The sequence below is a fragment of the Alexandromys fortis genome, unplaced genomic scaffold, assembly GCF_014885135.2.
Source record: "Alexandromys fortis isolate MF-2015 unplaced genomic scaffold, M_Fortis_MF-2015_v1.1 scaffold_1, whole genome shotgun sequence".
In the NCBI taxonomy this organism is placed as follows: Eukaryota; Metazoa; Chordata; class Mammalia; order Rodentia; family Cricetidae; genus Alexandromys; species Alexandromys fortis.
The window spans coordinates 14,726,974-14,863,676 of NW_026067927.1; the positions used below are offsets into that span (position 1 = coordinate 14,726,974).

Genomic DNA, 136,703 nt, shown 5'->3' on the forward strand with positions numbered 1-136,703 from the left:
TTTTCTTTGCTTGTCTGTAGGGCTGGAGCAGCTTCCTAAACCTTTACCCTGGATATTTTTCTTATTAGTGCTAAGTGGGGAGATCCTTAAGTGTTTTTTTTTTTCCCTTAAACTATGAGTGTTTCTATTTCAGTACCACAGTGATTGTATTTTGGTGCCACAGTGACTGTTGTATTTTGGTGCCACAGTGACTGTTGTAGTTTGGTACCACAGTGACTGTTGTATTTTGGTACCACAGTGACTGTTGTAGTTTGGTACCACAGTGACTGTTGTATTTTGGTACCACAGTGACTGCCATAGTTTGGTACCATGGTGACTGTCAGATCCTAAACTTGAGCATCTGTGTCTTTGTCATTTTACTTCAATTATTTTTTTTAAAAAACTTTAAAGAATTTTTCATAAGAAGATTTATCAGAGTGTTCTAGGTAGAGATGTTCAGTTTTTAATGTATGACATCATGGGGCTGGAGAGGTGGCTTAGTTGTAAGAGCACTGGCTGCTCTCAGAGAGGGCCCTGGTTTAGTTCCCAGCGCCCACGTGGCTGTTCACAACCTTTTGTAACTCCAGTCCCAGGGAATCTGACTTCCTATTCTGGCTCCAGGCATGTGCATGATACATGTCCATGCATGAAGGCAAAACACTCATACACACACACAATACAATATTAATACAACTTTTAAAAATAAAATGTCAAAAAAAATCACCCCCCCAAAAAAATAAAAAAATAAAAATAAAATGTCAGTACTTATAAAGTGTAAGATTCCTTACACTTTGTAGCTCTTTGTAGCTCCCCTGTGTTGTTCTGTGAACTCCTTTACTGAGACACAGCCTGTATCCCTGCAGCCTGTCCATTTAAAATGTGCTAGTTGGTAATTTCTGGTTTTGCGGGAGTTGTGCTGTTGGAAACTGTTCAGGACGTTTTCATCACAGGGAAGAAATTCCTTGTCTTTCCATCTGTTCTTCCCGTCAGCCCTGGGCAACCACCAGTCAACTTCACTCCCTGTCATTACTTCATCCTGTTCTTTAGTGTGACGGTGAGGCTGAACTAAGACCTCCCATTGATTTCATTTGATTAAAAAATCCCTAAGATTTCCATTCATCTTGCAATAAACATCACCACGTCTCTCTCAGATACCCTTTAAGGAAAACCCTCTCATGGATTTAGTCTATTTCCGTCAGCCCCTACCCACCCAGACTCTGTGAACGCCAAGAAGGTGATAGGAACAGTGTGGAATTTATAGTGGGAGGCCCAGTCCAGCTCAGAGTGCTAGGGACCTACCTGGGCAGGTCACCTCAGACCCTCAGCCTGGGAGGGGGTTTCCAGCACGAGAACCTGAAACATTTCCCTCTGGGGTTCATGAGTCACTGAATGTAAAGGCTGGCCTGGGGGCCACGAGGGGCAAGGAGCTGCATGGCAGGTGAGAGAGTGAGATGAATGGGCACGCCATGCAGAGACTGTAATGGTAAAAATAAAATGCTGCAGGTTTCCCAAGGCAGCTGGTCCCAGGCAGGGAGTCACGCAGCAGGTGAGAGACAGAGACATGGATAGGCAAGCCATGCAGAGTGAGGTTGGATATTTATTTAGTGGGTTAGGAAGGGGAAGGAAAAAAGGGAAGAGAAGAGGGAAGAGCAGATGGGGAGGAGGAGAGAAGTGGGGAGAAGGGAGCGAGGCAGAAAGGAGAGAGACTGAAGGAAGAGACTCAGACTGGAAACAATAGGAAGATCTGCCCCAGTGAGGGTGGGTAGGCAGGGCTTTCTCTTAAAGGGACAGGACAATAATATTCTCTGAGCACAGTTTCCTCCCTAAAGTTTTGTATGTTCTCTCTCCATCTTCTTTAGTCTCTCTTCTTCATCTCCTCTCTCCCCTCCCCTTTCCCTTTTTCTTTGCTCCTTTTCCCAACTCCTCCCCTGCCTCTTTTCTGGCAGAACTGGTGTGGAAGGCTAGGCCAGTCTAAGTGAAATGGGGAGATTCTTGTCTTCAGACAAACTCTGCTTGGCTTTGGGCCCCTGACAGACTTTTCGTGTGTGGATCCCAGGCAAGCCACCCCGTCTTTCTAAACCCCAGGGTCCTTCTATAAAATGGAGCAATACTTCTAAATTCATTAGGAACTAAATGGAATAAACTTGTGAATTCTCCTAGCTGTCTGGTCCTTGGAAATGCCTCCCCTGCAACTCGGGGACTGTCGTTGTAATCTGCAATGTTTAAGGACAGAAATAACGTGAGTGACAGTGAGTGCCTGAAGAATGTTGTTTGTCTTCATGCCCTTGATAAAGGGATGCTTACTGTCTTATAACTCTCACGTTTACCGGAGAAGTAGATATCAGGGACTCCCTTCTCTTGAAGGCTTTAAGAAACAAGATGTGTTCTAGTGTTCTAGGGAGAAACGGTAAGAGACAAAGTGTGTGCTAGTGTTCTAGGGAGAAATGGTAAGAGACAAGATGTGTGTTAGTGCTGGGATTAAAGGCGTGTGCCACCATGCCTGGCTGCCCTCATACTATTGATTTTGCATATCTGATGTTTGCTTTTCAGCATTTTTATCTACTTGCTTATCTCAAATTATGGACTTGACCCAAAGTTTGTGTCTTCTTCCTTTTGAGCTTAGAGTAGTGTCTTTCAGATAGTGGGTACAATGATTGTGTTACTTTTCCAAAACCAAATAAAACAGAAGAAATTTTTCTAAAAGTAGCATTCAGTTTTTTGAAGGTTGGGGCTCTTTGTGATAAGCATTGAAGATTTTGGATTTAATAGACACTTTGTGATCATTAGGCACGTAACCCCGGCAGTCTGGGTGGGGCCTGGAATTCTACACCTCAAGCTTTTGCCGCCCTTGTGGTAAGGTTTTAGGTTACAGGTGGCAGATGGGGCTCCTTGACAGTTTCTGTTCATCTCTTTCTTTGGTTTGTCCAGGTTTGGTCGTTGGCCACCGTAGCTACAGATCTTTGCCTTGGTCCGAAGTCTGACCCAGATCTGGAGACACCTTGGGCTCGACATCCGTTTGGGCGACAGCTGCTGGAGTCCCTGTAGGTTCTGAGAGCTAAAAGTGAGGAAAATGAGTGAAGTGGGTTTGAGGTCTGTGAACATGTTAAGTGTGACTGCCTCGGTGAGGTCACAGAGGCCAGAGGAGTGACGCTTTTAGCACGGAAATAGCCTCTGAGCAGAATGAACTTCTGACAGCTGAGGCATTATGTAATATTTGTCACCCAGAAGACTTTGAAACCTTCAGAGGCCCACGTGCATCAACGTGCTTCAGTCCATCCCTCACACCTCAGGGCACACAGGCCTCTGGGCACTGGGTATGGTGATTTCTCTGTAGTGTGGTGTGACTTGGCCTCTGGGAACAGGGACAGAACTGTATGTGTTTGTTCTCCCAACACTAGGACCAGATTTATGTCCAACTTACCGCTTCAAAATATAGAAAGTCAGATTATATAGAATAATGTTCCATTAACCACTCAAGTATTTCTCACAGTGAGGCTCTAGGCCTGGGCAGAGAAATTCCACTGCTTCAAGTTGAAGTTTGCTTTTCTGCTGGTTGAGGCCAGACCTGGAGCACCTGATGTTGCTCTCATTGCCGCATCCTTAAGGCAGGGGTCTCCCTACTTAGTGTGTATAAGCCTCAAAACAAAGGCTTCTTACCCCTACACTCGCATTCTAACATGGTGTCTGAAAGATAAAGGGAATGAGAACCTAAGACGAAGACGAATGTGTGCCTTGTCATTGTATTTAATCCAGGAAGCAGAGTCAGCGGCTGCCATGCTGTGGTGTGCTGTGTGCTCTGACTGCCTCCTGCTAGTATCGGGTCAGAGGAAGGACATAGAAACTTCCCACAGAGCAGGGGATTTTTCCCGGAGCTGGAGAGAGTAAGAGAGTTTGGACCACCTCTCTCAGAGGCTGGAGAACTTGTGTTAGAGCCCGTGCCTGAGTGCCACCCGGAAGCTTTCAGATTGATGTCTAGGTTGTCACTAACATTCTGAAAACACTTATGCTAAGACACATGGGACCAGTCTCCTGGTAGGTGAGACTTTGGCTCTGTAAAAGTCCCTGTTCCTGACAAGGTCAGAGGAAGGATGGAACCTCCCCCAGCCTAGCCCACAGTAGAGTTATGACTGGTAACTGTCCTTCCTCCATTCCTCCTCTTGGCTTATTTTTTTTTTCTCCTCTTGTATTTTACAGATTGGCTCACTACTGCCAACTCCGAGACGTCCAGACCTTGGCTATGCTGTGCAGCGTGTTTGAAGCCCAGTCGCGGCCTCAGGGGTTACCAAACCCTTTCGGGCCTTTCCCTAACCGTTCTTCTAATCCTATGGTGTCCCACAGTCGATATGTAAGCTCAGGGTTTTCTGGCTTCCCTTGAGGTCTGTTCTTTCCTCACATGTAACTTTGAAATGGGATGGTGTTTGATGCTAGTGTGTGTTCCTCTTCCTTCTAGCCCAGCTTTACCTCCTCGGGGTCCTGCTCCAGCATGTCAGACCCAGGGTTCAACACCGGTGGCTGGAACATAGGTTGGTGAGGGATGGCACAGCCCACGTTGCACTTTGGCTATTCCTGAGGCGTGGTGAAGGCTGTTCATATGAGAAGTTTAGTTGGGGCATAATAGGGCTTTTTTGTATCCCAATAATAGGTTTCTCTGCCCACATAGTAAGCCAGATCAAGCTGAATAGAAAAAGTCTAAGAACAGGTTTATTTTCGTAAAGCAATTCCAAGGTGGGTTCTTCAGTTCCATAGATTGAGGCTGGAGAAGCCACTGGGAGAATTCAGGGCGCGGGGGGGAGGGGGGAGTAGGTCAGTGTGTGGATGGGGACCAGGGCGCAGGTGTGGCGTTATAGAGGGGGAGAGGATAGAGAAGGAGAGGCAGTAGGAGAAGGGAGAGGGAGAGAAGAAGGTGGCTAAGGAGAGAAGGTTGGCTCTCAGCCTTTGTCCTGGAGGGGGGAAGGAAAAGGGAAGGGTGGGTAAAGGAAAGAAGATTGGCTACTAAGTGGAGCCTGTGGTGTTGTAGGGGGGTAGAGGTAGGCAGGGTTCAGGGAAGGGGCGGGGATGCCAGTGGCTCAGGTGTGCTCAGGGTCCAAGTCCTCAGGTAAAAGGAGGTCTGAAGGTGCTGCATCCCTAGCCATCAAAACCTGGGCCTTTGAACGCTGACTACAGAGGGAGGGGCAGGCGCAGAAACCAAAAACGCTAGATGTAAGAGAATCCGACCACTTGTTCATATGCTGCTGGTAGAAATTCTCAAGATCATGGAAGATAGTAAAGATAAGAGTTCCCTTCGGTGGCCATCTTGACAGGTTATATCAAGAGTGTACTGAGGCCAGGTCACAAAGCCAAAGAAAACCCAGCATTTTGGGTATATGGTGTGAGACAGCCACAATTTGGATAAATTTCACAGGGGTGACCGAGGATTGGGTTTAGACCCGGCATTGCCCATCTCTAGACCTACGCTAGAGACCGAAGACTAGGGGCTGAAGACTAGGGCAAGGCATCCCCTGCAGTAGCCTGGGGTCGAGCAGTGGGCGTGGGAATAGCCTTTGTCCCCTGGAACATAGAGTGTCTCTGCTCCACAACTGACCAGCTTGCTCTGGCATGGCCACAGCTTAGCAGGGGATCCTGAGGATCCTGGACCTGGAGAAAGGTACCCATTACCTTTGTAGGTAGTGGCTGGGAAATGGTGACTTACTCCTAGTAAAAAGTTGATCACATTTGGGGAGAGAAAGCTAAAGAGAAAAGGGTGGCCTCTATGTGGCCGAAGAACCTGGTCCACCCAGCAGGAAGACTCAAGTCTTCCTGGGTTTTCGGCACCAAGATAAAGGGTTTTCTGTACCCAGATAATAGGTTTCTCTGCCTATGCAGTAAGCCAGATCAAGCCTAATTGAAAAAGTAAAAGAACAGGTTTATTTGAACAAAGCAACTACCAGGTGAGTCCTCCAGCCCTAGAGACTGAGGCTAGAGAAGCCACACAGCTGAACTAAAGCAGGGGATTATATAACCTGTAGTAAAGGGATGATGGTGTGTCCACCACAAGCTGGGATTGTGCCCAAGTGTGGTCAAAACCTGGAAAGCTTATGTGGGGACTTGGGCGGCAACAGAGGAGGAAGCTGCAGTAGTCACCAGGAATGCGGAACTGGGCTTTTTGGCACCTTTTCTTTGTTGGAGACTCTCTGACAGGAGCTGGGGAGGGGGGCTCTTCCAGATGATGCAGGGGCGAGCTGGAGGTTCCACCCAAAGGTGCACACATTCTTCTCTGGTTCTCACTGCTTTCTATTCAGCGGACGGGGCAGTGTCAGCTCACAGCCTGACCTTGCATGTTGAATATACTTGTGTCTGGGAGGTCACTGTGCTACTCTGGGCTGCTGAAGAGGCTGCAGTGGGACTTGTCCTATCCCATAAAGCCCAATGCTTACCCTTTCTCCTCCACATCCCCACTTTTCCACTATCGTCTGCCACATCACGTCATCCATTTCTTTCCATGATTCCTTTTAGTGGACAGAAATAAAACAGCTTAATGACCATGATCTTAATTTTTTTGATTATAAAAGTAGAACATGCACTGGTGTACTCCTTTAATCCTAGCACTCAGGAGGCAGAGGCAGACAGATCTCTGTGAGTTTGAGGACAGCCTGGTCAACAGAGCAAGTTCCAGGACAGCCAGTACTGTTATATAGAAAAACCTTCTCTCAGAAAAACAAAACAAAACAAAACAAACAAAAAACCCCCCCCAAAAAAAAAAACCACCAAGAACATGAGCCAGCTGTAGTAATATACACTCGAAATCCCAACTTCTCAGGAGTCTGAGGCCTGCTAGGGCAACATAGCAAGACTTTACATCTTAGAAAATAATCCTAGCACTCAGTAAGTGAAGGCAAAACGATTGAGAATTTAAGGTTAGCCTGGGCTACATAGAAAGATCTGTCTACACACACACTCTCCTACCCAAGAACATACATATATAACTACTACATGTCCTGTAAAGAAGAATAAACAAAAAGTATCCGAGAAAAAAAAATAGCAATGATTGATATCTCCACGTCTCTCACTTAATAACATCTGTTAACATTTGAGAACATTTTCTTCCTCTCCCCCTCTTTGTGTGTGTGGATGGTGGGTAGTTATTTGATTTATGCTGTTTTGTATTCTGCTTTTAATTTTATCATGAGCATTTTCACGTGCCATTTAGCATTCTGATAACAGATCGCTGCATCACATTCTACTCTATCATTAAGCCATAATTTGCTTAGCTATCATGTGTACTTAATTACCAGGTTCTCTCAGTGACCAGTGCCCGGACACAGAGGGATGCCCAGGAAAGAGCAGTGTAGGACTCCTTTCCTCAGTCTTCAGTTTTACATACTTTGTTTCCAGAGAATAGAGTGGATGCATACCGGGGTGTGGGAGATGGGAGGCGCTTCCTAGTTCCTGTGCCTTCTCTGACCTCCATGTTCCCTTCCCTTTTGCTTTTCTTTAGCGGGAAGAGAGACAGAACACGTGTCTTCACCTTGGGGAGAGTCTTCTCCAGAAGAACTCCGCTTTGGGAGTCTAACCTACAGTGACCCCCGGGAGCGGGAGCGTGACCAGCATGATAGAAACAAAAGGTAACCAGCCCCCTTGCCCCACTGTAGCTGCAGAGTTCACGACTTCAGAGTCAGGCTTTGAGAAGATGGCGTTTAATAGAAATGCCGTTAGGGACTGCTTTTCTCTTAAAGGAGCTAATGGAACCTTTGGGTTTATCCAGACTGCTGGACCCTGCCAACACCCAGCAGTTTGACGACTTTAAGAAGTGCTACGGAGAGATCCTCTACCGCTGGGGTCTGAGAGAGAAGCGAGCGGAAGTGCTGAAGTTTGTGTCCTGCCCCCCTGACCCTCACAAAGGAATTGGTGAATATGGACATTTTTCTTTTCCTGCCGCTGTCTGGAAGATCCTATGTCCTAATTTGCCTGTAGGTTTGGAAGGTTAAGCTTCTCATTTTTAGGCAGAAGATTCTGAAGCGTGTGAGCCTTTTCTAAGCTTCTGCAAGCCTTGCATTTCCCAGCAGGGTTCACATAACATATCAGCGGTGTCTTAGACACAGTAAATGATTATCCATGTTTTCAGCTTCTGGTATCACCCCTGGTGAGCACAGTGAACCGCGGCAGAGGAGAGGGGGAAATTAATCAGTTAAACATTGTAGTAACCATACTGTGGCTAGAGAGGTGGCGCAGGGCTTAAGAGCACTAGTTGTTCTAGAGGACCCGAGTCCAATTCCCATCACTCACACGGTGGCTCACGTTGGTCTGTAACTCCACCTGGAGGCTCTGAAGCCACCTTCAGGCCTCTGTGGGCACTGCATGCATATGATACACAAACATACATGTTGGCAGAACAGCCATACACATAAAATAAAATATCTTTTTTAAGGGGTAGTCTCAGTATGGTTTGCTGATAAACTGGAGACAGACTGAGGAAAAGAAAGATAGCTTTGATGATTCCTGGGTTTCCAGCTAATGTACTGAGAGATAACAATATTATACCACAGATAGAAACAAATAGAAGGACTGGAAGTCAGAATTGCCTGTGTGTGCGTGTATGTATGTGTGTGTGAGATGAAATGGCGGTCTGGAGAATTCACAGTTAGATCTGAATCTAGTTCTCAGGAGAGATTGTATTCAGCTAGAGCTGGTTATTTGGGGATTTTCACTATACAGTTGGTATGTAAGCCTATTAGCGTATGGATATTATCCAGACAGAGTGACACACCTAAGTCAGGAAGAAGAGGCAGGGGAATGTCTGTGAGTCTGAGGCCAGCTAGTGGGCTACATAGTCAGACCTTGTTAACAACAGCAACAACAAAAAAGGTGTATTTATCTGGGAGCCAAGGCTGGAAAGAAAGAATATAGGGAGCACAGTCTTCCCTGGTCTAGCCTGGACTCTGAGAGAAATGAGTGCTTGGAGTTGCATCCAAGATGAAGATGGAGAGCTAAGGCCAAGATGGGACACCAGTTAGATTGGTGAGAGGCCGCACTGTCCATGGAGAAAATGAAGCAGAGCTTTCCTTACAGGAAGAAGGTGGAAGACTTCCAGAGGGAGTGGTCTGGCCACACATTTCCCCCTTTTCCCTCAGACCTTAGCAAGTGTCTGGATAGAGAGTTTTTGAAAAGGTGTTAATTGCACAAGAAGAAGTAATATTGGCAATAAAGCTTAGGAGCTGGGAAATGGACAAGTTATTGGTAGGTGACTTCTAAGGTCCAAGTAAAGCTCACCCTGAAGATTTAGTCAGAAAAACAGGCCAAACCCTGCATGGCTTAGGGATCAGGGGCATCTAATCCTCTGGGAGGGGCTCAAAGATGAAATTTAAAAGCTGGTTTTGTTCGATGGCCCTTGGAGGATCCTCGAGATTCCTCTTCTTGTTTGTAGAACAGGTCATGACCCCAACAGAAAACTGTAAGCTTATTCTGCAGTGAAGAGAAACACATTTGCAGTCTGGCCAATGGGTCCACTTCCATAATGAATGCAAAGGGGCTGGGGACCCAGAGGAGACTCAGAAGCTCCCAGGAAGAGAAGAGTTCCAGTGTGAAGCATGAGGAATGGAGAAGGCATCAACTCTGAGGGTTGGCCCTGGCTACTAGATGACCAGGCAGCAGGCTCTCCAGAATTCTCAGGAAAAGCATTTCTAACCTGGAATTTTGAACCCAAGTGATCAGCCATGTATGAGGTAAACTTTGGGTGTACCTAAGAACCAGGTCTAGATTCAGTCCAGGAGCTGAAGGAATCAGTGTTGACGGAGAGTACTCACTGTGACAGACCTAGAGAGATGGACTTGTGCAGACAGGTGCTCCAGGAGCTGCCTCCCAGGAGAGAAAGTTGAAAAAAATCGAATGTATTTCACTGTTGAGTATATTTATAGAAGACTCAGACATTTGAGGGACAGTTTGGAGATGAATTATTGATAAGTACATAGCAAGCTAAGCAAATGAAAGAAAGTTACTAATTCTGGGAAAAACAAAATGTGCAGGAAAGAGAAAGTGTCATAGAACATGGCTTGAAATATGTTCACTTAGGTAAATAACGTATGAGCCAAATGTGGTCTAGCCAAAACTGCTGGGGAGAGAGCGCCAGGTGGTGCTGTTATGGTGGGGAGACTGCAGGAGGGAAGAGTTCCCACTCTGGGAAGCCATCAGACCAGTGCCTGAATATGGTACTCAAGAATTAGCTTTGTGTCCAGCATGCTGGTGGAAATCTCTAATCCCAGTATTTGCAATGCAGAGGTGGGTGGGTCTCTGAGTTCTAGACTAACCTGGACTACGTAGTGAGTTTCCAGCCAGGCAGGGCTACATAGAAAAACCCTGTCTCAAAACAAAACAAACAAACACAAAACCAAGAACAGAACAAAAACAAAATACCTTTATGCCCACCTTGACAGCACAGACACTAAAATTGGAAGCTCTGTATAAGGTTAGCCTGCCCCTGCCCAAGGAACACAGACACTCATGAAGTGCTTACTGCTTGCTATTGTAGACGGAGGCTGCTTGTTCATTTCCCAGCCACCCAGACCCAAAAACTCACACAGAAGCTGTATTAATTACAACAATGACTCAGGCATATTTCTAGGTATCTCTTACATCTTGAATTAACCCATTTTATTAATCTGTGTATTGCCACAAGGCTGTGACTTAGCTGGAAGGTTCTGTGTCCTTCTCTTTCGGCAGCTACATGGTGTCTCCTTGACTCCACCACTCTCTCTATATATCTCTGTTAGGATTTCCCACCTGGCTTTATTCTTCTAAGCCATTGGCTGAAACAGCTTCTTTATTAACCAGTGGTAATAAAACATTCACAGTATACAGAGGGGAATCCCACATCATCCCCCCCCTTTTCTGTTTAAATAAAAGGAAGGTTTTAAATTTAACATAGTAAAATTACATACGCAAAACTGTTATCAAGCAAGAATTATAGTTACAATATTTAGTCCATTTACTTTTGGCAAATTAAGGAAAATACTCTATCATATCCTTGTGAGTCTAAAGTTTTATATCTAGTTTATCTTTTATCATAACTAAGAAAAATATAAATAAAACTATTCTTCCACTCCATAGAAGACTACAGAAGGATATAATATTACCTAAGTAAACAGGAAGTACATGTAAGCAACTTCCAAAACTCTAGAGTTGACGGAGCCATCTTGCCACCTGGACAGTCACCCTAAGTTCTTCTGTAATGATGGCCCATAATGTCTGACAGACTTTTCCATTAAATTTGAAAGACTGTTTAGCCTCTATATTGGCAGTTTGTCAGTCACTTTCTTCTGTGTCCTACAAAATGTCTGGCAGTCTCTTTCATGAAGCAGGAACCCTGAGGACTGTCTCACCTTCTTTAGGCAAGTTCAGCAGTCATTTTTCTCTGGGTCCTGCATGTCCAGTTCATACAGCACACTATCAAGCAGTCCAGGCAAGAGCAGTTTTTTGCCTTGTCACTTTGAAGGCAAATTCCATAACAAATTTCTTCAATGCCAATAAGCGTCTTTGAAGTAATTGGTGTTTCCGGAAGCAGACATGTCTCACCGTAGAGAAAAGTCTAAGTTCTTAAAACATTTTAAATGCCATATTCTGTATGTCTTTGAACAGTTTGAAGAACATCTATCCATCTGAAATATATCTCTATATATCTAGAAAATCTAATATGACTACAAGTTTGACTATTACAGATGATTATCTGTTAATTCATATACATTACATTTTTAAATGAGCTGCACAAACATATAATTCTTAAACAAGAGCAGAAATACATATACACAGTGTAACAAAATCGACCTTAAATCTGTATCAATAGGCCAAGATCCATGCCAATGCAAAATATCCATTTCTATGTCATATCCCCCTTTTAATGAAAACAAACATTTATAAACAATCATTATGGGAATTTGGGCATTGTTTTCTCCAAACTGCTTCCTAATGTTTGTTGGGCAAAGTATTTTCAGGGTTCACAGAGACCTTTCAGGGGGTTCTTGTTCTACCAAACTACATTAGCCTGGAAGGAATCCTCAGGTTCTCATCTTGTTGGGTTTTTTTGTTCATTTGTTTTTTTTTTTTTTTTTTTTTTTTTTTTNCTGTCCTGGAACTAGCTCTTGTAGACCAGGCTGGCCTCGAACTCACAGAGATCCGCCTGCCTCTGCCTCCCAAGTGCTGGGATTAAAGGCGTGGGTCACCACTGCCCGGCCTCAGGTTCTCATCTTCTGTGGAAACAAAAGCAGAGCCTCTTCAGCAACACACCCTAAGGCCCAAACTTGAAGTCAGGTTACCTTTATGTTGATTTAACTTAGCAACCCCAGAATCAAATGTCTCTTTAGTCAAAAAATTCAAAGAAAACATAATAATATGCATAATCCAGACTCTCTGTGAATTTTCCATCTTTAAGTAGCTTCTTTTTCTTTACTCTTTTAATCTATGACTGTCTACTCTTTTTATATTACTTTTAGTGTCTTTTTAAAGACTTCTTTTTATAACTGTCTCTACTCTTTTTCTTCTTTCTCTGTCTCTGACTTGTGGATTCTAGATCCTAATGTATTTAAAACCATGTATGTATATGACATGACAGCCTAAGAGAGGAAGGAGTGGGGTTGGGAAGAAAGGGGAGGGGAGGGAAAAGAGGTGGGATAGGCTCAAAGTACAGTCTATATTTACATGAGTGTCCTTACGGAACACAGATCATTTGCAGTGAGCGTGGGGTTGCTTTATAAAGCATCTTTAGCTGTGAGACGGTGAAGAGAATGGTGGGATGAGTAGGCGAGATTTCCTCTAGGGAGCGGCAGAGAATGCTTGGGCTTTGATGAAATACATAAAATTGTTTGACTCTGTATGTTACATGTGTCTCTAGTTTTCACTTGAGAAAACAAACCAGAGAAACGTTTGTAAGTATAGACAATAAATAGCAAAGTTATTTTAGTAAGGTATACCAAGGTGTGCATGCTTGAAGAAATACAGATGCAGAATTCTATTTTGACAATGTATTATTTTTTTTCAGAGCATCTAAATACAGGAGAGAGTACCAGGAAGAGATTTATGATAGCCTAGAATAATTTGTCTTTTAAAATTAGTTCTCAGGAAAACATCTGCATCGTGGAGATATAGAACTGATGTCAGCCGTCAGTCAGCCCTTGTTGGCATCTCCTGCTCGGAAGCACCGTGCAAGACTGTGCAGGCGACACAGAGAACTAGATGTGGGTGGCGTGTGTGCATGCGTGCAGTTCAGAGGGCCTGGAATAGAAGACAGATAAGTGATAGTCAAAACTTAGTATTGCCAGGTGTGGGAATGCACACCCGTTATCCTAGAACTTGGGAGGTAGAGGCAGAAGGATCAGGAGCGCAAGGTCAGCCTCAGCTCCATATCAGTTTGACAGCATATAGGAGACCCTGTCTCAAAAAGTCAAAAACAAAACAAAAACCCTAACAAACAAAAGCAGAATTAACGCATATCCTAGTACCAGTAAAGACAATGTCACAGGATGGTAGAAAGGGAGCAGGAGGTGTATGAAAGAAACTCACAGGCAAAAGCATCAGTGGAAGCTGAGTCAGTTCAGCTGAGTTTGGAGGAACTAGCTGCCCAGGTACAGGGCACAGCAAACATTGGAAGACAACAGTTGCCTTTCCGTTCAGTCTGTAAGAGTCATCAGATCTGCAGACACCACACAAAATCCAACACCTGTACTGTAGCGCCTTGACGTCTGTGGCGGCTGGGGAGTCTGCTGCCAGCCTGTGTTCTGTAGCAAGGTCAGCGTCAGTTCAGAGCAGAGACAGATGCGACAGGAAAGGAGGGGAGGCACTCGGTCTAGGATGAGTTTGTTTCCTTAGGGATAATTCCTTCCTTAAAAATTCAGATCTGCCCACGTAAGTTTCTTTAAATTAAAAAATTACTTATTCTTATCTAATTATATTTTTAAATTCTGGTTTTTTTAAGATTAAAAAAATTATGTGTATATGCCTGCCTGAGTTTACGTAAACCACATGTTGGAGACTAGAAGGGGGCTTTAGACCCTTGAGACTGGAGGTACAAGTGTTTGTGAGCCTTCGTGTGGTGTGCAGAACCAAAGACAGGTCGTCTGGAAGAGCAGCAAGTACTCTTAACCACTGAGCCGTCTCTCCAGCCCTCCTCTAAACAAATGCTTTTTTTATTAAAAAGCAAGGGCAGGCGCTGGCAAGATGGTTTAGTGTGTAAAGTCGCTTGCCACCAAGCTTGAAAACCTGAGTCCTAGTCCCTCTCTGGACCTACATGGTGCAAAGAAAGAACCGAATCACAAGTTGTCCTCTGACCTCTACGCCCATGCTGTGGCGTGTGCCCACCCATGCACATATACTCAAAATAAATAAATGTAATAAGAAAACCAAAGCTATTTTAAAACAGTAGGAGACAGTTTGCATGACGCATGACCATTATTTGGGGCAGTTTTATATATGTGGTCACTCCGTATATGACTGCTATGTTCTTCTTGTCCTTTTGGTTCCCTGCGATGTGATTTTAGAATCCATAATAAGAACTATTATTGGATCCCTTTCTCTTCCTGAATTCTAGAGGGCTAAATGTAATAAGATGCCATTAAAGCATGTTTTATTTCAATGTATTTAAGTATAACTTAAGATGAAGGATAACGATGGAGAAAGGAAATAAGATTTTCTTTCCTCATATATTTATTTATTTTTTTTCCAAGACAGGGTTTCTCTGTAGCTTTGGAGCCTTCCTTGGAACTTGTTCTGTAGACCAGGTTGGCCTTGAACTCGCAGAGATCCACCTGCCTCTGTCTCTCAAGTGCTGGGCTTAAAAGGCAGGCTTGCGCCAACGTCACCCGACTATAGTTTTAATTTGATAAAGATTTATTTTCTTTTATGTTCATGAGTGTTTTGGCTGAATGTATATGTGGTTTTAGCAACCATGTGGGTGCTGGGGACTAAACCCAGGTCCTTAGTAAAACACAAATGCTCTACACCGCTGAGCCATCCTCTCCAGGTCCGATTGTTTGCACTGTCAGAAGGAAGGAGAGGAGCCACCAACCTCCAGAAATTTGAAGAAGTGGTAGTGAAGATGAAGGGGTCCCCCAGCCCCATTTTTTTTTTTTTTTTTTTTCCGAGACAGGGTTTCTCTGTGGTTTTGGAGCCTGTCCTGGAACTAGCTCTTGTAGACCAGGCTGGTCTCGAACTCACAGAGATCCGCCTGCCTCTGCCTCCCGAGTGCTGGGATTAAAGGCGTGCGTCACCACCGCCCAGCCCCATTTAAAGGCTTCTATTTGCTCAGTGGAGTTAGAAGAGAAAACGGCAGGCAACAGACAACAGCCAAGGAGAAATTTGCAGTGTGGCAGTGAGCCAAGGGAGCAGTGTGAGGAAGACAGGAGCAGGGTCATACCATGCCTGGGCTCTACCGATGTAAAGTGAAACAAACACGCCTTTCAGGGGGGCCTTCGGGTGGCTTTGCTCCCCGGCACAGATGTGCAGTGTGCAGGTGGTGTGGCTAAGTCAGGGTTTCAGCTGGCCCAGTTGGGGAAAAGGATCTGCGTATATTTGTAAAAGCAGGAACATGAAATTAGTGCAGGTGCTCCAGGCTGGCCAAAGAGGACCGTGAAACCAGAAAAGGCAGGTAGATCGAGGAGGCGGTGGCAGTGTGGACTAGAGAGAGCTGAAAGGACAGCTGTTCAGGAATCCGGGAGGTGGATTTTTTGAGATACAAGAATCCTGTTAAGAAATGGATAAAGATGGCAACCCAAGACTGGAAGTTTTCCATGTACACGTGCATGTGCGTCTGTAGAAAGACTGGAAGTCTTCCGTGTGCACATACGTGCGCATCTGTAGAAAGACTAGAAGTCTTCCGTGTACACGGAGATGTAAAAGGTGCAGCGACCCTCTGCAGCAGAGCACTGGGTTTCCTACAGAGAGCCGAATGCTGCCTATGCCCCCTGCCCTCATCCTAGTAGTAAAAAACAGCTCCTAGTTAGTAGAACTGTCTAGATTGTGGGAGTCCTATCATTTAAAAAAGAAAATTGACCTTCCGGACCTGGTGACCCACACCTTTAATCTACCTCTCAAGAGGCAGAAGCAAGCAGATCTCTGGCCAGCCTGGTCTACAAAGCAAATTTCAGGACAGCCACAGCAACGCAGAGAAACCTTGTCTGGGGGGAGAAAATGAAGGAAGGGAGGGAGGGGCTGAAGAAATATCCTTGTCAGTAAAATGCCTGCCACATAAGCAAGCTTGTGTCCCAAACACCTAAGTAAAAATTCAGTGTGATGACCCACGTCTGTGACCTCACTACTGGGGCTGAGGAACTTGGGGATCCCCTCTTGCTGGCCAACTGTTTTGAAAATAATGGGGTGACGAAAGATAGACATCTGACATTGACATCGGCCCTGACATAAACAAGGGCACATATACCTGCACTCACATATATATTCAAACTCACACGTGCACTACATGCTCATACATGGAAATAAACAGAAAAGCAGAGCTGGGTCATAACTCAGAGTGTTTGCCCATCATGCAATAAACCCCAGGTTCGAGCGATTCTCTAGCACCACATAAAACTGGGCATGGTGGTTTATACTTGTAATCGCAGACCTCAGTAGGATGAGGAGTTCAAGATCATCCTCAGCTCCACAGTCTGTTCAGGTCAGCCTGGGACACACAAGAAAGAAAAAAAAAAAAAAAAGAAAGAAAGCACTGGTCTGCTGGAACCTGCTAGAATCCTGGGGGAGTAGGTATCCACCCACCAATGCCCAGTCTTCTTTTACGAGAACCAAACTAACATTGCCTCTTGTTTTGCCCGTCTCCCCCCATTTGCAGAGTTTGGTGTGTACTGCAGTCACTGCCGGAGCGAGGTCCGTGGCACGCAGTGTGCCATCTGCAAAGGTTTCACGTTCCAGTGTGCCATCTGCCATGTGGCTGTGCGGGGGTCATCCAACTTCTGCCTGACCTGTGGGCATGGTGGCCATACAAGCCACATGATGGAATGGTTTCGGACCCAGGAGGTCTGTCCCACTGGGTGTGGCTGCCACTGCCTGCTGGAGAGCACCTTCTGAACACAAGAGAGGATGGGACTGTTCGAAATCTCAGAGGATTCTGTAAATGCCGGAGACGGCTTTCTGCTGATGGTGGTGGAAAGTTCCAGAACCCGGGTTATGCCCAGTGATTCAGGAGCACAGTCCCCTCACAGACATCTGATCCTCACGAGCCTTTGCCTTCCCTTCTCTCTGGCTGCCCGGGGCCGGAAGGTGCTGGATGAAGGGAGGGAGAGCACAGAGCTGGCCCTCCTGCACGGTCTGTTGAGTCCACAGTGGATGTTTTCATGGGGAGCAGCACCTGTTTCCAGAGCTCCAGCCTTTGAGGTGCCCTTGAACCAGAACGGGCACTCCAGATGCTAGTATAACAATCACATCAGCGACAAAAGACAGTCTCCTGAGCCAGAGGACACTGGGTGTTAGTGTCATCGACAAGTGAGCCCATGACATCTGTGACTTTAGAAGTTGGTACCTTTGATGAGTCAATGAGCAGAGGCCTTATAAGATACAGTACTAAAGTGTAAGATACGCTGTACTTAAAGACTTTTTTCCTGAACTTGGGGCTTGCACATTATTAGTGAGTAGCTGTACCTGAGTTACATTGCCAGCCCCTTAAGGAGTTTTAAGGTGTATATATTTTTAAGTTTCTCCTCTATCTGCTTTCCCTTGACTAATAAAGCTATACATCTTGTTTTTATCTATAAACAGGTATTATTTATACTTGAGGAGAAGCAGGAAGTTGACCGTCTCAGTGGTTCGTTTTGCACTGCACTTGTGATTGAGGTTAATTGTTTCGGAAGGACTAGAATTAGTCCCATGATTCCTGAAGGAAATGCTGTTTGACTTGGATCATCTGATGGGAGGAAATGGAATCTGACATTAAGGTTCTTCCTAGCCACAAGAGTCTCATAATTATTTCTTCTAGCCAAAAGGAAATGAGATTGCATTTCCATATCGATACCAAAGTCTCCGTCTGCCTCCGGACAGGTTGGCTGGGCTCCAGGGGCACCTTGAACTCCCTAACAAACTCATCTCTCTGGCTCCTTCAGGATTTTCGGTGCTTTCATGTATATATGTCAGAGAAGAGAATTAAAACACAAACAAAACAAAAAAAGCCACATACTGAAATTCCTCTCTCTTAGAAATTTAAATCCCGGAGGCCTGTGATTTGGCTCACTGGGGAAAGGTGCCTGCCACTAAGCTTCATAACCTAAGTTCAATCCCCAGGACCCACGTGATGGAAGGGAGAACTGACTCTAAAGTTGTTCTGACTTCCGCATGTGTGCTGTGATGTGTGGATGTACATACAAACACACAGACACACACCAAAAAATTGGATTAAAATTTTATTCCAGATTGAGAGATCTAAGTCATCTGTGTTTTTGGAGCGTGATTGCAGATGTCTGTAATCTTTTCTTTGAGGCTGAGCTGATTGGATTGCAAGTTTGAGACCATCCTGGGCTGCCTAATGAGTTGAAGGCCAGCCTAACTTATATGGCAAACACTATCTTAAGAAGAAACAAATAATCAAACAAGGTCTGCAATGTCGCTTAGGGATGGGATGCTTGCCTAGCATGCATGAGGCCATGAGTTCAGTCCTCAGCAACACTGCCCCCCACAAAACCACAGAACACCTCCATGTTCCATAATAGGAGAACGTGTGTATCACTCTGTTTGCAGCTATGATTTAAGACCCATTAATGGGTTAGGAGATCAGTCTTGTAGAGTATAAAAACCAACATTTATATTTTTAAGGATTTATTTTGTGTGCATAAATCTGTGTGTATATGCGTGTGTGTGCGTGTCTGCATGTGTGTGAGTGTGTGCATGCGTGTGTGTGCCTGTGTATGTGGAATAGAAGAAGGCATCTGGATCCTTGGTGCTAGAATTACAGGTGTTTGCAGGACACCTTGATTGCTACATGTGTGTTCGGGGATCCTAACGGGTTTTCATAATTGCAAAGCAAAGACTTAACTGTTGAGCCATCTCTCCAGCCCCAAACCATCCTTTAAAGGAAGTGAAATAATGTAGGAGAGAAATGATCATATAGTAACATACACAAACACAGTGTGTTTGTCAGTACACACACACACACACACACACTTGTACATGTACCTTATGATAAAGGTTGAGGTTCACCTGTCCCCTGTGGTATTGATTGGTCAAGAGACTCCGTGGCATAAGCTTGATCTTGAACTATGTGCCAAGTTTGGGTACCAGTGTCTCAGCAGCATGAGCTGCCAGATGTGCTGGGATGAGAGAGAAAGGCCCAGGACATCTGGGTTTGTTAGTACTTTACTCTTCCAGCCCTGTTCGTGTTGATGCTGCCATGATGGTGGTCCCAGAACAGGTGGCCTGGTGTATAGGTGCAGGGTCTGTTGGGTCCTCTATGAATTCACACCGTTTGTAGAACAATCTCTTCCTCTGTCCCCGGTGAGGATGGGATGCTTTTCTTGTGTGGATTATTCTTTTAAGAGCATTGTCTTCCAAAACAGAAAAATCTTAGTAACTATGAAGCCATTTCAAGTTTAATATGCTATATAGAGGGCTGGAGAGATGGCTCAGTAGTTGAGAGCACTGGCTGCTCTTCCAGAGGTCCTGGGTTCAATTCCCGGCACCCACACGGCAGTTCACAACCATTTGTAACTCTCATTCCAGGGGATCTGATGCCCTTTTCTGGTCTCTGACAGCACAAGGCATGCACGTGGTATGTACACATACATACAGGCAAAATACTCATGCATAAAATCAAAAATAAAGCATTATATAATATCTTTCAATATGTCAGGTTTTTTACATTTCTAAGTTCCCAGAATAAAAATTTAATATTTTAAAAAAGTACCCACATTGGAAACACTTTGGTCTGGACACTAGGCCTTAGCATGGATTGTTACAAGTAGCTAAGTCCCTTTTTATTGTGTTTTGCTTGAGGGTTTCATTACATCACCCAGCTGGCCTTGAAATTGAGATCTCTTATCTCCAGAGTGCTGGGACTCCAGGTGAACACCACCACACAGTGGGCTTTGTTTAAAATGTTATAACCTACATCCTAAATATCTTTGAATTTAAAATATTATAACCTATATCCTAAATACCTCTGAATTTGTCAAGGAAAATTTCCTAGATTGAGTGGCACGTGCCTTTAATCTCAGCACTTAGGAGGGAGACGCAGGTGGATCTTTATGAATTCGAGGCCAGTTTGATTTACAAAGAGTTCGGAGACAGCAAGGGCTACACAGAGAAACCCTGTCTCAAAAAACAGAGAGAGAGAGAGAGAGAGAGAGAGAGAGAGAGAGAGAGAGAGAGAGAGAGAGAGAGAGAGAGAGAGAGAGAGAGGGAGAGAGAGAGAGAGAGAGAGAGAGAGAGAGAGAGAGAGAGAGAGAGAGAAAGAGAGAAAGAGAGAAACTTGCCAAGAAAAGCAGTGCTGGCTTATGTACCAAAGGTTCTTCAGCCAGCCCGCTGACTAGAATGAGCCATGTGTTCTAGGTGACCTTCGGCTTCATTCTCGGCTCCCACTTCAAGCTATCAAGAGCTCAACGTTATAACGCTTTCCTCATGGGTGGTGGGTAGAATCACACGTATGCTTAATTTTTAACAAGTTTTTACTGTGAATGCATACAGTCCGCATTTGCTGGATCCACAGGGGACATCACGCCCTTCCCGGTGCTTCCTTGAAGGGCTGGCAGGATAGGGGGGAGAAACCCAGGTTCTTTTGGAGGCTTTAACGCAGCAGGAGCTCAGGAGACAGCAGCCTTTCCTTCCGTCAGCAGAGTGGATACGGGGCAGACAGCATACGTGAGGGGTTAGGGAAGTCGTCTAAGCAACAGAATAAACGTAGGGTTTGTTTCGGTAGCTGTGGAACAGTAGCGGAGGAGAGAGGGCTGTGAGTCAGTCACACTCCTGCTGCTTGATGGTCACCCTTGTCATCCCGTCCTCAAGGCTAAAGGCAGCAGGTGTCACACCCCTGCTCAAAGGGTCGATCCCAGGGATAAAACCCACATTGTTTGCCACCCTTGAATCTCCTGCTCTGAGGAATCAGAACTAAACCTGTTCTATTGATACTGTGTGTGTCGGCATATCACTGAGCAGATTTCAAGAAGTTGGCTTTCTTCAGGCTCCGAAGGCCTAGTTTGTTTATCAGGTATTTCTGTGAGATGGGCACTGTGAAGGAGTCACACACCACTGTGGTCTCTGCTGGCGGGGAGTCTAGTAGGAAGTGTCTATGCCTTGCTCTCTGGCTTCCAGGAAGGAAAGGGATTAGAGAGCATCCCGAGGGGACAATATGACTGAGCTCCTTGAAAGGGTGGGTGTTTCCAGTAGGGAGGAGTGGAAGGGCACACGGAGGGCTTTGCCAAGGACAGACGGAGCAGGCTGCTCAGCGTTAAAGGGCACGAGCAGTTGCTTATCAGTGCGGCACAGACCGAAGCTGATAATCAGGCCTAAGGAGAGGCAAGCGTCAGAACCCTGCGCCAGAGAGTCTGGGCTTTATCTGGAGGCTGGAGTCTTCATCCTTCCTGACTCAGAAGCTGCTGCTGGGTTCTCCCTCCTTCCTACCTGCTTGCCTTTCAGGCTCCAGCACACCCTGCCTGTGTGGAGTGGTGTCAGTATCCAGCCCTCACCATTGTACCATCCTTCCCTTGCCCAGAAGAGCAGCTAGTTAATGACCACTTGGACTCCTAACGCAGTACACTTTGTGTCCAGATGTGTAGGCCTTGTGCCCCATCCACCAACACTGCAGCAAATGCCAGGCAGGCATCCTTTCGATCACTTGAGATCCTAAAGACGTAGGGCTTAGTCTCAGAAGATTACTCCACTTCAGATCCCTACTCAAGTCCTCAGTTCTTAAGCTCTTCTTCTAACCACTGACTCATTGCTTTGGTGCAATCAAGCTCCCAGAGACCAACAAAACAGGTACTAGGGATGAAGTTCAGATAGCAGAATACTTACCTTGTATGCATAAGGCCCTAGGTTTGATCCCCAGCACCACTATACTAGGGGTAACAATAGGTATAATCCCAACATTTAGGAAATAAAGGCAGGAAGATCAGGGTCTCAAGGTCAACCATATCACTGTGGAGAGTTTGGGGCCAGGCTGGGCTACTATGTGAGACCTTGTCTCAGGAGGTGGGAGCCAGGGGACTAGGGAGATGGTCCCTTTCACAAACATAAGGACCTGAGTTTGGATTCTCAGAACCCACACTAAAAAAATGGGGTGTTGTAGGAAGTGTCTGTAATCCTAGCTCTGGGGTGCAGGGGAGACAAGTGGGTCCCCAGAGCTAATTGGCCTGCCGTTTGGTGAGCTCTGGGATCAGAGAGAGACCCGGTCTCAAAAACATGAGGTGGAGCGTGGTAGAGGAAGACAGGTAGCATTGACCTCTGGCCTCTATACGCCCCATATCCGGACACACACACAGAGAAGCGTATGCACACACAGGACTCAAGGGCGTGCTTTACCTATACGTGACATTTGCTATAAAAATAGTACAAAACAAACAGCGATCTAGATGTGGAGTGTCATAAAGCAAAGCGTGCGGGGACGGCCATGGAGCTTCCCAGCCCCTACCCAGACATTACGCTCTTGACAAGGTCACATCTTCAGCAACCTTGAAACTCCCCAAACGCACCCCTTTGTGTTTTTAAGGAGAATTTATTATTTAAGTGTGATTAATATGATTGATAAACTTATCAGCCACTGGTTAAACATTGACCTTAGGTCCTTCTCCTTCAAGGCCTGGGGCAAGGCTTCTCGTGACACAGCTGGTTTCTCCGGCAACCAGAGATCTGGAAGTCACAGTATTAGAATAAATACTCCTACAATTAAGAAAATGACCGAGGTCATAGGAAATCTATGTCAGAAACTCCAGCCAAGACCAAATCTGAAAAGACTGCCACCGTGGTCCTACTGCTAGGGAAATGACAAGGACTTTAGGAGTCCTATCAGGAACCAGAGCGGAGGCCAAATGTGCACAGTTCCTTAGATAACTCGGGAGGAAAACAGGGGCTCCACTCATGTGCAGGGCTGGTTTTAACCCACACGTTGAAGTTTTCTTTTGTGTGTGTGAGAGGCATGTGTAGCTGCAAGATTTGCTTGTCTATGTCCTCGCGACTAGAAGCCAGAGGTCAACACTGGCTGTCGTTCTCTATTGCTCTCCACATTTACCTGCTTGAGACATGGTTTTTCTACTTAGCCCTGCCTGTCCTGGAACTCCCCATGTAGACCAGGCTGGTTTATTACTCACAGAGATCCTCCTGCTTCTGCCTCCTGAGTGCTGAGATTAAAGGTGTGCGCCACCACTGCCCACCTCCACCTTATGTGTTGGCAGCAGGATCTCTCACTGAACCCTTTTGGATAGACAAGTGAGACCCTAGAACCTGCCTGAGACCGCCATGCAGGCATCCAGGTGTGCACTGCTATGTCAGCCTTTCTGCTGGGGGTCGAACTCTGGTCCTTCAATGCTTCCACAACAAGCACTTTACCTGCGGAACCATGTCCACAGCCCCCTGACACACACATTTTAAAGAAGGCAAGCTGGCCATGGTGGTGCACGCCTTTAATCCCAGCACTCAGAAGGCAGAGGCAGATGGATCTCTGTGAGTTCTAAACCAGCATGGTCTACAAAGTGAATTCCAGGACGGGCAAAGAGACTGTCTAAAAAAGCAGAAATCAAAAATAACAACAAAAGTATCTTAGACTTTTATTCTAATTACAAAACTATTTTAAATGTTATTAGTTCTGTCGTTTCTATCCAAGCCCCATATGATTTTTCATTTGTAGGTTTTTTGTTTGTTTGTTTTTTCACTGTGGGAGCCCACAGCAGTGGGTCTATTCCACTTTGACCAAAGGTCAGAGACTTCAGGCCTGTTCCTGCTCCTTCAAGATGTCAGGAGGTTTGACCCAGGGAGTGAAAGGCTGCGTACAGGATGCTTGGCCTAAGGTATGCTCCCTGCACATCCTGCCTAAATAATAGAATACTTAACTCAGAGTATAGTTGCTTGATGCTTCAGATATTGAAGAGGTCATTGCTCTGTTTGGTCTTTGTATCATGTTAAAGCAGTCTTTTGCCTCCCCCCACTTTTTGGATTGGGGTATAAAAACATATGGAAAATAAGTGCAGGCGAATTCAGTATTCACTGGATTGCCCTCCCAACTCTATTCTGTCTCTGTGTCTCTGTTCTTTTTGCCTAATATTTCTAACCCCATGTTCCTACTCTGGAACATGTGGACCCTGTCTTAGAGGCAGGACTCTGACAGATGTCGTCCCAATATGATTTTTTTTTTTTTTTTTTTTGGATTTTCGAGACAGGGTTTCTCTGTAGCTTTTTTGGTTCCTGTCCTGGAACTAGCTCTTCTAGACCAGGCTGGCCTCGAACTCACAGAGCTCCACCTGCCTCTGCCTCCTGAGTGCTGGGATTAAAGGCGTGTGCCACCACCGCCCGGCCGCAATATGATTTTTTCCCCCAATATGATTTTTTTATTTGTAGTTTTTTTTGTTTTGTTTTTGTATTTTCACAAATCAAAACGGATACAGAGGAGCGCAATAGAGGACGTACACCCACGTAAACAAGCTTATCCTATTAGGACATCTGACTCTCAACGATCAGTGATTTTGCTAATAGAGCAATGATAGTTTTATTTCAGGAATGTTCTAAAATGGCCCAAGCATGGTAGCACACACTTTAAATCCCAAGACTTGGGAGGTGGAGGAGGGACAGGAGCTCAAGGTCACATGCGTTGTTAAAAGAAAAAAAAAAAACCTCTACAAAACAGAACAAAGGTGTTTACTGAAATCAGTGAAACAATGCTGGGAGTATATAAAAATTAACAGTCTTCTGTCCCTGTAGCAACCAATACATATTTTCATACATAATATGCAAATGAATAATAGTTTGGTGATGGAAAGTATGGTTTTGTGACTTACACTGATATTTGCTTTTTTCACTTAAAAAATGGGCTTAATGTCTGGAGAGACAGCTCAGTGGTTAAGAGCACTTCCTGTTTTTCCAGAGGACCCAAATTAGTTCGCAGCACCCACAGGCCACAACTGCCTGTAACTCCAGCCCCAGGGAATCTGATGCCCTCTTCTGGCCTCCATGGGCACCCACACACCTATGTATCCATACACACAGACATAAAAGATAAAATAGACCTTATGTCCCTCTAGTAAAAGATGTTGTGGAAGAGGTGACTCTTTTTCAACCGTAGTCCGTGGGAAAGAACAAAAACAGGTCCAGTAATGCCCCAGTTCTGATCAGGACAAGATGGGGTAGGCTTGATTATCCCTATTCCTCCTAGCTAAATCCAGTTGTAAAAATACCACAACAGTCAGCCAAAGAACCCTAAAAATGGGGAAAGGTGAACCAGTTTACCATGACTGGGAAAACAACAAAGTGGGGGCACCCTGCACCCATCATCCAGGGCAGCCAGGTGAGCCTGCAGTACCAGCAAGTGTTGGAGAGTCACACAAGCAACAGAAAGGTGCCCTTCCCTCCCTCCCACTCTCTCTGTTCCTATTAAAGGCACCTAATAGTCCAATCCCACAGCAAGAGAATCCCACAGCAAGTGCTCCCCCAAGAAGGAAGCACCCTTTCCTCATTGTACCTGAGACCCCTTTACTGGCACGGGACATCTCACTGCAGCAAGTTCCTGGCTTACGAAGTATAATTGTTCCCATGTTTCCCGGAGCCAAGAAGCCCGCCCTGGAAAAATTCTTTGACCTTTCAAGGGGCATCAGCGGAGAGACCAGCGGTTTTAGGTGGTGCCAGACAAGTTAACCAAACCCAAATAACACTGAGGAACCTCAGAAAATTAAATCGTTATATTAGAACCCCAGCAACTCGAGTATTAAATCTAATGTTTAATCAGACCTCGAGTCTCCTGACTGATGTGGTAAAATAATGTCCAGTAGACAACACAAAGTCACATTACATCAAGAAGCAGCACCTTGAATGAAAAAAGATATCCAGTGCCAACAGCGAGATAAGATTCTACAGTGACTGACAAGCAGCGTCGTAAAAACACGGAAGAGGCAATTGGGAGTCTCCTTGAAGCAAGTTAAAGAAGAGCAAATCTCAGCAAAGAGATGGAACTTGTCAGATAGTGACCAAATGGAAATGATAGCACCGAAAATTATTATATTTTATATATATTATAAATATTATATATTATAGAGACCAATAACTTGCTGGATGAAGTTAAGGGATGAATGGAGGTGACTATAAATCATGGAATTTAAGAAGAGATCAAGAGAATTTACTTAGTCCGAGTAAAGAAAGCTGATGAGAAATAAGATGAGTGCCTGGGGCACCGGTTGGGCCATGGCTGAAGGATCCTTGTATCTCTGGAGTCCTAGAAGATGACCGAAAAGAGAGGGGTCAAGGAGGAGTTTGAAAAAGTGCTGGCCAGAAACCCCTTAATTCAGTGAAAAGCACAAACCTGCAGATTCAGTGAAACTGAGATCTATGTGTGTGTCTAAAAAGTTTATCCATCCCTGGAGAGATGGCCCCTGAGCACAGGACCTGAGTTAATTCCCAGCACCTAAACCAGGCAGCTCAGGATGCCTGTAACTCCAGCTCCAGGTGATCCAACACCTCTGGCCCTCAAGGCACGAGCGTGCACGCGCGGGCAAGTGCATGCGCTCATGCACTCTCACACACACACATTAAAAAGAAATCCTTTAAACAGATCACATCCTGCTCTTGCAGGGGAGGACCTGAGTTCAGCCCTGAGCACCTACAGCGGGGTGGCTCAGAACTGCCTGTGACTCCAGATTCCAGGGGTCCAGCGCTCTCTTCTAAACCCTGCATTCACACGAGCATATACCGCCCCCCAGCACACAGAGACACATAATTTAAATAATAAATGTGTGATGTACACCTGTCCTCCCAGCACTTGGGATGCTGAAGCCAGAAGATCGTGAGTTTGCAGTCAGCCTTGGGCTATATTGTAAGTGTCCCAGCTCTCAGGGGAAAGGCTTCCCCTATGAAAGTGTCACAGCTCTGGGGTGGACATTATCTGTAAGAGCTACCCTGGACATGTGTAGATAAGAAGAAATAGAGGAGGAGACAGCAAGTTTAGACAGAGGAGATTTTCAGCTCATTTGTTGGTGCAGTGGCAGAAGTTGCCACTATTGAAAACTGAGCCCACCGGTTTTGAACTGTGCTGAGGCCAAACTTTGTAGTAACAGAGCGAGGCTTTAACAAATTCTGAGTCTGTGGAGGAAGAGAGCAAGGATCGCAAAATGAATTCCACCTGAGGGAAGTTCTGTAAGCTCCAAGTGGGAGCTGTGAGGCAAGAGAGAAGCCCGGGAGGGTACAGAGATGTGAGACTTCCAGGACCGAGCTGACATACAGGAGGGACAAGGACTCAGAGACCTGGAAGGCCTGAAGGAAGTTGTGGGGCTTAGCAGGCAGCTCCTAAGGGGAGGAGGCCAGGAAACAGGGAAGTTTCCACCAGCACAGAGAGGAGCAGGTGTCTTAATAACTAGAGAGTTGCCCACAGGGTGGGGCCTGGAGGGTGTAGCAGGCTTGGAGAGCCCGAGAGAGGACACTTACCAAGTCGGTGAGGAGAGACAGATGGTTGGAGCAGGTGGAAAGGAGAAGCCGCTGAAGAGGTAGACTCTAGAATTTGGAACCAAATAATGACAAGTGGCAGAAGCCAGCACACCAACGATCCACACATACCTTGAGAGAGTCAAATCAGCGGCGTGAGTCAGTTTGAAATGCTGAGCCATGGCCAGGGCTGGAAGGTAAGCGCGACATTCTCTACCACTGCTACCTGACAAGAGAGACCTCGGAAAGGGAGTGGTGTTTGGAGACCCTCAGATGCGCGAGGGCGGAATATGTGGTGAGGAGAGAAGACAGTACTAGGTGGCCCCAAGGTTAACTTTTCTGATTCATGTGTGAGAAGCTCGGATGTGGCCAGAGCACGCAGACAAGGTATCCACATTTGGATAGTATGGTCCGGTTTTCTTCAACAAGGGTGCAACAGGCACTAAGTAAGGTCCCAGCTGGTGACCCAGGGCCCGGAGGGTATACTCCTCCTTTTCTGTAGCATGGGAAGAAGAGGGGGGAGTTAAGTTCAGAAGATAGCGGCGGGGCTTGGAGGAGGTCCTGTTGAGGCTTACAAAAAGGCTTGGCAATGGGCACAAAGAGGGGTTCACAGGAGGAGCCAAGAACTGCCTCATATAAGGAGTGGGCAAGAAGAAAGATGGAATCCAGGAGTGTAGGAAGCCAGTAAGAAACATAAGAATTTCATCCTTGGTGGTGGGGACGGTGAGTGACTGATTCGAGTGTTTTCTATCTAGGGTAATTGCCTTGTGAATTGGAGTAATAGCTAGTCCCAGATAAGCAATCTGAGGGGTGGACAGCTGGACCTTAGAGCGTGAACCCTATGTCCCCATCTGGATAGAAAATTTAATAAGGTAGAGGTGCTGGTCCGGCTCATTTGCAACGATGGACTACAAAGGAGATCACCTATGTGTTGTTAAGCTTGGATTTAAAGAGGCAAAGAGCAAATCAAAGGCTGTGGCGCCTGGCCAGATAGATGTGGGCTGTCCTGGACCCCTGCGGTAGGACGGTCCAAATGAGTTGGGTAGAAAGGTGAGTATCTGGGTCAGTCCAAGTAAAGGCAAAGATACTTTGTGACTGGGGATCAAGAGGAGTGGAAAAGAAGGCATCCTTGAGGTTTAGGACAGAGAAGGGGGAGGTCTCTGGAGGGTTGGCAGAGAGGAGAGTATAGGGTCAGGTACTATGGGGTGAAGGGGAACCAGGCCGAGCTGATAAGTAGAAGATCCTGAACCAAGTGGTAGGCTCGGTTGTATTTTTTTTAACTGCGAGTAAGTAAATGTTAAAGGGGGGAGGTGTGGGGCATAGAAGATTTTTTTCTTCTTTAAAGGTTGGCAGGAGAGGAGGCTTAAGTCCCCTGAGATTTTAGAGAGAGCAGGTATCAGCCTTGATGATATATTTGGTGGCGTTTTGTAATTGAGTGATGGGAGGGGGATTATGTTTGGCTCTAGAGGGGTTTTGGGTGACTCAAACAGGGGGAGCCACCAGGAGGTCAGTAAGAGAAAAAGCGTGTCTGATTGCGTGGTTTGGAGGAGGAGAGGACTGGCCAGGACTGGGGTCAAGCGGGATGGGCTGGGGGGCAGAGGAAATGGAGGCTTTCCAGCAAGGGGACTGGATAGGCGGGCACCACTAGGAAGGAGTGGGTGAAGGGAATACCCCTAAAGATACAGCTAAGTGGTGGGGTTTGGTGAGAATGGTGAGGCTGCCCCCCTCCTCTGACAATAGAGGAGAGGTGGGTCTTCCAAACTCCATCAGGACTGAAAAAGTGGCCCCGGTGTCCAGAAGGAAGGAGATGGCCACTCTGATAGTGTGATGTCTACCCAAGGCTCCCTGCTGGGGATGGTGGTGGTCAGGCCAAAGGAATCCCGGGCCCCCTCAGCTATCCATGGCCAGACCTAGGAAGTCGGCTGGAAGGCCGTCTGGGCTTGATGCTTCAAGAGACATGAGGACAGTCAGCTGTCCAGTGTCCCTCTTGATGGCACCTTGGATATAGTCCGAATGGTTTACAAGGTTCAAACAGACCCAGGTCTAATTCTGAAATTCTGACCACATTTGAACCAGGGACCTAGAGATTTTCGGGCTTTGGGTGGCCAGGGAACTTGAATAGTTGCTATGGCCTATTGAAAGGGCTTCGTTAGCATAAGGTATTTTTGTCTGGGGGCTTTTTCATCTCTCTCATGGTACACCTTGAAGGCTACAGCTAAGATGTGTGGAGTCAAGGGTCCTTGTTTTGCGTTTTCTTCTTGACCCCGGTCTTGGGCTTGGGATCAAGTCAGGGTCAGGGTGTTCTTTCTTTGACCCATTTACCCTACATATTTAATAAAATCTTGTCTCAAAAAGAAACAACAAAAGCTAAACTGAGCCAACCAGGTGTATTTAAAATTATTTCGATTAGTTTAACTTCTGAAAAAAAGGACACTATGATTCAAAATGAATTCTGATAAACAATGATAAGTTTTGAACAGCCCAGCCATGATAGACCCATACGGTACAGGCTCTCTCTTATTTTTTCCTTAAATTTCCAAGTGTGCATATGGTGTGTGTGTGTGTGTGTGTGTGTGTGTGTGTGTGTGTGTAGAGGCACACCTGCGTGCACATGAGTGCAGGTGTCCGTGGAGGTCAGAAGAGGACATTGGATCCTTTGGCGCTAGATTTGCAGGTGGTTGGGAGCTGTCTACCATGGGTGCTGGGAACTGAACTTGGGTCCTCTGGAAGAGCAGCAAGTGCTCTTAACAGCTGAGTCATCTCACCAGCCCCAAGACTTTTTGACTAATAATGTTCAGCAGGGTATTTGCACAGGAGCTGGTGAACTTATCCTATATTGCTGGGGGAACAAGATTTGGCCTTGGAGGCACGCTGGTGAAGGCCTCTTGCCTGGCCAGCAGAATGGCTTATTGTGTGAACTGCTGCTGTGATTATGCCTCTCCTTTAACAGCATCCTCTAAAGCCAATGAGGAGCCAGTAGTGAGGGGATGGAGAGGGGACTAAACCGGGTGGTGCTTAGTAACAAAGTGAAGAGTTGACTACCATGAGGGCGAGGAGCGAGCGGTGGACTTCAGAAAATAAACACTTCTTGTCTTTCATTCCAGTTTGCTACTTTGACTCTCTTCCCTCCTGAGGGTAGTAATTACTTTCTAGCAAGACTTTTTTTTCCCCGAGACAGGGTTTCTCTGTGGCTTTGGAGCCTGTCTTGGAACTAGGCTGGTCTCGAACTCACAGAGATCCGCCTGCCTCTGCCTCCCGAGTGCTGGGATTAAAGGCGTGCGCCACCATCGCCTGGCTTCTAGCAATACTTGAGGTTGAAAAGAAATAACAACTAGTAGGCGAGATAAAGAGGCACACACCTGATGGGAGGTGGGAAGATGGAGACTTAGGCCAGCCTAGGCTATGTAGCAATTTCCGGGAAAGACCAGCACCACCAAATGACCCCCTAAGTTTCAGTAATATGGAATAGTAGCGGTGTTTGCACTACTATTTTTTTATATCATTTTAATAGTCTTTACATCTTGGAAGACTGGTCATTTCCTCCCAGGAAAGCCCATGGATAAACTGTCTTCACACCGACCTAACCAAAAGCTCTATAAGAATACAGGTGCCGGCAACATGGTTCAGTGGGTTAAGGCGATTGCTGCCAAATCTAACCACTAGCACTCCTGGTTCCAAGACAATCCTGTCTTCAGGCAACACCGAGTAGAGCAACAGAGGAAGACACCAGCATCATGCCCCCACGTGCACCAGACCACAGAGCCAAACTCCAGCTTTTATTCTATCCCGACAGCAGCATAAGTCACAAGCATCCTCCGGTTCCTGCCTTCACTTTGCTGTGTTGTGCTAAGATCCAGTAGAAAGCACAGGAAAACAATGGTGGGGAAATGACAGATCTTCTCTCAGATTTTTTTTTCCTCTGTCTGCTCTGACTTGTCATTCAGGAACGCTGCATTTGTTTGTTTGTTTGTTTCCAGTAAGAACTGGTCCAAGCTGCCCTTTGATCTCACACAGGGAGCATCACTGCCTTAAAGACCCAGGGCCAGACCAGTGGTACTTTCTTAGTTTAGAGAGAACTGTTGATGGACAGAACCCAAGGCTATCTGTGTGCTCAGCAATGAAAGAAAATGAGAAAAGATCTGTACCCGTGTCCAAAGTAAGTAGATCTCTTCCCTATCAGGAAAATATCACAACAACTAATGTTCTTTTGACTTCTTGAAGGCATAGCACAATCATTATCTTGAAGAAATTGGAGCACTCATGTCCAGTTTCAAAACATCTGAGACAATGGTGTTTGTGTTGTGGTCTGTGGTAACATTTGTAGGTATGATACTCAACAGTTTTCTACATTAAGGTTTTTTGAGATAATATCTGGGCTCAAATTCCTTCATGGGAGCCTCACCCATCCCATGCTGCTAATACAGGATAAGACGCTTAAGGGTTTGATAGAGCTAGAACTCCTGGAAACACAGTTCAAAGTCTGATTTCCGGATCCAGGGCTTCTGAACATTTATGTGTATGAGTGTTTTGTCTGCATGCACCACGTGTGTGTCTGGTGGCTGTGTGTTGACTGAGGTTTCTGTCCTGCCTGGCTCCTGCAGTTGTTAAGTCCAAAAGGAATCATACAGAGGTCTACATTAATTATAAACTGACTGGCCCATTAGCTCAGGCTTCTTATTAACTCTTATAACCTATATTAGCCCATAATTCTTATCTGTGTTAGCCACATGGCTTGGTACCTTTTTCGGCGAGGCAGTCAGTCTTGCTTGCGCTGTATCTGGCTTCTTCCCTGTCTGGGTGACGACTGCAGAATGAAACTTCCCTCTTCCCAGAATTCTCATTGCCCCGCCTCTACTTCCTGCCTGGTGTCCCTGCCTATACTTCCTGCCTGGCTACTGGCCAATCAACGTTTATTTAAAATACAAGTGACAGGGTGCAGACCATTGTCCCACAGCAGCTGCGGAGGTCAGAAGAGATGCCATATTCCTTGGGACAGGGGTGAGAGTTGTGAGCCGCCGTGTGGGTGTGTTGGAGCCACAGGGATCACACAAAGATGGGAGATAGATCACCAAGATCTATTAATTCAGAAGCAAACTTTATTCCAGGAAAAAAATAAAAAAATTAAAAAAATAAGTCTCCATGGGGCACAAAAAGCTTATCAGCTAGCTGAGATGGATTTGTAAGGCCGTGGCAATTGGGCTGTTTCTGAACTCCCCTTTTTATAGCAAGAAGCAAGCATTAGGTATGAACAAAAGAATTTTTACAATCTTGAGAATCTTGAGGTAAAACTTACCTTTTTTTTTTTTTTTACAATTTTCATTAACAAGGTTTTTCGGTTAGACTAGTGTTTGTATTTAGCTCATTGTTTTCTTCTGGCACTTTCTGATGGTGTTTACCTGATACTGATAGTTTTGTATAACAGAGAATGGTATGAGAAAATACACAACCAAAAAGACACGTACGTCCCGTCATTTAAAAGTTAACTCAGCTCACTCAATTGCATCAATTGCTGGTCATGAGTGGCCAGGGGTTTATATAAAGGCTGATCCTCAGTTTTCAGAGGGTCTCTCAGCTTGCAACCTTGCAGACAGAGCTATGGTTGTAAAGCAAAGTAACCCACTATTAATAGTTACCCCTTAAGCTGCTGAGAAAGCTGCTGACAGCCTGCTCCCATTCTCCGAGGCTTACAGTTTTATATTTCTTTATTTCCAGATTATTTTCGGAATTTACATTTCTGTATTCTTATTCTTGGACTCTTCAGGTGCTGGAAATGGAACCTAGGTCCTCTACCAGAGTAACGAGTAACAGTCTCTCCAGGCTGTGACCATTTATGTCGTTCAAGCTAAAACTTAACACTAGGTGGCAGCAGAACTCGCACAAATTTGAGCCTTTGCATCTGAAGCAAAGGTGAAAGCACAGTCATCCAAGTCAGTCGATACCCGCTTCTCTGACTGTAAAATGAAAGATTCAGTCACCTTGCTCTTTGCTGTGTCAGAATACTCCAAACAGGGAAGGGTTTGCTTGGCTCACAGTCCATCGTGGTGGTACCAGAAGCTTTCTAGGCAGCCGGTCTCCCTGTGTTTGCAGTCAGGAGGCAGAGAGGCGTCCCTGCCGGGAATTAGCTCACTGTCTTGTCTTCTTTTTCTTTGCCCAAGGGGCTTGTCTTTTTGTTGATTACTTTGTCCTAGCCAGTAAAGCAGATTGCAAAATGTTGTCTGTGTTTATTAGTCAATTCAGCGGCTTCACAAATGTGGCCCCCAGGAAAGAAAAGCCGCATTAGGTATGAACATGGCTCTTACCAAGGCTAGAGGTGGTAACCCAGGCCTGTTATCTTAGCACTCAGGAGGCAGAGGCGTGGGAACCACTGCAAGCTCAAAACCAGACAAGGCTGCCGTAATGAGGCCTGTGTTGGAAACAAGAGCAAATAAGGAAAGCAAGAAAGGGTAAAATGAGAATCTTCTCACATGGTTCCACCATTGGCCCTCACACCATCCCTGGCAGGGCTACACCTCACTGGACATTTGGTAAGAGTAAGGGTCAGGGAGCTGGTGTCTGGGGTCATAGAACAACAGAACTGAGACTGGAGCCAGCGAGATGGGAAAGGGAAAGGTCTGGACTCAGTGATCAGGACCCCCGTGGTGGAAGGAGAGAACCAGCCTCTCCAAGTTACCCTCTGACCTCCACACCTGCCCCTCTGGCCCCCCACAACAATGAATGAATGTAATAAAAATGTTTTTGGACGAAGATTGGAACCATTTTTGCTAGAGCTCAGCCTGATTTCTCTCATTCTGTCACGGCGCCTGGGTTTTAACAAGAAGACTGTGTGGCCGTTTCTACACAGACTCACCAGAAAACGCTCTTAGAACAGCTGCTCACGAAAGCCAAGTGTGGTGGCAACCAGAAGTAGGACAGGTGGTCTCTGTGAGTTCAAGGTCATCCTAGTCTCCACAGAGAATTCCGAGACGTCTAGGGCTCCGTAGAACAAAACAACAACAAAAACCAGTGGTAAAAGTAGCCCAGATGTGGTGGTGCATGCCCATAAATCCCAGCACTTGGGAAGTAGAGGCAGGAAGGTCGGTTGAAGGTCATCTTCAGCCATGATTCCAGTTTAAATCTAGCCTGGAGAATCTGTCTCAGGAAAAAAAAAAAAAGCTTATAGCAAGAATTAGGATATCTTTGAGTTGGTATTGAGAAGATTCAGACACAAGATGGAACAAAACCTGAGTTTCAATGACTAAAAGTAAATCAGTTTAGTCTATGCTTCTACGATGAACAACAGGAGAAATGGAACCGAGCTACAAGAACACGGATTTCAGCTCAGCACAAGGTAGCAGTTGGTGGCAGGAAGACACGCCCCTGCAGCTACACTGCCGTGGAGTATTTCTGTAGGGAAGAACCTGAGCCAGCCTGTGTTCTGCACGGGAGCTGCCATGTATGCAAAAGGCAGAAAATAAAAAACAGGAGCTCCATTTCTCTGACTAAGAAAACAGTGAGGAGCTATAGAAAGAAGGGAAGAAAAGGCATGTGATAGCAAAGGATGGAGCAGGCTGTACTTAGGAATAAATATGTATATACGTATCCGTGTGTGCATGCAATAACAGCAGGGAAGAGGCCAAGACTTTGAAGTCGTGAGGAGGGGTAGATGTAAGGATTTGGAGGGAGGGATGGAGGGATGGAGGGAGAAATGTTGTGATTATATTATAATCTCAGAAATCAAATCAAAAGAAACATGAAAAGGGGTGGGAAGGTCTGGTCCCCTGGAGGGAAACAGTGAGGAGAAATTTGCCAGTGCCTGACTAGTTTCTTAAAGCAATAGTCTTTGACGATAAACATTAAATGCTCCCCGCTCCCCCTTTTACCCTATCTTTACCCTTGACGACCAATCATAGAAAAGTATGCCAACTGTAATGACTTTGTATTGCATCTTTTTATCAGCTTGGGAAGGACAAAAGGCCAGGATGGAGTGAAGCAACCACTCTGGAAACCAAATGGAGGTGCGAATTTGAACTGAGGTCAAGCCAGGCTGGCAAGGGAGTGTTGGGCGGGATGGATAAACACCAAGGCGCTGTAGAAAGGTGGCATGGAGTCAAGGTGGGGCTGATGTTTATGATGCCAACACTCGGGAGGCATCAATGTCAGTTCAAGGTCAGTCTATGTTCCAAAGCAAGCCTTTGTTTCCAAGAGAAAGAAAGAGACGGGCATGAACTTCTTTACCTTCATAATTTCACAAACAGAGGGTTTGTTTCTACATAGATCCTATCTCCTGTGTAAGGATTTGTCTTTCTTTCCATATTGTCAAGAATGTGTAGGGCTGGGGAGATGGACCTGATGTAAACAACCCAGCTTCACAACTGTGTGGAGTGGAGCTCAGATCCCAAAGGACAAATCAGGCATCCCTGTAAAATGCCTGTAACCCCAACTCCGAGAGGGGTGGAGACAAAACGATCACAGGGGTTTGCTGATTTCCAGTCCAACTAACTGAAAAGGCTCAAGCTCCAGGTTCCGAGAGAGAACCTGCTCAAAGGAATGAATGGAGAGTGATTGAGGGGGGCATCCTCTTCTGGCCCCCACATGCACACACCCGCTCACAAACATGCATGTGCACATGTAAGTAAACAAGTAAGTAAAAGAACTTAGCCCTTTCACTCAAAGCATTTTAATGTCTTCTCAGCATATTCAAATGATGCGCACCATTACTCTTGCCTTTTGAGGGCATTAAATAAAATAAGGATTATACTTTCATAAGTATCTGATATCTGAGTGAATAACACATGGCTAGCAGCTATGCAGTGTGGGTGCACTGGACCAAGGGGTGATTCCTATTCCAAGCAAGATGGAGCCGGACAGCACAAGACTGGTGTTTCTCAGAACGGCACACAGTGTAGAACTCGTGTTAGCTTCCAGTCTCTGCGACAGAAACACTTGGAATATGACTTAAGGAGGGGTGAGTTAACCTGGCTCATGTATTCAGAGTGTTCAGTCTATGGTCAATTGGCTCCCCTTGCTTTGAGCCTGAAACAAAGCAGAATATTGTGGCAGGGAACGTGTGGAGGTCAAAGCTGCTCGCCTCATGGCAGTTGGGGTTGGAGGTAGCCTTAAATGGAAGGAGGGTCCCTTGGGGACAAGATGTGTCCTTCTAGGGCCTGCTCCTGGTGCTCTACTTCCTCTAAGTAGGACTTACCTGGTAAAATATCTAATATTTCCCAATTACCCCCATTGAATTATGATTCCTTTGATGAGTTAATCCACTGATAATATCAGAGCCCTTGTGATTCAATCATCTTACAAAACTTGACCTCTGAACTTTGATTCACCAGGTATTAAACTTTCAAACCACAGGCCAATAGGAGTCATTCCAAATCCAAAGTCTAAGACTGATGAGTTATTTCTGGAAATTTCTAATCAAGGTTGACCTTGGATAACTGAATATTTAGAACCTAGAGACAGTCCTGCTCTGTATTCTGACTGCCAGCTGCACTATCCAGCCCCTCTGAGCATAGGTGCCACCTAGGCATGCCTGGGCCAACTCTGAAAACCAAACAGTGTTCTTCCCACTTGCTTTGTATCGCCTGCCAAAACTGGGGTCTTAACAAGAAGTCCAGGCTAGCTGGGTGTCTCAGTAGGGAAAAGCACTTCTTATGCAAACCCAGCTACCTGAGTTCAATTCCTGGGTTCTCTGGTAAAAGGAAAGAGTCTCTTTGGACCACTGCATGCTCATTGTGGTCTATGTTCCTTCCCCATTGTTAAATGTAAATTTTTTTTGAAGAGAAAGGAATCCAATAGCTAATTTATCTAAGGAAAGACGCCTATCTTACTAGTAACCAGGTGTGCTGGCTAGTTTTGTGTCAACTTGAAATAGACTAGAGTCATCTGAAGGAAGGGAGCCTCAGTTCAGAAAATGCCTCCATGACATCTGGCTCTAGGACATTTTTAAAATATTTTTTCACTTTCTTTTTTTATTTTTTTTTCATTTATTTTATATCTCCATTCCAGTTTCCCCTCCCTCCTCTCTTCCCATTCCTTCACTCCGCCTCATCTCTGCCCGCCCCCCTGTTCAGAAGGGGGCAGGCCTCCCCTGAGTATCAACAAAGCATGGCATATCAAGTTGAGGTAGGACTAAGCTCATCCTCTTGTATTAAGGCTGGACAAAGGAGACAGAAATTTCTGTTCCACCCAGTCCTACAGATGTTCAGTCCCAAATAAATACAAAGAGACTTATATTAATTATAAACCATTGGCCTATTAGCTCAGGATTATTATTAACTTGCTCTTACAACTTAAATTAACCCATAATTCTTATTTATGTTTACCCATGTGACTTGGTACCTTCTCTCAGTAAGGCATTCTCATCTTGCTTCTTCTGTGTCTTACCTTTCCTCTTCCCACAATTCTATTAATCTGGTTGCCCCGCCTATACTTCCTGCCTGGCTACTGGTCAATCAGCATTTTATTAAACCAATATGAGTGACAAATCTTTACATCGTACAAAAGCATTATCCCACAGCAGGACAAGGTACCTCAGAATGGGGAATAGAATCCCCAAATTCAGCTCAAGCATTAGCATTGATTCCACTGCTAGGAGTCCCACAAATAGACCAAGCTACACAACTGTCACACATCTGTAAGAGGGCCTGACTATATGGGTCCCATGCAGGCTCCCTAGCTGTTGGTCCAGAGTCTGTGAGCTCCTATGAGTCCAAGTTTGTTGTGTCTGTGGGTTCTCTTGTGATGACATTGACCCCCAGGCTTATACAATCCCTCCTCCTCTTCAACAGGATTTGTACAAGGTTTGGCTGTGAATCTCTGAATCAGTTACTGGATGAAGGCTTGTAGTAGGAGCTGCGGGCTGCATTCCTGCCACCCAGGTCCTTGCCGCATGGCTAGCTTATGCCCCAAAATAACAACACACAAACTGTATTCATATAAACACTGCTTGGCCCATTTCTATTAATGTGTGTAGCACCACAAGGTGGTGACTTACCAGGAAGGATCTTAACCTGCGTCCATCTTGGAGAGGAGAGCTATAGCATCTGCCTGGAGAGAAGAGGCATGGCGTCTGCCTAACTTCCCTTCTTCCCAGCATTCTATTCTGTTTACTCCACCCACCTATGTTCTAACCTATCATGCCAAGCAGTTTATTAATTAACCAATGAAATCAACAGATTGATATATGACACTCCCACATCAAAGGCTCTCTGATGACAATTAGGGTAATCACCAGTCTGACTACAGGCCAGTTCAGGCACTCTCTCCACTACTGCTAGGAATCTCTGCTGGGGTCATCCGTGTGGATTACTGTGAGTTTCCCTGTCACCAAGTTTCTCCCTGACCTCGAAATGTCCCCCCATCAAGACAGCTCTTTCCTCACTCTCCCCTCCCATCCTGCCCTCAACATGCTCAGCATGATCCCTCATGTTCCCATCTCACCCCACCTCCCAGGTCCCAGCTAACCCAAGAGATCCCATCTATTTCTCCTTCCCAGGAAAGCCCATGTGTCCCTCTTTGGACCCTCCTTGTTACAAAGCCTCTCTAGAGCTGTGGATTGTAGCATGGTTATACTTTATTTTACAGCTAATATCCACTTATGGATATTATCCATATATCTATATATTATACTTATGGATAATATCCACAAACATGGTATGTCTTTCCAGGTCTGGGTTACCTCACTCAGGATGATTTTTTTTTCTAGTTCTGTCCATTTGCCTGCAAATTTCATGATATTATTGTTTCTTACAGCTGAGTAATTCTCCACTGTGTAAATATATCACATTTTCTCTATCCATTCTTTGGCTGAGGGATATCTAGGTTGTTTCCAGGTTCTGGCTATTATGAATAGCACTGTTATGAACATAGTTGATCAAGTGTGCTTGTGGTATGATTTAGCATCCTTTGGGTATATGCCCAAGATTGGTATATCTGGGTCTTGAGGTAGACTAATTTCCAATTTTCTGAGAAACCACCATGTCAATTTCCAAAGTGGCTGTACAAGTTTGCACTCCCACCAGCAGCTGAGGAACACTGGCCTTACTTCACATCCTCTCCAACATAAACTGTCATTAGTGTTTTTGATCTTAGTCACTCCAACAGGTGTAAGATGGTATCTCAGAGTAATTTTTATTAACATTTCCCTGATGGCTAATGATGTTGAGCAATTCTTTAAGTGTGTCTCGGCCATTTGAGATTCTTCTGTGAAGGATACTGGTTAGATAAGTGCCCATTTTTAATTGGGCTATTTGGTATTTTAATACCAAATATTAAATTATATTAAATTTTAATACCAAATATAAAATCTTGTTCCTTGAGTTCTTTATATAGTCTAGAAATTAGACTTCTGTCAGACGTGGGGTTGTTGAAGATCTTATCCCATTCTGTAGGCTGCTGTTTTTGTCTTGTTGACTGCGCCCTTTGCCTTACAGACTTTTCAGTTTCAGGAGGTCCCATTTATTAATTGTCACTCAGTGTCTGTGCTGCTGGTGCTCTCTTCAGGAAGTTGTCTTCTGTGCCAATGGGTTTAAGGTTACTTCCCACTTTCTCTTTGACCAGGTTCAGTGTAACTGGATTTATGATACACTTGGACTTGAGTTTTGTGTAGGATGATAGATATGTATCTATTTGCTTTCTTCTACATGCTGATATTCAGTTATGCCAGCACTTTTGTTGAAAATGCTTTCCTTTCTCCATTGAATAATTTTTGCAGATGATATGATAGTATACATAAATCATCCCAAAAATTCTATCAGGGTGCTCCTATAGTTTAAAAAAAAAACACCTTCAGTGATGTGGCTGAATGTAAAATTAACTGGAAAAAAAAGACAGTAGCTCTCCTATATTATACAAATGATAAATAGGCTAAGAAAGAAATCAGGGAAACAACACCCTTTATAATGGACACAAATACTATAAACTACTTTGGGGCAACACTAACCAAACAAGTAAAAGACTTGTGTGTCAAGAATTTTAAGTCTTTGAAGAAAGAAATCAGAGAAGCTATCAGAAGATGGAAATAAATCTCCCATCATCGGTAGGATTAGCATAGCAAAGCTGATAATCTTACCAAAAGCAATCTACAGATTCAACGCAATCCCCATCAAAATTCCAGCACAATTCTTCACAGATCTCAAAAGAACAGTACTCAATTTCATATGCAAAAACAAAAAACCCAGGCTAGCTAAAACAATTCTGTACAGTAATGGAAATTCTGGAGGAATCACCATCCCTGATTTTAAGCTCTACTATAAGCTATAGTAATAAAAACATCATGGTTAGGGATAGGGTTAGCATGGTATTGGCTTAAAAACAGAGAAGTCAATCAATGGAAGTGAATTGAAGATCCTGATAGTAATCATACACCTATGAACACCTGAATTTTGACAAGCCAAAGTTATACAATGGGAAAAGAATGCATTTTCTTAATTAATGGGGGTAGCATTGTTGTTGCCTTCTAACTTTAATCCGTGATCAATGGCGGAGGTCCCAGCCCATTGTGGGTTCTATAGGAAAGCCGGCTGAGCAAACCATGATGAGCAAGCCAATAAGCAGCACCCCTCCGTGTCCTCTGCATCATCTTCTGCCTCCAGGTTCCTGCCTTGTTTGAGTTCTTGTTATGAATTGCTTCAGTGATGAACAGAGATATGGAAATTTAAGTCAAATAACCCCTATAGTGGTATATTACTTGTGTTTTAATAAAAAAAAAAACTTGCCTGAAGATCAGAAGGTAAAGCAGCCAGGTGGTGGTGGCGCATGACTTTAATCCCAGCACTCAAGAGGCAGAGGCAGGCAGATCTCTGTGAGTTCGAGGCCAGCTTGGTCTACAAGAGCTAGTTCTAGGACAGGCTCCAAAGCTACAGAGAAACCCTGTTTAAAAAAANAAAAAAAAAAAAAAAAACAAAGGCAAAACAGCCACACTAAGCCATACAGTTCAGGGAATGGTGGCACACACCTTTAATCCCAGGACTCAGAAGACAGAAGCCCTTGATATCTGTGAGTTCAAGGTCACCCTGGTCTACACAAGATTGAATACGTCTAAAAGAGAAACAGAACACTTGGGTTCATATGCCTTTGATCCCAGCTCTAGGGAGGCGGAGACGGGAGCAATATGGCTGGGTGGAGAGAGGACTATAAGGGGGAAGAGAAAAGAACTCAGTGTAATCTGGAGAGTTGGGTGTGGAGTCTTCAGGGTTCATGCAGACAGGATCTTACTCATTTTCGCTCTGAGATAGAGATAAGAGCCAATGGCTGGCTGTTTTACTTTTCTGATCTTCAGGTTGAACCCCGATATCTGTCTCTGGGTTTTTATTATTTGTGCTGCAAAATCCCTCCCTCCCCAAGATGCTTCGACCATGGTGTTTTATCACTAAGACCAGAGAAATAAGGATATGGGAAAAGATTGTGCTAATGAGGCACTGTGCATAAGACAGGGTAGGCACATGCTGACCTTGTACTATCTTTCTGCTACTCAAGTGCTGGACTGAGCCCTGTGTCATCATGCCCAAACTGGGAAAGCAATATGCATAATGAACAAGAGCCTGAACTACGGGGCTCTACCTCAGCTGCATCTCAATCTTCCTGTTGGTGTCTTTGGCTCTGTGCCTGGGTTTCTTCATCTGTGAAGTGTGGGTACCTAAACCCTATCTCAGTAGAGACCAAATAATGTTCTAAATTTCCAGTGTGTTTCCAAGTTCTTTATGACCTCTTAGCAGGGCCTCCCTGTCACCTTAATTTCCTTGGGGAACTGCTGAGACGCCACTGCTGGCCTGTGTCTTTGTTCATGTCAAGAAGTTTGTTAATGTATTTCACTCAGAAAGTGCATCAGGTTAACATCAACCGTAGCTCTTCTCACCCGTGAGATAGGACAGTTGACAGATCAACATCAACATCAGGTCACGTCAACAGTGCAATAGAACCATTGGGATAAAGATTAACAACAAAGGTTGGTCAAGATAACTGTGAGACAGAACCATGGTATTATATAAAGAGGATTTTTTTTTTTTTTTTACTTCTTAGCACATCCTCCCCTAAACGTGGGACCCCATTTAGTCATGAGCTGAATAATCAGAGAAATTCCAAGTAGGGGGGATTGTGTAAAATCCAAAAACCGTAGACCATGGTTTTGCTGTCTGGGAAAGGAGGCAGAAGGATTGTGGGTTCAAGGGCAAGGCCATGTCCCCAAGAAACCAAACCAAAACAAGTAAAAAAAAAAAAACCCAAGAGACAGCTGAGAAATTGCTACATTCATGAAGTCTGGAGAGAGGCTGGAGAGATGGCTCAGAGGTTAAGAGCACTGACTGCTCTTCCAGAGGTCCTGAATTCAAGTCCCAGCAACCACATGGTGGCTCACAACCATCTATAATTAGATCTGGTGCCCTCTTCTGGCATGCATGCAGAATGCTGTATACATAATGATAAATAAATAAATAAATCTCTTTTTAAAAGATTCTTTAAAAAAATTGTCAGGTTTCTTCAGAGACCTAAATGTTGTCTGAATAACAACTGACCCTAGGTCATCACAATGTGCCAGCTTTGACCCAGGAGTGGAGACAAAGCCACCACCACATTTATGTATGAGATTAAGGAATTGGGTCGGGCTGGCATGCAGTTCAATGGTAGTGCATTCCTAACTGGTGTGAGGCCCTGGGTTCAAAGCCAGCCTTTTGAAGTCAGCCTAGACTACATCATGAGATCCTATCTCAAAAAAAAAAAAAAAAAAAAAAAAAGTCGAGGAGATATTTAGTGTGTAAGTCTTGGTAGGTTCATACAACAGAAACCAGCCAGGGGCCAGGGAACAGATGCCTGTTGGGTGTGCTGCTATGTAAAATGTAGTAGTGGAAACCAAATCCCTTAGAAAATAACGTGGAATTCTCTATTCCAGATCCACTGTTGGAAGCAAGGGTAATCCCCTGATTGGATATCTGAAGACTTAGGTATAGGAAGGATAACTCCAAGTGAGGTTGGCACTACACTTGGTGAAGAAGCAACTGCCTATCATATTAAGTAGTGTTTTGTGGCTTGAACGGTATTCAGGTTTTGTTTGAGTTCAAATGAGATACTCGGGTGGCCTTAAGTGTTTATGTTTTAAGATACTAAAACATAAGTCTTTAAGTCTGTATTGCCTGGTTATAGACAATGAATGTCATTGTCTAAGAACAAGCTCACTTGAATAATGTCTGTCAGTTGACAGCTAGTGAGCTAATACTGCAGATAAAAGCAATCCTGGCATTAAAAGTTTACCCCTTTAAGTGAACAGTTTCTGCAATGTGGTTGTTAGAAATTGCTATTTCCAGCTGGGTATGGCACGCTCTTGTAATCCCAGGACTTCGGAGGTGAAGGCAGGAGGATCAGGAGTTCAGAGTCATTCTCAGCTACATAGGGAGATCAAGCCCAGTCGAGATACATAGAACCCTGTCTCTAGGACAACAGCAAAAATCTATAAAATTACGCGTCTAGGGCTAGAGAGATGGTTCGGTAGTTGAGAACAAGGTCAGTTTCTAGCTTGTAGCTCACACCAGCTTGTAACTCCAGTCCAGATGATCCATTTCTGGCCTCCGAGGGCACCTGAACTCACAAATCAACCCACATACATTTTTAAAAATTAAAATAGCAACTAGAGCTGTGTAGAGAGATCCTGTCTCAAAACAAAAACAAAAGCCCACAAATAAAGATTAAAATGGATGTTTGCATGGCAAGTGTTTTAACTAACCGGATGCAGAAAGGTGCAGTAATCGATGAGAAAGATTTACCTGGGGCTGGAGAGATGCTCCCTGGGTTAGAGCACGGGCTGCTCTCGCAAGTCCAGAGTTCAGTTCCCAGCACCCACATAGCAGCTCACAACTGTCTGTTACTCCAGTTCATATACACCTTTTAAAAAAGGATAAACCCGTATAAGTTACTTAGCATGAGTAGAACTTGAATTTGTTTTGCTTTGTTTTGATGATAAATAAACCTTAGCCTACTGTAATCTTTATACTTTATACACCTTTAAAAAAAAAACTCTTTGATTCTTTGTAGTAATATTTTCTTTCTGTGTATTTTATTATTTCTTTGAAGTTTAATTTTTACTTTAAAAAACTGTTTTTGTTTTGTGTGTGTATGTGAGTTGGGTGGTGTGTGTGTATGGTATATGCGCACACGTGTGTACAGGTTTGTGTGCCTGTGTGCGCATGGGGAGCACAGAGGAGGACATCAGTGGTCCTGCTCTCCCACTCTCTCTCTACCTTATTCTCTTGACACAGAGTCTTCCACTGACCCTGGAGCTAGGCGGACAGCCAGCGTGCCCCAGCCATCCTCCTGCTTCTGCCCGGTACAGCACTGGGATTTGTGTGCAATCATACTTTTTTTTTTTTAAATGTAGTTTCAGGGATTTGAACTTGGGTTCCTCTTGCTTTCCTGGTGAGTGTTCTTACCCAGTCTTTTAAAACTTTTGCACAAATTGCCTGGGTTTGTTTACACCAGTCTTGTCACAAACCTGTGAGCACTATGCTGCACTGTGGTGTTCTTTTTAAAAACTATTACATTTATTTACCTATTTTATTACATATATGTGCGTGTGTGTGTGTGTGTGTGTGTGTGTGTGTGTGTGTGTGTGTGTGTCACAGTGAGCCTATGAAGTCCAGAGGTCAACTTTCGGGAATTGTTGTCGGTCTCAGGGGTAGAACTCAAGCTTGGCAGTAAACGCCTTTATCCACTGAGCCATCTCATCAACCCAGGGATGCTCTGATGACTATGATGTCACTAGAAATTAGAGTTCTTACAGGACTAGGATCATACATCCTGTCCATAGTTGGCCAGAAGTGCCTTTGCGTGCCTCGTGACTGAGTGGGATTAAAGATTCAAAATATTTCCGTGTGTTAAGAACCAAACTCAGTCATTTAGAAAATCAGAACTTTCAACATTTGAGTCTTGGTTACATAATTCATCATCATCGGCTCAATAACCTATTTTCTTGAACCTACTATATGCTAGGGCCAGAACAGCAGCGGCATCCAAAGCTCATTCCTAGGCACAGCCTGGTCTTTCCCATCATCCTCAAAAGGGCCCTCTCTACTCATCCTTTGCCTGCTTCCAAAGTGGAACCCTTTCTCTTTCCAGTGGGACTGGGGCTTAGAAGGGGCGTGTCCATTCTAGTAGAGCCATTGATGGCATACTTGGACAAATCTTCCTGAGAGGTCCTGGGGCTGCCACATGGTGTGGAATGCTGCAAACAGCAGAGAACCACACAAACGGAAAAGGAAGAAATCCCACAGCTCAGGCCGTTTAGAAACTTCTTTCTTCACACCACCCACCTGTTCACCTCTATGTCCTTCTAAGCTGCATGCATGTCTCAAACATGCAACTGTGTGTAATTCAGGCAATGGGCCAAAGGCAGCCACCAGCCCATGGGAACCTGAGTCTCCAAACGGCAGGTGAGCTAATACAAGCCATGCCCAGTGTCTGGCTCTTAAAGCCGCAGCTTCACACTAGAATTAACTTCTCAGTCCAGGGAGTTACATGTTCTCGTCATTCAGATTTTATCTGTACTAATATCTATGTTCTGATTTCTGTAGATAGAATTCAGCAAGTCTCTCCATACCTACATTAACTTCTGCCAGCCTCCATAAGTCCTACGAGTGACTTATTTTATTTTGTAGTCTTTATCTGATGTTATCCCTTTCCTTTTCTTTTTCTTCCTTTCTTCCTTCCTTCCTTTCTTTCTTTCTTCCTTCCTTCCTTCCTTTTTCCTTTCTTCCTCCCTTTCTTTTTTCTTTCCTTTTTTCTTTGTGTCAAGGTGTTGCTGAGTAGCCCAGGCTGGCTGAGTAGCCCAGGCTGGCCTTGAACTCTCTGTCCTCCTACTTGGCCTCTCAGGTGCTAGGATTAGAGACATGAGCCAACACCACGTGGCTGATTCTCTGCTCTTTTAGGAAGATTCATAGTTACTTTTTCTTTTCTTTTCAAGATGCCACATAGATAGAACTGGATTTATCTTTTTTTTTTAAAAGATTTATTTATTTATACAGTATCCTGCCTGTAGGCCAGAAGAGGGCACCAGATCTCATTATAGGTGGTTGTGAGCCACCATGTGGTTGCTGGGAATTGAACTCAGGACCTCTGGAAGATCAGACAGTGCTCTTAACCACTGAGCCATCTCTCCAGCCCCTGGATTTATCTTTTATAGAATCAAGTTCATTCATGCTCTGACTCTCCAGCATCACTAAGTGGAGGAGCGGGCGAGCCCTGCCATCCCATACCACCCTGCCAGCGGCCTTTCTGCTTTCGCAGTCTGACTCATCCTAACTGCTGGTACCTACAGATCCAAAGAGACATGGAACTGTGTGGTGGAACCAAGAGTGTTGGCTGAGAGGTGGGGAAGAACCATCTAGAAGGCTGGCTCTGCCACTAAAGTCGGGAACCAAGAGTTGCCAGTTCCTACTAAGAATTTCCTCCTTAGACTTCTGCATTCTCTTTAGGCTTCAGGTAGCCACTGATCCCCATTCTGTAGTTGGTTGTGACTATTCTTGGAACTAGAAAAGTGCCATGCTCGGGATACGGCTCAGTTGGTAGAGTGCATGCGTGCTGCCCAGGTTTGATCCCCACACCACAGACACCAGGCACTGTAGTGGGTGCTTGCCATCTTGTTCCTTGTGGGTGGAAGAGGAGGATCAGAAGTTCAATGTCGTCTTTGGCTACATAGTAAGTTTAAAGACATCCTGGGCCACTTGAGACCACTGTCTCCAATTAATTAATTAATTAGCTAGCTAGCAAAATGTGAGGTGTGTTGCTTACTTAAGAATTTTATCTTAAAAATTTTAAATATATACTTAATTAATTCATTGGTTTTTCGAGACAGGGTTTCTAAACTGTGTAGCTTTGAAGCCTGTCCTGTCACTTGCTCTGCAGATCAGGCTGGTCTTGAGCTCACAGAGATCCACCTGCCTCTGCCTCCCAAGTGTTAGGATTAAAAGCGTGTGCCATCAATGCCCAGCTACTTGTTTTATTTATATATGGAGTGTAGGACATGCATGTAGATGCCAGAGGAAAACCTGTGGGAGCTGGTTCTCTCTCAGTCATGCAGGTTCTGCAGATTACATATAGGTCATTAGACGGGGAGGCAATTGCCTTTACCTGCTAAGGCATTTCACCAGCCCACCTGTCTCATCTTTTTGGATATATGGTTTTTGAAGATTTATTTATTATTTATGTACACTGTGTTCTGTCTGCATCCCAGAAAAGGGCACCAGTTCTCACTATAGATGCTTGTGAGTCACCATGTGATTGCTGGGGATTAAACTCAGGACCTCTGGGAAGAGCAGCCAGTGCTCTTAGCCTCTTGAGCCATCTCTCCAGCTCCCTATTTTTGGATATTTTTACGGTAAAGAAATAGCCAATCACAATGAAAGCAATGTCTCTCAACAGGTTTTCAGTTGAAAGGCTGGGAATCTTTTTTTCTCTTCCTGTTACCACCATCTTAGTAGGTCAACAGTATGCAGCATATGACTTGGCTGTTTCATTGCAAGTGTGTTTTGGTTTGGGGAGCTTCATCCACCCTTTATCTTTCTTCCTTCTCCATTTCTTCACAAGTATTAGGTGAGAGACCATTGGGACATCAGTGAGCTCATTCACGAGGCTGTTGTGATGTAACAGGCTCCTTATCAGGTTTTCACAGTCCCTGTTGGTCAAGGTCATCAAACTGCTGGTGACCGCTGATGTGGTAGAACAAGGCTGGGCTTTCAGGGGAAGGCCTTGTTTAAGGAAGCCTGCCCTGTCCACTTTGTTACCGAGCGACTCACTTCCATTATTAGTGGCTTTTGGTTTATTTAGCCCATGTCTACTGTTAGCTCGGCCTCGTGGAATTTCTTTTCCATCTGAAATAAAAACATGCCCGATTACATACAGTAGTTTATACAGAACTTCTATACAGTAGTGTAAGAGCTTAAAAATATAGTTTGAAAGCAAAATGCATGGCTGATTCTACACAGTTACATTCCAGCTTGGGGCATTACTTAATAGTTTCATATGGGTATTTATAAAAAATGGCTTTTATTTATCATTTCTGAATCTAACATTTTTTTCCTTATGAACTTTGATTATTTGTCTTTATTACTTTATGTATGCTTATGACGGTAAAGAAATATCCCTAACGAGGAAAACCCACCACCCCTTGGCCAACAGCAAAGCAGGGAACAGCGTCTCTAGCCATTCTGAATGTTATTTATGCAGCTCGGTTAGCTCTCTGATAATTCCAGACGATGTGTTTCCATCACACACACACTCCTTCCTCCAACTCCTCCCAGGTTCACCCCCAACCCAATTTTGTGTCCTTTTAGTTTTTTTAATCCCATAGAGTCCAATTTTATGCTGCCCAAATATTTTTGGGTGTGCGGCCTTCCACTGGAGTGTGACAGGCTTACTCTTAGAGAAAACTGTCTCTCCCTCTCCTTAGCTGGAGGTGAGACTTCATGTCCTCTCTCTCTCTCTCTGTGATGGGATTTGGTCCGACTTGAGCCTATACAGGCCTTGTGCAGGCTGTCACCACTGCTGTGGGTCTATCTGTGCAGGTGGCCTGCTGTATCTGGAAGATGCTGTTTCCTTGTGGTCCTCCACCCGCTGTGGTTCTTACACTCTTTCTGCCCCCTCTTCCGCAATGAACCCTGAGAGTTGGGAGGAAGGCGTAAAAAAAAAAATTGTTTGGTTTCTCTTTTTGTTTTTTTGAGGCAAGACCTCATTTGGCAGAGGCTGGCTTTGAACCCTTGATCTTCCCGCCTCCTCCTCTCGAATGCTGGGATTATAGGCATGTGTCACCCACATCTAGCTTGAAATTCTGTTTTCTATCACTATTAATAGCGTCATCACAAATGGCTTGGAGTATAAAATCTTGCTGTAATAGGCACAGTAACATCCCCCATGAAGCCCACTCAGTAGGTTCTGGTTGCCACTGGTTGCCCCTGCACCCTGTGCTGCAATCTCTACTGCTTGCACAAGCCAACTGAAATGAGACAAACTCTGGGTTGAGTGAAGCAACTTTAATCCTTACAAATGGGCTAGAAGAGAGAACAGAAGTGCAAGAGCCGAGGCCAGCCAGATCCCCAGATCATAAGACTTGCTGGACGAACTACTGTAAGATGAATGTTCCAAGAGGCGGAAGAACAGAGCCCAGGCTGTTGACATCACTCTTTCCCTAAGGGGGCTATGTGTCCAGAATATTATACAATGAGAGAAAAGGGGCGAGCCACTGGATGTGTCCAAGGCCACCTGGAGAACTGTCCCGTATTCTCAGCTCCCCAAAGAAGAACAGATTCTAATTTTACAAATCAGGGGTTGTTACTTTATATGGAAGAATAGACATTGCAGACGTGATTGAGTTAAGAAAGGTTAACTAAACCCGGTGGTGGCGGCGGCGGCGCACGCCTTTAATCCCAGCACTAGGAAGGCAGAGGCAGGTCAATTTCTGAGAGTTCGAGGTCCGCCTGGTCTACAAAGCGAGTTCCAGGACAGCCAGAGCTGCATAGTGAAACCCTGTCTTAGGGGGTCAGAGAGGGGTTAATGAAGAGTAAGCAAGTGACCCGATGTAATCACAGAATCCTTTCAAGAGGGAAGCAGAAGAAGCTGGGCTTGGCGGGGTGTGCCTGTAATTTCAATACTTAAGTCAGTGGCACCAGGAAGATCCGCAGTCATATTCAAGTCCAAGGCCAACCTGAGCTGCACAGCACTGTCCCCCTTCCAAAACTGAGGGGGACAGGAAGGTCGGAAGCATAGGAGAGCTCTAAAGGTAGAATCGTGTGTTGCTGTGCCTTTAAGATGGAGGAAGGGGCCATGAGACAAGAATTGTGGGAAATTTTTAAAAGCTGGCCATGGCCAAGAAATAGATTTTTCTCTCAGTCTCCAGAGGAAAGGTAACCTCTTGATTTTAGTTCAAAATACTCATTTTTGGACTACTGATTTTCAGAAGTGTGATTTCATTTCTTAAGACCCCAGGCTGGCCTCAAGTTTTCTCCTTGATTGGGGAAGACCTTGAACTCTGGATCCTCTTTGCCCTGCCTCCTTTGTACTGGGATTGTGGGTATATGCCAGTGTGTCTCTGAGACAGAGAAGGAGAGAGCACTGACTCTGCCTCACGACTAAGAACAAAAAAATGTAAGTCAGTCTACTGCACATAAATGTAATACATAACCCTGTGTAATTAAGGACAAACCCTGTTACCATTCTCAACGTGGAAATACAGGCTTCCATGGGGATAATTCAAATTAACCACTTTGTTGGGCTCTACTTGTTCATATGGAAGTTTTTTAAACTTTAATCACATTTTATTTACCTGTGTGTGTGTGTGCTCGCACACGTGAGCGTGCACGTGCATGTGCCAGGGCACACCAGTGGAGGTCAGAAGATAATCTGCAGGAGGCAGTTCCTGCTCAACCTTGTCTCAAGGCAAAAAGAAAAAGGTCAAAGATGGGAAAGTGCAGGGAAGAGGGGGGAACGTGGTCAACGAGTATCACACTTACATGAAAATGTTCTTGGAAAAACCAAGACTATGCACAAGGAAGGTACACTTTAAAAACAAAATGTTTGGCTGAGAGATGGCTCAGAGGGGAAAAGAGCTGCCCACCAAGCCTGACAACCTGAGTTCGGGGGGCGGGGTGAGATCCTACAGTGTGGAGGTGCTTGTCCATGATCCCAGTACTTGGGAGTGGAGAGCCGCTGAGGTCTGGGGTATAGTGCAGCAGCTATCATTGGAGCATCCTCCCATCTCCTCCTGGGGTAACCTTTTCAAAACCAGGTTGAGCATGGTGACTGCTGCTTCCAGGATTCCAGTTAATCCAGCTCTCAAGGAGACAGGCTCGTAGGAACTTGCCCTCTGGTGGGAGAAATAATGGAAGCCAAGGATTTAACTGGCTTCATCTTGTATGAAGTTGGGAGAAGGTCCAACTTGGTCCAGGTCATCAGCAAAAAGCATTTTATAAAGCCTTGTAGATCCGGCACCATAACACCCAACTATGACAACGTTCCATGTGGACGTTCAACTCCAAACATAAGAAACGCCACGGTAGAAATGCAGTTCACAACCAAATTCCTTGTGGGTAGTTCAAGAGCCTCAGTGAACTGTAGTCTTTCTTGGCCAAGACAGTGGTGCCTGCTTTTAGTTGAGAGACAGAGGCAAATGGATCTCTGTGAATTCCAGGCCAGGGATACATAGAGAGACTCTATGTTAAAGAGAGATAAAGACAGAGAGAGAGAGAGAGAGAGAGAGAGAGAGAGAGAGAGAGAGAGAGAGAGAGAGAGAGAGAGAGANGAGAGAGAGAGAGAGAGAGAGAGAGAGAGAGAGAGAGAGAGAGAGAGAGAGAGAGAGAAGTTTGAAATATGCACTTCTACACTACTATTCATTCAAAGGACTTCTTTCCTTGGGTAACTATCCGATGCTCTACTACACCGAGCTCAGCAATCTTATTTCAGTTCTGAATGCTGTCTACCTGTGTCAGGCAAGGACCCTCGGAAACAAGATACACCTAAGACTGCCTGCTCTTCATCCTCAGAGACATATCCAGGGAGACAGAGGAGAGAGAGGGGGAGAGAGAGAGAGGAGGAGGAGGAAGAAGAAGCACTGGGAGGGAGAGCAAGAGAGCAGAAGGCACCGTGTGCCCTTGGACTGTATTCTGAATGCCCTACAATAGCTCACAAGGTTTTGTGTAAACTTTAGGTCCGTGCCCCATCAGTCCCCCACTTTATTTTCTCAGGTTACACCATTGTTTGCTCGCCCCACGCTTCCCTCAGCTGACTCTTTTTTTTTTCAAACACACTTCCCCTCCACTGATGTCTTCATTCTGTTAGGTCACTATTTTCTAAGGTGACCTTTCAATCCTATCGTTGTTTTGACTGTATATTTCAGTGTTTTAAAGATCGCCACGGGACTTACAGAGAACGTCCTGTAGGAATGATTGCTGCAGCCCCGTCTCAGAATTGCGCGCGAACTTTCTCCTACACAGCTCGGACCTGCCCACCTTCCCTTCTGCTGTGACTCATAGATTGTATCTGTATAGGTTCCTGGCCCATCCGCGTTAATCTGTCATTACGCAGTTGTATTTTAAATCATATGAGACATAAGGGAGAGTTACAAAATAGCCATCATGCCTGTCTTTTATGCTAATCTGTATGCTCACTTTTATAAATGCTCTTTGTCTCTTTATGAAGAGTCAGGTTACAGTATAGTGTATTTTCATCCCAGGCTGAAGTATCTGTTGCTGTTAGTTTGCTTGCTATAGTGCTCAGGTTTTATTTCTCTGAGAATATCACATTTCTTTTTCTTTCCCTTCTTTCCCTTCTCTCATTTACCTCCTCCTCCTCTTATTTTGTTTTTTTTTTTTTTTTTTTTGAACCTAGGAATGAAGCCATGCCAAGTAAACACGCCACACTCAGCTATGTTCTTGGTTCTCTTGCTCCCGCCTCTCAAGGGCTGGGATCATAAACTGGAACTCCCACACTGAGCTTAAGAGATAGAATTACGGGGCTGGAGAGAAGGCTCAGTGGTTAAGAGCATTGCCTGCTCTTCCAAAGGTCCTGAGTTCAATTCCCAGCAACCACATGGTGGCTCACAACCATCTGTAATGAGGTCTGGTGCCCTCTTCTGGCCTGCAGGCATACACACAGATAGACTATTGTAGACATAACAAATAAATAAATATTTTAAAAAAGAGATAGAATTACTTTAAACAAATATGAAATGAAAGGCACAATAAATGATAAATAAAAATTTACTTGAAGGACTCAACAGATTTGACCAGACAGAGGAAACATTTAAAGACATGTTAACTGAGATTTTCCAGTCTGAGGAAAAGGAAGAAAAATGAATGGATAAAAATCAACATAGCCTCAGAGATCTGCAGGACACCATCAAATAATCTGATATTGTTACTCCCCTTGTCCTGCAACATCAATGTTCGCATATGGCTCTGAAGAAACAATCCCCTAAATAAAACGAGGAGGAGGCTGCAGACTGTGCTAAACTTCAGTGCAGGAAAATGAAGGAAGTCAAAGAAAACTTCCAGGAACACATCACCATTAGATATAGGCTGTCCTCGCTGAGAGCTTCTACTTCTAAGTATAAGTCCAGTGTGGCGGGGTGGGGGGGGGCAGTCCTTAAGAGTAACAAATAAATGATCAGACCTTGGAAAAAATACCAGTCAGTGATGCTCTAGTAGTGATGATCAATAGTCAAATTGAGTGCACATTAAACATGAAATATTAGAATGTATCAACAAACTTCTCTGCTTTTCTATTATTTAAAAATGTGTGTGTGAGCCGGGCGGTGGTGGCGCACGCCTTTAATCCCAGCACTTGGGAGGCAGAGGCAGGCGGATCTCTGTGAGTTCGAGACCAGCCTGGTCTACAAGAGCTAGTTCCAGGACAGGCTCCAAAACCACAGAGAAACCCTGTCTCGAGAAACAAAAAACAAAAATAAAAATGTGTGTGTGTGTGTGTGTGTGTGTGTGTGTGAGAGAGAGAGAGAGAGAGAGAGAGAGAGAGAGAGAGAGAATGCATGCACATGCAGTTTTGAGCATGCCATGGTGCGTTTAGGTTTCTCTGCAACATACTCTGGGCTAGCAGGTCCTCAGGTTTCTGGCTCATCCTCCTGCCTCCACCTCCCATCTCTGGTAAGATTGCAGGGGCAAAGCACAGCATACAGCTTTTTATGTGAATTCTGGGATTAAACTCGGGTGGGCAGGTTTGGCCAACAAGTTCAGTTTACCCACTGGTCCATATGCTTTTCTCCAAAACAATAAAACTATATGCTGTGGGTCATACCATCATCCTCACACACAGGAGACCAAAACAGGAGAATTGCCTTGAGTTCAAAGCCAGCTTGAGCTACACAGTGACTTCATCATGGAAAAATTAATCTGATACCAACCAGGAAGCTTCATCCTGCTGCTCAGATGTTCCAGTACTGTAAGGGACTACGTAGTCTCCTGGGGGAGAGAAGTCATTAACAGTCTTACCCACCTGAGAGCCCTGAGAGCTACAATAGCAACCAGCCTGGCAGGAGATACCCACAAGTGCAATAGTGGCACAGATGTCATGGTTTCTGATTGGATTTAAAGTCTACTGCACAGGAAGAAATGTATGATACTATGCATCTGACCAAGGACTTGTAACTGGGGGATCTGTAGACCACAGAGGTGAGCCTACTATTATTTCTTGAAAAGATCTATTTGTTATGCATATGGTGTTCTGTCTGCATGTTTCGTCTGCACACCAGAAGAGAGCATCAAACCTCATTATAGATGGTTGTGAATCACCACGTGGTTGCTGGGAACTGAACTCAGGACCTCGGGAAAAGCAGTCAATGCTCTTAACCTCTGAGCCATCTTCCCAGCCCATGAACTTTACTATTATTGTTTTGTTGTAGGGCCCTGGTCTGCCCTTATTCCTGGGGCGCATCTCGAGGACAATTTCTGGTCAACATGACCAAGCATTCAGCCCTTATTCCTGGGGCACATACAGTTTCTAGTCAGATGACTAGCATTCTGCTGGTTCCTGTATTTCCCCTGCCCCTGCCTGATGATTAGCTGCAGGGCATTCATTCCATTGTTGATATGGTAATTTCCCACCTGCCTGGGCGGGGGTCCTTCTGCTGCAGTTAGGTAGAAAAGGACTTCCCCAAGTCTGAATAAAGTCGCCTATTCCGAATGACCCTGGTCTCTCTGGATCTTGTGTTTCACCTGACTCGCGTTCAGTACAGTGGCGTGCGAACTGTACCGAGGGTGTAACACTAAACCGGGTGTTACATTTTGTCAAATGGATATAACGTGAGACTGACTGCCTTAGGAATACTCTACTTGTAGTAGTCACTTGCCTGTTGGTGTGGTAAAGCACCATGGCCAAAAGCAACAAATGCAAGAGTTTTCTTGGGCTTACAGTGTCAGAGGGAGAGTCCTTTACAGCAGGTGAGGCATGGCGGCAGGCAGCCAGAACAGGAAGCCAAGAGGTTACATCTTCAAACATAAACGTAAAACAGAGAAAGTGAAGAGAAACCCTGTCTCGAAAAACCAAAGCAAAAACAAAAACAGAGAAAGTGAAATGAAAGTGGAGCAAGGCTATAAACTCTCAAAGTCCACCCAGTGGACTGCACCTCCTGAGCCTCTCCAAATAGTCCACCAACTAAGGACCAACTGTTGTAATACACGAGCCTGCTGGGGGACATCCTCATCCCAACCACCACAATGCCCAGAGATGGCTGCAGCTCCTCGACCTCATCAGAGAAGTTTCTTTGTGCAGTGCACAGCAGTTCATACAGAAGCTCACAACTGGTCATAGTGCAGGGATTAAGAGTTTGTGGAACGGTGAGCCATAAGTGGGACAATCCTATTCTCTCCTATACCCTCCTCTCAAGATGCAACGACATCATGGAAGACGGGCCAGAAGCATTATTAAGACTGTGGGGCTGTTCATTCAGTAACTGATGGAAACAGACACAGAGACCCACAGCTAGACTTTAGGCCAAGATGGAGTAATCCTGCCGAATAAAGAAGGAACTGTGCAAGCTGCTGGGGACGGGGCGGTCAAGGACATCACAAGAAAACCATAGAACCAACTAACCTGAGCTCAGACACTCACAGAGACTGAACTGACAACCAGAGAGCCTGCATGGGACCAATCTAGGCCCTCTGCATAGGTGTAACAGTTGTGTAGTTTGGTATACTTGCAGGACTCCTAACAGTGAGAGCAGGGACTGTCCCTAATGCTTTGGCTGGCTTTTGGGAACCCATTCCTCATACTGGGTTGCCTTGCCCAGACTTAATACAAGGGGAGGGGCTTAGTCCTACCTCAACTTGATATGCCATTCTTTGTTGACACTCATGGGAGGCCTGTCCCCTTCTGAACAGAAATGGAGGCAGAGTGGATGGATGGGGGCAGAGGGGAGGAGGGAGCAGAGAATAGGAGGAGATGAGGGAGGGGAAACTGCAATTGGGATGTAAAATAAATAATTTAATTTTAAAAATGTTTTAAAAAATGAATAAATGTCTTCTGGATGTAATAGGTGGATAAACTCATAGCCACTGTAGTTGCTTGCACAGGATCAAGCCAGCCAACCTTCCAACCTGGAGGAGGAAGGGGACCATGAGCCCCCACCACTAATGAGGTGCTATTGACAACTGATGACTGCCAGGGGGCAAAAAGTCAGTTTTCTGTAGGTGTGCGGTCCCTGCTAGGCAGATCAATGGATGACCCACGCATATGTGGGCAGCACATATTGAACTCGGTGGTTTATAATTTTTTTTTTAGTTAAAAATTCAAACTTTTTTTTTTTTAGGATGTGAACTTGTGAGATGGTTGGGGTGATCTGGTAGAAGGTAGGGAGAGGAGTCAAGGTAAAAATAATCAAAATACATTGTATGTGTGTACGAACTTTTCTGAGAAGTAATAAACATGTTGTAATCCTAAAAAAGGACTTGCTATGCAACATGGCAGGTGGAGGTGGACGTGGGAGGCTGTTGGCAGCGACAACGTCCATCTAGGGCTCCCTGGCTTGGCCCCTTTGCTTAGTGGTTGTGTAGCTCTTGGCGAGTTTCCTAAGATTTCTAATCATTGGATGCCTCATGGGGACAGTAAGCACGATTAATAATAGCGCCACATTCACAGGGCTATTAACCGTCAATGCAGCAATCGAATCCAGCCACAGCACATCGTCTGAGGTGATGTCAATATGAAACACCCAATGCAGGCTGACGGTCACAGCCATGGGAGGGTACAGTGGTAGACTAGTGACTGCTTTCAGACAGGACCTTCCTCTGGGCCAAACAACCCCGAGCTTCCGGAGTTCAGCTGTGCTTGCTGCTGGTTGCCATCCCCTCAGAGCAGGGAAGGGTCACAGTACCCTCACCTGGGCATCCAATCCCCTACACCACCTGTTGTATACAGTTCTGCCTTAACTGCATGTGGTCTCAGGGTGGGGCTAGAATATATAATGGAATGGGGGAAAGACTAGCCAGTAGGCTTCCATCCGTGAGTCTGGGGGAAAGTCACCTTCTCGGTTAAGTGAAGATTTTCTAGGAAGAACACCCACAGTTCTGCATGTAACCCCTCACCTCTGCTCTGTTAGCCTGATAAACTCATTGGCGTCCCAGGGTAAACATTGGTGGCATTGTGCCTTGTTTTGCTGTTGGCACCTTGGAGGTGAGGAGATGTTGTTTACGTGATGTAAACAGGAAAGGAATTTTAGTAACACTTGGCATACTGGAAGAAGTCAACCAGAATGTTGATGAGTTTGGGAAAAGCAATGTTGTCTTTGATGTGGGGAGTGAGGCAAACAATTGGCTCCAAGGTGTGTGGGGTTGCAGGGGAAATTTTGACACAGTGGTTATGGGGACAATGGGAAGACCTGTGCGGAGAGAGTAGTGAGACGTGTGACTAAGGTGTGGTCACTTGGGTGGGAAATGCCCGTGGGGTAAATTCCAGGATAGACAGTCTTTGAGGTGGTAAGGAACGGCACACCTGTGTGATGGGTGGGGTCCACCTCGGAAGTGTGGAGACTCATCTGCTCCCAGTAGCACCAATTTACTTCAGAGATGATGGACATTGAAGAAACTCCTTCAGGAGTTTACTTTCAATGTGGCAAGGCTGGTCATTTGGGCAAGAAGTTGCTCTTGCCTGAACTGCTTGACAGTATGATGTATAAGCTGGACATGCAGGACCCATAAGAAAGTGACCACTGAGCTTTGCCAAAGCAAGGCAACATGGTCCTTCAGGGTTCCTGCTTCACAGAAGAAACTGCCAGACATTCTTTAGGACACAGAGGAAAGGGATCAATGAACTTTTTCAATACAATGAAGAATAGTCCATCCACTTTCCTGCTTCACCGAAAAGTTTGCCAAATACTCTAGCCTCTTAGGCTGAAGATGGATGCCTCAATATTACCAAGGAACTTTGGGTGACTGCTCAGGCAGTTAGATTTCTCTGTCTTTTCTAGAGTTTTGGAAGTTGTTTACAATTACATACTAATTTGCTCAGATAATATCCTTCTGGGGTCTTTGGAGTTAAAGACGACATAGTTATAGTTTCAGTTTTCCTTAGTTATAAAAGAAAGTAAATTAGGTGTAAAACTTCAGATTCACTAAGATAGGAAAGATAATGCATTGTTTTCTCTGAATAGGCTAACTACAAATGCACAGAATATTGTAAATGTAATTCTTACTTGATAACTATTTTTTTTGAGTATAGTTTTACTATGTTAAAGTTAAAACATTTGCTGTGGGATAATGTTCTTGTACACTGTGACGATTTATCACTAGTATTGGTTTAATAAAACACTGATTGGCCAGTAGCCAGGCAGAAGGTATAGGTGGGGCAACCAGACCAGCAGAATTCTGGAAAGAGGAAAGGCAGAAATACAGTTGTCATCCAAAAGCAGAGCAAGCAAGGTAGGAATGTCTAACTGAGAAAAAGGTACCAAGCCACATGACTAAACAGAGATAAAAAATTATGGGTTAATTTAAGTTGTTAGAGGTAGTTAATAATAAGCCTGAGCAATAGGCCAAACAGTTTATAATTAATATAAGTGTTTGTGTGTATTTTTGGGACTGAATGTCTGTGGGACCAGGTGGGACAAAAATTTCTGTCTACAAACCTTTCTTTTTATTTAAGCAAAAGGGAGAAATGTTGTAGAATGTTGTTTTAAAGTGTGTTGCTTTTGTTTGTGCTGCATTTGTTTAACTCTGTGAAGCTGTGGTTCTTTGCCTGTCTAAAACACCTGATGGTCTAATAAAGAGATAAATGGTCAATAGTGAGGCAGAAGAAATAAAAGGTGGGATTGACAGGCAGAGAGAATAAATAGGAGGAGAAATCTGAGAGGAAGAAGGAGCAAGAGAACAAGGAAAGGAGGACACTAGAGACCAGCCACCCAGCCACCCAGCCACCCAGCCATCTACCCACCCAGCCAACCAAAAGTAAGATTATAGAAGTAAGAAAATGAAAAAGTCTAGAGGGAAAAGGTAGACAGAATAATTAAATAAAAGATAGCTAGAGGCGAGCCAAGCAAATGCCAGGCATTTATAAGTAATAGTAAGTCTCCCTGTGTGATTGATTTGGGAGCTGGGTGGTGGGTCCACCCCAAAAGCCAAAAGAGGAAAGAGTAAAAAAAAATACCCACATGTTTTCATTTTCTGTGTGTGTACAATATTCAAATGGGTATAATATTTTGTTTATGAGCTAACAAATAGAGCTTGCCTGAAGATCAGAATGCAGAGCTAGTCACACCAGTTAGCCTTAGAGGCAAGGCAGTGGTGGCACACACCTTCAGTCTCAGCACTTGGGAGACACACTTTTAATCCCAGTATTTGGGAGTTGCATGCCTTTCATCTAGCACTTAGGAGGTGCAGACAGGAAGGGATGTGGCTGGGCAGAGAGAGGCATATCAGGTGGGAGGAGGTAGGAGCTCATTGTAGTCAGTAGTCTGGGGTGACAGTCTGAGCATTAGTGGAGAGCAGCACTCTAGTGGCCGCTCTGCTTCTCTGTCCTCCAGCTTTCACCCCCTGACTGAGTTTTTATTAAGACCAAATAGAATTTGTGACACAGTCTGTGTGTGCATTCCTCTGGAGACCAGCATACTTTCCTCTATTGCTCCATCTTATCTTCTGAGGCAGGGGCTATCTAACCAAGAACTCATCAGTTCAGCTAGACTGGCTAACCAGTGAGACCTAACCACTCTGCTCTCTGCACCCCAGCACTGTGGCTTCAGATGTGTACCACTGCACCCAGGTTTCACATGGCTGTCACATGGGTTTCTATTGCTGCGAAGAGACACCATGACCACGGCAACTCATTTTCCATTTTTTTATTTTTTATCTTTATTTTAACTTTACTTATTCTTTGTGTCTTTCACATCATAAATCCCAATCCCACCCATCTCCCATCTCCTTGCACCTGCCCTCTGCCCCTGTACCCTCCCCCTCCCAAAACAAAACAAAACAAAATTTAAGATTAAAAAAAAGGGGGGGGAAGGGAAGAAAGGGAAAATATGGTCGTGGATGCTGCAGCGTGTCACAATGAGTTACACACTAAACTCCTTTACCCAGATTTCTTTACATTCAGATGCTCATTACATACAATCATTGGTTTGGTTCGAGGCCCCTGGTCTCTGCTACGCTATAGACACTGGGCCATCACTGGGACACTTCCTGGACATCCCGTTGCTGTCCTGTGTCATGGAGATCCTGTAACCCTGGATCTGCAGGACTACCCCCCCACCCCCACTGCCACCTGGGCTCAAGGAGATCGCAGATGGGGTGGATATTGGGGTGAGCCAACACTTAACCCTGGTTCTGAGCCTGAGTAGTTGCAGGGTTGGTCAGCCCACCAGCTCTCCCCTGTCCTCACCACCAGGGTGCGCTCTTCAGCATTGCCCTGGCAAGTTCACCCCTTGCAGAAATGAGCAGGGTCAGTCAGGGCCAGTTCTCCAGCTTTCACATCCTCAGGGTCGGTTCTCCCAAACCTCGCCTTCAAGGCCTGCTCTCCTGTGTTTCCCAGTCGAGGTGTAGGGGTCACTCTCCCAAGTGCTGCAGCTATGAGGGGCAGGGACAGCTCTCCTGCTCTTATGACCTCAGGGCCAGCTCTCCCGCCAGAGGCCAGGGGCATGGGGTCGGAGGGGATCTCTCCGCTGCCCATGCTGTCACATGACAGAGGATGGGGACAGCTCTCCCATCTGGACCACAGCAACTCTTACAAAGAAACATTTAATTGGGGCTGGTTTACACTTCATAAGTTTAATCCATTATCATCATGACAGGAAGCATGGCAGCACGCAGGCAGGCATGGTGCTGAAAAGGTAGCTGAGAGTCCCACATCTTTATCTGAAGGGAAAAGGAAGTGAACTGTGTCTCACACTGGGCATAGCTTGGGCATATGAGACCTCAAAGCTCATCTCCACATTGACACGCTTCCTCCAACAAGGCCACACCTCCTAATAGTCCCACACCCTTATATGCCAAGCTTTCAAACACATGAGACCATAGGGGGGCATTCCTATTCAAACCACCACAATGGTGTTGGAAATACAAACTCGGGTCCTCGTGCTTCTACAGCAGGTCTTTACCAGTTGAGCCATCTTCCTAGCCTCTCGTTTTCATTCTTTTCTCAATATTTTCATAAATTTGGACCCTTGACCAAATAGTTAAAGAAGAAGGGTAAGCCAGGCACGGTGACTCACACTTGTAACCTCAACACTTAGGTAGCTGAAGAAAGAGAATCATGAGTTGGAGGCCATTCTGGCCTATATGACAAGACGCTGTCTCAAAAACAACAAATCAAAACAAAGAAGAAAGGAAACACCTGTGTAAGGTGAAGCAGGGAACTGTAAAAAGCCTCTTATTTTATTGTTTTAAAAATATTTATCTGTAGTTGTTTTTTTCCCTCTTTGCTCTTTTGGGGACCCACCACACAGCTCCTAAATAAATACAGAGACTTATTCTTATAAATGCCCAGTTTTAGCTTTGTTTGCTTCTAGCTAGCTTTGCTAACTTAAATTATTCTGTCTACCTTCGGCTTCTGGGCTTTTCCCTTTCTCTGAGTTCAGGGAGAGATCCTATCTCAAAAATAAATAAATAAATAAATAAATAAATAAGGCTGACTCAGTTGATAAAGTGCTTGTCACAAAAGCATAGGATCTCTTTGGATACCAAAGTACCCATGTAAACGCTAGTTCAGTCAGTTGAGGAGACACAGGTTCAGGGAGAGGGCGCGTCTCCGAAGAAAGTTTAATGATCAAGTAGAGAGCACTCTCAGCAGGTGGCTGCCACTTGCTGGGACTCTGAAAACCTGAAATCTAAAAAACAAAAATAACTGAATTAAGAAAAAAAAAAAGAGCCGGGTGGTGGTGACGCCTGCCTTTAATCCCAGCACTCGGGAGGTAGAGGCAGGCGGATCTCTGGGAGTTCGAGGCCAGCCTGGTCTACAAGAGCTAGTTCCGGGACGGGCACCAAAGCTACAGAGAAACCCTGTCTTGAAAAAAAAAAAAAAAGAAAAAGAAAAAAAAGAGGGACACACCTGGCTTGAAGCCAGCAGCTGTCAGTCAGCCTGACACAAGAAGCAGTGAAAGTCAGATACACAGAAGGAAAGAAAGGTAAAGCCCCAAGGCAAAGTATAGATGAAGAGAGACAGGCTAAGTTCTAAGAGCTAGTGGGGCACGCGTGAGATAAGGCCGAGCATTCATAACTAATAGGAAGTTTCGGTGTTACAATGTGGGAGCTACAAGCAGCAGAGGAAGAAACCCCAAATCAACCTCTATCACACACACAGAGAGACATGTTCATGTTTACATATACGCACACAAAAATAACAACAACAACAACAATATCACGGAGAGTGCCTGAAGAAGACCTCATGTTGACCCCTGGCCTCTACATGCATGTGCACACATATGCACATGTATACACAGAGCAGCCTGGACAATAGCAGTTAATTACCTTGCAGCATTGGGGTCTCTGGGGTTTGGTTTGGAGATGACTGAGTTTGGCTTAGTGGTGTGTCTCCTTCCTGTTTTGTGGGCCTTCCCTAGAGGGATAGGAGGGTGCTGGGCTTGTTCCAGGAGTCTCACTGCAAAGAACCTTGCTGTGCTTGGGCACTGTAGCACTTCCTGCACCACCTAGTGGCAAGTCAGTCCTGGATCAGGAGTCCCTAGGAAAGCCCATGCTGAAGTGCGACTTGTAGATCGGTGTGCATGAATTCACTCCACTGTCTGATCCCAGAATCCCAGACCGGGGCTGATGTCTTAGCCTCTCTTTCTGGCAGTTCTCCTAGTACGGCCAAAGAAAACCAAACTCTGTGTCACTGTGCCTTGGATTTGTGGTCCTAGTCATTCTGGAAACTGGGGTTGGAGAACCTCAGATTCAAGGCCAACCTGGGCAACATAGTGAGACAATATTATCAAGACAGATGTGGAGAGGAAGAGGAAGACTAGAGAAAGGAAAGACTTTTACATCGTTCTTAGAAATGGAAAACCAGTAGCTATTGCCGCATGCCTAAGGTGGCTGCGACAGAAAATACAACAAAGAAGACAATATTGCATGGTTGCCGATGGAGTTTCACCAGGCTTTGGCTGAACGGCAAAAGCTCTGATCTTGAGCAAAGGATGAGAGGGCAGTGTCAAACAATCAGTAAGACACGGGGGTGAAGGTGCAAACTGGCCTAGCTTTCTTACTTTATGGGATGCAGTGCCACTGTGGTCAGATCATTCTGCCCCTGGGGAGCCCTGAGGCTCTGGGCACCTCAGCCTTCAACACCCTGAGGGATGGGAAATGCACCTGTCCTGAATTAGGGGTTCTGGGTTATTTGGGATCTTTTTTTTTTTTTCAATTTTTATTTTTTGTCCTTTTAAAGGGCTCACTCTGTAGCCCTGGCTGGTCTGGAACTCACTCTGTAAGCCAGGCTGGCCTCCTTCTCTGCCTCCCAAGTACAGGATTACAGGCATGTGTTATCATCCCTGACAGTCTCTGCCACTGATGGCCATTTTGCTTTCCCCCAGGGGCAATCTGCGGAGAGCCATTTTTGGGTTACAGCTAGCAAACCACAGGGGCATTCCTTGCACGTAGAGTAGATTTTCTGTCCACTTAGGCTCAAAGTGGCAAGACATGAGTGCACAAGCAGGTAGGAGAAGCCAGGCTGGGAGCAGGTGGCTCACAACCTCACTTGTGGCCAATATACTCCCTCGGCAAGTTCACGGCCTAGGGTCTGTGCCAGAACTCATTGCTCCATTCAGCATTTACCCCCGGCATTTCCAAAGGAGAGGCGGGAGAGAGAACTGAGTGAGGACCTGCAGGAGCTAAGAGTGAACTGAGGTGTGTGTGTGTGTGTATGCATGTGTATGATGAGTGTTGTGGAGCTCTCAGAACATGATTGCACGTTAAATCTTTAAATCAAATTAGGAAGAACAGACATATTAACACTATTATATATTCTAATTCATTATTTTTAAAGCAGGGTCTCTCTCATGAAGCCCAGGCTAGCCTCAAACTCATGATGTAGTCAAGGATGGCTGGCCTTAAGCAGAGTATGTGTCAATACCTAGAATTCTTTCTACATTACTCAGCAATGTTTTATCGCTATTAGTGCATAATCACTGAGTGACTTTTGTCAGATATATTCCTATTTCACACATACTTTTTCTCTCTCTTTTGCATGGTGAGTGGTGGTTTGGTTGTTGCCTGGGCATATGTGGATGTTCACATGTGGATGCTCATATATGAATGCATGTGGATGCACATATGTATGGAAGCCAGAGGTTGGCATCTGACATCTTCTTCTGGTCACTCTCCACCTTGTACATTGAGGCAGGGTCTCTCATCATCAATACAGCTAGTCTAGCTAGTCAGATGACTTCGGGACTTCTATCCCTGCCTCCTGAGCGCTGGGATTACAGGCAGCCACCAAGCCTGCCTGGCATAAATGTATGTGTGTATGGCAGAACCTTAACTGGTCCTTATGCTTGTATACCAAGCAGTTTGCCTATAAAGCCATCTACCTAGTCCCTCTATTTCACATTTTAAATACTATATCAAGTGCTTTTTTTCAAAATTTCAACTTCTGATCACTCGTTTCTAGTACGTGGGGCTGTAGTTGGTTTCTGTAAATTGACCTTGAATCTATTTCCTTGCTAACTTCATTTATTCTAGTTTGTGTGTGTGTGTGCCAATTGTTCCTGGCTTTTCTGCCTAGACCACGGTGTCATCTCCCAGTGAAGACAAGTCAGCTTCTTTCCTCTGAGCCTAAATAAATTCCTCTTCTTTTCCTCCTCCTCCATCCTCCTCCTCCTTTTTTTCGAGACAGGGTTTCTCTGTAGCGTTTGGAGCCTGTCCTGGAGCTGGTTTAAAGTTTACTGCAGGGGCAGGCAGAACGTCCCACACCTGTAATCACAGCAGGAGAGTGAAAGCAGGAAGGTGAGGAGTTCAAGGTCATCCTCGGGCATTGAGAGACTTGGAGGCCAGCCTGAGACACTTGAGATTCTGTTCCTCTCCCCAAAACAAAACAAAAGGCAGGTGTGGTGACTTATGCCTTTGATTCCAGCACTGAGGAGGCAGAGGCAGATGGATTTTTGTGAGTTCAAAGCCAGCCCACTCTATATAGTGAGTTCCAGGACAGCCTGGGCTATATAGTGAGACTCTGTCTCAAAGAGGATAATCTTTTGTTGTTGTCGAGGTTTTTGCTTGTTCGTTTGTTTGGTATCGTGATACATAAATATGATATGGGATTTTCACACACTTCCTGATGGGAAGTTATTGTCTTTTTGCCGTCGAGTTTGACCTTTGTTGTGGGATCTGTAAATTATCTTTATCAGGTCGAAGATGTGCTTTCTGTTTCCCCTGGTGTGAGAAGATGAATGATGTCAGAATGTTTGACTAGATTGTGTCAAATGCCTTTTCTGCATTCATTCGGTGACCATATGGCGTTGAGTTTTGTTTATGTGGTGAATGTTATTGAGCTCCCAGTGTTAAACTAAATGTCACTACCTGAAATAGACCCTATTTATTTATGACATACTGTTTATTATACTGTTGTATTGTTGTGTTATGAAAGTTTTGTCAAGAATTTGTGTTGGGGAGATGACCAGTGTAGAAAGCACTGAGTTCAGGTCTCCAGGACCCATGTAAAGTAGCATTCATCTGTAATCCCAGGATGCATCTGCAATCCCAGCGTGCATCTGTAATCTCAGCATGCACCTATAATCCTAGCATGTCTTTTGTAATCCCAGAATACCCATAGCAACATTGAGGGTAAAGATAGGAGACTCTGGAAGCTTGTGAGTCAACTACCCATGAAGAGATTTGCCTCAAACCAAGTAGACAGCAAGGATACCTGATGTATATTTGGGCTGTCTCTACTCTATAAATACGCTGTAATTACTTCTATTATTTATAATAGCATTTATGCTATTAATAATGCATTATGTATTATTATACATCATGAGGGAGAAATGATAGCAAAATACCATATAGCCATTAGAAAGAATTGGGCAGGCTCGTGTCTAGTGGGTGAAATAATCTCCAGGACATTGTAATGGGAACGAAGAACAATGTGTGTGGCATGCTAACCGCTCGTTTATTGTGTTTGTTGATTTTGAGACAGGGTCTCATCATGGAATTCTGCCTGGCAGGGAACTCATTGTGTGTACCAGGCTGGCCTCAACTCATAGAGATCAACCAGTCTCTGCCTCCCAAGTGCTGGGATCAAAGGTGTGTGCCACCACACCTGGCCTTGGTGCAGTATATCTGCAAGGTCAGATTTCTAGACGTGGAATTACCAGGGCAAAAATGTGGGTGTTACAGTTCTGAACTGTTACTTGTTTGTTCGGCTTCAGACAACTAGCATTGACGGCAGTCGTGAGAAACAGTAACAGTAAGGGGCGTTTCCTCCGCTGTGCTCAGCAGACACACCTGAGGAACCTGGGCTTGGCTGCTTCTGCCATGCCAAGTGTTTGAAACATAGAAGGCGTGAGAATGGGGTGAGGGTGACCATTTATGTCTCATTGCTCAGGCCTGCTGGCTAGCTGTTCCTTAGCAGACCTATGGGCACAGTAGAACTTTTACCTACCCCGGGGCGGGGGCGGGGATTGAGACCAGATAGCCTGACCTTAAATGCATCTATTGTGAGAGTGGCCCTGAGGTTTCTGACACAGGCTTACCACACAGTGCTAGTGCTAGCCCTGTCTGGGCAACAACAGAGGCAACCTGGAGAAACATTTTCTGGAAGGGAGTCAAAAGCCAGCTGGAATGGGGCAACCTCAGAAATGGGAGTCTGGTTCCAAATCACAGTCTGTAGCTGAGAAGGAAAAGCTGTATGTGACCCTCCTTGTTATTAACAAGGCTCTGATGACACACCCAATCCACAGACTTTGCCTTCAAGGCTCCTATTTTTCCTCATGTAAAGGAGACACGATTCCCTGTTCTCCATCCAGGATTCTCCCAGGGGTATGATGTAAGACAGTGAGAGGCATCAACATTTAAGAACCTGCCAAAAACTCAAGGTAATTTCAAATCTCAAGATAAATGTTTTAAAGATTTTTAAAAATAATTTGTTGCTGGGTGTGGTGGTACACATCTTTCATCTTAGTATTCAGGAGGCAGAAGCAGGTCAATCTGTATGAATTTAAGGACAGCCTGGTTTACAAAGCCAGCTCTATACCAGCTGAAGCTATACAGTGAAACCCTGTCTGAAAATCAAGACAAACAACAACCACCAAAACATGTGTGTTCCCATGGAGGCCATAGAGGGCATAGGATCCCTTGGAGCTGGAGTTGATTATAGGTGATTGTGAGCTGCCTGACATTGGTGCTGGGAACTGAACTATGGTCCTCTGGAAAGGCAGTGAAGGGTCTTAGTTACTATCTTCTAGCCCCAGGATAAATATTTTTCCTTCTTGAAAATATTACAGTTTTATTGTCCATTCACCAGATGGTGTCTTATCCAGAAATCAAGAATAAAATTATCACTCAGAATAAACTCACAAAAGAGATGATGTAGACGCAAGCCCATCAATTACCAGGCAAGCCAGCGATCCATCTCTACCTCAGGATGTCTTCAAAACCCCTGCCCTTCCCAAACAAGAGGAAAATAAGGAGGCTGGGGAGGGCATTGAATCAGCTATGTCTTTATTACAAGATTGAGAGGTGACAGAGAGATGCTGATAGATGGATAGATATATAATAAATTTATAAGTTAATAAAGTAAAGAGTAATTCCTAAGATAAATACATTAATAGTCTTTGACAACTCAGTACTAATGAAAAATGTCCATAGTGAACAAAATAGAGAACATTTAAATAAAAACACAGTCTAGCTGTGTACCTTCCCAACCCTGTTCTACTAATTATGACTGTTACTCCAATAAAACATGATTTACAAAAACAACGGGAGAGCTGCCTCAATGGTTAAGAGCACTGGCTGCTCTTGCAGAAGACCAGAGTTCCGGGTTGCCAGCACAGACAGACATGGCTGCTCACAACAGTCTGTAAAGGGGATCAACATCTTCTTCTGGCCTCCACAGGCATGCTACGCACATGGTGCCTGTAAATGAACACACACATAAATCCTCTTAAAAGTCATCTGTTTACTCATCCAGACTACCCAGTAAAGTGTGTTAATTTTTATTTTAAATTGTAGTTAAAATGTGTATAATATAAACTTATAATGCTTTAACAATAAATATTCAGGGCCGGGTGATGGTGGTGCACGCCTTTAATTCCAGCACTGGGGAGGCAGAGGCAGGCAGACCTCTGTGAGTTCGAGGCCAGCCTGGTCTACAAGAGCTAGTTCTAGGACAGGCACCAAAAACTACAGAGAAACCCTATCTTGAAAATCCAAAAACAAAACAAAATAAAAACCAATAAATATTCATCATTTAGATGCGCATTCACATGGTACAACGATATAATTCTTTTAAATATTACATTATTATATACTGTGCTTGAATTTGGGATGACTTCCCCAGGCACTAGACTAGACCTCTGTCCTGTTGCTTTTTGTCTCTGTCGCCTCTGCAAACTGCAGAATTCAGTACAGTTAGTTTCTCCCGTGAAGCTGAAGTAGAAGATACGAGGTCACGGAGGATGTCGTTCGGACTGTCCACTTCGATCCGCTGCCATCCACCCGCAGCGGGACACACCTGGCGGGCACGCCCTCTACCTGCCCAGGGCCACCTGGCGCCGCGCTCCGTGCCCGCCGCTCGGGCTCGGGTCCCTGCGGGCCAATGGGGAGGCGGCTCCGAGCACCAGCGGCGTCCCACCGAGTGGCCAATGAGAGCCCGGCATGCAAATGAGCAGGTGCGGTGGCGGCCGGCCCGTTGCCGCGGCCCGGGCTCCCGAGATGTTAGAGACGCGCTGGGCGGCCGCGGAGCAGACGGCCGGGCTCCGAGCTCCGAGCTCCGCTCTCCCGCCATGGCCCCCGCTCCGCCCCCCGCCGCCTCCTTCTCGCCCGCCGAGGTCCAGCGGCGCCTGGCGGCTGGTGCCTGCTGGGTCCGCCGCGGGGCCAGCCTCTACGACCTCACCGGCTTTGTGCGGCACCATCCTGGGGGCGAGCAGCTGCTGCGGGCGCGGGCTGGCCAGGACATCACTGCCGACCTGGATGGGCCACCTCACAGACACTCGGACAACGCCCGCCGCTGGCTGGAGCAGTACTACGTGGGTGAACTGCGAGTGGACCCTCAGGTACCAACCGGCCCGGGGCACACCCCACTCCCTGCTTCCCACCCCTCCCCCAGCCCGCCACTCCAGAGAGCCCAGATCACCTGCTTGCCCTCTTGGAGAAGGCAAGGTGACAGCGGCCGCCCTCCCCACCCTCCGCTTCCCCAATTTCTTTCCAGGTTGTTAACCAGGAGCCTGCCCTTCCTTCCTCTTCCCAGCGCTAGTCCCTGACCTGGCTGAATCCTCCTTTCAACATGTCCCTTCTGCAGCCTCTGCCCCTTGACAACTTAGATTCCTGATTCTGGCCCCAGCCACCGCCACCCCCTTTCTCTCTTCTCTTCCTTCTTTTTTATCGGCCTTTCTGGTCTTCTTTCTAGTTTCAATAATAGGTTCCTGGGGTCACCTGACCTCCCGAGCACACCACTCTCTTGATTCAAGGAGGCACAGCAAAATAAAGTTCTGCTTAGCTAGCTCCCAAGGCTCCGGTCGGTGGGGGAACTGGACAGAGTTCTATAGATGATATCCTCCAGTCCCTGGTTTTATTTCTATCCTAAGCAGTGTTGTGGGTGTGAAAGACTGAATGTGCCTAAGCCAGCTTGCTAAAGAAAAGAGCTCGATCCTTCCAACCCGATGCTAAGTTGTGTACTGTTGCCTGGTCCAGGCTGCTTGGGTTTTTACCTTCAACACACCTCATTTTAGGATGTGAACACAGGTTCCATGAGGTTCTATAAAATGTCTGAGATCAAACAACTAGGTGGTACAAAAATCAAATCCAGAATCAAAGCCGTCTCCATCCCGAGGACCCAAGGGCTGGGGACACAGTCCCTATCTACAGAAGTCTTGGTAGATTCAGGTTGGAGCCAAGCTGATGCCTTGTTCCCAAGCCTGGCACAGGACTGGTGATTAGATGGGAAGCAGCGCTTGTTCCTTGTGGCTTACTCTTTTTTCCAAGTGCGCTTAGCTCTTTGGATGAAAGGGCAGGTCCTGCACTGTTCAAGGAGACCTCTCTTGCTATCTTATCTAAGCCTTATCTTATTCAGTCACTTGGTTCTTAAGTGGGTTGGCAATACTGGCTAGGCACCAACAGACATTAAAGAAAACATAGTTCCCATTCATAGAATGAGCATGCTGATGGGGAAAGGAGGGACCCTATTACCCACATGATAATTATTTAAATGCATCTCATTCATATGTATAATATTTACATGTTGAGTCTGGCTGAAGATTTCAGAGAAAAAGAGCTACCTTGAGAAAGTGACATTTTTACTAAGAGCTAATTGAAAGATGGGGCTTGGCTAGACAAAGTGGTGGGAAGAACATTACAGCATGGATGAGAAAAAAAGAGTATGATACAGCCAAGAGACAGCAATAGAACCAAGATGACTAAGGGTTATCAGGCAAAGGGAAGAGGTGGAAGCCAAAAGTCACTGGGGCTTGATCACATGACCCTCAAAGGTTGTGGTCCAGGGCTTGACTTGTAGTGCCATGGAAAAGCCAGAGGATTTAAGCAGGGGAGTGGCATGAAAGATTTGCATCTTTGGAAGAGTATCCTGGCTCCAGTGACAAGAAGGAATGGAGGGCACTCCAGGGGATGTGACGAGACCAGAGGGAAGGCAGCTGTATAGCGCCATCACCTTGAATAGAAAGGGAACGGAGATTTCATAATTGAAGGATTTGAGAGCTTTCATAAAGTGCCCAGACTTGGCATTCCACAATGGGAGCCCAGCATGCTATGAAAAGCTGGTGTTTAGTATCAGGTCTTGCTGAAGGAACAGAAAACTTAGCCAAAAATTGAGTACAGAAATTGACAAGAGGTTGGGACCAGAACGCTGGAGACCTCCAAGGTCTGTGACAGCTGACAGGCCTGCATTGTTTTGTAACCGTGTTCTACAGACAGGAGCCAGAGGATGTGGCCTTTCTACTCGGCACCATCCTGAATGGCACTCCCACCCTGGATGGCCTCACCTACCTGCTTTGCCAACCATCCAGCATTAGGGTTTGATTTTGCTTTGTCTTGTCCTGCCTGACCCCGAGGGAGAGCTCAGAGGCAAAACCCAGTTCACCTTTGCCTCCTACTTCTTCTCTTCCCGGTTACCCTAAGAGTCCCGGTGCAGTCATGTTGCAAATATCCTTGTTTCCCAACCTGAGGATGTAGAGAGAATCTACCAGTCCATCTTCAAACCCACGGCAGCCACAGTTACTCATGTTCCAGTCTCCTGTCACTGTTGGCAGAGCGCAAATGCAGAACCAAGTTCAAGGTTCTCCTTATTTTAGCTAACGTTTTCTTTGGTGGGTTTTGTTTGTTTGTTTTGTTTCATTTTGTTTTGTGAGATATCTTGCTGTTTAGGTCAGGCTGGCCTCAAACTCGACCCCTCTGCCTGAGCCTTACAAGTGAAGGGGTTACAGACATGCCTTACTATAGCAGTGAAGGGGTTACAGACATGCCTTACTATAGCAGGCGAAGTTCTCTTTAAACTGAAGGAGAAAAGCAGTCAAAGAAGAAATCAGGCAGGAGTGGGGTGTCCATTAAAAGAGATGACTAGATAAGCCCCCACGTTACCTTCTGTCCTGCTTGATTCGGGGTGCTGACTCCTCTGGAGGTAAGAGCCCTCTCCTGTTGTGTGAGGAGCGAAAAGAAAATCCTGTGAACTAACTGTTGTCCCCCGCCCCTAGGGACCCTTCTCCAGCCTAGCCCTTAAGTGGGGGCACTCTATATCTTCTGTGGGCCCCCCTCACTTATCTCCCCTCTTCCCCACTTTGCCACACCCCCTATGTACACACTCTCTCACACACTCACACACACACATTCACACTCACACAAAGGCACACACACGGAACAAGTCAGACTTGTTTGAGCTAACATACTGTGGGGTAGGGGAGATGGGCTGCTCACCTTGAACAAGTAAAAGCCACGGCTGATGGAGGAAGCTGGCCCCTGACTATCCTAGGCTGCCAGAGGCCAGTTGGATCAAGCTCCTTAGCCTAAACACTGACAGCTGTGCTCTCCCACCTGCGGACACGAAGCCCAGTTTTTGAGTTGTGGTCACCACTTCCAGCAAAAAACGGAGCAGGGCTGCCAAGATGGCCCAGTGGGTGAGGGTGCTGGCTACAAGCGTGATCCCTGGGATCTGTGCAGTGGACCAGCTGACCTCTGACCCACCCCTGTGGACTCTGCACATGCAAACAATAAAATAAAAACATAAATAATCTAAAGAGAGAAAGAGGCAAGGAAGGGATTTTGTGTCTAACCCTCCTGCCAATCCCACAGATGTTCCCTACTTTGGTCCCCCGTGAGTCTCAGTCACAGCGCTTTATAAACTGATACACCACTTGAGTTATAATATTTGATATTCTTCTCTACATAGACTCACTTTTTATTTTAGCATTTCCTGACCCTAAGTGGTAAGACCAATGGAATCACAGATCTTTTGTTTATTTGGTTTTGTATTTATTTTTTTGACACCGTGTCTTTCTACATAGTCCTGGCTGTCCTGGAACTCACTGTGTAGACCAGGCCAACCTCAAATTCAGAGATTCACTTGCCTCAGTCTCCCAAGTTCTGGGACGAAAGATGTGCTCCACCACACCCAGACTTTTAAGCACTTTAAAATAAATATAAATTTTGTAGGAGGGAAGACAGGTATGATGTAGCCCAGACTGGCCTCAAATTCACTATGTAGCAGAGGATGACCTTGAGTTTTTTATCTTCCTGCCTCCACCACTCATGTTCCAGAATTAAAGGCATGTTCTATCATGCTCAGTTTATGTGATGCTGGGAACCAACCTAGGGCCCTGGGCATGCTAGGCAAACAGTCCATCAACTGAGCTACAAGTTGTCTCTTGTATCTCCTAAGACCGTCATGGGTACCACTTGGACCCATATATAGGAAAGAGTGATATAAGACTTCTTAAACATAGTGTTCTGTGGGTCATCTGGGCCTTAGTGGAATTGTGTATGGGAAAATGTATGAGTTTCTGGAGGGAGTTCTAGCTCTCATCACAGCCCAACCCAGGTCCCCTCACAACCACAAATCTGCCACCAAGGAGACAGTAACAGTCAGAAAGAGACCTGTGTTTTCCCCACATGGTATCACAGACCTAGATGGTTCTTATTCGGAGACCAGTGAGATATGAGCTACCCTGAGAATACCCCCAAGCAAGGTAAATCTCAAGTCTCCAGACTGTAGCAATGAGGTAGCATAATGTCTGGAGGACTTGAGGGCCACATAGGATGTGTCTCTGAGTGACTGGGAAGCCCACAGCTTCTGCCACCTATGGTTCTGCTAGGCTTTGTCATACACATTGAGAGCTTCAGGGCTTGAGTGATTAAAACGGGAAGGGAATCTAAATACAGGAAGCCTGGGGTCCCCTCCCTTCTCTAAAGCCCTGGAACATCTCCCTCCAGCACAACCCTACTTGGAGGTCTGAGCTGAAACCTCGGGGAGCTGGGAACCTACCTCCACATGCATTGTGGAGTGGGGATGAGAGGTCGGCTAACTGGATTCATCGTCAAGGACTTCACACAAGGGCCTGCCTGGCCCGTTAAAGACTGCCATCCTTTTCCAACTGCTCTGGCCTGCTGTAACACCAGTAAGTCTTACATGAAGGATGAAACCAGGGCCAGCTAGTAGCACATCCGGAGACCTGGCCACTGATTCCATGTCCAGATCCCAAGAGTGTTCCCTGGTATCACTCCAGACTGGACTCTTGGGAATCCAGAAACAATGAGAGTTATCACCTTTGGAAATACTGCCAGAAAATACCCCCAAATGATGCCCAGATGGCTTCTGTCATCCTTTCTCCCCTTGCTCTTTGGTGTGCCCTCTCTGACCCCATATGATACACATTGTTGCTTCACATGTAGTTTTGGTTTATTTAGACAAGTAACAGATACCCCATCCTCTCCAAAACCTACCTTGCTACTGAAGCTGCCTTTGCCAGGGTCTTGTGAGCTTCCCTTCCCTGAAGCTGGCGGGTGGTTATCCCCTGCTCCTCCCTGGCCTGGCAGCGGTCCTGAGGTTGACCTCTACCGTTGCCTCACTGACTCTTTTACCCCACTTGGATACCTGATCCTTTTGGTTTTCTGCCTGAATTCATTTCCATTGCTACTGTAACAAAATGCCACAGGCAGAGATTTAAATCCACACCTGATGTATCCTCTTACCCTGGAGGTCAGAAGTCGGACGTGAGCAGGAAGGGCAGCAGTTTTTCTAGAGTTGCTAGAGCCACCTGTCTTGCCTTTTCAGCTTCCGGGGGCAGCCTGTATTCCTTGAGTGACCACTAGCTGGTGTCTCATTACTCTAGCCTCAGCTTCTGGCATCATAACTCCACCTCTGGCTCCACCACTTATAATGCTTTTAGGCTTATATTGGCTACACCCAGATAATCCCAGATAATCTCCCCCAGTTCGATCCTTAATTTACACCTGCAAACTCCTTTTGACAAGTAAAGTAACATACTTACAGGCTTCAAGTATGGACCCTGGGAAGAGAGAGCATTGTTCTTCCTACCATGCCACCTGTATCCCTGGTTACTATCTCTCAGTCTCTGTTGCTGCATTCTCTTGCTTTTCCTCTGCCAGAAAAGAGGGAACTGCTTAAAACAACCAAGGAGTTCAACCCAGTGGACTTCAGTGACTTTTCTTCCCCACTGCACCATACATGTGGAGGTAGGTTCCCAGATCTCCAAGCTTTCAGCTCAGACCTCCAAGTTGGACTGTGCTGGAGATGTTCCAGGGCTTTACAGCAGGGAGGGCACCTCAGGGCTTCCTGTAAATGCCTTTTTACCCAGGTAAACGACCCAGAGGAAGATGTAGGACTCTTCAACACTGGCAATGAGCTCTTGTCTCCTGGCAGCCAGCAGCACCTCCCAGAGGCAGCTCTGATCTTAACCTCTGCCACTACCAGCTGCTCTGTTCCGTCTCGAAGCCTCCCCTAAAAGTCATTGCGCTCTCTTGAGGGTGGCTTCCTCCACTCAGTGTTTCCCCATCTCTAACCACAGCTGTCTCTGAAGCTTGCCCTGTCCTGAAGGATCCACAGACAAGTTGAAGGGGAAAAAATGGTGACTAATTGAAAAAAGAAAAGTAGGAGACTCGACAGGTGACAAGCTTGTCCTCAGGAGCCCCTTTAGTATCCTTTCTAGACACTCTCCCCTGCTGTGACTCTTCCTTGGCCAGAGTCCCATCATGCTCCTCATTGCAGCACTCTCCTGGGAAGGTCACCCCAGTGACCCACATTGCATGTGACAATTCAGATGAGAGCTTGGTCATGTCGTGGCAATCCTCATTGGATCCCCGTGGCACCATCTCAAAGGTTTTGCCTTGTTTTCTCTTATCTCGTTCTCTATAACATCCCCTTTCCTTCTCTGAAGTCCTTGTAGCATTTTACCTAGCCCGATTTATTTCTCTCAGGGGATCTTCACTTCTGCCTTATCTTGTCTTTCATCTTGTCTATGAAATTGCAAACTCTCTGAGGCATGGACTTGTCTGCCTCACTCGAGTTTCACTAGGACACATTGGCACACTTGTTCTTGCCTATAGGAACTAAGAGATAATTTGAACAAGCCAAGGAATGGGGTGCTTGGAAAACTGGGTTGTGTGTATAGCATAAAAGATAATATCAAAAATTAAAATGTATGGAAACTACCTCCTGTTCCTTTATTAGCTAAATGGGTTGGCGTTGGTAGAAAGGACGGAGTCTCTTGTTTCTGCCTTTGCTCACCAGTGTTTCAGCCGGAGTGACGGGAGCATATTCCTCACCCAGACACTGCTGGTCACTTCCTTTCAGACTTCCTCCAAGGGCTAAGAGTGAATCCGACCATAGGAAATAGGAATAAAGCCAGTGTGGTACACATCTGTAATCCTGGTGCTCGGGAGACTAACACAGGGGGGATGGAGAGTTCAAGGCCAGCTCTGGCTGTATATATTGACCCTATCTCAAAAGAAAAACAATAGTCATCAATCAATCAGTCAATCCGTCTGGATGTAGTGGTATGTGTCTGTAATCCCAGCACTTTGGAGGCAGAGGCAGGAAGATTGTCACAAGTTCAAGGCAAGGGGAAGGCAATTGGGATACCACCTTGCTCTCAGGGTGTGACTAGTTCCCCAGTGGCTCTTAATACCTGTATGATATACATAGGCATGACACAGGTCGCCTGTATTTCTAGGGCGAGTTATCTTTTCTGATGACTTCTCATGCAAATTTCTCTAGAGCATGCGGTCTTTAGGTATGCCCCCCCCTCACTCTGTGTGTGTGTGTGTGTGTGTCTGTGTATATGGTCTGTGTGTCATTCTCTGTGTCTGTTTGTCTCTTCCCCCCTCTCAGATTTATTTGTATGTATCTTATATGTATGAGTGTTTTGTCTGAATGTATATATGTGCACCGTGTACGTGCCTGGAGTTGATAGAGGTCAGAAGAAGGTGTCATATCCCCTGGGACTGGAACTGCAGACAGTTGTGAGCTGCCATGGGGGATGATAGGAATTGATCCCAGGTCCTCTAGAAGAGCAGCCAGTGTTCTTCACTGGAACCATCTCTCCTCCACCCCCAGGTAGTGGTGCTCAATCTTCTCTAGCTGCCGCCCCTCTAAGGTGGACACACAATTCTATTGCTCTCCGTCTCTCTTCCTCTCTACGACAGAAAGAACACCCTGTCAGTAATAGGTGTGGACAACAAGCCCAGTGCTCAGGGATGTACTTGCAAAGCTTATGACTGAAAAATATGAAGCCCAGACTTGGTGTTTTATAATGAGAAGCATTTCTCCAATACATAATTATGGGAATACTTTTACTTCCCATTTTTATAATATATTATGTGGTGTGTAAGTAGTAGTATCATGTAAGCCAATTTTAGGGGGTTTGCTTTGATGTATTTGAACTATGGTGTATACAAGAAGCCTGAACAGCCTGTTATGGGAAAGCTGGTAGCCAGAATTTCCACTGTTACAAGTACATGTGGTTCTGTAGAGTGAGCTGGACAGTCGATAACATATCTGGTTGATTATTACTTACGTGAATTAGTCATAATTTCTTCTTGCACAGGAAGGGGAAATAGGATTCCATTGGCTACATCCTTCTCTGCTTGGTAAGACTTCTCAGCATTGCTTAGTGTTGCATAAGGCCCAGGTTTCCTACTGCAAAATGAGTCAGAGTTTTGGGGGAGATTTCTTTAGAAATCTGGTTTTAGCTTATGAATTCAAATAATACAACCCTATTAATTGTTTTCTAGTGGTCCCTATTCATATGTAGTAATGTAGTAATGAAAATGTAGGGCTGGGATGTGGTTCAGCTTGTAGACTATTTCCCTAGCATGCACGAGGGCCTAGGTTTGATCACTAGCACCCTATTAAGGCCAGCATGGTGGTGCATGCCTATAACCCCAGACTGGGGAGGTAGAGGAAGAAAGATCCCACACACACATAGGGAATCTGAGGCTAGCCTCAAACATGAACAACATGAGACCCTGCCTCAAGGAAAAGAAAGGAAAGAAAGAAGGAAGGAAGAAGGAAGGGAAGGAAGGAAGCAAGGAAGGAAGGAAGGAAAAAAGAAAGTCTACAAACTAGGTCACCATTTACTCATGAACATCAAAGGAAAGACTTGGGGGGGGGTTGTTGTAGTTGCTGTTGTTTTCGGAATCCCATGTGCCTGAGCCTTACCTTGAATTCCTCACCTCCAGCTTGTGCCTCCCAAGTGCCCACATCACAGGTGTGTGTACACATTACCATACCCAGCTCCAGGGTTTGTTTCGTTGCCATTTTCTGAGACATAGTCTTGTCATGTAGCCCAAAGTGAGCTCCAACTCGGAACCCACCTGCCTCCGCCCCTTACAAGCGTGTGCTGCCACATCCTGATTGTTAACTCATTATAAGGCCTGCACTTGAAACTCCCTGCATTGGAATAAATGCGGCTTCTGTGATCGATAATACCCCAGGTCAGGGCGAATGCCAGATCAGCCTGGCTTTTTGGATGCTCTCTTTTGACCCTGGCAAACCCTTGGGTGTGCCAAATTTAACCACCTTGGTGATATAGGGTGCCACTAAAAAAAAAAAAAAAAAAAAAAAAACCTCAGCTGGTTCCTGGTTCTAAGTAGAAGAGCCAGTGAGTTCAAGGATAAAAAGTCAAAGTGCCTTAAATGAAGGACGAGGGGATGGGAACTGGCTAGCTCTTAAAAAAGGAAAAAAGACACTGGAATCAACACAGGCAGTTTCTCAGAAACGCAATAGTAAGCAACAGGCCAGTATCCATTTCTAAACTCCATACTGAGCACCTCCCAGCAGGATTAGCTTGTGTGGCTTTAGCAAGTTTCTCTGAGGACCAGGGGCTTCTCCTAATCCCTCAATGAACAGGTTAGTCTCTTTCAGGGGGTGGGGGAGTCTCAGCTTTTAATTAGCTCACTTTCAATTGTTTAACAGGCCAATATTAACAGGCCTGGCTATGTCAGGTCCTTATTTACAGCAGAGTTGTGAGTTCTCTCTCATCTTCCCTGACTCATGAAACATGGATTTTCACACTGATTTTTCAATCTCACTCCACATTCTGCTACATCACACGTAGTCAGATGATAGCAATCGCCAACCAGGAGAGGTGGGACACTCCCGTGGCCTGGGAGAAGCTGGAGGAGGAGCTGCTGTTGGAGCAGCAACAGTGAGAGCACTGATTGTGAGCTTGACAGGGTCTGAACTCGGCCTGGAGGTAAGCCTCCGAGAACACATGTGACAGATTGTCTAGATTAGGCTAGTTTCTGGAAGTCGCTTTAAGGGGTTATCTTGATTAGACTGACCGAGATAAGTTGCTCCACCCTAAAGGAGAGCCTTGCTGTTCTCTGGGCTTGGATCCAAGGCTGTGTGGAGAGAAGGAAGCTGGCTGACAATGGGATTTGATCAATCTCTAATCCTGACTGTGGCTGCACTGTGTGGCCGGTTACTTCAACTCCTTCCCTTTCCTGCTGTGATAGATAGACTGTACCCTCAAACTGTGGGCACCAGGAAAAAGCCTTCCTGTCCTTAAGTTGCTTTTGTCTGAATATTCTATCACAGCAACAGGAAAGAGGCTGAATTTCTATGTCATCAGCTGGCAGACACCTGCATGCTAAGTCAGTTTTGCTGCACTTTGTGACTGGAGTCTTTAGGGACTTGGGTAACTATCTGATGCCAGTAACTTATAGAACTAACAGTAAGGTGGCTTAAGTTTGTTAAGTAATTTGCATTTTTAAATATATTTATCATAAATTATTTTTCACTTGAATTCCTTCTTAAGATTGTGTGTGTGTGTGTGTGTGTCTTTCTGCACAAGTTGATATGCATCACATGCATGCAGGAGCCCTCAGAGGCCAGAGGAAGGCTTCAGATCTTCTGGAACTGGAGTTACAGATGATTGTGAGTCACCACATGGGTCCTGGAAAGGGAATTCTGGTCCTCTGCTGGAGCAGTAAACACTCTTAACCACTGAGTCATCTCCTTAGCTTTCCTTCCTTCCTTCCTTCCTTCCTTCCTTCCTTCCTTCCTTCCTTCCTTCCTTCCTTCCTTCTTTCCTTCCTTCCTCCTTCCTTCTTTTTCTTTAAGACAGTGTCTCTCTGTATAGCCCTGGCTGTCCTGGAACTCACTCTGTAGACCGGGCTGACCTTGAACTCAGAGATTTGCCTGCCTCTGCCTCCTCCTCTGCCATCACACCAAGACTCTAATTTCTTTTGAACCCTTAGAGTAGACAGAGCAGATTGTTTAGCTGAAAGAGCTCCCTGGGTGGTATTCCCATTAATTCAATGGGGACAGCTGTGCATGACATTAAGCCAGTGGGGAGCAAGTGATTTCGTTTGGAGTAAGCTGGGGTGATTTAGGGTCCCTCTTAACCTCCTGCTTGGGCTTCTCAGCCTTCTGAAGATAGAAAGAGGATCCTTAGGTTGGTTGTTTGCCTTCCGGCCCTCACTGACTGTCTCTGCCTCGTGGACTGTGCAGGAGGGAGAAAAGGAGCTTCTTTCAACATGCCTGAACTCTGCCCAGTGAGACGTTGAGTGTACATCTTCAGTGGGAGCTGACTCCAGTCAACTGACCTGGAAGTCAATCTCGACAGTCAGATTAGATAGCGGTTTGACCTGAAGAGAGGGGAAGAGGCATGTGTCATGGCGTGTATGTTGCACATGTGCCTTTGCAGAGTAAAGACGAATGGAAGCAAATCAGGACCGGGAATGTGGCTCAGCTGGTAGAGTGTTTGCTTAGCATGCACAAGGCCTGAGGTTCTATCCCCAGTACTGAATAAATGAGGTGGCTCAGCACTCGGAAGCAGGAGAATTGGAAGTTCAAGGTTATCCTCAGCTACACAGTAAGTTTGACGCCAGTCAGAGCTACATGAGACCCAGCTCAAAACAAAAGGAAGAGAGAGGGAGCAAGGAAGGGGGAGAAGAGAGAAAATAAAGTTAGTTCTGACTCCCCTGTCCCACTTTTTCTGAGTGCCTTTTCATGTCAGGATATAGTTATAAAAGATGTCCCAGGGCTGGCGAGATGGCTCAGCGGTTAAGAGCATTGCCTGCTCTTCCAAAGGTCCTGAGTTCAATTTCCAGGAACCACATGGTGGCTCACAACCATCTGTAATGAGATCTGGTGCCCTCTTCTAGCCTGCAGGCATATATGCAGACAGAATATTGTATACTTAATAATAGATAAAAAAATTATTAAAAAAATGTCCCAGAGTAGATACCAAGAGAGAACCTGCCAGGTGCAGAGAAGAGGAACATGGCCTGATGGGTAAAACAAACACTGACAGACAGACAGGCAGACATGAACTTGTTTTCAGAGGCAGGCAGCCTTAGTAAAGGGAGTATATGCTACATGGCCTTGAGCCTTACATATGCCAAAACTGTGGCCTTCAAGAAGGCTCCCCTGGATTGTTCCAGATGGTGGGTATTGTACCTTCTGAAATGACCGGGAAGGAGCATCAAGTCCACCATTTCCCAGATATTCTGGTTTCATGTTTCAATGGATAGTAATCAAAACTCACTAAAGACATTTCATTAGATAGATGGTTCTCAAAGGTTTATTGTGTTTGCAAGCATTCAGTGTTCTCAAAGCTGAGATAGTACCTTTAAAAATTAAAATTGCACATTATTTTTTTAATTTATTTTTTATTTTATGAGTTTGAGTGTTTTGTCTGTATGTATGTCTGTGTACCCTGTACGTGCTCAGTGCCCATAGAGGTCAGAAGAGGGCATCAGATACCCTGGGACTGTTAGAGACAGTTGTGACCCTCCATGTGGATGCTAGGAATTGAACAGCCAGTAATCTTAACCACTGAGCCATCTCTCCAGGCTCTACACTTACTCATTTGTGCATGTGTATGCATGTGTGTGCACGTGTGTGTGTGTGCACTAACCACCATATGTATGTGGAGAGCAACGATGAGAGTTAATACTCTCCTTCCATTATGTGAATCCAGGGAATTAAACTCAGGATTTCAGGCTTGGTGGCAAGTGTGCTTACCAACTAAGCCATCTCATCAGCCCCCAAACCTGTTTTCTCCTTCTCATCCCCTTCCTCCTCCTCCTCTTTTATCCTTCCAGACAGAGTCTATATCGCTTCACAACTATATTTGTTTGTTTTGGTTTTTGATTTTTGGAGACAGAGTTTCTCTGTGTAGCCCTGGCTGTCCTAGAACTCTCTCTGTAGACCAGGTTGGTCTCAAACTCGGAGATCTGCCTGCCTCTGCCTCCCAAGTACCAGGATTAAAGGTGTGCACCACCACTGCCTGGCTTAAATTAACATAATAGTTACATATTGATATACTCACAACTCAAATGACTGAAAGGAATGTGCAAATGACTGTCCCTTTACCCCCAGTCCTCGCTGTGGCTGCACTGAAACACTGCACGTGCACACATGTGTAGTCTTCTCTGTTTCCCACATAAAGGATTCATGCAAAACATGGCTCAGGACCCTGCTGCATTCTTTACCTGGTGACGTATTCTGCACCTCTTTCTATATAGCAGTATAGGAACATTTATCTGTTTACTTCATCTTTAATAGCTGATCCTCTTGATGTTTACCCCTAAAACATAGGCATGCCTGCACAATAATTCTCAAATACTTGTTTTTAGCATTAACATAATAATGTGCATTCTGTATTTTGATGGATATTGTCAATTGCATCTAAAATGACTATACCAATTTTTTCTTTTCTTTTTTAATGTTTCTAGAACTATCTTATTGTTTTCTTTGTGAAACAGGTTTTCACTATGTAGCCCAGGCTGCTGTCAAAATCATGGTTGTCCTGCCTCAGCTTCGTGAATGCTGTAATTGCAGACCTGAACCACCAGTGACAACGTGTGTGTGTGTGTGTGTTTAAATACAGAGTCTGTATTTAAAGATTCTACCACTGAGCTGCATTCCTAAAGTTTACGTCAATGAGAACTCTGTCCAAACATCAGTGAAAATGCTGGTTTCCCCATGTTCTTGTCAATGATGTGTACTGTTTTCTTTTTTAAATTCTTCGTTAATGGCATTGCCTTTTTTTCCTTTAGAAAGTATGAGTTCAGAGTATCTTCCCGTTACTGACCTGCTACATATATTCAGTAAAATGCCTTTCATACCCTCTTCCTATTTTTTATTAACTAGATGCTCTTTTTCTTTTGAAAATTCTACTCATTTATTCAGCGTGTGTGTGTGTGTGTGTGTGTGTGTGTGTGTGCGCGCGTGCCTGTGTGTGACTTAGTTCTCTCCTTCCACTATGTGAGCCCTCGGGACAAACTCAGATAATCGGGCATGGGAGCGAGCGCTTCCCTCCCAGACACCCACCTGCCACTCTGCTCTTCTCCTTAGATATAAAAGATCTTATCCTATTTCAGTCAGCTCTATTACTAGTTTCCCTTTACTTTTCATTTGTGTTTGATTTCCTTTAAAGAACAGTTATCTGGGGCTGGAGAGATGGCTCAGCCATTAAGGGCTAGGCCCACAACCAAAAATAAAAGTATCTCAGTTTGGTCCGTCTTACCAAGAATTCCTCCTTTAAGATTTTATACATTTTTTTAAAAAGTAGCATTCTGTTAATAAGCTGTGCTTAATGTTTTTATCTGTGCTTAAATGTTTTGAGCTATGCTTTTCTTGTTTTTTTTTTTTAATTATTTTACTCCCTAGAATTTTTTTTTTTTGGATGTAAGAATCAAGCTTTTTAATTGATCATCCTGTTTTAATGTTTTCCTACTGGTTCTTTGAAGCTCACATTTATCACATACCAATAATTTGCATACATATTTAATACTGCCTGGGAGCTCCATTTTGTACCAAGGAAATCAAAGGGCTGGAAGTGAGGGCGGTGGTAGACTGCGTACATAAGGCCTCGGGTTTGATCCCCAGCACTCCGAAAAATAAAGATCAACAGCAAAACACATTAATATCATTGTGTGCCAGTGCATGCATGCCCTAAGCGTAGCACTAGGAGGGCTGAGGCAGTCAGACCATGCTCTCGGGACTAGCCTAGTCTAGACAGTAAGTAAAGATAGCATCTTTAAAACTATGGCGTTTTTATCTTTCCATTCCAAACAAGGGACTGCTCCACTAGGAAGAGCAAAGTGGAGGACAAGTGCTGAGGGTCACACTGTGCGGTGTCCCTAGCCTTGGGGACATAACGTAGGTGAATGAATCTAACGTCTAGAGGCTGGAGCAGCTCAGCTTGCCCTCAGCCCTGTGGTCAAAGAGCAAAATCAAGGAAGAAGTCACTTCATGCAAACTCATGCATATGGTGAACCCTAGTCTTCAAGTTCATGCTGGGGTTTGGAGGGTCCAAAAACGAAGGTTGGAGAGGTCAGAAGTGGGGGCTGGCTAAAAATTTTTGGAATGGCCATGCAATTCTGGAGAATGCAGAAAAGGGGAGAGTTGAGGAAGGAAAATGTAGCAGCAGCTTTGCCCTTGAACTCAGCATTAGAGCAGGTCCCACGCGGCTCTGTGTTGGCAGCCTGGGGCTGCACACTCTGCCTACAGGTCAGGGTGTGAATGTGGATGCCTAGAGGCTGAGAGAGCCGAGAAGCTGTCATATTTACTAGCAGGGCACCTGATGTCTCTCCAGCAAAGTCCTGTACACCTCAGACCTCTTGTCCGCAGGAACCTGGACACTTCTTTCCTCACCTCTTCCTGTTGTTTTCATCCCGCGAGGAGCTTATTTATTAAATGCGCTCCTTGGTGCCAGGAGAAGCAGCTGCGTGTTAAGTGTGCATACAGCTCTTGAAGAGGGCTTGAGTTCCATACCCAGCGCCCCCATTGGGTAGCTCACAACTACCTGTAACTCCGCTACCAGAGGATCTGACATCTCTGGCCTCGTGGGCACCTGCATTCATATGTACATACACACATAATTAAAAATAAATAAATAATAATACATCTTAAAAACAATGGACTCCTGGTGTCATGGAAACACTACATCTTGATTAGAGCATTGCCTTCACCCGTAAGATCTGTATATCAGGAGTCAGTATGATGGACGGCTCAGCAAATGCAAACACTTGCCGCACAAGCCTCACAATGGGAATTCTGCACCAGAGAAGCATGTTGGAGCACCAGATGTGGTGGAGTGTAGCTATAATTCCAGCACTCCTACGTTGAGATCGAGATGAGAGCCAGGAAAATGTCTGGAAGCTCATGGTCCAGCTAGCCCGGGGCACGCAGTGTGGTAGAAACTAGAGGATCTTGCCTCACGGTGTTAACAGTTATCTTCCGACCACCACACACATGTCATAGCACACACAAAGATGACTGTGTCACTTAGAGTAGGAAAATAATACCCAATCAGAAAAAAAAGAAGGCAAGTGAACTTAAGTGAATTTAACACAGATTTTGCAGTTATTACCTCATTGCAAACAGCTTTGTAACTGCAAGAATTAGATATTGGTATGCACAAACTTTTTTTTTTGTTTTTGTTTTTGTTTTTCGAGACAGGGTTTCTCTATGGTTTTGGAGCCTGTCCTGGAACTAGCTCTTGTAGACCAGACTAGTCTCGAACTCACAGAGATCCACCTGCCTCTGTCTCCCGAGTGGGTATGCACAAACTTTAAATAAAATTTTTTAAAATATTTTTCCTCCCTCCTTCTCTTTTGCCATTCCAGCTCTTTCTCAAACTCATGGCCTCTTTCTTTGGCTTTATTCACACACACACACACACACACACACACGTAAAGGTACAGCCTACTGAGTCCATTTAGTGTCGCTTGTATTTTCCCATCTAATCTGCAATGTCAACCTGCACTGGGATTCGTCAGGTCTTGTTTAGCACCATGTTGAGATTTCATGAGTGTAGGTATATAAGTTTTTAAAGAGCAAATAGAGGATTGGGAATGGAGCTCAGTTAACAGAGTGCTTGCCTAGCTAGCAAAAGCCCTGGGTTCAATCCCAGACACCATTTAAATGAGTCAGAGTCATGGTGACGCACACCTATAATCGCTGTACTTGGGGGGGGGGGGCTCTGTTAGACCCGTCTCAAAACAAGGAGATACTAGACTATGAATGATGAAACCTAGTAGAAGAGATGGGCTGTCAGTGGTGTGATTCTTTCAGGTGTTGCATGTTTGAATTTCTTCTCATAGGGAAATGTGGGACGAAATGCTTAAGCGAGTAGTTGCCTTGTGGAAATCGGGCATTTGGTGTGCCCTTAAAGGAGGAGCGGGGAGATAAAATAGCCCAGGCATGGTTCCCCGCCGCAAAGGGACATACTTCCAGGGCTGTCATAATACCGTCCCAGATGTTCATATCACAAAGCACCACTCGAGGTGCCTGAAAACAACGTTCTCACAGTCCCTTGTGACATCTGACATAAAGATGTCAGTAGGATTAGTCCCTTCTGGAGGCCCCAAAGGTAAATCTCTTCTCCACCTTTCCCGGCTTCTGGAGAGGCCGCCATTTTGGCCTCACAAACCTACCGATGATTGGCCCCTCTTCACAGGGTCGTTCTTGTGGTTCTTTGTGTCTCCAAATTTCATTCTTGTAATGAAGATACCATTTGTACTGAAGTGAAGGCCCATCCTGCCCTACTATGACCTCACCTTACCTGGCATATATCAGAGGCCTAGCTTCCAAATAGTCCTGTCCACAGGGTTCAGGTAGATATGAATTTGTAGGAATGAAACATGACTGTTCCCCATTAAAGATATGACCTGAGTGTCCAAGTACATGCAACTCAGAAATGCCTTAGGGTGAGAGAATATGAGAATTTTGATTGCTTGATTCCATTCTCCAAACCTAAGAAGTCAGACTCTCTGGAGACAAGACCTGAGGCATGTGTTTGTCGCAGCTAGGCCGTGTAACTCAGGAACACCATCATGTTTGCGACACGCTATTCTGGAAGACCAAGGGGCATGGCAAGGTTGGAACTGGAGAAATGGGGACTGAGGTTGGCTGGGGTTGTGTCTCGGGATTTTAAAGAACCAGCAGAAGGAGCTTGGCATAGGAAGTTACTCAGCGGGTACTACCCAAGCACCCCCACATTTGCCCCCTGGGACAGAGCTCAACGACAGTGCCACCTTCCTGACACTGCATTGTTAGTGTCTGTGAGGTCTGAACAAGACACTTCACTTTGCAGAGCTGTGGTCTCCCTGCTCTCTGCTTCCCATCATGGGACCGTGTGTGGCCGCAATGAGAGCTGGAGAAACAGCATGTGTGGGTAGACTGTAGCCAAGATTCCGAGTCCCTTTTACTAAGAAGCAGGTAGGTTTCTGCCAGGTAGGAGGGGGTTTAAAACTAGAGTTGCTGAGTGCTTGGACCTCCTGGGGCGCGAATCCCTGCTCCCTAGAGAATTAACGATATTCTGGCTGCGCAGTCACCCTTCCTCATGGCCAGGGTTAGTGGGTTTTTTCCTGACCTGCTCATCTCGCCTTCTCTGCACTCGGACCTCAGACACCTGTCTTAGTCAGTGACGGACAGACTCCACAGGCAGGGATGATTAAGGCTTCAGGTGATCCCAGGGACTCTCAGGGTCACTTTCCCTTCTCTGTCATTTTTTTTCTTTACAACCACAGACATTCTATTCATTCTGTTTGGTTGTTGTACAAGATAAAATGACCCATTGGTTCTCTCCCCGTGGGACTTACCTGGCAGTGGGCAGGGATGGATACAGCAATAAACAGGTGGTGATAAGTACTGTAACAAAATAAAAATATTCTGTGTGCACAACAGAATAATAACCAGTGGTGCGACAGAGTGGCAGCCCCACAGATAAAGGTACTCATCCCTAGAGAATTGATGTTCGGTAGCTGAGAAGGAGCTGCCAGAAGAATGGTATAAATGTCATTTCAGACAGAGGGAACAGGAAGGGCAAAGGGAGGCAGAGGTAGGCTGACCTCTTAACTCACAAAGAACCGCCTACCTCTGCCTCCCGCGTGTTGGGATTAATGGCATGTGCCACCATACCTGGCTTCCTGTGATACATTAGACAGCTCAGATATAGGATATTTTCATCAGTGAAGAAAGTTCTGTTGGGCAGCGTTGGTCTAGAACTGTGGCCTCTCTGGGATGAGAGTGTTCTTGGTTGGTGTCTGTGCTTCATTCACAAAAACCTGCCTGATATGTTGCAGTATGTGTTCACCATGGCCGTGCCACACGGACCACTCAGGAGGACAGCCTTCTCCTCCGGGTTGTTCAAGGGATTCGTCCCTCTGAGTTAAAACCCTGTGTTACCACCAAGTACAAAATGCGGTGTTTAACCATATAAAGTTCCAAGGGCAAGCTCGCCAGACCCGTCTCCCATCGCCAGTTAAAGGGTCCCCCGTGCACCTTCCCTAATTTCAGCAGCGTGCAGTGAGTAGGCCTGGAAGTTGTCAGGTTAAATGTGAGTAAAGGAGACATAGGTCTATAGGACACAGGAAAGCCTGTGTTTCAGAACCAAACATGGTACCTAAGATAGGTACTCCAATCCCTGTAAGCAAAAATATTCTTCCTTTTAAGAAAGGGACTAGAGAGCTAGGCTGGGGGAGTAAGGCAAGGTATTTAGGCGTAAGGCACATAATTTGCTGTTGGTTAGGAGGTTGGTTTATCGTTGTTGTTTTTTAAAAAAAAATTTCAGAGACTATTATTATTGGTTCTTACAGTGAAATTATAGGTGCAAACAATGGCAGAACAAATATTGACTTAAATAATTAGACTATGAAAGAGAAGTGTAGGAATATTGCCTCTGGGGTGGTCGTATTTGAGGTCATTTGTAGATCAATGGTTTTTGTTTCTTTTGAAAAAATAACCAAGTCTGGGTTGTAGCTCAGTTGGTGGAGTGCCTACCTACCACACACCCTGCTTTTCCTCCCCAGCACTGTGTAAATGCACAGACACTGGGTGTGGTGGTGTGTGTCTGTAGTCCAGTGCTCAGGAGAGAGAGAGAGACAAGAAAATCAGGTGTTCAAGATCATCCTCTGCTGTATAGCAAGTTCAAGGCCAGCTTGTGCTACACGAGCCCTTGCCTCAAAAAACAAAATGGCAATTGTCATCAAGTCTAATGATCTGAATTTGATCCTTGGGTCCCACGTGGGAGAGAAAACCAACTCTGACGGCCACACATGTGCCATGGCGTGCACACCTGCACATGTATGTGTGCACACACCGTAGCTAAAACTTATCAGTAAGTTAGAAATAGGCCAATGCAGTATTGAGAGGACAGTTCCTCCAGCTCAGGATGTCACGTAACGGCTCTGAAGTGTGTTTTAGATGTGTGTTGGGTCAATGAGGTGATAGAGGTTTTAGATGGCTTCCTAGTATTTTCCTGGTGGTAGCACACCCCATAAAGACCCCTGGTTATCCGTGAGATAAAGGCTCGAGAGAACGTAATCTGGGTGATGCCTTACCAGTTCTGCAAAAGATCATTTCAAGGCGCTGACACCCTGAAGCTGCTGGTGTTCTCATCTGAACCCAGACTCTGGTCCTTTCCATCCGACTCCAGCAGAGAGAGGAATCTTGCTAAGGAGGAGCCAGACACTTCAGGCAGCTCCCCTGTCCAACCTCACCAAGCCCAGGTTGTGACTCCAGGGGGGAGATTTTCCCCCACAGATCCCTCCAAGCTCCTAAGTAAGACATCCCTTGGGCAAATGCACCCGTCTGCTTGACTACGGCAGACTTTCTCTAATTAGAAGTTGGAGGTTAGGGAGGACCCACGTGGACCCAAAGAGCCCGTGGTGAGAAATGGAAGAGAACGGAATGAATAGCACGATGGAGCATAGTGGTCCATCCCCTGTAATCTAAGCACCTAGGCTTGGGTAAGATGATGGCTGTGAGTTCAAGGCTAGCCCAAGCTACAAAGTTAATCCTAACTCAAAACCCCTGTCCCCAAAATAGTTCATGGGAGCTGTCAAGATCTAGTATGGGCAATATTTTTCATATATAATGCTTTTATTTATTCTTTGAGAGTTTCATACATGTACATGATATATTTTATCATATCTACCCCCAACTCCCTGCTCCAACTTCCTTCCCCCACCTCCCCACACACAGCCTGCTCCCAACCTCATGAAGTCCTGATGTCCTTCACCACCAATAAACCACTGAGTCCAACTAATGCTGTCCATACGCATGCGTGTGTGGTACCATCCACGGCTCATGGGCAACCTGCCAGTGGCCACACCCATCTGGTGAGTTTCGAGTGGTGATTTAGTATTATCAAGCCACCGGTCCCTTTTCTGGTGTCCTGGATTTCCTATATAAGTTGCCTTCTGCTTCTTAGGACAAGGCTGCAGGTGATGGCAGCAAAGGGGCCTCACGTCATGACTAGGAGCAGTGTCAGGTTCATGGTAAACTGAAGTCAAGGGCCTAGCCAGGCTGTCACTCTGTCCCTTCCATATGTCTCAGTCAGAAGCAGGTGGTCAGACCACAGCACAAGCTTCCTGTCAATTCTTTCTGCTTTACTTCTTACCAAGAACCCTGAGATAGTGACCTGGCGCTAACCCTGCCGTGACTATAAGAGGGTAATCATGGCCCTCCTTTGAGGGTTCAGTAGCTTGTCAGTTATCAGATGTAACCCTCAAGGTACACAAAAGATTAGCCAGAGATGAGCCTGAAGACCCTAACTTCTGATTTGGACACAGGGAGACAGAGAGCAGCTTCTTAGAAGTAGAAGCTAGCAGGCCTTGCCACCTTCGTTACTATTAAAGTTTCCAGTTCTCTTATCAGTCAGCTCCCAGAGGGCCTGGAGAGCCCCCGAGGGTGGGCTTGTCAACAAAAAACCTTCCTAGCAAAGAAGGTCCTGGCACCGTCATCTTTCTCTCTGGAGCCTGCCCCTTGCACCCAGCCTTGGGCAGTGTGCTACCAGGTGTGTAGAGCCGCCACCTCCTCTGTTCCTGCAGCGGGTGGAGGCAGCTGGACACAGGGCCAGGGCCACCAGTCTCATTTCACAGAAAGGGTTTTCAGGCACAACCCAGGCCGAGGGATAAAAGGCCATCTGTCCATCCCTTGGTGCCCAGCCCCAGCTTTCTCAAACAACATTCCTTTATGCGGGTCCCCCCTCCCTCTGCAGCCCCCGCCTGCCATACACTGCCTCCTTTCAGATGGCCTGTATGGTGGACTTGTTTGTTTGTGCTGCAGCACGCAGGCTTTCTGTTGTTCTTTACTGTTCTCTCCCCGTGCACCCTCCCAGCACACCCTCTCTAGGGAAGACAGGAGGAGTGCTGGGGGCAGAGACAGGGACCCTGGCTAGGGGTTTGGAGACCTTCAGGGAGGCCCTCCCAGAACAGACTCTTCCCAGAGACTAATCATCTGAGAGATCTTGCATAGGTTACCTGGTCCTCCTGGTCCTCAGTTTCCCCATCTGTGCAACCTCCTGTCGGTCCCTCAGAGAGAAGTACGTTGATACCACTGAGATGCTAGCTCTCCTTGGAGATGTCCTGGCTGTCCCAGGAGCTACATAGTGGGGGAGGAGATGGGAGGTACAAAGAGCAAGGTTTGTGCTAACGGGAGCAGCAGTTTTTGATCCACCCACCACCCCCAAGCATCGCCTGTCTCTGATGCACAACACTTCTAAGTGGAGAAAGCTGGGGAGTGACTTCTCAGGCCTTAAAGAAGGGGGAACAGACTCCTGCTGAGCCAGGAAGGAAGACAGTCGAATGTCCCTTTTAAGAGCTAAGCATGGGTTACCACTGTGGGCCAGGGAGGACTGTGTAGACCAGCAGACTCCTTTCCAACGTCTTAGCGTAGGGTGAGGTGGAGACCCTGACTCCATATCACCTTTGATGTCTCCTTCAGTGTGCCTTTATCTCTTAGGGAGTTCCCTCTTCCCCTGTGGCCTTGTCTGGATCCCCAGCAACTCTGAGTAAGACTTGAGTGACTTTCTACTAGATTCCATGACAAATTATTATAGAGTAAGTGTTTAGGAATGTATGATCTCAGAGTTCTGGAGACCAGATGGCCACTGCCAAGGTGCCATAGGACTCTAGTTTCATCTCCATTACTGTGATTAAATACTCCAATTCAAGGCATCTTAGAGGAGAAAGGGGTTTATTTCATCTCACAGATCACAGTCCATCACTGAGGGAAGTCAGGGTGGGAACTCAAGGAGGAATCCGTGGAGAAATGCTGCTTGCTGGCTTGCTTGTTCATGTTAACTTAGCTTTTTCATACATTCCCAGGACTGCCTACCTAGGGAATGATACTGTCCACTGCGGGCTGGACCCTCCTCCACTAATCAACATGACAGTTCCATGTAGACATGCCCCACAGGCCATTGCGGTTTAGGCTGCTCCTCAGTCCAGGCTTTCTTCTCTGCTGGCTCTAGGCTGTGTCAAGTTAGCAATGAAAGCTTCCTACAGCATGTGGGTTCCTTCTGAGGGCTGTGAACCGTCGCATCCTAGGCATCACCACAGCTTCTGGTATCTCTGTCAGAATGCGTTTCCTCAGCTTCCTGACTCATCTTCCTTGACTGTGCCTTCATCTTCATATAACGTTCTCCCTGTAGCACCCTTTGCTTTGAAACTTCCCCATTGTATAAGAATATCAGTTACATCAGAACATACTCTAATCCCCCCTTATTTCCTTTTTAATTATGTATTTACAAATATGATCCATTTCTGAAATGCTGAGGCTTAGGAGGGTCATGAGTGGGAAAGTGAAACCCTGAAGGTGTTTCAGAGACAAGGGAAGGAACACTAGTAAAAATGAGCATCTACCGCCACATCAAGTCCCTGGCTTCTCTTGAAGTTGATCCTTGTTATTCTGCACTGGAGGGAGGAGGAGGAGGTCCAAGGTCTCCCTTCATGTACCTTCGACCCTGGTTCTTCAAGTAGCAGCCTATCACCCAACACACCCAGGGGCTGGGTACAGGGCTCCCTACAGCCTGTTTCCCATGGGTGCAGCCCAGCCTCTCCATCCAGATTCCTCATTCTGGGAATTTGGGGAAGAATAAAATCCTTGTTCTTGGCTACCCCTTCTCCTCCTTCCCATTGGCTCCCCTGCCCCTTCTCCTCAGTGAATAGGACAGCTCACCAGGAGATTTCCAGCGTTCACACCAAGGGCTGTGTGTATATTCATGCATGTCAGTTTCAACCATAAAATCGGTTGAAAACGCAAGTCCAAGCCTGGGGCTAGAACCCAGTAGAGCATTTCCAAGCATACATAAGAAGTGGGGGAGAGAAAAAAATGTCTAGAAATTTCATATAAAAACCTAGTTTTCTGGATTTTCTTACAAATCAGTGTGATGAAACAGGCCCCATCTCCTATGACCTGAACCTCCTCTTTCAGAGCTGCCCCCTCACCACAGGACACGGCCCTCTGTTTCTCTCTACTGCCCTCATTCTCATCATTCTCCCCAGCCCAAGATCATGTGACCTGAGCATTGAGTAGTACTACCCTTAATGTCTGCCTCCTCCTCTGTGCCAATGCTTGGAGCAAAAGGTATCTCATACCTTATCAGCTAGAAGGGATTTAGACCCACCAAGGAAACACACTTACTTCCAGGGGAAGGTATTTCCAGAAAGATTTAACTACTCAGAGGAGACCTACCCTGAATGTTGGTATCCCTGAATATAAAGGAGGAAGTGAGCTGAGTACCAGACTCACCTCTGCTTCCTGTGTATCCGGTATGGCCAGCTGCCTCATGCTTCTGCCGTCAAGCCTTCCCCACCGCAAGGCACAGTATCCTCACACCAGGAGCCAAAGTAGCCCCATCATTCTGTTTGGTGTCTTAACAAAGCTCTGAGAAAAGTAACTCATACCCTGAGTTGTTGTTTCTTGGTGGCTCTGGTTTGAGGGGAAATTTGTGCAAGCGTGTGTCCACTTGTGGAAGTAAAGACTAGACCATTCCTGCATAGAAACTGTCTAGGGAGTCATGAGCAACACCCTGCTGTACTTGACACTGTCACCTACTTAGGCTCTGAAGGTAGGAACAGGGAGTCGGGGTGTCCGGGACCTTCAGGGGCTGCCAGTGAACACCTGCCATTTGTGTATTTGTGTCTCAAGGGGCTGAACTTGCTGTGAGGAAGCTGGCTGGGGAGGAAAACCCAGAGCCATAAAAAGGACTGTGGCCACAAGAGCAAGTGACACCTCACGACCAGCCAGTGAGTGGCATTGAGCTGAGGGAAGCTATGGCAGGAGCTGCTGTCTTCAGGCTTCCCTTCCACGTGGCCACAGACTACGGCGGTGGGAAGGATTTCAGGAAGTCAAAATGTCTGCCTCACTCCCCACAGTGACTCTTAGCTGGGAAGGAAAGGTGCTAGCCTCTGCCAGGTCCTTGGCAGGCTGCATTGGTGACTCCTTGTAGCTGTCTTTCTCTTTCCAAGGAAAATCAGCCTGTGGAAGGCCCTGGAGCTGTCTTCTCCTGCCACCCTGCCCACATATAAACCCTCCTTATATCTTCTCACCTAGACAGCCATTGATCTGCTAATACATGACTGCCTCCTCTGTTCAGCAAGTATTTGGTCCCAAGTTCCCGGCAGGATGGTCAAGTGGCAGAGGGACCATGTCTGGGTCTGTGATCCTCCTGCAGTAAGAATCTCTGTTGATGTCTGTGGCCTGTGTTATTACAAAGGTCCATAAAAACCAAGCATGGTGAAATCTGAGGGCCAGGATGAGCTGGTGCTGCCCTTTGCTGGTCCTGGGAAAACTTAGCCTGACCTTTACCTAAGACTGCAATAAGAGAAGAGGTCCTGACCCTCGCGGGCCTCCTGGGGCACGTGCCTCAGGGGCCCCACTTTGAAGAGCCCACATTCTAGCTCAAGAGGCGATCAGCAGGCGGACAGGATAGAAAGGAAGTGAGCAGCTTCCAGCCCTGAGCACCTGCGCGTCTTCCCACAGCAGAGAATTTGGGCAGGACCCAAACACACAGGACCATCTCATGTCCCTCGAGTGGATAAGAAAGTGGCCACTTGCCAGGCGTGATGGCAATGCCTGTGATCTCAGCAGCCAGGAGGCTGAGGCAGGAAGATGATGAGTTCAAGTCCAGCCTGGACTTCAGAGCAAGATCCTGTCTCAGGGTCCTCTTCCCCTAAAGAAGAAAGCTGTCACTAGACGGAAAGGACGTGGTCTGTCATCACACTCATGAGTGCATGTGTTAAGCCTTCTTGTGAAAGCCGGTATACATCTGACTACAAAATTCCTCACATCCCAAATACTGAAACTTGTCCAACCTAAAGTAATCAACCAGAACAGTTTTCTTTGTTTGGGATTCTTTATTGGTTTATAAAGGTCCCTTTGGCATCCTTCCAGGATCAAGAAAGTCTTTTAAATGCATTGTGGAAGTTTCCCCCCCCCAAAAAAAAATGTTTTTTAACTTTTAAAGTTAGGGCTGTACCCTATTTCCCTGGGGTGACCTTTGCACACTTCTGATTCATGGTTGGTGTTTGCTTGTGGAATGCAAAGGTGAGCCCAGCCTGACGACAGAATAAACACTGGCCTGGAAAACAAGAGGTACATGTGTTGTCTGTGTGACGGGCTGCTGCCGCCAGGTCTCAGTTCCTGAAGTACCTGGGGATGGGACCAGGGGAACCTCATCCAGAGGATCTTCTGTCCACATGTAGAGAAGGTTCTCTAGACCTTCTGGGACCTCACAGCTAGTCTTGAGAGAATTACTAAAGGAAGAGAGATGGCTAGGGGGAATGTGTCTAATCCAGAATGTTCCTGCGGCTGGTGATGCCAATGTGTGACTGACCCTAGCTCTCCCTGGAGTCTCTTTCCATGTTGGATGCCTGTTAAGTCTTGTGATACTGACTCGGGCTTCTGCCAGAGAAGAGTGTTGACCCATGATGCCGCCCAGGAAGGGCTTTGTTCATGAGGTCACTCCGGGAGTTGTTGAAAGGATGACACTTGTAACAATGCTGCCTGATGGTCCCCATGCCTCCTTGAGGTCCGACTGGGCTGGGGCAGTGGAAGAGGTCACACCTATCCCTTCCCCTTTGTCCCTCTTCTCCTTCAAGGTTAGTGCACTCCCATTGTCAGCCCTCACTCTGGGCGTGGTCTATGACTCAAAAGAACTCTCCGGAAAGAACCACTGGCTACTCAATACTGGGATGGGAGCTGGTGAGTCACTCTTTCCTGTGACAATGGACTCTGTCTCCTGGCTCTTAGGAAGAGCAGGTCCCCAGAGCAGCTGTCCCTTAGCATCTCTCATTTAAAACAGAAGTTTCTGAACTGAACAGAAAAGCCTTAACAGTTTTGTTTCCATTTGTAGCCATCATGTCTCTGTCCAACTGGACTTCCAATCATTTTCCAAGTGGAGCCTTAGGACTGGTTCGAAGTGAACACCTGGTCGGCTTCCTCTTATAGCTTCTTCTGTCTGGAGTCCACCCACATCAACCCATTTGAAGCAGGAGAACAAGTGTGAAAAATGGATGCGCGTGAAGTGAGATCTTACTCTGGAACTTCCGTGTGCTGAACCTCTTGTTCCCAGTGTTGAGATAAAGTTGTCAGCTGCCCTTCTTTAGAAGAACTGCCCTTTGTGCTGTAAACCTGCATTTCCTATATATTTGGTATTGGATCTCCTCTTGTTTGGGACGTGTTGCTGACAGTCAATTTTAAAAATGCTTTTATTTGTGGGAAAAAATACTGGTATTTCATATGAGCCTTTGCTCTGCTCAGACAGTGTATGTCCACGTGCATTTTCATCCTTGTATGTGGCCACTGCCTGCCCTCGCCAGCCTGGAGTAGCACTCCAGGACGATGTGTTCCCTGTCTTGGGGACACCACTTTCTCAAAGAACCATATTCCTCACTGCAAAACAGGGTTAAGGCACTGCATTTGTTTAACATCCCCAAGAACATAAACCCTGATGTCATCCTGACCCCAGCATTCGGTCCCATTGTTTGGCAGGAAGTCTCAAGAGTCATTGGATGTTCTGTGAAGTATGAGCCTGCTGAGGGCATGTGGGTATAACATACGGTTTCTGCAAGAGTCCAGTTAGAGAAACAGCAGGCAGCAATCCAAAGGTCCCTGATATAAGCCCCTGAACAAATGATAATCACCCAAATATTTGAAAACAGAGGTAAGAAATGATGCCAAAAGAGGACAATGAAGACATCATCTCTGACTCAGATGACAAGGGAAGAAGAGCATGATGGGAAAGAGAATGTGCTGGAGTCCCATTGCTAGGACTAGTGCTCCTCACTAGGTAGAAGGCTATAGGAATGCATTGCACCTACTTCATGCAGTATTATTGCTAGGGAGGTTAAAGGGCCAAACATACACTAAACATTCATGAGATATTAACCCGTCGTCTCCTAGACAGGGTGACATTTGAGAAGGGAAATGTCAGGGATGTTAGAAAATGGGAAGTCATCCTTTTGATTTGCGGGAGATTGGAGTTACTGCAAGGGCACAACAGAAAAGGAGACTGGGATTATCGTGGAAGGTGTTATAGAAGGGACTCACTGTTACAGAAGAAGATCTGTGCAGGACAATGCTTGCACTCTCTTCAGGAGAGCGAAGGTGTGAGTGAGACCCTGTGTGAAGGAAGACCCAGAAGGAACTAGGGGGCCACGGGGATGCTTACAAACCTCTCGCTCCTGAAGGGGAGGTTGGGAGGGAGCCAAGAGTCCCTGTCCCTGCACACTCTCCCCATTTTCTCATTCCTCACATTTCATGTTTTCTGCTGCCTCTGCTTCCTCTCTTGTCTCTACACGTCCCCGTCCTCACCACACAGCTCTTGTGTTGCCCCAGTGATCAGCGCTGCCGGTTCAGGTCACCTCGGTATTGGTTAGTTTTCTCTCTGCTGTGATAAAATATCCAACAAAAGGCAACTCAAAAGAGGAAGAGGTTATTTTGGCTAAAAGTTTAAGGAGATAGCGTTCATCACAGCAGGGAAGGCCTGGGTGGCAGTTAGAGGCAGCTGGTCACCTGGTGTCTGCCATCAGGAAGCTAAGACTGCTCCACTCTCTCCTTTTTACCCAGTCTGGCACCCTAGCACATAGGATGGTACCACCCATATTCCCAGTGAGTTTTCCCTCTTTAGCTAAGCCCAGGGCTGTCCAACCTATAGTCTCTGGTTCACATGTGTCCCAAGATATTTAGCCCAACATAGTTTCAGATGACAAGATCGTGTTGCAATGTCAGAAAGTCAGGCATCCTGACTGCTAAACTTTTCTGGAAACATTCTCATAGACAACCCCAGAGATGTTCCCATGTAAGACTATATCCAGAAAAGCTGACAATGAAGATTAGCCTTACCATACACACTCTCCGACCCCATGCCAACAGCAGTCACTAAGAAAGCTTCAGGGTTCAGTAAACTGAAGGAATGAGCTGATAGAGCGGTGGCCAAAAGGCGTGATGTTGTCTCAGTTCCCATGGTCTGTGAGAAGGAGGTACGAGTTCTGTTTGGTCCTACATGTAGCCTGCCATACGTTCCTTGGGAGAGAAGCATGGACCCAAAGACATGCTAAGAGATTCTGTTGTGTCCCAGGACAGACTGGGGAAGAGCAGATGGCATGAGGTGGAAACATTGGCCCTCTTCAGATGTTTTTGGACCTATCAGGTGAAAGAAGGAATTGTGAAGCCCCAGAGGGGAGGAGACAGGGGTGATTGCCAGGACCTGGAGGCAGCCAGCCAAGCATACTAGGATGTGTGCCGAAGACTGGAAACATGAGTCAGAATACTTGGTGCTTTCCTTCTGTTTGCAGCCATGTCGGGTGGGTGCCTCAATCGGTTCTGTATATGATGTTCTCAGTGTCTGAAGAGTGTAAGCATAGGCAAAAAATTAAATGGTAACATGTGTGAAAACCCCCCCTTCCCAGCTAAGACCATCCTTTGGTCTTGTTAAGTTACAAAGATGGCATTTCAGTGGGCAGGATTGCAGTCCAGAGAAGGGGTAGAATACGCTGAGAAAGGACTTGGGATGTATTAGTCAGGAATCTCCAGAGGAACAAAACTTGTAGAATGAATCTCCCTCTTTCTTATATACATACATATTATATATATATATATTTCACATAATATATAATAAATCACATACACACATATGTGTGTACACACACACACACATATATATGATTTATTAGAATGTTTTACAGGCTGTGATCCAGGTAATTTAACAGTGGCTGCTTATGAGTGGAAAGTCCAAGCATCCAGTAGTTTTTTTAGCCCAAGAGGCTAGATGTCTCAGCTGGTCTTCAGTGGATGCCAGAGTCCCAGAGAAGCAGGCTCTGATGCCAGGGAAGGAATAGACTTTGCTAGCAAGAGGGAGAGCAAGCAGGTGGGGGGGGGGGGGCGCTCCATTCTTCCATGACTTATGTAGACTACCCACAAAAGGTGTAGTCCAGATTAAAGGTGTCTCTTCCCACCTCAAAAAATCTGAATTAAAGGGGTATCTTCCCACCTCAAATATCCGGATTAGAAGTGGAACTTCTCACTTCAAACGATTTAATTAAGAACAAAATCCCTCACAGGTGTGCTCATGCATTTGCGTTTTAGTTCATTCCAGATGTAGTCAAGCTGACAAGAGTAGCCATCACATGGGGCAACCAGAAGAAAGCAACCACCTTGATAGCACAGTGACTAAAGCCCTCGGGAGTATTTAGAGATTAAAACAGCGCTCTAAGATCGTGCACGAAAGCTCACATCTGAAATCCCAGTGCTTGGGAGACCAATGTAGGAGAAGCACCACCATTTTTAGGTTAGCCTGGGCTACCAAGTAAGTTCCAGGCCCCTGAAGGGAAAAACAAACAAACAAACAAAGCAACCTGAAAATTGAGGGAACTTGAAAGGAACAGGAAAGGTAACTGAATTGCTGACAGAGAAGGAAGAAAACAGTTTATGAAGAATATCTAAAGAGTTTCTGTTTATAGTGTGCTGTAAAATCCCTCTTTCTGGTCCTCAAGAGAACATAAGATGCACAGATAGATACGATAGATAAATAAATTCAACCAAGTGGTGGTGGTGCAAACCTTTAATTCCAGCACTTGGAAGGCAGAGGCAGGCAGATCTCTGAGTTCAAGGCCAGCTGGCTTACAGAGTGCGTTCCAGGATAGCTAGGGCTACACAGAGAAACCCTGTCTTAGAAAAAACAAAACCCATAAGGGACTGGAGAGACCAATGGTTAAGAGTGCACATTGCTCTTGCAGAGGCCCTGGGTTTGGTTCCCAGAGCCTACATGAGACTGCTCATAACCACATGGAACTCCAGCTCCAGGGAATCTGATGCCCTCACTTGGCCTCTGCAGGCAGTGCACTCACACGCACATATTCACACCTATCCACATAATAGATAAAACTACCTTTTCAAAATTCAAGTATCGAAGTTGTGTATGGTGGTATATGTCTGTAACCCCAGCCTATGAGAGGCTGAGATAGGAGCATGGTAAATTTGAGACCAGCCTGGGCTACAAAGCAAGACTATGTCTCAATTAAAAATACATATATACATAGATAAAGAAGCAGGTATTAGTCTGATAATTAGTTCACTTCTGGAATGCATCTGGGTTTTCTCTAGAAAATACCAACATGACCGCCATCACCATCAAGCTCCCTTAGACTTATTTGGAAAGAGAAATGTGAGCATAGTGGTAAACCCAGTGCTGCGGGCATGCTGGTGCATACCTAGTCCTCAGGAGGCTGGCACAGACGGGGAGATTGAGATGGGTCTGGCCTGCACTGTGAATTAAAGGATAATCTGGGCTGTCTGAGGAAAAGGAAAAAAAAAATCGCAGCTGGTTGCTCAAACCTCCTAAACCTCTTGCTAACATCTGGCTTCCCAGGGTCACTAGGATTGTGGTTGTTTGGGGGCACAGAGACTTGGGAAGCTCCCTCGGGCAAGGTCCATCCCTGCCCTTCCTACAGGGAAGTTTTACTTCTGTGTAAGCCTGCTCTCTCTGGCCCCAATCCCATGTGACGTCAAAGCTAGCCAAAGCTGCGTGATTTTCCCAGCACATTCCCTCTCCTTCTGGCTTTGCCTCTTTGCTAGTTTAAATTAACCTTGAGCCCACTTGGGCACACCTCAGCTCGCTCTGTCCCACACGTGACCAGTCTCCCTGGCTTCCAACTGCCTGTCTTTCGTGCAGTCACGTGGACCAGCCTGTGGCCCACACAGTCTGGTGAGTAACCAAGCAGGGAGAAAGGAGAGGAGAGCCATCATCAGCGGTGACACAGGGAGCCCCATCTGGTGTCCCAGGGGCCACTCTGTGACTTGGTTTGCCTGACACTTGATGGGCCTGGCAGCTACCCCTAGCCAGGGGTAGCCTTATGTTTTGCTTACTCTTCAAGATCTTTCTGCATCTTTCATTTTTGTTTTGAAAGGGAGAAGTACAAAGAATAATGACACCCACACCAGTGTCTCTAGTCACCGAAGTACTTGCTGTCCTTGGATTCCACCCACCCCAGTTCCACCCGTGGGGTTTCCCCATTCCTAGCTCTCCTGCTAGGGACAGTTGGGGCTCCATTCTCTCCTCTCGCCCTGTGAGTAATTTTGTGTCTCTCTTTCCAGGATCCCATGGAGAATGGTGCTGTAGCCTCTTCAGGGACTCAGAAGACAGACACTGCTATTGAGCCACAGTTCAAAGTGGTGGACTGGGACAAGGTAGCTGGCACAGGACATTTGGGATGATTGGGGTTACAGGGTGGGGGGAGGTATGTGAAGCTATGATGTGTGCCCAGGGAAGATCAAGAAGGGCCACTGGGACCCACAATGCCCAAATGTGAGCTGGGACAGCAAACCTAGCTGCAGGCATTGGGGGCTGCGGAGGGCTTGCCGGTGGGAAGCTGGGATAAATGGTGTATGCTATCTCTGCAAGAAACACACTCTACATGACCTGGAATAAGACAGGTCTCCCATCAGGAATCTTGAAGTTATAAAGGGGCTATGACAGGATTGACATACCCACTCTGGCCAGTGTACATGGAAAATCTACTCCTGGCACCTATGATTACTCAGGAAAGTCCCTTGTGGATAAAGAACCCACAAGTCCCTTGTGGCAAAAGTTATGTGGCAGATAGGGCAGAGGAAAGCTGAAGGTGTGTTCAGAGTCTGACAGCTAGCTTCTTTTGTCCTCTAGAGACCATGCAGATCCTAATGCTATAAGGTGAGCCCTGGAAGAGTAGAGTGGGGGTTCCCATGGAGAGCACAGAAAAGCAGCATTGCCTAGAGGGGCCTGGGTGAGAACCAAGCTCAGATGTTATTTCCGGGTCCCCAAGTTGTTATCTCTGGGCATTGACATGAGTTCGCATGTGTGTCCTCCGCCTGCAATGGACACCAGAGGCACAGAAACAAATAGGACAGATATCCCCTCCTCCTCCAAGCAGTTAAGACAGCATGAGGAGATCCAGGAAACACAGGTGACCAGAGGAGAAGGGACATGGACCAAAGGAGCTTCCCACAGCTGGCTGTTTCTTGCACCCCTTTGACCAGGACTCCCAAGGCTGTGGCCCCATTACTTGGAGAGATCCCTTATCTGTGGGACTCCCTCTGGAGAACTCCCAGCCCATGACAGAAACATGTAGTGTAACTGGTTTGAGAAATTGGGAGATTCTTCCATGCCCCATCCCCTCCAGAGAGCCATGGGACCAAGAGGAAAATAGGCCAGCAAGAGGAAAGACTTGTCCAAGTCACAAGGAAAGCCTTGTGTCTGCTTGTTAGGACCCCCTTTCTGGCTCCCATTCCTGGATGAGCTCATTACTCATCATTAGCCTAAGGTTGGGCAATGATTGCCCACGGTGGACAGAGGAGAAGGGTACTCAGTACAAATACCAGGCTTCTCTAATAATCTAGAGGATTTGGGATTGCTCTGCATATGAACAGAACAAGTGAGCTGGACACCTGCGTGATACATGGACCCCAGAAGCTAGAGTCCAGACATTGCCTTGGAACAAGAGGGGCTTTGATGAGGATGAGGGTTTGGGGCAAGACCAGGGATAAGCCAGTGTGTTCTCACTCAGGCTGTGAGTAGCCAGTGGAAGGTACTTCAGGCACAAGTCCTTTTAGCCAGCACCAGTGAGACTGGCTTAGGGCTTGACTCTTGGAAAAACATACTGCAAAAGAGCTCACGGGGGGAGGGGGGGGCTATGTCAATATGGCAGCCTATACAATATCTTGGGAACAAACTGCTTTGTGACAAGTTGTGGACGTGATACACACACACTTCAGCTCCTGCTCCAGAGAGATTCCCCCATGGTCTCCCTGAGCTGTGGTTCAAGGCTGACCCTCAGCCAACGCTGTATGAGGCAAGAGGATGATCTAGTCCACTGGGCTCTTTCACCATTACTTACACAATGAGGAAGAAGGAAAACTATACAGAGGGGAGGAAGGGTGCCCTCCAAGTCCCAGCCTAGCTCCCAGCACATCAGACAGACAGCTGGGCCTGACTCACCTTCCCCACCTCTTTTTCATTGTCTTACACACAGACACACACACACACACACACACACACTCACACAAACTTCTTCTACCTTCTTCCTGTGTCCCTGGACTGAGAGAGAAAGACTAAGAATGGCCTACAAGAAGGGGTCCATACTACTCTGGCAGGGAGCGGCCACCCACCTAGGTCCCCTTGGTACTGTTCCCACCCCACCTCCCCCCATCCACCCTGAGGAAAGCCAGCGCAATGCTGAGTGCTCTGGGTAGAATAAATAGCGCTCTCTCCTCCCCTCTTCTCCTTTCTTATCATCTCTTTCCCTGCCTTGCCCTTCCCTCCCTTCTCTTCTCTTCATTTTTGCTCTTCTCTTCCTAAAAGAGTCCTCCCGCTCTCTCCTCACCTGATCGCACCCCAGCTCTTGGGGAAGGAAGGGACTAGGAGAGCTGCCGGCTGTTTCTGACCTGGTTGGGGTAGGTCTGTCTTGAGAAGCTGTGGAAAGACTCCAAGGTGGTAGTTTTGCCTCCCCTCCACCAGAGGGTCCGCAGGCAAGGGTAGGACTCCTTAGTTTTGTATTCAAGGTGAGCCCTCTGAATGCTGCCAAGGAAGGGAGCCATGGGCTGCCAGGGCCCAACTTTCCTGGCTCTAGAAGCTGGGGAACCAAGTGGGTCAGGCTGGTCAGAGTAAGGAGAGACTAGGCTGATCATGCTGGGCCGGGGGTAGAAGAATCTGAAAAGACAGCAGAAATGAGCAAAAATCAAGAAACTCTGGTGCCCCACCCTGTCAGAGGTGAGGTCCATCTGACTTTCAGGCTCTGTGTGGAATTTTACCAGAATGATCTAGATTACCCCTTGAATCTCTCAGCTGAGTAGGACTTCCTTAGAAGGAAGAAAAAAAAAACTAGATTGCAACTCCTCCCATACCTCAGTCTTTGTTTTCTAGAACCCAGCTGGCCTGGTGACCACAGCTGCCCATCACTCTTGACTTCTGGGCACACCTCTTTTCAACCTGCTTCATCTGTAGGCTACTTGCTGCATTCTTTTCAGAGCGCTCCCTTGTTAGCCTTCCGTGCCAGTTCTGTTTCAGAGGGCAGGGGGATGCCAGCCTTCCAGGAAGCAGTTAGAGCAGATGGGGTTTAAGGGGTCTGCTGAAGGTCCCCCTCCAAACACCCCTAGACAACAAATGACCACCAACTTAACACAGCTTTGGCTTGTTTTCTGTTGTTTTCTCTCTTTCTGAGACATGTTCTCACTGTGTAGCCCTGGCTGGAGCTTTCTATGTAGACCAGGCTAACCTTAAACTCAGAGATCCACCTGCCTTGGCTTCTGCCTCCCTGGGTTCTGGGATTAAAGATGCGCACCATTGTGCCTGACTAAATTACAGCTTTGCTCTCCAGGTCGTACTTGAGCCGGAATAAATGTAGTGAAGAAATTCATGAACCATCTGTGATCTCACTGGCTCTGTTAACACTGTCAGCAGCTAGCCAGGCATGGTGGTGCAGGCCTTCAATCTCAGCACTTGGGAGGCAGAGGCAGGCAGATATCTGAGTTCAAGGCCAGCCTGGTCTACAGAGTGAGTTCCAGGACAGCCAGGGCTACACAGAGAAGCCCTGTCACCAAAACAAACAAACAGAAAAGAAAAAAAATAAATGCCCAGAGCCAAGGGATATAGTCTTCTGCCAGAGCTACTTGGCCAACAGCTAAGCAGCCTAGCTGGCAGGTTAACTGGAAGTAAGCAATGCAGATAGCAAGTTAGCCGTGGTAGTTTCCTGGGCTGACCATGCCCGGTGAGCCCTTTCCTGTCTACTCCCATGTGTCTTGAAATCCTTTCACCTCTCATCTGGCCCAAAGTGAGTCTCTCTGAGCCCTATGACTGGAAGAGGAGATGGCAGAAAGGAAGGTCAAACCCGAACAGGTTCTGGTGGCCTCTCCAAAGGCATGACTACATCTCCTTCCGTATCCTGCCTCAAATTAAACCAGACTCCAGCATAATCAGCTTCCTTTACCTTGGAGAAGCTGTCCAATGTAGTCTATCCTTTTCCATCAAGAGACAGGTAGAAAACCATCCCCCAGGTGTGTCACCAAGAAAAATGCATTGGTGCAGCTGGGGGGATGGCTGAGTCACTAAAGTACTTGCCATAACAAGCATGAAAACCTGGGTTTAATTCCCAGAACCTACACATATATATCTGTAACCTCAGCACTAGAGAGAGGTAGACAGGACGATCCTCCCCCAGATCTCATGTCCCCTGAGTAGAGAGAATGCGGAGTACCAGAGAAGAAATCAGGTGACCCAGAGCTACCAGAGAGGTCTTGAGATTGCCCCACTTCTCTGAGTAGGAAAGATCTGCACCAATCCTGACAGGACCCCAACCAGCCAGCTCGATACTCCAGCTCGCTGACACTAGGCACAGCTATGTGCTGGGAAATTCATAGCCACAGGCCCCTGATTCCACTGGCTGATGGGATAGGTCTCCAGGTGCTAAGAACTCAGGCTCTGAGATCCATGCTCAGGATCAGGCCCAGCTCTAACATCTGTGGCTGAGCAGACACTCTTCAGTGTTCTGGCCTGTAATATGAGGTTATCACAGTCCCCTGTCTGATGAATAAGGCTTATGAAAGATAATGAGTATGGGACCAGAGCCCAGGATGACTTATCACTAGGGTGTAGAAAAGGTAGCCAGGAGTTCTTTGGGACTTCTTGTCCCTCACTGCTCTCTCCACTGGCCTGCTGCTTGGAGGCCCATCCTCTGCTTCCCTGGCTCAGAAAGCTGTCCTGGAGCGGATGCCTGTGGCCCAGGTGGACATTTCTTTAAACAATTGCATGAACTCATGGCAGTGGGAGGAGCTACCAGCACCCGGCAGTTGCCACCTCCTGTTCTTACTCCCTGGGGAAAGCAGAGCCTGAGCACTTGCCTCTGGGTTGAGGCAGCTCTGGAGGAGTGTCCTGTGCCACCTGGGTCCAAGAGGAAGGGCATGTAGGGAACCAGAAGAAGAGCAGAGGCAAGCCCTCCTCACCCTGGCAGCAGGCCCTCTGCCCACTCTCTGGGTAGCAGGCTGCCCTTTCCTCCCGCTGCATGCTGCTGCCAGCTGCATTCCTGGCATAGCCAGGAGCAGCCTCCCCCTTCCTGGCTGGGCAGGGGCAGAGCTGTGTTGGGGGAAGGGCATGGGGTACACAAGATGCTTGGCCTAGATACTCACTGATTTGCATCTGCATCCTGGGCCCAGCCTGTTGCTCAGGTTTATGAACCACCAAAGAAGGCCTTGAGGCCAGCAACCTGCCCACTCCAGAGTAGTTTCTGGGCATATTCTCACCTTCATCCACACAGCACTAGCCTTGCCTGTTCTGAGCATCAGGTCCCACAGGCTCAATGTGAGGGTAGCCATGGAAGTCTCCAGATGCCTGGGAGCTGGGGGCATGGTCTACGACTTACTTTTCTCTCCTTTCCCCCACCAACCTCATCCAGTGGCCCTAGACCTCCCCTGTGCCCGGAGCTTTAGTCAGCAGAGCAGGAGGGCAGGACTAGGGGCCAGCAGGGGCCAGTTCCAAGGAAGAAGCCACTTGCATGGGAGGGCAGGGAGCCAAGAAAGTGCCTGCCTGGTAAAAAGGGAATGCGCTTCCTTCTACCTCAGTAGAGCCCACCTAGGCAGTCAGCCCACATTAGCCTGTCTCAAAATCAGTTTTCTACAGCTTTCATGTTGGCAATAACCAGCAAGGGAGAACCTGTGTCTACCTAGTAGAGACACTGTCTTTCAGGAACCAGGACTAGACGCAAGCTGAAGAAAAAAAAAAGAAAGAAAGAAAGAAAGAAAAAGAAAAGACAGTATGCATATAGCAGCCAAATAGGCCTAGCACCAGGTAAAGGTCCCAGCTCTTGGGAAATCACTTTGAGGGTGCTACAATACCAGGGGAAGAAGCCAGACATGGTAGCACATGCCTGTAATTCCACCACTTGAGAAGCAGAGACGGGAAAATTATCTCAAGTTTGAGGGCAGCCTAGTCCACATGTTGAGAGCTAGGTTATCCAGGGCTACATCATGTAACAAGCCCTGTCTCAGAATACACTGCCAGGAGCCTGTGCACACATAAATAAAAAGTAATTTATAAAAACACCAAAACAAAAACTTATGGGAGGAGATAAGGAGTTTCACATCTAGAATCAACCAACCAACTCCACTTCCAGTCTACTGGGCCTCAAGATATTTATTCCAAACATAGGGAGAAAGTCAATGGGCCTGCACTTCTATACCTGTATGGACATCTTGCTTTTTCCCCACCCCCAGAATAGTAGGATAGAAACCCTATGCTAAAATTATTGGTGTTGGCCCTTGCTGATGAGAGGAATTTTTGCAGGGGTAGAGGCAAAGTTTTTAACCCCCAGAGTCAAATGACTCTCCTTGGGTATCAAGTTGGACTACCTCAGATACAGTCTGGGGTAAAAAAAAAAAAAATGGGCAGATGCCAGATAGTGGTGGTGCACACCTTTAATCCCAATACTCAGGAGGCAGAGGTAGGTGGATGGATCTCTGAGTTCGAGGTCAGCCTGTTCTACAAAGTGAGTTCCAGGACAACCAGGGCTACACACACACACACACACACACACACACACACACCAAAAGAATGGGCAGATCACAGGTAGCCTTGGCACTGACTGTAGACAGCAACCTGCTCTGTATAGAGGCAGTCAGTCTACCTGGACAGTGGCTAAAATCATGTGTCCTGGTCAAACAGGCAACAGAACATCAAGGGCAGACCACATCTGTGGAGAACTGTGCTCTATAAACACCTCTTCAGCAATCTAGTCACAGCCTTTCTTCTGCTCTATCCTTGTGGCTTGGCTACATGTTTCTTCTTGTGTCTCCACTGAATTAAGGTGATAATACTGTGTTACTTTCTTAATGCTTTGCAAAATAATGGTAAAACAGATCAATATAAAAATTGCTCAAACCTTTGTTATGTAGGGAGAGGAGGCCACACATTTGAGTAATAACTATAAGTGGGGTTTTTTTGTTGTTGTTACATGTATTTACTAGGGGGTATATGTGTGCCGTAGCACTTGTGTAGAGGTCAGAAGACAGCTTGAAGGAATCAGTTATCTCCTTCTACCATGTAGGTCGCAGGGGTTGAACTGAGGGCCTTAGTGACTTAGCCCACTGCTGTCTCACTGACCTCTTCCCCGCTCCCCTGAGACAGGGTTTCTCTGTGTAACAGCTCAGGCTGTCCTGGAACTAGTTCTTGTAGACCAGGCTGGTCTCAAACTCACAGAGATCCTTTGCCTTTGACTCCTGAGTGCTGGGATTAAAGGCATGTGCCACCGCTGCCCAGCATTTTCTTAAAAGCTCTAAGGCCAAATTAAATGTACAAATGAAACTTAGGCTTATGGGTGACATGTGTAACATGCAAGCATGGAACATGGAAGATCCCGGGGTCTCATCTGAGATAAATGGTGACCAAATGAAAGATGCAGGAATCACCCTACAAAACTACTAGAAGGAAAAATTGAGGGACATCACTAAAAACCAATGGAGGTGTTAATGTAAAATGTCTTAAAATAATTAATCCAGGAAGGATAAGATGGCTCATCAGATAACAGTTCCTGCCAACAAAACTGGCAATCTAAATTCAATCCCTGGAAATCCACATGATAGAAGAAGAGAACTTAGTCTCCCAAGCTGTCCTCTGACCTCCACAAATCTGTGACATGCATGTGCCCACACACATATCCATGCAAACAACATGAGTAAATAAAATGTTTAAAATTTCATAAAAATAAAATACAGAATTATGGCAAATAAAAAAGAAAGGACAGAGCAAGAAAGAATAAACATAAACAAGTTTGGGATAGAGGGAGGAGTCATTTGGCAAAGTGCTTGCTGCATAAGGGTTAGAACCTAAGGACTTCAGAGCAAGGAATTACCTACAGTGAATGGACAGTTCAACAAGAAGATGTGACAGGGTGGCCTTGACAGATGACCAGGTTCAGATCACACCATAAATGACAGTAATTATAGCACCTGTTCGGTTGGGAATGTTGAGTGAATGGTTTAGGCCGTGTAGAGTTTTTACAATCATGATTGACACATGTGCTCCGTGAGTGTTGAGATTGGGGCAAAGCTTCAAGCTCTCGTGTGACCTTGCCCAGCCCCTTCTAATATGAGGCTCAGCAGGCTGGCCACTGCATGACAAGGTATAAACATGGTGTACTAGAAGGTTCCTCCCATTCTTTTGCCTGGTATAAAGTGAGCTGAAAGGGACAGTGTGGTTAGATCTGGGTTTCCCTCCTCCAAAACTACTGTGTGTGTGGCTCCACACACACCACATGAGCCGAGATGGTGCTAGGGAATAGGAAGCTATAACCAAGAAATGGATATCAGAAGTACGAGTATCAAAGGTCCAATTTGTCTCTTGCAGGACCTGGTGGACTGGCAGAAGCCTCTCCTGTGGCAGGTGGGCCACTTGGGAGAGAAGTATGATGAGTGGGTTCACCAGCCAGTGGCCAGGCCCATTCGCCTCTTCCACTCTGACCTCATCGAGGCTTTATCCAAGACTGTCTGGTGAGCACTGTGCAGGGTCGGAGATGGGAGCACCAGTAAAATATAGAAGGGGAGGGAACAGTTGAATCCTCCTTAAAATAAAGGCTATACTGTAAATTTGGGGGGGAGGTGGGACAAGCTGTAGCCATAATCAATTCCTGCACATGGTTTTATCCACTATCTGGTAACACCTACCATGTGCCTGTGCCTGCTCTTTTCCAGACTCCTGTGTAGGGTTAGAAGCCTTTAATGCATCTGTTGACACTTTCCCTGCAATTAGTTCCCCCTGCCCCAAGAAGACAGCGTCTATATAGCTGTCCAGAGTCAGTCACCGTGTACCCCATAGTTCTTTTCTGCCCATGACTCATCTCAAGAGACAAATCCAGGCCAGGCGGTGGTGGCGCACACCTTTAATCCCAGTGCTCAGGAGGCAGAAGCAGGTGGATCTCTATGAGCTCAAGGCCAGCCTGGTCTATAGAGCAAGTTCCAGGATAGCCAGAGCTATGTAAAGAAACCCTGTCTCTTAAAACCAAAGGGGTGGGGGTGGTGGGCAAATGGACTCACAGCCTCTCTTTCCTTTCCCCTGCTCCTCCCACCACTGTGCCTTTGACCACAGCTCTCCATGGCTTTCTGCGTGTACCTTGGTCCCGCTGTAGCTAAAATGTGAGCCTCAGAGAAGCTAGACCCTGTTGTCCCCCCTCCTTCCATGCATCTCTCACCCTGATGGCCCTCCTGCAGGTACAGTGTCCCCATCATCTGGGTGCCCCTGGTGCTGTACCTCAGCTGGTCCTACTACCGAACCCTCAGCCAGGACAACATCCGACTCTTCACGTCATTCACAACAGGTAACGACAACAAACTGCCTTCTTGCTGACTTGTCTCTGTGGGTCTCGATGGCAGGAAACTGTGTTCTCTGTGGTCTGGAATTTCTATGGGCATAGAAAACCGTGTCACAAATACTTCAAAGTGGGGTTAGGCATAGAACAAATTGTCCTCCCCAACCCCACAGATACAAAAGTCAGTATCACAAACGTCATCATATCATCAAGTGTCATAGCATGAAGGGAACGTCTCACTGAGATTAAGAACAGAGAATGTGCTAGGTATGGCACCCCCCTACCCCAGGAGTGTCAGCCTTGGAAGGCAGAGACAGGAAGATCATTACAAGTTGAGGCTATCTTTATATATATTAGCAGCGAGGGCTGCATAGTGAGGCCCTGTCGCAAGTCAAGAAACAGAGAATACACAATCTAGAATTCCTCACTGAGAGCCTAAATGAAGACCAGGCTCAGTGGTGCACACGTGTAATCCTATGCTTCCAGAACAAGGGCTGTAAACTAGAGTCCAGCTTCATCTACCATAGCATGTCCAAGGCTAACCAGGACTATATAATGAGTCTCTATATCAAAAGACGATAGATAGATAGATAGATAGATAGATAGATAGATAGATAGATAGATGAAAGGTAGATAGACAGACAGATAGATAGTAGAGAGGTAGAGAGGTAGATAGATGATTGATGGATAGATAGATAGATAGATAGATAGACAGACAGACAGACATATAGTAGAAAGGTAGATAGATAGATAGATAGACAGACAGACAGACAGACATATAGTAGAAAGGTAGATAGATAGATAGATAGATAGATAGATAGATAGATAGACAGACAGACAGACAGACGGAATCCGTATTATCAGGTGGCACAGCTGCATGCCGATGAGCCCATGTTCACATCACAGACTGAAGGAGAACTTGGGAGAAAGTTATTGAAACACTATAGGCCATCTTCAAAGCTAAGGGCCACACAACAGAAGCTGAGCCTGGCAGGGACACTTGATGCCCTCTACTTAGTGTGTAGCATGTGCCAGACCATGTATTTTCCTGAGACTCCTCTCAGCAATCCCACAGAAGAAGCACTTGCTATGCCCTCTCAGAGTTGAGGATACAGTTACTCCCAAAGGTACACATGTGTCCAAACACCACATAGTACATGGTTAGGTGCATGCTTATCTTCCAGGTTTATCTCCCGAGATTTTTTGAGAGGAGGGACTGGGAGGTAACTCGGTTGGTAAAGTGGTTGCTTCACAAGCATGAGGACCTGAGTTTGTCCCCAGCATCTATATAAACATCCAGGCTTGGGAGTGAGCACTTGTAATCCCCCAACTCAGGAGGCAGAGACAGATGGGTCCCCAGGCTTCACTGGCCAGCCACTCTAGCCTGATTGGCCAGCCTCAAGTTCCAGTGAGAAACCCTGTCTCAAAAATCAAAGTGGATGGCTCTTGAGGAGGAACACACCCAAGACTGTCCTCTGATCTGTACAAGCATGCACACATACTTGCAGACGCATGTGCATTTGCACACACAAATGAACACATGAAGTAGAGCCTGGGGGAAGGTAAATGAGTCACGCAGGGTCATATAGTCACTCTGCCCACAGGACACACAGACTCTCTGCTTACCTCGGTCTCCAGGCACATGCCTCTTCTCCTGCCCAGGTATCTACCTGGGCACCTTAGGATACTGTCTGGGAGTATCACTGCTTCCCTTGCCTGATCATGTTTGTTCCTGACAAGGCACCAGACAGTTTCCTTCCTCCACACACAGAGGTTTCTCTTCTTCCTACATCCCCTGAGGACAGCAAGTCAGGAGCCTCCCACAGTCATGGGGCCCTCAGTTTATCTGCCTCACCCATGATAGGGTGGGGGATGAGCACAGTGTGGAAAGTGCCCCCACACCCCAGCCCAGAGCCCAGAGGGTTACCGTGCATATCCCACTAGCCACAGTTACCCTTTTCGGCCCACGCTGAATAGCTCAGGCACAGCACAGGGCTTGTTGCTCAGAGGCCTGCTCACTGAATTGCCCACTGTCTGCCCGGCACTCCCCTAACAATTACCAACAGTGGCAGGGCCGCCAGGGCTGGTGGCCAGAGGGGGAAGGGGACGCTAAAGCTTTGGCCCAGGTCCCTCTGCTGGATTCCTCCAGAGATGCCACTCAGTACCAGCTCCGGCCGGATGGGCAGACTGGGTAATGCTGGGGTGAGGAGGCGGGAGGAGGCTTGACCTATAGGAGAGGGCTGTTCTCTATGGCAGGGACCGTGATTTGAGGGCCCACAGCACCACAGACCTCTGCAGACAGCTAGAATGTGCCCATGTGATAAAGGTCCAGTGTGGCAGGCCAGTAAGCTGAGGCCGCAGTGCCAGCAACAGAGGCATGGGAGACGCATTGCCTCATGCATTCCTCATCCTGCAGGTCACCATGCAAGGCACAAGTCACACTCCATCCCTCTCTGAAATTCTGTCTCCCTGAGCTTACACTACTCTCGGCACTCTAGTGTTTATCCCAGAGCATCACTTGTCCGGTAGCTGCATGGGACCCCACTAAGTGTTCCTTTGCCTTGCTTTGTGAGCTCTTATTTGCGTGTGACTTGTAGCTGTATCTCTTGTTCGTTCCCAGATGAAGGGTCATTACCAGTCATCTAGAAATTCACTTGGAGCCATTTGTCAAAATGAGGACTGGTCTGATTCTAGCCAAAAACCTGGTGGTCACTCCTGCTTCCAACCTGCCCAGGTTTCTCCCTTCCGCAGCAGCCCCTGTAGCCATTGGTCCTGTGCCTGCCTACAGTGTGAAGATCCCCTGGGCCCTTCGGAGGTCCCTCTCAAAGCTGTCTCCCTCTGAGCCTGGTCAGTGCATAGGGTGGCACCGATCAAATTTCATCCAGGAACAAACCTCCAGTGAGGGATTCTCTGCTGTTCCTCTCCTGATAAGTGACTAGGAGCTTGCTGTGTTAAGCACTGGACACATAAAGAAGACCTTACTCAGGGCTGGGGAGATGGTTCAGAGGTTAAGAGCACTGGCTGTTGGCTGTTCTTCCAGAGGTCCTGAGTTCAATTCCCAAAAACCACATGGTGACTCACAACCATCTATAATGAGATTTGGTGCCCCCTTCTGGTGTACAGACATACATGTAGGCAGAATACTGTATACATAACAAATACATCTTTAAAACAAATTTTAAAAAATTAAAATTAAGATCTTACTCATAGAAAACCATGTCTCCCAGTTGGGGGCAAAGAATCAAATGATATCACAGTACCTAGTGCTTTAGGGCAGAGCAAGATGCACAAGCCAGCCAGAGTGGGTGAAGACAGATGTCAGGGACACGTGGATTGGCTCCCCAGGGACAAGAAAGGTGGAGGGACTCCAGGGAAGAGAGCATCAGCAATCTGTATGCGTGGGAGCCACTAGCGGTTAGATTTGGCCCCTGGACAGGTGATATGGCTGGAAGATCAAAACTTGAAGGACATGGAATGTTGTGTTTGGCAGGACTAGACTTTGTGTAGAGGCCATGAGGTATCACAGAATGGTTTTACAAGGTATAGAAACATGAATGGAGGCCTGATACTGCCCTGGGAGCTAATTTGTGATAAGGCAGTGGGTGTCAGAACAGTGAACTGGGGTTGGAGAGATGGCGCAGCAGCTGAGGAGTATGTACTGCTCTTGCAGAGGGCTTGAGTTCAATTCCCAGCACCCGTGTCGGACAGCTGTAATTTACCTGCCTGTAGTTCCAGCTCCAGGAGATCACATACCTCTAATCTTCTTGAGCACCTGCCTCCCCACACACTTAAAAATAAATATCTAGAAAGAAAAATAGTGAACTGAGATGGCTGAACAGACAGACAGACAAATGGATTTAAACGACAGACTGTGCATGGTGGCGCAAGACATTGTCAAGAAAAACAACTATATATTCCTCTTCCCCACACAGCATGGCTTCAGCCATATAAATAAGCAAACAAACCAAATGCAAATGGGGGTGAGATCCATACATCATAAAACTAACCATTTTAGCTTGACTAGCATAGTGGTCTTTAGTGCAGGCACCACTTCCATCTAGTTTCAAGCCCTCTCATCGCCTCAGAAGGAAACTCAGACCGGACGGGCAGTTGCTCCCTACTCTCCATCCTCCTCCCCACAGTGTCTGCCCCTCTGCTCTCTGTGTCCACAAATGGACTTGTTCTGGACTTTCATATGAATGGGACCAGGTACTGTGGCCCTTGTTTCTGGCTTCTCTCACTTTGCCAAGGAGATTTGAAGTGGGTGGAGGTGACAGGCCCTGGTAAACTTCTGGGTGTTGGGGAGGAAAATAACTGAAGGCTTTGGTAAAATGTGGGTGTCCCCAGAGGAGAAACCCCAGTGAGTAGCCTGAAGGGGTGGGGCCCAAAGGAAAGGAAAGGAAGACGGTTAGTTTCATTTGGGAAGGGTTAGCTCTGGAGTCCTGTGTATACCATGTGATGACACGTGGTAGCACGTGGCCAGCCAAAGGTGTGGTGGAAGCGTAGATCTGGGGGCTGGCCAGCCTGGACTAAAATCAGTTATGAAGCAGGGAGTTTGGAAAGACAGGCACAGTTTCCACGGTAGAGCCTGAGAAGGGACATCCAGTCCCATCTCTTGAATGATGATGGACACACAACTCAAAATTAGCTAAAAACCACTGGGCTATATCTTTATCTTTTCACATATAAAGATAAAGGCTCTCCCCAGACTGGTTTTGAACTAATGATCCTTCTACCTCAGCCTCCTAATTACTGGAATTACAGGCATGTACCACTATGCTCAGCTTAAGAATGGTATCTTAATAAGACTATTTTTTAAAGAGAGAAAGTATAGCTTGTGAGGAAGGGGGATGTATAAGTTTTTATTACTGTGACAAAATGCCTAACAAAAGCAACTTGAAGTAAGGGTTTAGCTTGGCTCCCAATTTGAGGCTAGTCCATCGATGCTGGGAAGTCTGGGTGGCAGAACACCACTCAGTTGGTCATATAAGACCACAGTCAGGGAGAATAAGCTGCTGCTGCTGCTGCTGCTGCTGCTGCTGCTGCTGCTGCTTCTTCTTCTTCTTCTTCTTCTTCTTCTTCTTCTTCTTCTTCTTCTTCTTCTTCTTCTCCTCCTCCTCCTCCTCCTCCTCCTCCTCCTCCTCCTCCTCTTCCTCTGCCTTCTCCTTCTTCCCCTTCTTCCCTTTCTCTTTCTTCTCCTCTTTCTCCTCCTCCTCCTCCTTCTGGTTTTTTGAGACAGGGTTTCTCTATGTAACCTTGGAGTCTGTCCTGGAACTTGCTCTGTAGACCAGGCTGGCCTCAGACTCACAGAGATCCACCTGCCTCAGACTCCCAAGTGCTGGGATTAAGGATGTGTGCCTCTACTGCCCAGCACTTCTGCCTTTTTATTCAAGTCTAAGACCCCAGTCCAGTAGACACTGTGATCCACATTCAGGATAGTTCTTCCCTGTTCGGATTAAATGTTTCTGGAAACACCCTCATAGAAGCATACAGAGGTGTGTTTCCATGTTTTCATGGAGATGTTAAATCCAGCCAAGTTGACAAAATCAACCATCACAAAGGGTAAAACCAAGAAGAAATGGAGGAAACTAGACAGGAGCAGAAGGACCAGAGTTGAACTCTAGAGATCAAAAATGAAAACAGGAATAACACCAAGGAGTAAAAACAGGGATGTCATTGGAGGGCTGGTTCTCAAGGACTTTGACCTTGAAGATATTTGCACAGCCTTCCCGCCTCCGGCCAGGCACAGGTAACTCTACCTGCATAGCCTTCCAGCCTCTATCCAGATAACTATACCTGCACAGCCTTCCTTCCACCATCCAGACACAGATAACTATACCTGCACAGCCTTCCTTCCTCCATCCAGACACAGATAACTGTACCTGCACAGCCTTCCTTCCTCCATCCAGACACAGATAACTGTACCTGCACAGCCTTCCTTCCTCCATCCAGAGAGATAACTATACCTGCACAGCCTTCCCACCTCCATCCAGACAGATAACTGTACCTACACAGCCTTCCTTCCTCCATCCAGACACAGGTAACTGTACCTGCACAGCCTTCTCATCTCCATCCGGACTGATCATTTTCCTCAGATACTGTGATTTCAAGTCTATTGGCATTTCCTTATTTAGACTTTCCTGCCCACCCACTCACATATATATGATCCTCATTAGGAAAACATTGGCTCTCTGACCAATAACCCCATCAGTCTAGTAAAGAACCTTCCCGGGGGGGGGGGGACCTACAGATCCTCAGAGCCTCCTCTCTACTTTACCACAGGGCTTTTCAGTGTGACCTGCCCATAGCTACTAGACAGAAGGCAACAACACCCAAGATAGCCTTGGCAAGGTCTCTAGAGCCACCAGGCACAGGTGTGCATGGCATCCACCAACCATGAGCATCTCTCTGGCTCCACTGCAGACTATTCCGTGGCGGTGCCCAAGTCCATGTTCCCAGGCCTCTTTGTGTTGGGCATGGTCTCCTGGACCCTCGTGGAGTACCTCATCCACCGTTTCCTGTTCCACATGAAGCCCCCCAGCGACAGCCATTACCTCATCATGCTGCACTTTGTCATGCACGGCCAGCACCACAAGGTGAGCAGTGTGGGTCCTGCTCCAGGCCCCAGCACATGCAGCCAGCTGCAGGAAGCCTTGCAACTATCGCCAGCTCCCAGGAGTCTTCCTGAGAACCCGGTTCTGGGCTTGGAGTGATGGAAATGGAGGATACTTGAGATTTTCCAGGGGTTTGACTAGGTTGGGCATTCTAATCTGAGCCAGGCAGGGATGATATGAGTATGATACTCTAGGTTTTGTGCCCACACCACACAATGATTGACACTAGATTTTATGCATCACCCAAATTCATCATCTTTAATGTTTACAACTCATTCACCCAGTAGTGTTCTTTGAACACTCCAGGTATGGTACTAGATCTCAGTGAACAAAACAGACAAGAACCCTCGCCCCTGTAAGGGTATCTACTGAAGACGGTCTTCCTGTGCTCCTATCCCACGGTGGAAACTGAGTAATCCTCCCTCTTCCAAGACTTAGGCTCTGATTCTCTGGTTCACTCTAAACCTTCCTCAAAAAAGCTTCCAACTGAGAAATGAGGGGTGGGAGCATCCTATTCAACTTCCAGGATCCTCTCACTACAGACTGTATTAACCCAGGTTGCTGGTATGCAGCTCTCCCATACAACACCAGGGTTCAGTTTCCAGGAAGCCCCTCTGCAAAGGGCTTGGTGTATGAGGTCAGGACTCCTGCTGTAGCTAACAAGTGGTCCCAGGAGCATGGGTGTCCTTGGGCAGTTTTTCAGGTGCCATTCTGTCTAGGAAATGAGGAGAAGGACTCTTTCTTTGGGTCCTTCAGGCTTTTTGACCTACCTGTCCCAAAGTTGCAAAGATACCAAGCCTTCCCAGGACAGGTCACTGTCCCCTCATTGGAACATCTGACTGCTCCACTCCATGAGGAACATCTGCACTTTGACATACCATGACCACAAATAGGCTACCAGTCTTGGGCTGCCTCTGATACCCACACCTCTCTGCCCACAGGCACCCTTTGATGGCTCCCGCCTGGTCTTCCCCCCAGTGCCAGCCTCTCTAGTGATTGCCTTCTTCTATGTGTTCCTGCGGCTCATCCTGCCTGAGGCCGTGGCAGGCATCCTCTTTGCAGGGGGTCTCCTGGGCTATGTCTTCTATGACATGACCCATTACTACCTGCACTTTGGCTCACCACACAAGGGCTCCTACCTGTACAACATGAAGGCCCACCATGTCAAGCATCACTTTGAATACCAGAAATCAGGTAAGACTGAGCCTCCCAGGCTTTATTTTTGTTTATTGATTTATTTGGCAGTTTCTGCCCCAACTAAAAGCCAGGCTCCTTTCAGGAAATGGCATATACAGAGTGCTCATTTGTGTAGTCAGCTGTGCAGAGAGGGGCAAACTCGAAAATCAACACATGGCAAAGATTATCTCAGACAGCGATAAATGTCATAAAGAAAATAAAGCAAAGCAAGCCGGGCGGTGGTGGCGCACGCCTTTAGTCCCAGCACTCGGGAGGCGGAGGCAGGCAGATCTCTGTAAGTTCGAGGCCAACCTGGTCTACAAGAGCTAGTTCCAGGACAGGCACCAAAAAGCTACGGAGAAACCCTGTCTCAAAAAATCAAAAAAAAAAGAAAGAAAGAAAGAAAGAAAGAAAGAAAGAAAGAAAGAAAGAAAGAAAGAAAGAAAGAAAAAAAGAAAAGAAAAGAAAGCAAGAAAGCATTGGGCTAGGTGTGGTAAAACCTAGGTTAAACTCAACACTCTGGAGACTAAGGCAGGCAGATCTCTGTGAGTTTGAGGTCAACCTGGTCTACATAGGGAGTTTTAGGCTTGTCAGAGCTCTGTCTCAAAAAAAAAAAAAGATAAAAGGAAATTTTATGATATATTTAACTAGCATAACCAAAGTATTATCATCTTGTAATTAACATAAAAATCATTAATGAACTACCTTATATTTATTCTCTTATACTATTTATTTTGCAGAGAGAACATCTTAGTTCATATGCTAAATTTTCATCAGAAACACTTGATCTATGTTTTTCAATAAAATCTATAGTTAAAAAGACAGATTCACAGATATAAGTTGCTCCAAACACACTTCTGAGTTATTCAGTAACTGTGTCAAATATATGTGTTCACATCAAAACTTAATTTGAATTGAATGGAATCATCAATCAGTCCCTCTGAAGCCCTAGCCACACTCCCAGCACTCAGTAGCCCAGCGTTCATTGTGACTACCATGCTGGCATATAAAGCCCTAGGTAAAGAAATTCAAGGAACAGGTCACTGCAGATGTCACTAGAGCTGAGACCCAAATGAAAAAGAAGGCCGCTCTGATATCTAGGAAGTGGCACTTCCAGGAACAACACCCCGAGGCAGGAATGGACTTGACCTTGCAAGGAAGAGGGAGAAACTGAAGGAGAGCAATGTGGGGGGACACAGGCAGGACCAGGCCCACCCAGGAGCTCAGGACACATAAGGAATCTGGGGTTATACCAACTGTGTCTTGGGGAACACTAGAGACACAGGTGTTTGGCCCTTGGGAAGGCTGGTGGGGACAGATACTGAAATTTTCCCTAGTTCTACAAGTAAATTTCTTTCTGCTGTTCCGTCAACACCTGATCTTCTGCCCCATTTGTCTCCCTCTGCAGGGTTTGGCATCAGTACTAAATTGTGGGATTACTTTTTCCACACCCTCATACCAGAGGAATCCCACCCGAAGATGCAGTGACAACCGCCAGACCCTCTACTCTGCCCTTAGTCTAGCCCTGGCCCCTACACCCTGTCCTACCCCCGCCTCCATTCAGACTCTACCGAGATCAGCTTGGCCAGGCAGGATGGGCTGTATCTAGCCCTGGAGCTTGGTGGAGACCTTAAGGCAGGACTTCCCTTTTGGCTTGCTGTGTGAGGATAGCATCCTCTTGATAGCCAAGTGGCCCTTGGGGACTGGCTCATTCTCAGAGAATTAGAATGCCCCAATGGCATTCCTACCTAAGTTTCAGCCCTCAATACTGACTCAGGGTCCAGACAATGGCCCCAAGGGGCATGAAGGAAACTGACCCCACCTGTGCCTTAGAACCCTGGGCTCCCTGGGAGCTTCCCTATGCAACAGAGGACCAGTGTTACAGCAGAAGCATGGCATGTAGGCCTGTGGCCACATCTTACTCTCCTGCCCTCTCTTGAGAGAGTTTGGTGGTTCAGAAGTAAATGAAGGGCTATCCCAAGAAAGGACAGCACGATGCCTCCCACGGGCCACTCCCAGACCCCAGGACAGCCATTCTGGGCCTTGCCAACCCCAGATACCAGCTCTACTACCGGCTGCCTCAGTGGAAGTAATCGTCACTCATCTACCTGGGCAAAAAGGCTGAGGGTGGCTGGCATCCATTGTGAGGCAGATAGGAGCCCCTTGTCTTTGGGAATCAACAGCTGCTTTCTCTATCTCTCCTATGCCCCCAAACCACAAAACTGCTCCCCAAAAGAGGCTGGAGAGGTCTCCGCATTGGTGAGAGCCCCAACCCAGCCTTGGCCATTCTTGGCTTCCACCTACACAGGTGGATGCCTGCCCCAACTCAGGACCCTCCCAGCAGTGCCTCCTGAAGCCAAGAAGGGGCTTTCACGTGGTGCCTTATTGCCTTCCCTGCCCTGAGACCATTCTTCTTTGTAACCAGAGCCCTCCCTGCTCCTAAAGTCTTATTTATAAATTACATAAATATTCTTAATCTGACTCCAAATGAAGTAGCTGGTCAGATGGCCCTTTCTAATCCTGTGTGTTGAGCTTATGTAAAGAAAAAAATCATCTTGCCTTCCTCTTTGTTCCTTTCTTACCCACAAACCATTACTACTTGAAACTTGTCAAAAACCCAATGGGTGTAAAGACTAAAGAGAAGCAGTGTGACTGGTCCTATGATTTGTACTGTTTACGGTGAAGCTACCTAGAGATTTTGAGATAAATATACAAAACTGCAGTTGTGAAATAAAGATGTAAATAAATTGTATATTTTGAAAAATAAATACATTGAGAAGAAACCAACAAAGACCCATTGGTGTGTGTGGGTAGTGATTGGACTCCATCATGATTCGGAAGGAGGATGTTATTACTCTGGGCAAGTTGTATTCAGTGCTGGGAAATGAGATAATGCAAAGCTGACTGGCAGGTCAGGTATTGTGGCTCACACCTTCAACCCCGGTAGAGGCAGAGGCAGGCGGGTCTCTGAGTTTGAGGCCAGCCTGGTCTACTCGCTGCTGTCTACATGCTGGGTTTTATGGTCTGAATGGCACTTCCACCATGGAGTAAATTGTGCTAAACTCTGGAGGCCTGTTACGGGTCCCAGGGATTGAATTCAGGTCACTGGGATTTATGACAAGTCCCTTACCTGTCTGATCATCTCACTTGCCCTCATATTTAGTCTTATTACTGATTTCTTCAGACTTCTTCATTTTCTAATCTACAGACTTACTTCATTTCTTTATTTACTGATCTCTTGAGACAGCATCTCTGGTTGTTGCCAGCATTCCGAAGGGATCTCTCTCACAGTCTACCTTAACGTATGTTAATCCACTGGGAGGATTTTGGTTTTTTTTCTTTATTTCTGAGAATTTCATGCATGTATACACCCAAGTCTGATCATATCTAATCTCCATCCCCCGTCCAACTTTTCCCATATGCCCCCAGTATGCTCCCTCTGAGTTTCATGACCTATTTTTAATAATCCATGGGCTGGTTAGTTTTTTGTCAGCTTGACACAAGCCAGGGTCATCTGGGAAGGGAGGACATCAACCGAGAAAATGGCTCCATCAGATTGGCCTGAGGGCATGTCTGTGGTGGCATTTTCTTGATTTATGATTGATCTGGGAAGGCAGACCTGGGTTGTGTAAGAAAACAAGTCAAGCTAGTAAGTTCCTCCATAAGCTTCTCTTTCAGTTCCTACTTCCAGAATTCCTGCTGGCTTCCCTTCATGATGGACTGTGACTGGAATGTGTAATTCAAACAAACCCTTTCCTCCCCTAGTTATTTTTTCGGTCACCCTATGTTATCACGACAATAGAAGGCAAACTAGAACAACCAGTTAAGTCCAGTTAGTGCTGCCTATATCCATATGGGTGTGGGGCCATCCCTGGGATCATGGGTAATCCTCCAGGTGGCCACATCCTCAAAGACAAAATGAAACAAAACAACAAAATAAAAATGTCCTCCCTCAGCAGCTGTCCACTGTCAGCAGTTCTTCAGTATAGACTGGAAGCTGACAACCATCTACTTTATCTAGGCTGGGATCTTGGCTGGGCGGATCTTGTGTAGGCCTTGTGCAGGTAACCACAGATGCTGTAGGATCATGATTTCAACAGACACATCATGCCCAAAAGACAGCACCCCATTGCACTTCCTCACCCTCGGCTCTTACACTCTTAATGCCTCCTCTTCTGCCATGTTCCCTGAGCCTTAGTGATTAGAACGTTAATACAGATGTCCTGTTTAGGATTGAGCACTCCATCTCTTTTTCAGGAGGATGGGGTGCAAAACAGGGTCTCTTTGTACAGCCCTGGCTGTCCTGGAACTCGCTTTGTGAAGGGGAACACACCAGATGAAGGGGAACACTAATAAAGTAATCCCACACAAACTCCTAATAGGATACAGTAAGGGGTTCTTTATTTAAGGGGGGCTCATAGATAAGAACAGGAAACAGAAATGAAATCCAGCATCAAGGTGTGAGAGCAGAAAGAAGGGGGGGAGCACAGGAGGGCCAGCATCTTTTTGGTACCCGAGGTCATGCCAAACCTGGTCTAGCCTCTCAAAGGCCATTGGCTGAAGGAGGTTCCCCATCACCTCCCCCTTTTGTCTAAATAAGAGCGTTCTAAACCCAATACAAAACTATATACAATAAAAACAGATATCAAGTATAAAAATTAGAATTACAACCAACATAAACAATATTTGCAGGCCTGTATTTCTACATTGAATGGCGGCCAGACTTCCAGGCCATAGTTTGCACCTGCCACACAGGAGGTGGTCACCTCTCTAACAAAGGGTCAGGATATGCTAATGTTGTTCTGCTCCTTCTTTGTAATTCGGAAGACACCTGGGATAGAGATGTTTATTTGGCCTTCATGACAGAGCTGGCACACAGAGCAGAAAGATAGAAAGACATGACAGAGCAGGCATAGGTAGATGTATAGACGTGACCACAGCCATTCACCTGGTTACCTAGGAAACAAAATGCTAATGAATTTCCCTCTCAGTTTATGTTTTGGTATAAAGGCTGTTTGGAGAATAAACGCAGAGGAATTTTCAGGATGTGAACTCAGGATTTCATGAGGGATCACTGAAAATCTCCCTCCTGAAAAAGTCATGTGAGTTGTGTCTTTAATCCCATGCCTCCCCTCTGGTCCGGAGAAATAATTTATGGTCCGGGCTGGCACGGGACCATGACAGATATTAAGCAAGAAATGTATACTATTGTGGGTCTCTGCCTCTGTCTCCTTTCATCGCCTGATGAAGGTTAATATTCAGGAGGATGCCTATATGATTTTCTTTGGGTTCTCCTTCTTATTTAGCTTCTCTAGGATCACTAATTATAGGCTCAATGTCCTTTATTTATGGCTAGAAACCAAATATGAGTGAGTACATCCCATGTTCCTCTTTCTGGGTCTGGCTCACCTCACTCAGGATAGTGTTTTCTATTTCCATCCATTTGTATGTGTTTCAATAATATTTTTTTATCCTAAGGAGTCTAAGTCTTGTATTAGAAATGGCTTAACTAAGTTGTAAGAGGAAAGTAACTACAACTATCTAGTCTTCAACATCATCAAAGACCTGAGAAGGGAGACAATATTACTTGAATAGGCAAGAAGTACAATAAAGCAACTTCCAAAATGTGCAGTAATTGACAGAGACAACTGGCTACATGGGCAATCGCCCAAAGTCTCATTTACAGCATTGGAGCAACTAATTTTGGCTAAGACCATTTTCAGAGGCAGGAAAGTTTTCAAAACCATCTTACCCTGTCTTGGCAAGATTTGACAGTCTTTTTTCCTATATTCTGCTTGTCCAGTCTGGACACTGTGCATTGTTTAAATAACATAGGGTTCTGTTGATGTCAACAGAATCCTAAATTATTTAAATGCCATATAGTACAGTTCTTTGAAGTGGTTGAAGATTTCCTATCTATGCAGAATATACTCTCTATGCATGTAAAAAACCTGATTAATCTAACTATAAGTATGACAAACATGGATGAGTTTTGACCTATAATAAATACCTGTATAACTTAAAGACTAAGACTTCATGTTAGAATATTAAACAATCTTTAAATAACTGTGCAGCAAATGAAGACAATGACCTCAAAATGTAAATAATGTATAAGTATCTTGATTGGGGGTAGAAATATATAATGAAATATGATAAATATATCCTAAAATTGTGTCAATATACAAAATGTCTTAAGCAAAGGTAGAAACATGCATGCATACAATCCAACAAAATAGCTTACCATAGGTGTACAAATATTGTAAGAAGAAATAGGAGCATATTCAATATAAAAAATATAGTTTGGGGGCTGGAGAGATGGCTCAGTGGTTAAGAGCACGGGCTGCTCTTCCAGAGATCCTGAGTTCAATTCCCAGAACCACATGGTGGCTCACAACCATCTGTACTGAGATCTGGTGCCCTCTTCTGGCGTGCACGCATACATAGAGGCAGAGTGTTGTATACATAAGTAAAAAAATAAAATTAAAGCCTGGCAGTGGTGGCACATGCCTTTAATCCCAGCACTCGGGAGGCAGAGGCAGGCGGATCTCTGGGAGTTCGAAGCCAGCCTGGTCTACAAGAGCTAGTTCCAGAACAGGCACCAAAGCTACAGAGAAACCCTGTCTCGAAAAAACAAAAAAAAAAATAAATAAATAAATAAAAATAAAATTTAAAAAATATAGTTTGAATTTGTATCAATATGTAAGAATCTATGCCAATGTAAATTGACTATAACTAATAGCTCAAAAGTATTCGTTCTATTACTCACTATTATTTTTAGTATGCGCTTGCTCACACTACCTATTATCCCGTTCAATTCCCCTTTTCTGTGAGATTGCTGAGCCTACAAAATTTCCACCCCAACCCCAAACCCTATATATCAGTTATAATCAACCCCTAATTGAGATCCCTAACCCTGAGGACAAACTTTGTTGGGAGAAGGGCCGTCGTCTTCTAGAATTACTTCCAATTGTCAAGGGGTGATGTTCTTTCTATGGGATCCTCTGAAAGTAAAATGATTGTTAAGTTCCAAGATTACTATCCGGTAATATTTGCAAATAGTCTCTGAGTAATCTGTAGGGTTTTTCTGTAGTTCTTATTTGGAGTTCTGGCCAGAACATTGTAAGAAGGTGCATCATTTCAGCTAACCAAGTTGGAATCATCTTGAGCAGCTGGTACCCAAAACTGGTCTTATAGTAGCGCTATCAGTATCATGACATCATATCAACCAGGCAGGGTTGTTGTTGTGGGGCCCCTTCTTCCTGGAAACTTCAAAGATTACTGAAGTAAAATCTATTGTTCATTGTGAAAAACTTAAACATTATTCATGTAGACATATATTCGATGAAAGAGACAAAAATAGGTATGGAGAAAGTAAAATTTTTCCTAAAATCTTTCTTCTTTCTGTCCCATACCAGATGGCTCCTGACATGAGACAGAAACTCTGAGTTTTTTTTAACAACATGCTTGGATTTAGAGAAGGACTGACATTTTCCAACTCCAAAACCAGCTTTGATTTTAAGTGAGTCTATTATTCTACTGGTTAGTAGGTGTGTGTGTGTGTTGTGTGTGTGTGTGTGTGTGTGTGTGTGTGTACAGAAAATGAAATTTTACCCTGCAGAGACCTGTCCACATAAGTCATATTTCTCTTTGCTTGGTGATCCTTTCTGGATAGTTATCTTTTCCTCTTTAGGCATCTAAACATCCAGGGTCTCTTGACCTTTTGAAGAATGTTATCCTGCAAAGACAAGAACAGGACCCTGCCTCAACCCTTATAAGGTTTTCTTACCACCTGTTCAATTGTCACCTCTGTGGGTGAGCTGTCATTTCTCTGTCTCAGGAGGTTTCTCCTTTTCAAATTGAATCTTTATTAATTTTGATGGTATCCATAGCTTTTCTTCTACTGTGGAAACAAGAGCGAAACCCCTTCCCCAACATAGCACATCTCCTGGTTTCCATTGTGAGGTCAACACATCCTTAAAATATACAAGCTTATTTAATTCAGAAGTTTTTACTATTATCCATTGTCTCTCTCTCTCTCTGCTGCTATTGTTCCTTTCATTGGTTCTTATTCTGCACATGATTGCAAGATACGAAATTTGTCCAGTAAAGATAACGTCTCATCCTTGGTCATTATTTGGATGGTGTGCATATTGCCTTCCTAGAGAGATACCCTATCCATTAACCTATCATAACTTTTTAAAAACAGATTTTGATTGTCAAATTGAAATTCAACAGTATGAATTCTTTCAGATAATTTCTCAGCACCATTTGACATGGATTGAATTTCATCTGTCAAATTAATGTTAACCTTTTCAATGGTATTAATTTTTTCAGCGGGCTGTTCACTACTAGTCTGTAAAAACTATCATTTCTAAATGTATCTCATTCTTGGCTATGTTATCAAACCATTTTTTAAGGATACAATATGAAAAACAAAGCTAACCCCCAAAACCAAATAAATGGATGCATAAGAAAAAATCACGACACCTGGGCACAGGGAGGGCATCAGAGCTGGGAAATCTCTAGCCTCCTCATCCATACTGGCTGATCCAGGCAGGGATGCTGCTGATGCTGAGAGCACAGGAGTAGGCTGGCAGGTGCTGGGCCAGCAACCCAGGTCTGGGCATGCTCAGTGGTGTAGGCAGGGTTCTGACAGCAGCACATTTATTGGCTGTCAAGAGAAGCCTCCGGGTGCTTGCATACTCGGCCAGCTAGATTGCAGGCTGGGAGCTTGCTGCCCTTGGGAGGACCGGCTGCTAGGCCAAATCCCTCTCTCCATGTGAGCCATGACCAGCCTCAGCCACCTCGTCATCTTCGGCCAGGCCACCCACGCAGTGGTGTGGGTGCTGCCTAAGTCCCTGTGTCGCCACACGCTGAGGCGCTCCCAGGGTGAAGAGATAGGTTTCGAGTGCCAACACCAGCTCTGTGTGGACATACTAGGCAGCAAGCTAGGGCTGCAGGTGGTGCAGCTTCCGGCCAACGGCCTACAAGAACCTGCCCGACTGCTGTTAATGAAGGACTTGGCCGGCAGCCCTCATCACCTGCCCCGAGGCGCCCAGCCGCAGAAAGGAGATTGGCATGATGAAAGAGGCAATGGAGAAACTTCAAGTCAACATTGTGGAGACAAAAGACGAAAATGCAACCTTAGATGGTGGTGATGTCTTATTCACAGGCAGAGAACTTTCTGTGGGCCTTTCGGAAAGGACAAACCAGCTAGGCGCTGAAATCTTGGCTGATGCTTCTAAGGTCTACACCGTCTCCACAGTCCCTGTGGCCAATTCTTTGCATCTGGAGAGTTTCTGCAGCAAAGCTGGACCCAACCTGTTTGCATAGGGTCCATTGAATCTGTCACAATGCCCTCAAGATCATGCAGCAAATGAGGGACCATTGTTATGACCAAGTCTCACTGTGCCATCAACTGCGTAGATCTAAATATCCCTAACAAAAGGCCCATCTTCCTGCACTGAACCCCAGAAGGGCACCCAGAAAGTGTAAAGGTTAGTGAGAAACTGGAGGGCCATCTACTGATCCCCGTGAGCAATTTGGAAATGGAGAAGGTGGATGGTTTACTCACCTGCTGTTCCATTTGTATTAACAAGAAGGTAGACTTCTGAGCCAGAGTCCCTTCCCAGCGGCCAGCGAGGTGGCCCAAGCCCGGGCTGATGACTCTGTACCCACTTCTGTTTTCCTTGACAATCTATTGTGCCACTGTGCTGCTAACTCTTGTTTACAGGAAACAAAATTAATTCCAGTTTAAACTGCTTCATTTTCCACGCCCTTCTTCACCTCAGCGGTGGTGCCTAACCTGTGGATTGCTAAATGAATTAAACAACCTAGGAAATACAGAACTAACAAATTACTGAAACGTGAGATTAATAGTGTGGGAACATTCAGTTTGGTGATTGTGTTATTAGTGTGGAAATGGTTTAGGTGCAGGGTATTCTAAAGGCTGTCTTCCTGATCAGCAAGATAAGCAAGGGACTTTTCTTTTATGTATCATGAATCGCCTTTGGTTCCTGGGAAATTCCCTGGCCCATGGATTTTTACCATTCTCCTCTCTTGTAAAATTTGAAAACCTTTCTTCCAGGTACTTTCTTTGGTTTTCTATTTCCGTCCAGGTGCATGCAAACTTCAAGAAGTCGTTGTTTTTTACTGCTGAGTAGTACTCTAATATGTATATATTCCATACTTTCTTCATCCATTCTTCCATTGAAGGGCATCTAGGTTGTTTCCAGCTCTGGCTATTACAAACAATGCTGCTATGAACATAGTTGAGCATATACTTTTGTTGTATGATAGGGCATCTCTTGGGTATATTCCCAAGAGTGGTATTGCTGGGTCCAGGGGTAGGTTGCTCCCGAATTTCCTGAGAAACCGCCACGCTGCTTTCCAAAGTGGTTGCACAAGTTTGCATTCCCACCAGCAATGGATGAGTGTACCCCTTACTCCACAACCTCTCCTGCAAAGGCTATCATTGGTGTACTTTCTTTGGCCTCTCCTTCTTCTTTCATAACCACCTTGACCTTGGATTTGTCCAAGGTCTTGCAGTCTGGGCACCTTCCTGAAGGTCCACCTTGGGTGCACTCCTCCTCTGCCCCGTGGCCACATCTCCTACCACCACCAGCAGCCTTTCCTTCCCTTAGAGAAGCACAGTGGGTCCTCAACAGAACTGTGGTCAAAATCAGAATGGCTGGTTGGGGAACAGGAACCTCACAGAGGTACCTCCTGATAGAGTTTGCAGGAGACCTGAATGCCGGAAGAGGTTGTTACCATGCCTAGGAAGGTCAAATCAGCCCCAGGTTGTTGATATGGAATGTTAGACCAAGCATCCTGGAAAAACCACTTGGGACATCTTAGAAAGACTGAGCAAAATGCCATGATTTTGCCTCATGACTGGTCCTATAGGAGCATGGAAGAAAGTCTTTCTCTGCCCCACCTCACCCCCTCTTTTCAGCTTCTTTCTGACTCAGCTTGTACCTACCCCCTTACATTATGATCTTGAAAAGCCATTTTCTTCAAAAGAGGCATAGCATCTAAAATGGTTATTGCTGGTTTGGTAAGAGTCAGAGGGAGCTGCCTCCACCCACGGCCTAGGTGCACAATCAGGAAACGGTTCCCAAAGTCAACCTCAAACAATGTGTTAGTCTCCCGTGAAATATCCATGAATGTTTCCTGTGGAATTTGGCTGAGACTTCTTTCCTCTCTAGCCTTCAGATTACACAACCTCCAGCTCGTACAAAGCTGAAACAGGTCTCTTACTAAGGACAGGGTGACAGCAAAGGAGGAAGGCTGAGCATTCCTTTCCTTAGAGCTGGAAGAATCAGGCTAGCCAGGGCATGGCACTTTACAGGGAACAGGGACCAACCAGGCACTTCGTCAGACTTTCGGGCACTGCTACCTTGGCTGCACAGCCTGCAGTTTGCCATTCAGTGTTTAAAACTGGGAAGACAAACAAAGATTCCTTTCCGATCTATCCCTCCTCACCTCCCTTTGTGATCAGTGGTCCTTGTCCTGATGAGCAAAAGAGAATTGTCTTTACTGCCTTCCCCCCTCAGCAGATGGAAGAGTAACCCCTTAGTAATCAAGATTTCCTTTACCACTGTCCCTCTTTTACATTTATTTGACAACTTTCTGGAGAAATATGTTCCGTCTCTTCCTTGTTGCCTAACTTTACACTCATATCACACGCAAATATCTAACTATGAACATCCTGTGAACGAACCGTATCTTGGTCACTATCACATTCCAAATCATCTCATATGGATGAATAATATGTTTTTTCCCCAAGTTCTTATATGTTATTTATTATTTAGTTGTTCTTATATGCTCTTAGGACCCAATTACCAAGGCCATCATCTCTCGGTCTCTAAGAAGGAAAAATGAAACAATCTAGTTAATGGTGTGGTCTGTGTAGGGTTGCATGTTAGTCTTTGTGATCATTCGCTCTTTAACATGCTACAGAATTCAGACATGACTTCCATGGGGTGTCAGGTTTGTGCCTTCTTATCTTCTTGCCTGTCTTCTTCCAGGGAACCTATGGTTTTCCAGTCTGTGTGCCAAAGCTAGTGCAGTCATGACAGAGTGAAGTGTGGTTGTGCTGTGGGAAAAAAGGACAAATCTCAGAAGTCTTGCAGAATACCATCCATAGTGTGAGCAAAATGGTTCTTAAATTCCTAATGTAACGTTGTCATACAGCTTTCAAGTTTATTAATTACCTCCTTTAGGAAATTTTCAGTGAATTGTTCTAGGTGCGATCATCTTTGTTGGCCAGCAGGTGTCGCAGTTGCAACCGTGTGTAGGTGAGACGGCAGAAAGATGCTAGCGGTACGCGCGTTGCCCTGCTTATATAATGACAAATATGCTTTGTTTGACACATTTAGGAGCAATTAAAGAGATTCCATACACGGAGAGAGTTTTTTGGTGGTCAGAATCGGAAAAAAAAGCTTTCTGTCCGTCTTGAGCCGTGATGTGCACAGCCGATGGATGTAAAGCCTCAGGCATCTTGGTGTGAAAGAAATGACGGGCTGCGGTGAGAAAGTTGGAGTCCTAGGCAGGTTGCAGGTGCGAAACATGCCCAGGCTGGCGAACAGGGAATTCTGTGGAGTGAGGAGAGGGTGCCCCAGTAAGCGTGGACTTATTTCCACGTGGGTGCCAGATGAAGAGGACCACACAAGATGAAGTAATCCCCACGCTAACTCTGAATATGGTATAGAAAGGGGTTCTTTATTTAAAGGGGAACTCACAGATCACAAAAGGGAACAGGAATGAGTTCAGCATCCAGGTTGGGGGGGTGCATGGGCCATGAGGGGCAGCTGGGTCCCACCATCCGAGGCCTCTGTGGATCCCAGGCAGATGGGAGGTGACAGGTGAAAGACCTTGGCAGGTCGGGTCATTGGTGGGGAAGCTGGTCCCACGAGGAGCCGCGGTGGGTGATGGATAGGCACACCATTCAGAGAGAGGGTTTGAGTATAGTTTATTCAGTGGGTTATGGGAGGAAAGGAAAGAGAGAGAGAGAGAGAGAGAGAGAGAGAGAGAGAGAGAGAGAGAGAGANAGAGAGAGAGGGAAGAGGAGGAGAGGAGAGGAGGGGAGGGGAGGGGAGGAGAGGAGAGGAGAGGAGAGGAGAGGAGAGGAGAGGAGAGGAGAGGAGAGGAGAGGAGAGGAGAGGAGAGGAGAGGAGCCACAGCAGCAGCCACCTCTCCTGAGCACAGGCTGGAAGAGGAAGATGCCCTTGCCTTGGCAGAAGTGGGCGGGGCTTGTCTCTTAAAGGGACAGGACAAACCATTACAGGTTCCCCACCAGCTTTGTGGACCAGGCTGACCTTGAACTTAGAGACCCACCTGCCTCTGCCTCCTGAGTGCTGGGACTAAAAGTGTGTGCCACTACCACTTGGCTACACTCAGTCTCTTATTCTCAGTACTGTGACCAGTTGTGAACATCCCTCCCATGTCTGCTGTCCTGGTACAAAAGCTTCTTTGAAAGCAGCCCAGGTCTACAAATACAAACATGAATATTTAGAAGGCAATTTGATAGCATAATCACATAGCAAAATAGCAATGGCAGATTCTGCCCTAGTGCTCTGACCTCCCCAGCTTTGACCAGGATTACAGGAGCAGGTATGAAATTCCCTCCAGTGAAACAGGCCTCACATCCAATCGGAAATCAGTTAAGTCACTCCATAACAGCCATGCCGCTATTACACCAATGGGCATATCTTCCCTGGCAGGTTGGTATAAAACCACGTAGTGCCCAGCCGTGAGTAGGACCACTGATGTCTTTTCTCCTCGGCAATTTAATTGCACCTTCAGTCACTATGTCAACCAGCCTACAGGAGAAAGTTTACTGTTGCCTTGAGACTGATCTATGTTCTGCAGCCAAACAGTGTGGTGTCTCCAGCAATAGGGTCTTACCACATAGTTGTGGTGGGTAGCCGAGGGCAATAGCAATTAAACAATTTGTCCAGCCCCAGAAGAAGGTCAAGAAAGCTTGCTCTGAAGAACTATTTAAATTCTGATCAGTGGCGGGGGGGGGGGGGGGGGGGGGGGGGACACAGGTTGGCTTTTTTTAAAAAATGATTTATTTATTTCTACTTTATATGCATTTGTGCTTTATCTGCGTGCATGTCTGTGTGAGGGTGTCAGATCCCATGAAGGTAGAGTTACAGGCAGTTGTGAGCTGCCATGAGGGTGCTGGGAACTGAACCCAGGTCCTCTGGAAGAACCGCTAGTGCTCTTAACTGCTGAGCCATCTCTCCAGCCCACGGGTTGATTTTAATGAATTAAAAAGTTCCCTTTCCTGATTCTCTATCAAATACCTAGTGCCTTGCCAGGGCTGGACCCAGGGTCACCTTGTTTCTGTTCGTCATGGTGTTTGCGCTCCCCAAATCTACTGTCTTTGGGTCTTTCCTACATGGCTGGAAGTACTGCCCCCTTATTCTATAGCATCCTTATTTTAGCTCTTAACTCTGACCTCTGCCTTTGAGTTTTGTATGCTTTCTTCTTGTGCCCAGAACAATAACCAACTTGTAGCAACGGCTAGTGTAAGTCTGCCCTGTCTCCAAGAGGTCTGTCTCTGCCCAGTAGCATTTGCTCAGTCCCTCTTCTTCTGGTCCCTGACCTCTGCTGCCCTCTGGTGACAACGTGCAGCTCTGCCTCATGATGAGCCTGCAAGAGTTCCTGTTCGGAAATTCTAGAACTTTCCCATCTTGGTCTCTGGACTGCCCTTCCTATCTCATTTCCCATTTGAGAACGGAAATGGAACACTGTAGTATGGATTTCCAAACAGCCACAGCGGCTGGAGCTTTCTTCACGGGCATTTGGCCTGTGAGAGATAACTTCGAGAAGCATAAAGACTACCTGAAGACAAGACACAGGACTGTTTCCTCATCAGTCAACCCCTCCCCATGCTGGCTGAGCACTGTCTTCAGGGGCATCATCTGTCTTTAAGGCTACCCCCTGTCAATCTTCTGCCTTAGTCCATTTTATGTAGCTATAATAAAATGCCTCAGACTGGTCTACAAAGTAAGTTCCAGGACATCCAGGGCTATACAGTAAAAACCTGTCTTGAAAAGCTTATATGCATGTGTGTGTGTGTGTGTGTGTGTGTGTGTGTGTGTGTGTGTGTGTGTAACCACTAATCCCTGAAGTCTGATCCCAGATATGTATAAAAAGTGCACATCTGTAATTCCAGCTCTGGAGAATGGGAGAAGGCAGGCTCTTGGGGCTCACTGGCCAGCCAGTCTAACTGAAATAGTGAGCTCCAGGTTCAGTGAGAAGTCCTGTATCAAAAACTAAGGTGGGGACTGGAGAGATGTCTCAGTGGTTAAGAGCATTGCCTGCCTGCTCTTCCAGAGGTCCTGAGTTCAATTCCCAGCAACCACATGGTGGCTCACAACCATCTGTAATGATGTCTGGTGCCCTCTTCTGACCTGCAGGCATACAAGCAGACAGAATACTGTAAAATATATATATATTAAGGTGGTGGGGATTGAAGAGATGATGGCTCAGTAGTTAAGAGCACTTGCTCTTCAAGAGGACCTGGGTTCTCACATGGTGGCTCACAACTGTCTGTAACTCCAGTTTAGGGGATCTGATGCCCTGTCCTTACTTTTGCAGACATTCATGTGGTACACATACATATACACAGGCACAACACTCATGTATGTAAAATAAATAAGATGGTAGGAGGCATAGTGATGGCTCAGTGGTTAAGGGCACTGGCTGCTCTTCTAGGGGACTCAGATTTGTAGATGAATGTGATAAAGTGATCTCAGAATGGGGTATAATAAAGGGTTTTTTATTTAGGAATAAACTCACAGATCTACAGTCCTCTGACAAGCGGGGAGGAGGAACCAAACCCAGCAGCCAAGAGAGAGAGCATGAGCGAGCACATGAATTTTTTAGTACCCATGGCCACACCCAACCTGGTCTAGCATCTCAAAGGCTATTGGCTGAAGGAGTTCCCCAGCACTCCCCCCTTTTGTCTAAATAGCAGTTTCAAACCCAATATAAAACTATATACAAAAATAACAAATATCAAGTATAAAAATTAGAATTACAACCAGCATGGTATTGGCATAAGAATAAACAGGAGGACCAATGGAACCGAGTAGAAGACCTGGATATCAATCCATACATCTTCAAGTACCTGATCTTTGATAAAGAAGCAAAAAATATCAACTGGAAAAAAATAAAGCATATATAACAAGTGGTGCTGGCATAACTGGATATCAACATCTAGAAGAAGGAAGATAGACCCATATCTATCACCATGCACAAAACTCAAGTCCAAATGGATCAAAGACCTCAACATAAAGCCAACCACACTGAACCTTACAGAAGAGAAAGTGGGAAGTACACTTGAACACATTGGCACAGGGAACCACTTCCTAAATAGAACCCCAGCAGCACAGACACTGAGAGAAACAATTAATAAATGGGACCTCCTGAAACTGAAAAGCTTCTGAAATGCAAAGGACATGGTCAACAAGACAAAACAACAGCCTACAGAATGGAAAAAGATCTTCACTAACCCCACATCAGACAGAGGTCTGATCTCCAAAATATACAAAAAACTCAAGAAATTGGACACCAAAAGAACACATAATCCAATAAAAAAATAATGGAATACAGACCTAAATATAGAACTCTCAACAGAGGAATCTAAAATGGCTGAAAGACACTTAAAAAAATGTTCAACATCCTCAATCATCAGAGAAATGCAAATCAAAACAACTCTGAGATTCCATCTTACACCTGTAAGAATGGCCAAGATCAAAAACACTGATGACAACTTATGTTAGGGAGGTTGTGGGGAAAAGGGAACACTTCTGCATTGCTGGTGGGAGTGCAAGCTGGTACAACCCCTTTGGATGTCAGTATCGCAATTTCTCAGAAAATTAGGAAACAACCTTCCTCAAGACCCAGTAATGCTACTTCTGCATTGCTGGTGGGAGTGCAAGCTGGTACAACCCCTTTGGATGTCAGTATGGCGATTTCTCAGAAAATTAGGAAACAACCTTCCTCAAGACCCAGTAATACCACTTTTGGGTATATATCCAAAGGATGCTCAATCGTGCCACAAGGACAAGTGCTCAATTATGTTCATAGCAGCTTTGTTTGTCATAGCCAGAACCTGGAAACAACCTAAATGCCCCTTGATCAAAGAATGGATAAGGAAAATGTACATTTACACAATGGAGTACTAGACAGCAGAAAAAAATAACGACAACTTGGATTTTGCATGCAAATGAATGGATCTAGAAAACATTATTTTGTGTTTTCTAGACACAGAAAGACAATTATCATATTTACTCACTCATAGGTGGTTTTTATTTTTATTTATTTATTTATTTATTTATTTATTTATTTATTTATTTTTGGCTTTTCGAGACAGGGTTTCTCTGTAACTTTGGAGCCTGTCCTGGAACGGCGATAGGTGGTTTTTAAACATAAAGCAAAGAAAGCCAGAAAATATAAAAAGACAAGCTCTCCTGAGTAAATTGGGAACATGGGGATTTTGGGTGAGGGTTGAAAGGGAAAGGGGAGAGGCAGGGAGGGAAGCAGAGAAAAATGTAGAGCTCAATAAATATCAATAAAAAAATTACAAAAAAAGGAAAAAAATTCAAATAAAAAAAAAACTAAGATGGTAGTGCAATTGAGGAAGAAACCCAATGTTGCCCCCTGGCTTCCACACACCTGCCTAGGGGAGAGCGGGCGCCAATCCCATTAGAGTCACTGAACATGTTTTCAGATTTTCTTAGTAGAAAAAGATGCCTTTATTTAATTCTGCTAATTTCTCACCATTTTCTTAGTTCTGCTTTACATTTTAAATCTACAATCCTTTGAGGTTAATTTTTGTATAAGGGTTGAGGTTTAGGCCAAGTGTATTTTTAGTTGTTGCTTCATTGCCATTTGGATACCAAATATTTATTTTTTTAATTTTTATTTATTTCTTTATTTATTATGTATACAATATTCTGTCTATGTGTATGCCTGCAGGCCAGCAGAGGACACCAGACCCCATTACAGATGGTTGTGAGCCATCATGTGGTTGCTGGGAATTGAACTCAGGACCTTTGGAAGAGCAGGCAATGCTCTTAACCTCTGAGCCGTCTCTCCAGCCCCCCCCCAAATATTTATTAAACAAAAAATTGTAATACATGAACTCTCAAGACTTGCCAGT

At 46.0% G+C, this 136,703-nt stretch overlaps 2 protein-coding genes and 1 pseudogene across 3 annotated transcripts in view; all 3 read left to right on the forward strand.

Moving 5' to 3' along the window:
- The window catches only part of Wdr59 (WD repeat domain 59), a 64,768-nt gene extending 47,068 nt beyond the window's left edge, over nucleotides 1–17,700 (forward strand). For both annotated transcript variants that reach the window (XM_050143909.1, XM_050143910.1), the window contains 6 exons: nucleotides 2,908–3,020; nucleotides 4,174–4,324; nucleotides 4,430–4,502; nucleotides 7,454–7,580; nucleotides 7,721–7,863; nucleotides 16,781–17,700. In XM_050143909.1, coding sequence (XP_049999866.1) covers nucleotides 2,908–3,020; nucleotides 4,174–4,324; nucleotides 4,430–4,502; nucleotides 7,454–7,580; nucleotides 7,721–7,863; nucleotides 16,781–17,016 — 843 coding nt within the window. In that variant the 3' untranslated portion in view covers nucleotides 17,017–17,700. The remainder of the gene's footprint in view (nucleotides 1–2,907; nucleotides 3,021–4,173; nucleotides 4,325–4,429; nucleotides 4,503–7,453; nucleotides 7,581–7,720; nucleotides 7,864–16,780) is intronic.
- A 51,669-nt stretch (nucleotides 17,701–69,369) lies between these two features.
- Nucleotides 69,370–121,301, forward strand: Fa2h (fatty acid 2-hydroxylase). The gene is made up of 7 exons (XM_050143391.1): nucleotides 69,370–69,694; nucleotides 101,503–101,595; nucleotides 109,775–109,917; nucleotides 110,635–110,741; nucleotides 117,156–117,328; nucleotides 118,288–118,540; nucleotides 119,931–121,301. The coding sequence occupies exons 1-7, from the start codon at nucleotides 69,425–69,427 to the stop codon at nucleotides 120,008–120,010; spliced, it is 1,119 nt and encodes a 372-aa protein (XP_049999348.1). The 5' UTR covers nucleotides 69,370–69,424; the 3' UTR covers nucleotides 120,011–121,301.
- Nucleotides 121,302–127,308: 6,007 nt separating this feature from the next.
- On the forward strand, nucleotides 127,309–128,136 carry LOC126502459 (N(G),N(G)-dimethylarginine dimethylaminohydrolase 1-like; annotated as a pseudogene).
- Nucleotides 128,137–136,703: the final 8,567 nt, after the last annotated feature.

What these genes read in the sequence shown, in the direction of transcription:
- Fa2h (XM_050143391.1), top strand. Translation starts at nt 69,425, where the DNA reads ATGGCCCCCGCTCCGCCCCCCGCCGCCTCCTTCTCGCCCGCCGAGGTC. An exon ending in TGCACGGCCAGCACCACAAG is followed by an intron (nt 117,329 to 118,287) that starts GTGAGCAGTGTG and finishes CTCTGCCCACAG; the next exon opens with GCACCCTTTGATGGCTCCCG. An exon ending in CTTTGAATACCAGAAATCAG is followed by an intron (nt 118,541 to 119,930) that starts GTAAGACTGAGC and finishes CTCCCTCTGCAG; the next exon opens with GGTTTGGCATCAGTACTAAA.